Genomic DNA, 130,436 nt, shown 5'->3' on the forward strand with positions numbered 1-130,436 from the left:
GCTAAGTCGGCATTGATATTTATCATATCAGGGTTTGAAAAGCAGGATCAAAGAAGTTATCAACGCCATGGATGATCAAACCTCCATCATTATAAAGATTCCATTCAGTGACTTTGACTCCATTGAGGGATGCATATTCATAGTTTGTAGAGTAGTGACAACCAGGGGATGGCCAAGAAGCAGAGTATCAATCTTGGAACCATGAGGAAGAGATGCCGGAGCCTCAATGTCGAGTTTCAGAGGCACAACATGATACTGAAGCAGTGTCAATGGCGGCTGTGGGTATTTGGAGAAGAAGAACGCACCGTCGGGCGGACAAAACACAGTGAGCGTGGAATTGCCGGATAACCATTCAGAAACATCGTGAGTCTTGTAAAACACGTCAGAGATCATCGACATTGCATGATAGCCTTTGTCAGAGAGAGATTTCGATGCCATTGCCAAGTTGAAGTTGTTGTTTCCTTCAGCTTGGATTGAGAGAAGAACCACCAAAACAAGAATGCTGAACAACGATTTTGACGCCATGGGAGCTTCAAGATTAACGCAACGGAAAGGTAAGACTGAAAGAAGTTGTAGGAAAAGGTAAGAGAGCCCTGACTTGGAAACAGAGAAATATATATAGATTGAATTCCAATTTTGGAAACTTATATTACAAGTAACATTATTATTGGTGTTGTTATTAGAGTTCTAATCGACTCCAAATTTTGGAAACTTGTAGTACCAGTTACATTATAATTGGTATTAGAGTTCTATTAGACTCCAAATTTTAAACTTAAAATACAAGTAACAATTGTTATTGGTATTAGAGTTCTATTGGATTTCCAGTTTTCGAAACTAAAGTATCATTACTGGATTAATTAAAGTTCTATTGAACTTCTAATTTTTGGAAATTTAAGTAACAATATTATTGAATTAGAATTCTAATTAATCCAATACACTAAAGTATGCTAGAGGATATGGATGGATTAGAGTCACAAAACATGTAGTCTTGCAATATTATTCTTATAAATTGATGTATTGTATGTATGTTTACTTGTACATTACGTTAGTGTTAGGGTTTGTGCCATTGTTATTTTAGGTAAGTGCATACTTGTACACTGTATATATTCTGTGATCTTATCAATACAATTGTGAGCTGCTCCCAAATCTTCTGACATTGTTTTATAGGAACGAAGCTTGTTTTGTTATTAGTGGATTTTGATTCTATAAAATTATTTTAGCGCTTACCACGAAACAAAAAAGGAACAATAGTAAATACCAGAAGAAGATTAAATTGGATAATAATTAAAGTTTTTTACATATACATATATATATATGTGTGTGTGTGTGTGTGTGTGTACTAGTAAAGCATTAATTTTGGCCGCGTAAGCTAAATTAAAAATTAAAATTTAATGATCAAAAAATTAATATACAAAACACACTAAATTTTATTGGGTAAATATCATTATTAACCCCTTTATTTTGCTATGTTTCAATACTATATTAGTATTATGAAAAATATCAACACAGCTATCTTATATTTCATGTTGGTTTCAATGTAAAACCATTTTTTCAAACTCTTATTAATAAGTTAGAATTTAAAATTCTTTGACACATTATTAAAAATAAAAAATAACAAAAATTAACGAATGAAAATAACGTGAACAAATTCTTCAAAGTTCACTTATTTTTTCTTTCTTAAAAGAAATAGTTTTAAATGTATTCAATGTAGATAAACTTAACTCATAAAGCTGTGTTTGAAAAAATTCTAATTATCATATATAATTTGTTATTTTTTACTTTTTTTATGAATTGGTAATAGAAGATTTTAGTACCAGTTTTTGAAGAATAGTAATTTTAGAAGAAATGTGTATGTGGTCTCTTTTTTTTATTTTTTTATTTAAAGTACATGGAAATCAAGAAAAAAAACTATAGATATGAAAAAATCTGTTCAAAAGACAGATAAATAGGTCAAATTTATTGGTAAGACTTTTAAAATTTAGTATTATATTGAAACAAAAATAAAATGTGAAGGGAATCTACTAATATTTTTCATAATAAGAATACAATATTGAAAAATAACAAAATAGAAAGGGCTGTAGTGATATTCACCCAATTTTATCTATACATATTCATGCTTTATTATTTAACTTATTCCTATATGTATATATCAAAACACACTATATGTTACTACTCCCTAAAACAGGTAAACAGACAAACTACTCGCACACTAGGTAAACAAACAAACAATCCACACAAGAAGAGCTTAATTTGAGAAACACACAGATGAGCTTGAAAGTAGCAGATTAACAACGTAGAAGGATCACTTCCATCACTTTTGCATGACATTAATTCGCAGCTGTACATTATTAACTACGATGAAAAATTCCAGGAGGAATAACAATTGGACAGCATAAGCAAGCACTTTGAGTTGCTAACACAATCATGGGACAGCTAGTATGTTTGAGAGGGGAGTTTTAGGTTTACTACTAATTATGGGAACTCTCCCTCAACCATGGACACCAACGTCATAAAACTTAAGCTCCCTGCTCATCTCCATTAATATATGATTGATTTTTCTTTTTTCTCACTTCTCTCTCAACTCAATAATATTTGTTTGCCCAAATGCCCTTTTTCATGAAAGCACTAATCAAAACTCGTAATATATATTAAGCAACGAATGTCTCAACTAAGCCGGTTTCTTTGATAATTTCATTTTATTGGTATGTGTTATATGTAGTTTCAATAAATATTTGTGTCCAAATAATTTAATCACAACATCAGTCGAAAAGAATACATGAGTTAAACACATGAAATTACAAAATATATTACGTTTATATTAATTTTACTGTATTTGTCATCCCCATGTCACATGCATGAGTGTAATTTGGAAATAACAAAAGAAGATACGCACATCCAAACTTATCATTAAAAATTGAGCTAATTTTTCTTTTTTAGACAAAAAAAATTTGTATTAACTTCGGACCATTTTTTTTTTTTTTTATATTAGCAGCTGGAATTAGTGTATATACGATATACCATTTAAATAAAGGTTATTGTCAAAGATAGTGCACTGATAAAAATTATTATTTTCTCATATGAGAACTTAAGTTCGAATATTTTCACTTTCAAATAAAAAATAAATAAAAATATTCTTTTATTGCAAAATAATAATAATAATAATAATAATAATAAAGTTTTTTTCATTTAATTTTCAAACATAATAATAATAATAATAATAAATAAATAAAGGATATTCCTCCCTCAGGAGCAATCTCGCTGGGATTTTATATGTAAAATAATCGGCTCATATATATAGATGGGCCTTATATATATATATATATATTTTGGTGAAAATATGTCTCACATGGAATTTAGAATTTTATAAATATTCATAAGATTTAAAAGCTAAGTGATGGGATTGACTCAATTAGCAATACCTCTACAATTATATTTATGAAGTATATAAGAAGATCATCACCAAATTTTTTAATTAAACTTTAAGTATTAATTAAATAATACCATATAGTATATCAATAGTTGATAATTACATATAATATAGTATATATAGATGGGTTGATCAGTTTCCAAAATTTAAACTAATTTTAATTCTTAACCAACTGAAACTTTCATATTTTTGGTCCTCCAAAAAGAAGCTAGATTTTCGCGCACTGAATTCGAATTGTTCACTGGAAATCCTAGAAACAAAAAAAAAAAAAAAAAAAAAAAAAAAAAAAAAAAGAAGATAAAATTATCAAGGATAACTGAAAGTTAATAGATACTTTAAAGACATAAATAATAAAATTACAAATTAGTTTAAGCCGGGCTTCGGGCCGAGAATGAGAAGATCATGAACCTCATAATGACCCGAAATTGACTTCAGGATGGGCTTCTTTGGGATGGAAATCAAATCAAGTTTTGGGCTATGTAAACGTTTTTTTACACAGACTTCTGTTTTGCCCGGCCATTGAACAATTTCCTTTTTAATTTATTATTATTATTATTTTGCTTGGATTACCAGTTAATTTTTTTTTGGATAAAGATTACCTAGTTAATCAAGTATTTGAAATTATAACTCTTGTAAAATAAAAATATAACTTTTACATTACAACATATGAATATATATGGTGTTAGGACAACTTTTTCATTATATTTTTAATTAAAGATGAACCATTTATGTATTCAGGAAAATTCATTATAGAAATTTTATTTATTGATGATAAACTGCAACTTCATGCATGAAGATCACACTAATTGGGAGACATTGTTTTTGAAAGTGAAATTTTTTTGTGACTTTTAGTTCCTTGCTATACTTGTGGTTTAGAGCATTTTGCCAAATTCTTTTGGTTTTATTGGCTTGTATAAATTCTAAAATGAAAAGCTCACTAAATTAACTAGTTTGCAAAGGCCATTTATTTGTGAGATTATTTCCAGTGTGATATGCTTTTCTTTTCCTACTTTCTGACTAACCGATTATGCGTCTGTGTAATGTGTGATGTGTTTGTTGGATAAAATCTTTGTTTTTACTTCTTTTGGTGTAAAAGATTTAATTGGTTTTTGTGTAAAATCATAATGGATAAATATTTTTGTTTTGGAAATCCTTATGAACATAAAACAATTAATTAAGAAATAAAAATATAAAGAAGACAAGGTTTATAGCGGTTCGGCTATGATAAAACTACATCCACTCTTCAATTCTCTCTCTGACTAATTCTTATTAAAACATCTGTGACAGTACAACAAAAGCAACTTACAATCAACAAATTAAACTTGTTCTTGAACTGAACTAATTATTCAAGAAAATTAAACCCAGCTTAAATAGCTTTAACATCAAGAACATGATAAACCACCTCCTCCTGCTGCTGTATAAGCTCATATTCATCTTCCATATCTTTGCAGCGACCAATGTAGCCCACAAATAGACCCAAACCAATCACCACCATTGGAAATAGCAGAGACCAATTATCTTTCGATTCTTTTATCACCCAAGAAAATCCACTCATTACTTCTGTGTGGATATCGTTCTTCACATCGAACCATGGATATATGAGGATTTGGAAACCAGGATCAAAGAAGTTATCAACGCCATGGATAATCAAGCCTCCATCATTATAAAGCTTCCACTCGGTGACTTTGACTCCATTGAGGGATGCATATTGGTCACTTTGCAGAGTAGTGACGACCAGAGGATGACCAAGAAGCAGAGTATCAATCTTGGTACCATGAGTAACAGAACTCAAATCCCCATTCTCAAGCTTCAGAGGCACAACTGTTGAATAAATTAATATTTGTGGACTTGGCATAATCAATTACTCATTTACAGGGCCTATTTATGTCATTAATAGGACTGGCTTATTTTATTATTTTGTAGTAGGGTCCTTGGTCACACACTCTCTATAAGACTCCAGTTGGCCTATTAGACTGGAGAACCAACTCTCTTTAAAAGCCTAATGACTTATCCATATTTTTCTCTAGTATTATTATATTATTAAATTATTAGTATTTTGTGTGTGTTAAAATTAATGGGTAAGTGTGACTAGCAGCGACTATAAAAGGTCTAGGGCAAGCAAACAAAGAATACCATACGGTATTTTGATATTAGGGTTTTCAGAAATCTAAGAGTGGTTTGAGAGTAATGTGTCCATAGGCACTACTTTACGTTGTTTCTATTTCGCAGAATTAAAGATCTAACTTATCAATGGCTGCATTTGAAGGTTATTAATATATGATTTATGGAATTTATTATGTATATTTAGATTCATAAAATTTCTAACAACAACATGATACTGAAGCAGTGTCAATGGCGGTTGTGGGTATTTGGAAGAAAAGAAAGCACCGTCTGGAGGACAAAACAAAGTGAGCGTGGAATTGCAGGACAACCATTTGGAAACATCGTGAGTCTTGAAAAACGCATCAAAGATCATGGACATTGCATGATAGCCTTTGTCAGAGAGAGATTTTGATGCCATCGCCAAGTTGAAGTTGTTGTTGTTGCTACCGTCAGCTTGGGCTGAGATAAGAACTACCAAAACAAGAATGCAGAAAAACGATTTGGATGCCATGGGAGCTTAGTTTCAAGATTAACGCAGCAAAAAAGCTAAGACGGAAAGAAATTGTTAGGAAAGGAGATAAGAGTTGAGTTGGAAAGAGGGAAATATACAAGTATTATTATTATTAGTATTGGAATAGAGTTCTAATGGACTCCAAATTTCGGAAACTTATAATCCAAGTAACAATTATTATTGGTATTAGAGTTCTATTGGACTCCCAATTTTCGAAACTAAAGTAACATTATTCATTATTGGATCAATTAGAGCTCTATTAAACTCCCAATTTCCGAAACTTAGGTAACATTATTGGATTATAATTCTAACTAATCCAATATGATGCATATACGCTAAAGTATACTAAACCATATGGATTGATTAGGGTAATAAACACGTGTCATAGCCTTGCAATATTATTCTCATAAACCGATGTACTACATCTATGTTTACTTGTACATCACGTTAGTGTTGGGTTTGTGCCTCTGTTATTTTTGGTTAGAGCACACTTGTTCTTTGTATATATTTTGTGATCTCATCAACACAATTGTAAGCTTCTCTCAAATCTTCTCACACTGCTTTTTAGGGAAGGAAACTTGTTTTGTTATTGGTACTGGATTTTGATTCTAAAAAATGATTTTATTTTACCGAGAAACAACTAAAAGGAACAATAGCGAATACCAGAAGAAGATTAAATTGGATATTAATTAGAGTTTTATATATATATATATATATATGTGTGTGTGTGTGTGTGTGTGTACTAATAAAGCATAAATTTTGGCTTTGTAAGCTAAATTAAAAAATAAATTTTGAGGACTGAAAAATTCATATACAAAACACACTAAATTTTATTGGATAAATATCATTATAACCCCTTTATTTTGCTATATATTCAATACTATATTTCTATTAAAAAATATCAGCACGGCCACCTTCTATTTCATTTTGGTTTCAATATAGAACAATTTTTAAAATTCTCATATATCAATAAATTAAAATTTAACTAATTTATCATTTATTTAATGAATTTTTTTTTACCTATTTTTAAAGATAAAATAATAACAAAATTAACAAATAAAAATAATATGATCAAATTCATCTTAAATTCCAAAGGACCAATTTCTCACTAGGGGATATATAAAATGATTGGCTCATACATATGGATGGGCTACTTTTTTTTGCGGGTGAAAATATGGATCACATAGAATTTAGAATTGAGTAAATACCCATAAGATTTAAAAGTCAAGTAAAATGAGGTTGACTCAATTAGCATGGTTTTGCGCTTACACCTATGAGGTCATATAAGATCATTAATAGAGTCATCAAATTTATTTACTAGACTTTAAGCACTAGTTAAATCATATCATATTGTGTACTAATAGTTGATAATTACATACTATATATATATATGAGAAAATTTTACGGTGCGGATTGGTCTGTATTCGGACCACATTTAAATCGATGCTTTTTAAAAAAAAGCATCGACTTTTGCTATGTATATGTACATTATAAACAATAAAAACCGATATTTTTTTTCAAAAAAATATTTGTTTAGGTATGGTCCACCCCCTAGAATAGTATATATATAGATATATTTATATATATATATATATATATATGTATATATGGGTTGATTAGTTTTCAAAATTTAAACTAATTTTAATTGTTAACCCACTGAAACTTTTAAATTTCGGGCTTTGAATTCTGATTGTTCACTGGAAATCCTGAAGAAAAAGAAAAAGATATAAAATTATCATCGATAACTGATAGATACTTTAAACCGGGCTTGGGGCCGAGGATGAGAACATCACATACCTGATAATGACAGGGAATTGAGTTCTGGATGGGCTTCGTTGGGATGGGTTCAAATCAAGTTTTGGGCCATTTAAACCTTTTCACACACATATCTGTTTTGCACGGCCATTGTACTGTTTCCTTTTTAATTTGTTATTATTATTATTAGTGTTGTTGCTGTTGCTATTTTTGTTATATTTTTCAATTAAAGCTGAACCTTTTATGTATTCGGGAAAATTCATTACTGACGCTATTGTTAATTTGTTGTTGTTTTACGAAAACAGATCAGTTAAAATTTCATGGAGATCAGACTAATTGGGAGGCAATGTTTTTGAAAGATGATAAAACTTTGTTGTGTCAAACCATTTTAAAAAAAAAGAATCTTGTTTCTTCCTTACAATAAATTTTGAATGATAACATATGACACATTGAACAGTATATAGCCCACTGCTCCTTATAATTATACAATATATGCATACACGTAGAGAACTTAATAAATTGATAATTAATCATGCCACAACATTTTGTATTATTAAAATATTTCATTGATTTTGTGCAAAATCTAACAAATCAATCATGAATCATGTAAAGAAAATTAAATAATTAAATAAAGAACAAAAGGTTTTATAGTGGTTCGGCTATAAGAAGCCTATATTCACTCTTCAAATCTCTCTCTGACCAATTTATTATTAAAACCTCTGTGACAGTACAACAAAAGCAGCTTACAATCAACATATTAAACTTGGTTCATGAAGTTGAAGAGCAACCCCAATTACACTTTTTAAACAGCTTTAACATCAAGAACATGATCAGCTACCTCCTGCTGCTGCATACGCTCATATTCATCTTCTTTATCTTTACGGAGCACAATTAGACCCAAACCAAGCACCACCATTAATGCCAGTAATAGCCGAGACCAATTATCTTTTAATTCTCTTATCACCGAAGAGAATCTGCTGAATAGTTCTAGGTGGATATCGTTCTTCAAATCGAACCAGGGATATATCAGGGTTTGAAAAGCAGGATCAAAGAAGTTATCAACGCCATGGATGATCAAACCTCCTTCATTATAAAGATTCCATTCAGTGACTTTGACTCCATTGAGGGATGCATATTCATCGCTTTGTAGAGTAGTGACAACCAAGGGATGGCCAAGAAGCAGAGTATCAATCTTGGAACCATTAGCAAGAGATGCCAGAGCCTCAGTGGCCGGTTTCAGAGGCACAACATGATACTGAAGCAGTGTCAATGGCGGCTGTGGGTATTTGGAGGAGAAGAACGCACCGTCCGGAGGACAAAACACAGTGAGCGTGGAATTGCTGGATAACCATTCGGAAACATCGTGGGTCTTGAAGAAGACGTCAAAGATCATGGACATTGCATGATAGCCTTTGTCAGAAAGAGATTTCGATGCCATTGCCAAGTTGAAGTTGTTGTTGTTGTTACCTTCAGCTTGGGTTGAGAGAAGAACCACCAAAACAAGAATGCAGAACAACGATTTGGATGCCATGGGAGCTTAGTTTCAATATTAACGCAAAAGGAAAGCTAAGACTGGAAGAAGTTGTAGGATAAGATATGAGAGCTCTGACTTGGAAACGGGGAAATATATACAGATGGAATCCCAATTTTTGAAACTTATAGTACAAGTAACATTATTATTGGTATTGGTATTAGAGCTCTAATGGACTCCAAATTTTGGAAATTTCCAATACAAGTAACATTATTATTGGTATTGGTATTAGAGTATTAATGGCCTCCAAAATTTGGAAAACTTATAATGCAAGTAACAATTATTATTGGTATTAGAGTTCTATTGGACTCCCCATTTTCGAAACTAAAGTAACATTATTCACTATTGGATTAATTAGAGTTCTATTGGACTCTCAATTTTTCATTTTATTATATATATATATATATATATATTTTGAGAAAAAATAAGGAGAAACTTAAAGGGACAATAGTGAATACTGGAAGATTAAATTCGATACTAGTTATGAATATGCACTAACAAAGATTAATTTCCTTTTCAAAAATGAAAAACATTAATTTGGCTGCATAAGCTAAATATAAAATAAAATTTGACCACTGAAAAAGAAAATTTAATATACAAAACACACTACATTTATTTATATTTCTTCATACTTTATTAACAATTTATTCGTGGAAAGTGCTAAGGTACTCACACCCATGAAGAACGGGTACCATCCACTTAAATGAATTTGAACCTGCTAATGGCTGAAACGGGTCAGGGGTATAAATGGAATTTTAGGATATTAGGGATACACATGGAATTTTTGACTTTTACAACTCCATAAGACTGGTAAACAGACAAAACCACTCGGCCCACAGTCCACACTAGGTAAACCGACGTACAATCCTCAAACACCCGGATGGGCTTCAAAATAGCAGATTAACACAGTAGAAGGATCACTTGCATCATTTTTGCATAAAATAGCAGATTAACACAGTAGAAGGATCACTTGCATCATTTTTGCATAACCTAGCAGATTAACACAGTTGAAGGATCACCTGCATCAGTTTTGGATAACATTAATTTGCAGCAGTACATTATTATTTAACTAAAATGACAAATTCCAAGAGGGGAATAATACTTGGATACTACCTATATACAATTGAATTTCTCTGCTACCCCTTTGAGCAGCTAATAATGATGGGACATACAGTATGTTTGAGAGGAGAGTTTTATTTTTACTACTAGTTATGGGAACTCCCTCAACCACGACCACCAACGCCATACACACCACCACCACCACCACCATCATCAAACTAAGCTTCATGTTCTTCTCCATAATATGAAAGATTTTTCTCTTTTCTTACTTCTCTCTCAACTCAATAATAATGTTTTCCCAAAAGCCCTTTATACAGTAGCTCTTCATGAAAGCATTAATCAAAACTCGTAATATTCATCAATGGATGTCTCAACTAAGCCGATTGCATTGATAATTTTTTTATTAGTATATGGTATATGTAGTTTCAATTAATGTTAATTTGGTCTCCAAATAATTTAATAACAACATTAATATAAAAGAATACATGAATTAATTAACCACATGAAACTATAAATTATAATTAATATTTAACAAATCTACGTTTATATTTAAATTTTTTGTAACTGTCATCTGCTCATCACATGCATGAGTATGAAATTTGGAAACAACAAAAGAAGCTATGCATATCCAAACTTATCATCAAAAATTGAGTTAAATTATTTGTTTAAATAAATACTTTTGTATTAATTTGGGACCATTTCTCTTATTAGTGTAATAATTCTTCAATATAAATGCGTATATAGATATTTGTATATTATTTTACTAACAACCTTTCATCAAGAACATTTTGTGTTTTTAGAACCTATGAACTCTTGTCTTTTTTTTTTCTTTTTTTTTTTTTTTGTTTGTATTATACATTAGTTATGTCCCAAAAATTTTTTTACTCATTTGATTATGGCACCAATGATGAATTGAGAAGTAAAATGTAGAAATGGGAGTTTAGGTGACATAACAAATCAAGTTCAACTTTCACTTGGAAACACCTAATTTTTGTTTAGAAAATCATGCAGATTTCGAAATTAAATTGTTTTCTATATTTTTGTAGATTTGTTTTTGTTTTTTTGATTAAAGTTCTAGATTTATTTAGAAATGGGTTCCTTTTTCCCCTTTTTTTTTTTTTTTTTTGTGGGAAGTACCAAGAAAGATTTTACAAACCTATGAAAGAGTATTGAATTGTTTAGAAAGGGGTTTCCTAATATATAATTAGATTATTACCTTCTTCTTTTTTTCTTTTTTTTTCTTTTTTTTTTTTTTTTTTTTTTTTTTACTCTTCAGAGTTTATAGATGCAATAATTGGGATTAAAAAGAGTATACGAAATATGAAATTTTCTTTGTGCTCTTTATTTTATGATGGAAAATTATATTTTCTTGTTTATTGAATCTAATTCTGATCTATAATTTCTTTCCCACTTTGGATTATTGATATAATGTAAATAACAAATATAGAGTACACAAGAATCCCACATCGCAATCAAATGTTAATCTTTTTTTCAATTCGGAGGGGAAATTAATTAAAAAATTTTTTTTGGAGCAATACAAATATAATATAACACTGCTAAAAATCCTAATTTGGGTAAAATTTATATGGAACTTTTCTTTTGCTTTTAAGAAATATAAAATTGAATAATTACCCAAAAAAAATATATAATTGAATTGGTTTTCCCAATGTGATAAGGGGGTGATATATTTTTGGATGCTAGGAAAATCCCGGCGACGATATATATATAAAGGACATACTAAGTTAATCTCTTATGATGTATAATCATATTTCTTTATGTAAGGACATGTGTGGGATTTTTGGTTGGATTCAACCTCTTTTGTGAAAGAGAAAGTGAATTTGTAATTTTTTTTTTTTTTTTTAAGATCATTTACAATCATCCCTTCAGTATCTCGAATTTAAAATCTTGTAAATATAGATATAAGAAATATATTAATTGAGTCAGCTTCAATAAGTGATTTTATAATTTAACTGTTCACCCAGCGGACTTTCCAAGCCAGTGCTTCATTTACTTGTTAAGAAAAACAAAAAAACAAAAAAAAAGGCTAGTTCGTATTGCTAGTTCCAAATTAATATAAAATTTTCTGCATGGCTAATTATATTACTTATAATTTTCCTTAGGAATTGCTACAATATTGCTTATCTGTTTCGTTTTGGGTGCTGGGCTTCTCTCCTTGATCTTACATGTACATAGCTCATACTTATTTCAAATTAACTAAAAATTTTAGATTGTGGAGATATTCTTATTATTATATTCAAGTTAAACTTTACTTTTTCTTCTGATCCAAAAAGAATTCGTTATTAATTTCCTTACTAGTTCTCAAGTGTAATATTCACGGAAAATTATACAATTAAGTACAAAAACGTATATTCAAAAAAAAAAAAAAAAAAAAAGTAAAAACTATTTTCCAGATTTTCCCTTTACCATCAGTAATAACCCACGAATCCTGGATGAAGGCCATAATATGAAATACCTCTTCCCTATTTTATCAAAAAAATAATAATAATAATAAATAATATTTTTCATGGTTTTTGCCAAATTTTGAGTGACCAATTAGTACACTTTCCCATGTGACGATCAATACAGGAGGGAGGCCTGGGAGGGAGCGCAAGACGTTGCAGGAAGAAAGGTGCATTTCGTTGTCAATAATTTACTGATTAAAGCATAGGTCCATATCAGCATATGCGTCCAAATTTTGTTCTTTGTATAGATTTTGTTTGCTTAACTTCATGTTACTTATTATTACAACACCACCCCCCCTCCAAAAAAAAATAAAAAAAAGTCCCATATCACGTGTTTATTAAAATAAGAGTATGTTAATTTCCTAATAATAGAAACACAACACAAACACATCTAGAAGTATCCTCGATGTAAATAGTAGTATTTTAGAAAACAAAATAAGAGTCTTTGCATAATACTAAAAGTTCAGGTCCATACGCATATATAAGAGAGCTGGGCAACCCACATATAAACATCACATATTTCACGTTACACATAATTATATATAAGCATCATAAACATACGTATATATATACAGCTCGATCCCCAACTGTATATATAAAGGATGAGATATAGATATGGATCATCTCTTATTTCGAACTTTATATATATAGCTAATTAACAAAGTGAGCCACTCATATTTTAGTTGGTAGATGGAGGTTTGTGGGGTGGCTTGTGAGGTGTTTTGTGACTATCTGCATCAGCCACTTCAGCTACATGTGGAGGTTTCCCTCCTTTTCCCTTTGGTGGTTTTCCATAGAGTCTTTGGCCTTCTGAGGATCGGTCCTCCACATGAACATATGGACTTGGTGGTTTGTATTTTGGAGGTGGCTTTGGCTTTGGAGATTTTCCATCCAATGGTTGTGCATCTGACTCTTCCTCCAAAGCAGGAGGTTTTTTGTGACTTGGTGGCTTTTTGGGAGACTTCTGATCCGGTTGAGGCTTAGTATCAGCAAAAGTGGAAGTAATAGCAGTGAGAACCACCATTACTCCAAGAAATAACACTAGCAAACGCTTTGGAGACATTTTTTCGAGGGCTACTATTTCTTTTTCTTTTTTTTTTTTTTTTTTTTTTTTTTTGGAGTTTTGTGATGTGGTGTGGAAACTAGAGCAAGTGAGAAGCCTATTTATAATGGTGGGAGGCTCATAAAGAGTTAGACACTTGTCATTGTGTAATTTTTTTCTTTTGGTTATAATGATTTAGGTAGGTTTTGGAAATATATCGATAGCTACGTCGACTTCACAGTAATAGGTCCCGATTTTTTCTTTGCTGGGGCCACTTTGATGTTATATTTTTAGAAAACCACTGATCAGAGTCGAAAAGTTGGACTTCTATTAAAGCCTTTGAAATTTATACAGCAGGAGGAGACAACATATGCAAAAGACAATTAATTACTAATGTTCCAGACTCATCAGTTTCTTTGATTAATTAGTTTATATTAATTCTCTATGCAGAGAGCCATTTGCTGCTTTTGCATAGATAACAATTTGCTGCTTTTGTATAGATAAAATATAAAGTATTCACCGAAAATAGATAAAAGATAAAGTACCTGTTTGCCATTTTGAAATGATATTACAGGCTTTTAAAGTCTAAAACCAGTTGGTTAGAGTATTTGTTTTATGGAAAACCTTCATATTCCAGACGAGCTTCTAACAAAAATTAGCTTGTCAGGAAACAGCTGTCTAAAAAATTATAAAATGAAGCTGTGAAGTAGAAGTAAAAGTTATCTCAAGCACATAAAAGACTATAATTAAGAACTCAGTATAGTCTTTATTGGATAAATCAACATAATTGCATTTGTCCTCTAATGAAGAAAAAAAAATTAAAATCAAAGAAAAAAGATATGATAGAGTTTGTGGGATCTATGTGATTGGATTAAAAATAAAGGTAGATATAAATTAAACCTTATATATTACATATAATTTGATTAGGCTGGTTGTGGTCAATTCTGATAAAGAATTATTCGAAGTGTAGATCCAACATTTTCTTTGGCGGCATATCAATCCAGACGTTGATTACGAAAATGAGAAGAAAACAAAACAATCAAAAACCTGTTTTGCTGGGTATAGTAAGACACTCAAAGGAAAGTTGGGTCGACTAGGTATGAATGAAATTCAATGCTTGTCCAAGTAGAGGTTGCATGAATCTAGCTTAAGTTTTGGTTATAATTAAAATTTCAGTGGCAGTTTTCTTCATTTTCACTTTGAATCTATACTGACCTATATCGATTAATGCTAGTGGTCCACGAAGACATATATATACACATATATATATATATATATATATATATATATATATAAATGTACACTAGGTGTGGCCACGTACGATAGCACATGGCTTAGTGTGAAATTTGGATATCTAATAGTTCATGTTTTGTTTAGAATAATTCTAATTAAAATGATTTTATGATTGTTATGACACGATATATAGTTTGAAAAGTATCTATATACTAGTCATCTTTTCAATTTTATATTAATAGGAAAGAGGGAGTTTGTTTGAATAGAATAATCATATAAAGTATTCTATAAAAGGTGAGTTATTTATAGCAAACAGGATACTCTTTCACTAAAAAATAAAAGTTAATAAGTAGTGAAAACACAAAATACTTGCATCATAAATGAAGATATCTTAGCACCATTGATATTTTTCTAAGATAATTACAAAATTTAATAGAAATAAGTAGTAGGTATTATCTAAATTATTTTCTATTACATCTTGCAATCTACAAAATATCAATACGGGTGCTATTGTAAGGTAATTGAAAACAAAATATTTTGGAATAATTTACAAAAAATTACAATTGTCTATCATCCCAATATAAATGAAAAGAATATATGTCCCAACATGGCAAATTAAGTATTCTTTGTTTGTCATTAGGCTAAGCAAACCTTCCTTTGTTGCCCTCATTGTACAGTAAGAGAGGACTCTACAGTTTCTATGATCTCTTCTCAACATCATTTGGTTGTGAAAAGTTTACATTGCTTGCCATTTTTGCCTCACTTCCAAGACCTCGTTATCATTGTTAACCTCATCAAATATTACTGATTATGATTTTCTTTTATTTCCAAACATAATAAATTCTAAATTTTGTAGAATACATGTATTAATATATTAAACAAAAATCTATATAATTTTATAGTTTTAAAAAAGGAAATCTCCATATAATGAGTTACTTTTGTTAATTAGATATGACACAAAATTGAAAAGAGTGAAATAATTCCTTTCTAAAATGAGAAGCACTTATATATGTTGACCTGGTATCATTTCTGCATTGTTAACATAATGGTTTTAAATATAAATGGTATAACATTTCAAATTTTAAATTCCAATATGAACCAACATTAAAGAACTTAAACGTATGAAAATATTAATGAATATTTTATCACTAACAATTATAATCTATTTTACTTTTTGGATTGAAGAAAAGAAAACCAACGAATATTAATTATTCTAAACTAACAAAAATAGTGAAGAGTTGTCAATAATATTAATATGAACCATACTAGCTATTTACATTCTGATAATCTATATCAACCAATTATAATGTACTAATATAACAACTCAACAAAATTAAAAACATCTAAAATTTTTTAAAACTTGAAAAAACATATCTAGCAAAGAAACAAACATATATATAAGCTTACCACACTTGCCAACAAACAAAAGTCATGCCAAATTTATGTTGTAGAAGCAACAAACACCTAAAAGAAATTGTTTACAAAGAAACATTATTAAAGAATGTAATTTTAAACAAAAAAGGGGGTAAAGGAAAAAAAAAAAAAAACTACATTTGCCACCTTTAAAAAAAAAAAAAAAAAAAAAAGAAAACAACTAATTCATAAAGTTCTAATATCCAACAAAAATATAGGTAAAAACAATACAGCAAAATCTAGACCATATAACAAATAAACTACAAAGTTAACAAGTCAATTTTTCAAAAACTCATGGTTTAAGTTTTTCTTTGTTACTAGTATTTTTCTTAAATCTTTGTTAGGGGCAGCTAAAACCTGTTTAGCCATCTAATTAATACCAAAAAGGAAAAAAAAAAAAAAAGTAGAGAAAATACAAGGGTAAAAAATGTAGAAAAGGTTGAAAAGTATAAAATGGTGATTTGATAGGTGAGAAGAGGACAAATTAAGAATGTAAGCAATTACACATTTCTACATGATCAAGTTATATATATCTTACATAAGGCTCCATTAATTTTCTATAGAAAATGAAGTGAGCAATTATGGAAACACAATTGCATACGGCACTGAAGAAATGTTTGTTTGCATGGGGAAATTCTGAAAGATGATTGAGTTTTGATGGAAAATTCGGCTGGTCAGCTTTTGGATTTCCAAGAGGCAAATATATATTCAAGCCCAGGATCAAATGGTAACGCCAAATGTTGATAAATGGCGGCTTCCAAAGCAGCGTGAGTTTAAGTTTAACGTGGATGGTGCGGTTTCCCTGTTGAGTGGCTCGGTTGGGATTGGTATAGTTGTTGGTGATGCTAAGGGTGAACTAGTGACTGTATTGTCTAAGCCATTGTTCGACGTAAATTTTGGGAAATTAAAAATAAATTTTGAGGTCTCAAAACAGCATCTAGAAATATTTACATAATTTTTAAGAAGAGTTTTAAGAAATTAGAAGCATTTCTAATCAAAACCAATAGAATAACTATTTTACAAAGCATTTTTGAAAAAGTAGAAGAAAAAGAAATTGAAGTAGAAACTATGCCAAACAGAACTTAAATCTTTTTATCATCTATGTACTCCATTGGCCATAAAGCTTCATAATCAAAGGAAACATAATTGTTTTGCATTTATTGGGGTATTCTGGGCGGGAGTGGTGGGTGAAATTGTTAGCAATTCTGTTACGGTTATCACTCTTATTCAAGATCCAACTTATTATTGGATCAAAATCGTTTTTGTTAGAAGATATTAAGAACTTATCTATGTCTTTAGGCTCTTTCAAGTTTAGTCTTTTTTCTCGTAGGAATGCGAATCAAGTAGCTCACAAACTTGCGCAATATGCATTTACTTTAGAAAATTTCCAGAATTATGAAGTTGGGATGGAGGAAGGTCTATATGGCTTACTTCCTGCCATCGTGGATCACACTAGACTTCTTTTTTTTTTTTCCTCCTTAATAAAAGTTTTCCCTTTTTTCCACCAAAAAAAAAAAAAAACAAAGAAAAAAAAAATTCAATGCTAAGAACCATTTTTTCGCTCAGATTTCATAAAATATATGTATGTATGAATCCACCCATTCTTTCTTTCCTTTTTTTTTCTTTTTTTTTTTTTTTTTAAAGGATGAAAATGTGATTGGCCATATGATAGTATACATGGAATTTTGGAATTCTATAAATATCCATAAGATTTTAAAAGCTAGGTATATTTTTTTTAGAGGAAAAAAAAAAAAGCTAGGTAATTTATGAGAATTTTATAAATGGTTCTCATAGTCACTATTACATATATAAGAAAAAGTCACCAGATTTATTTATCAGATTTTAAGTGCTAACTAAATTATAAGTCAGCCTAATGGGAGTTACTGCTTTGGACGGTTCATGAAACTTTATTATTGTGTCAAACCATTTAAAACATGTTGTTGGACACTTTTTTATAACAATAAATTTTGAATGATAACTTATGACACATTGAACCATATATAACCCATGATAACTTATGACAAATTGAATCATATACTCATACACGTAGAGAACTTATTAAATTGCTACAATATTGCTAATTGATGATGCCACAAGATTTTGTATTCAAATATTTCATTGATTTTGTTGCAAAATCTAACTAATCAATCTTCACTCCTGAAATGAAAATTTAAAAAATTAAAAAATATTAAAGAGAAGACGACGTTTTATAGTGGTTCGGCCATAATAAGCCTACATCCACTTTTCAATTCTCTCTCTGACCAATTCTTATTAAAACCTTTGTGACTGTACAACAAAAGGAGCTTACAATCAACAAATTAAACTCCCAAAAACACCAATTACACCTTTAATTGAACTAATTTACTAATTTACCAAAGATATACAGCTTTAACATCAAGAACATGATCAACCACCTCCTCTTGCTGCTTGCAGACGCTCATATCCAACATCTTTATCTTTGCAGCAGCAACGAAAGTAGAGACCCAAACCAACTGTCAGGACCTGTCCAGAATTCCTTCCCTGGAATCCTAGACAAGCCCTAATCCCAGGGAAATACCACCGAACATTCCAACGGAAAATCCGGCAGCACCTCCCCTAAGGGTAGGACTAACCAAAAAAATTACCTGCACTGAAAACACACTTCTAAAAACATCCCCTTATTCCTCCCACAATACTACAAATTGATTCCATAAATTTCAGCACTTCAAATAACCACAGCAGCAACCCAGTGCATAAATAATAACTACACGTCCAATACAGTATGCAGAGCATTATACAGATAAATGTGGAATTTATAAAATGACAGATACGGAAACAATACAAGATGAAGAGGAAAAAGGGAATAAATACTTCTTGAACTTTCGGCAACGAACTGAGATGTCGGGCTCGCCCCGGACAATCAACGTCTCCAACCTGGACCTAGGGGAACGGAATTTAAGAGTGTGAGATGCTAATCATCTCAGTGAGTGACCCTATCTACTATACAATATAATATCACGGTAATAACGTAGGTAAATAATAATTACTTGGAAATAATGATTTCTCTCAAAACCATTACAATTCTCTCGGTTGGAAAAGTTTCCCTTTTAAAACCTTTTCACAAAACCCTGGGACCAAATAATTTAATAAACAACAACTAAATAAATAAATAAATACCCCAAATATAAATAAACTGCAATAAATTATAATAAATAATTTTGTACTCTTTGGGGTTTGAAACATTATTTGAAAATTACACTTGACGATTACACTTGACTTGACGCACTACACCATATACTAGTGATGCCCTCCGATACCCAGCGTCCTGAGCACCGACTGGCGGGGGGGTTAAAGAGAGAAACTTGCAAATGGCACTTCGGCGTCCCGACAGTACCACTGCTGAAACCATCATCCCGGCCAAGGAGGTGGGCGGCTGTGCGCAATAACAAACTTGCCTGCCCACGGTCCAATGGCAACTCACGGGTGAAATAATAATACTTGCGTGCTGAACCATATATACATATACCAGAACACCAATATTGTGTGAATGCTTCTAAAATAATTATTAAACCAACCGTACCGATTTCCAAAATTACCGTGGAAAATATACCAAATTTTCATACTTACCATCCCACATATTTTTATTTAACAAACCGGTACGAAAACATCGATAACAAATGAAACCATACCTTTTCTCGTAATACGAGATTCGACAATTGAAATACCGCCGGCATAATTTATAAAATTAAACCACCAACTTAAACAAATATTTTCATAAAATATTTAACCCAATTATGCCCGAAATAATACTTAAAACCACGTACGACTATTATCGAAATATATTTTGCTCATGCATAATAGATAAATTAAATCACAATAAAACCATAACTAAATTGTACCACATGAGCATAATTTAAATACCAATTAAACATAATTAATTGCCCAAAAATGATATAAAATCCAGACACAATCAATTACTGAAAATACTTGCGCATGTGTAATAAATACCATTTAACCACCATAAAATAAGAATCGGGAATTTCTTAATGACCCCAAAATTTCATTTAGCACCAATGGGTAAATATACATATAAAATAATATTTTTCCAGATTATATTTAAAATACGCCACATGAGCACCAATTACAGATATCAATTTAACGCCACATAAATACAATTAATTACCCTAAAAACATTTTCAAAGGGGGGTCACTCACCTGGAGCACGCAATTAAACCATGATCCACCATGGGATCAATTCCATTACTCACCGGTGCTCCTAGAACACAATTCACACACAGTCAAATAAATTAATATTTTATTCGGATAAATAATACTAGGTACCCGGGGGGTCAAACACAAACGTTATCCAAAATAGTCGAATAATATACCGAATCGAAGCTTGAGCGACGAGGATTACAAATCCGGTCTCCATCGACCCCAATTCCACCGGAGGTGGCCGGAATTTGGCCGGAAAGCTTCGGCCGGATTTAAACTTGAGGGATCTTTCAAACGGTGGGGCTTTTGGGCAATCTAACCCCGGAAATGGACTCAGAGGGGTCGAAAATGGTGGAATAGAGGTATGGGTCGGGCTGGGTTGGTCGGAAATGGCGAGAATTGCCGGAAAAACGTAATCGGCCGCCGCCGGCTTCACCGGCCTGATCTGGGCGCGTCCGGCGGCGACTGGCCGGGAAATTTGGAGGTTGAGGTCGCGGCGAGATGGGCTACACAGGTGGCTGGCGCGTGTGGCATTCCGGCGACTGAAATCCGGCCAACCGGTCGGTTAAACAGAGAGAGAGAGAGAGAGAGAAAAATAACTGCTGGTGTTTTGATGGCTCGGGGAAGAAGAAGGAAAAAAAAAGAAAAGAAAAGAAAAAGGAGGTGTTTTCCCGCGTGGAGAAAAATAAAAGAAAAAAAAAAAGAAAAAAGAAAAAGAAAAAGGAAAATAAAAATAAAAAGAAATAAATTCAAATTAATTAAATAATATTAATAATAATATCATTATTTAAAATAATAATAAAATAATATGATTTTTCACGTGGTTGATATGTGACTTCTCAACATGGTGACACATGGTCACCTTCATTAAGTCACATGTGGCACATCGTTACGCGTTTAAAAATAATATTAAAATAATACAGTATTTGAAAAACTCTACAGGTCGATAACTTTCAAACCACATGTCCAAATCGGACGTGCCGCTAGTCTACGGACTCGTATCGACGAGCACTTCACAACCATGCATGAGTCAAAGCTCAACCTTGCATGAATAAAAAGTCAACTCGGGCACCCCTTGGACAGTTTGGACCTCAACTTGTTTTGCTCATAACTTTCAAACCGTAACTCCGTTTTCAACGTGCTACTAGTCTACGAACTCGTGCCAATGTGTACTTCATAACGGTACCTCAGTCAACCTAGAATTCCAACCGAAACAAAAAGTCAACTTTTGACCCTTTGGGTCAACGGTCAACGGTCAAAGTCAAAAGTCAACAGTCAACAGTCAACCTCGGTCAATATGCAAAAATTCCGACATGGTTCGGGACGGGGTGTTACAACTACCGCCATTGCTAATAGCAAAAACCAAAAATTTTCCAATTCAATTATCACCCAAGAAAATCCACTGACTACTTCTGTGTGGATATCTTCGCTCTTCTCATCGAACCACGGATATATAAGGGTCTGGAAAGCAGGATCGAAGAAGTTATCAACACCATGGAAAAGAAAAGAAAAGAATGCATGAGTTAAACACATGAAATTACAAAGTATATTAATATTCAATATATCTACATTTATATTAATTTTACGGTATTTGTCATCCGCATATCACATGCATAAGTGCTATTTCCTAAAGAAGCTATGCACATCCAAACTTATCATTAAAAATTGAGATAAAATTAAAAAAAAAAAAAAACAATTTTGTATTAACTTCGGACCCTTTTTTTTATTATTACGGGCTGGAATTATTGTATATAAGATATGCCATTTAAATAAAGGATATTGTCTAAGACAGAACACTGATAAAATTTATTGGTTTTTCAGAGACAATCATCGAAATTCGAATATTTTTACTTCCAAATAAAAAATAAATAAATTCCAAAATAATAATTATATTTTTATTTAATTTTCAAAATAATAATAATAATAATAAATAAAAAAAATTTTGAAATAATAATAATAAATAATTAAAGAATATTCTTCCTTTTTTTTTTTTTGTTTTTTGGGAAGAAAAGAATATTCTTCCTTAAGGACCAATTTCTCGCTGGGATTTCATATATAAATTATCGGCTCAGACATATGGATGGCCATATCTTTTTTTTTTTTTTTTTTTTAATTATTATTGGTGAAAATATGGATAACATAGAATTTAAAATTTTATAAATATCTATATATAATATTTAAAAGCTAAGTGAAATAAGGTTGGATCAATTAGCAATGTCTCTACAATTATATTTATGGGGTCATATATAAGAAGATCATTAATACAGTTACCAAATTCGTTTATTAAACATTAATTATTAATTAAATAATATCATATAGTATATTAATAGTTGATAATTACATATAATATAATATATATATATATATATATAGATGGGTTGGTTAGTTTTCAAATTTTAAACTAATTTTAATTGCTAACTAACTGAAACTTTTAAATTTTTGGTCGTCCAAAAAAAAAAGGTTTAAATTTTCAGGCTTTGAATTCGAATTTTTCGCTGGAGATCCTAGAAAAAATTAAAAAAGATATATAATTTTCATGGATAACTGAAAATTAATAGACATTTAAATACATAAATCCTAAAAGTACATATATAGTTTAAGCCGGGCTTCGGGCCGAGTATGAGAATTTCATAAACCTCATAATGACCCGAAATTGACTTCAGGATGGGCTACTTCTTTGGTATGGGTTCAAATCAAGTTTTGGGTCATGTAAACCTTTTCTACAGACATTTCTGTTTAGCCCGGCCATTGTACAATTTCCTTTTTAATTTACTATTATTATTATTATTGTTGTTATAATTATTATTATTTTGCTTGGATTACCAGTTAATTATTTTTTGGATAAAGATTTCCTAGTTAATCAAGTGTTAGAAATTATAAATCTTGTAAAATAAAAATATAGCTTTTACATCATAACATTAATGATTGTGCATATATGGTGTTAGGACAATTTTCCCATTATATTTTTTTAATTCAAGCTGAACCATTTATGTATTTCAGAAAAATCCATTATCGTTTTTAGGAAACAAGATCAGGTAAAATTTTAGCTAGGCTTAGAAATTTTATTTCATTGATGATAAACTGCAACTTCATGCATGGAGATCACACTAATTGGGAGGCATTGTTTTTGAAAGATCATGAAACTTTTTTGTGTCAAACCATTTAAAAAATAAAACATCTTGTTGCTTCTTTCCAATAAATTTTGAACGACATTGAACCATATGTAGCCCACTGCTCCTTATAAATTATATAATATATGCATACACGTACAAAACTTAATAAATTGCTAATTAATCGTGCCACAAAATTTTGTATTAGTAAAATATTTCGTTGATTTTGTTGCAAAATGTAACTAATCAATCTTGAATCTTAAAAAGAAAATTAATAAATAAATAAAGAAGACAAAGCTTTATAGTGGTTCGGCAATAATAAGCCTACATCCACTCTTCAATTCTCTCTCTGACCAATTTATTATTAAAACCTCTGTGACAGTACAACAAAAGCAAATTACAATCAACAAATTAACTTTGTTCTTCAAGTTGAAGTAATTAATTAAAGACAATTAAACCCAACAACCCCAATTACACCTTTAATTGAACTAATAATTACTAGACATAAAAAGCTTTACTTTTAACATCAAGAACATGATCAACTACCTCCTGCTGCTGTATACGTTCATATTCATCTCCTTTATCTCTGCGCAGCACAAGTAGACCCAAACCAATCACCACCATTAATGCCAATAGCAGAGACCCATTATCTTTTAATTCTCTTATCACCCTAGAAAATCCACTGATTACTTCTGCGTGCATATTGTTCTTCATATCGAACCAGGGATATATCAGGGTTTGAAAAGCAGGATCAAAGAAGTTACCAATGCCATGGATGATCAAGCCTCCATCATTATAAAGATTCCATTCGGTCACTTTGACTCCATTGAGGGATGCATATTCATCGCTTTGTAGAGTAGTGACAACCAGGGGATGGCCAAGAAAGAGAGTATCAATCTTGGAACCATGAGGAAGAGTTGTCAGAGCCTCAATGTCGAGTTTCAGAGGCACAACATGATACTGAAGCAGTGTCAACGGCGGCTGTGGGTATTTGGAGGAGAAGAACTCACCGTCAGGAGGACAGAACACAGTGAGCGTGGAATTGCCGGATAACCATTAAGAAACATCGTGAGTCTCGAAAGACACGTCAAAGATCATGGACATTGCATGATAGCCTTTGTCAGAGAGAGATTTCGATGCCATAGCCAAGTTGAAGTTGTTGATGTTTCCTTCAGCTTGGATTGAGAGAAGAACCACCAAAACAAGAATGCCGAACAACGACTTTGACTCCATGGGACCTTCAAGATTAATGCAACGGAAAGCTAAGACTGAAACAAATTGTAGGCAAAGATATGAGAGTTCTGACTTGGAAACAGGGAAATATATATTGATGGAATACCTATTTTGGTAACTTATAATACAAGTAACATTATTATTGGTATTAGAGTTCTATTAGAACTCCCTCCCAATTTTGGAAACCTATAATACAAGTAATGTTATTGTTTAAAAGTTCTACTAGAACTCCCCATCTCGGACACTTATAATGCAAGTAATATTATTGTAATAGTGTTTTATAGCACTCTCGAGAAATTAAAGTATCATTATTCGTTATTGGATTAGAGTTCAATTGAACTCCTAATTTTGAAAACCAAAGTATCATGAGCTCTACTAGACTCCCAATTTTGGAAACTTAAGTAACTATGGGGGTATATTTCATTACTCTCTAAACAAGTAAGGTATGTCTAAATTACAAAATAATTGGGATTCTATGGTCTTGCTTGGCTTGGTCTCAACCCTTCGCCCCAGGAGCACTAAGACTTGTGGCTCAAATTAATGAGGGACCTCATAATCAATGGACTTTGTTAGGCATTTTGTCATTTTGCAGCCGTCAACAATGACCAGCAAACTAGAAATAAATAAATAAATAAATAACAAAAAACATAATGTTTTGGTGATTTTCAAGAGTTTTTGTGTCCTGAAACAAAACAAATATGGGTTGGCCCTAATATTTCATTTATTGAGGTGGTGTTTGTTAGAATGTAGGTTTTTGCTTTTTGCTTTTTTTTTTTGTTTTTGTTTTTAATTATGTATAATTTACTTATTTTAATGTTTTGTTAGTTATTAGTGTCAACAATTGTTAGAATTTGTTAGGCATTTTATATTTTTACTTTTTTTTTTATCAATTATAATTTTTGTTTAGTTTTATATATTTATATTTCATTTTTATTGGAAAAAGTAATTGTTTCATTGAACAATAACATGGAATCCCTCCACCTTCAATATTAAAAAAAATATATATATTATCTTTTTTGCTTATCAATTGACCTTTTTTATTTTTTATTTTATATTTTATTTGGGTCAAGAGATAAAAATACCTGTAAGAAGACTCACTTTTTTAGCATGCTGTCATTTTCATGACGAAGGTGAAAAACTTATAATTTAACCAAGTCAATTTTGGATCAAAATTTTTCAGATTAAAAAAAAAATAAATTGGATCAAACTTTTTACCCAATTATTCAAATATACATATTCAATGCATCATTTTTAGGATTTGTTAATGAAAATAGTAAATAAATTAGGCGATTAAAGTTAAACAAATTGAAGTTAATTAAATTATTCGACTTGTCATTTCCCAGTTATATCACATACTTAGGGAGTTTGATTTGGTCATAGCGTGTTAATTTAGTTTTCTTGGGTCTGCGTGTTAGTTTAGTTAAGGAGAATATAAATAACTAATTAGTTTATACATAACTGAAAAAATCTAACCAAATTTTTTTTTGAGAAAAATATAAACAATATGAATCGTGCATGATTATGATAGTCAGGATCAGGAAAGAGGTTTAGATGAGTCACACTGACTAAGGAAACTCGCTTAATTTTAATAATTCAATCTTACCTCAGCGTGAAACAAGATTAATTTAAAATCAAAGTCTTATTAACTAAAAAACTTGCAAACTATTATGGTTGCTTATGTACTACCGGGTTAGATTACTGTTTAATTAGTGGGTAGCGTAGAACCAGTGTAATCAAAGTCTTTTATTAATATTTTTTTATTTTTTATTTTTTATTTTTTTATGTGAAAAGGAAATCAAAGTGTTAATCAAACATAGAAGTGTTGACATACTTTGCTTCCTATCATGAAACTCTAATTGCCCTACCAAATAAATTGTATACAATTTTATGATAGATTTACATTTTTAACTTTATATATAAAATTATAATTAAGAATATTAATTAATTTAAACGCATTTAAGAGGTGGACAAACAAATTTTTTTATGTTCAGCGATGTGCAACCGAACATTTTCAAAGACTTTGCATTTCAATATTTAAAGGGTGACCAATATATTTATTAGAGTGCAAAATACATTCATATGTGTTTTTATTTTACTTTGATTCTCAGAATGTAATGAGCAACTCCAATCTGGACAGAAGTTAAAAAATTTGTAGGTGACAATGCATGGGATAGTTGACTTTGGCAGCCTATAAATACACATGCACATATATACATTGCTCACAGCAATTTCAATCCAAATATAGTTTCTTACTTATTTCATGTTTGATATAATTACTCAAAGAACCATGGTCTCCATATAATGGCTTTATCTTCTCATTTTCCTCTATCTTTCTTTGTCGTCTATATCCTCTTCTTCTCCATCTGCATCTTTTCCTTTTTGCCACCCTGATGATAGCTCTGCTTTGCTCCAATTTAAGAACTCCTTTTCCATTGATATGGCCTATACTCTTTATTATGGTCGATCTTGTGGTGGTATTCCTTCTAAAACAATCACTTGGGATGAGAATGGCACAAAAGATTGTTCTGTGTGGAGTGGAGTTACATGTGATAACAGGACAGGTCATGTTATTGGACTTGATCTTACATGCAGTAGTCTTAAAGGAGTCATTCATTCCAACAGCAGCCTTTTCTTCCTTCGCCATCTTCAGAGTCTAATCCTCTCCTATAATGATTTTTGGGGCTCCACAATTTCATCTGAATTTGGTAAGCTTACTCATTTGGTCCACCTTGAAATTTTTGAATCTGGATTTTCAGGGTATTTTCCACCAGAATTCTCATATCTGTCCGAATTGGTTTCACTTGGTCTCTCTTCAAATGATGAATTGATACTAGATACTTTTACCTTAAAAAGAATCTTTTCAAATTTAACATCTCTTGAAGAACATTATCTATTTCAAGTTGACATGACTTCTGTTGAACCTGTTTCATTGATGAATTTATCTTCATCTATGACATCTCTTACGCTTGACTTTTGCAATCTGCAAGGAAATTTACCAGATAACATCTTTTACCGATGGCCAAACCTTGAAAAAGTGTCTTTAGAGGCAAATGAGAACCTTACAGGTTTCTTGACTAAAACTAATTGGAGCAGTCCACTCAAGTACTTGGATCTTTCTTTTACTGAATTCTTAATAGATTTGCCTTATCTAACTGAAAGCATAAAGTCTCTGGAAACTTTGCGTCTGAGTTCTTGTAAAATATTAGGATGGAATCCCACACTACTTCTTAACCTCACACAAATGACTTCGTTAGACTTCTCATTTAACAATTTTGGTGGTCAGGTTCCCTGGTCATTTTTGAATCTAAAGCATCTCACTTATTTAGGATTTCAATTTAACAACTTTACTGGCCAGCTTCCTGACATTAATGCTCATAACTCGTCGCAAATTTCCTTTTCCTCTGACTCATCCAAAAATCAATCTTTGGGCCCTCTTCCATTGTATTTGGAACGTATCTCTTTAGATGGTAACTTACTCGATGGTAAAATACCTCATTGGATATATTCCCTGCAACTTTTGCAAATTCTAACACTTTCAGATAACCAGTTCACTGGTCAAATTGACGAATTCAATTCCCGTTCATTGAAGGAACTTGATTTAAGCCATAACAAACTACATGGACCCATTCCTAGGTCAATCTTTCAACAAGTAAATCTCACTTGGCTAGATCTTTCCTCAAATAACTTGAGTGGTGTTGTAGGATTGGACGAGTTTTCGAGGTTGCAGAATCTTGTATGTCCTAAACTTTCGTCTAATAGTCTATCATTGAGTTCCGAAATCTCTCTCAACTACACTTTGCGCAGACTCACCTTATTGTACTTGTCTTCCTGCAACATAACAAGATTCCCCAATTTCATTAGAAACTCAAAAAATTTGCTGCAATTAGATATCTCTTCCAACCATATTGATGGTCAACTCCCAATTCCATCATCATCCATAGTTGTTTTTCTAATCTCAAATAATCAACTGAGTGGAGAGATACCATCTTTGATTTGCAGTCTTAGTTCCCTTGAAGTCCTTGATTTATCTAATAATGTTTTTGATGGAAAGATTCCGCCATGTATTGGAAATTTTAGTTACAGCTTATCGGTGTTGAATCTGGGGATGAATAAATTGCATGGCACAATCTCTGCCACATTTGCAGTGGGAAACTCGTTGAGAAATCTGAACCTTAATGGAAACCAACTTGAAGGGCTTCTGCCACCATCTTTACAAAATTGTAAAAAGCTGGAAGTTTTAGACCTTGGAAATAACAAGATAAATGACACTTTTCCCTATTGGTTGGAATCTCTTCCGGTGCTACAAGTTCTTATCTTGAGGTCTAATAGATTCCATGGTTTCATAGCCAGTTCCAAAACTGAACTCTCATTTCAAAAGTTGCGGATCATAGATCTCTCTAACAATGAATTTAGTGGTGATTTGCCAGCAAAATATTTTGAGAATTTTTTGGCCATGATAGATGCACCTCCAGAAAAATTGAAGTACATGGGAGAATCATATTATCAAGATTCTGTGGTTATAGTAATAAAAGGCTTTGATATCAAAGTGGCAAGAATTCTAAACATTTTCACAACCATTGATATGTCTAATAATAATTTCAAAGGAGAGATTCCGAAGTTGATTGGGAAGCTTAAAGCACTCAAAGGTCTCAACCTCTCTCATAACAAATTGAGTGGTTCTATTCCACCATCGTTCGGAAATTTAATTAATCTTGAATGGTTAGACCTCTCATCAAATGAGCTAGCTGTTGAGATTCCTCAGCAATTGACAGAAATCACATCTCTTGCAGTGCTGAACCTGTCAGATAATAGATTGGTTGGACCAATACCTCATGGCAAGCAATTCAATACATTCGATAACACTTCTTACAGTGACAACTTGAAATTATGTGGATTTCCATTGTCCAAAACATGCAATAATACTAGTGATGAAGCAGAGCAATCTTCATCCAAGCCGTTCCAACAATTTGGTGATCTGGAGCAAAGAAATGGATTTAATTGGAAGCATATGGTACTGATGGGGTATGGATGTGGATTGGTGTTAGGAATATCTGTGGGATATATTGTGCTCTTTAACAAACAACCTGATTGCTTTACGAAAATTGTGATCAAGTACTGGAGGAGAATGATGGGCTAGAAATATGCAAGCGGGAAAAAAACCAATCCAAATGCTTGTTCAAATGGTGGCTTGAAAACAGCAAACAAGTGATGGAAACGGTGGCTTGAAAGAAGCATTTACTTTGCAGAAAGCTTGGAGAATAAAGATACGTCTTAAAAGAAATTCTATATATTTTCATGGTTTTGGCTTGTTGTGTGTAATGTGTTGATGAAATTAATGTCAAAGTCCTGCTTGTAACTATACTAATTGTATTTTAAGCCTTCTGTACATACACAGCTTCTTCAACAAATTAACTATGCTTTATTAATGATGCTTTTTCCTAAGGACAGTATAGCTTGATTGGATGAAAAAAAAGAATAAATAATACCAAGTTTTTTTTTTCCTTTTTCTTCCTACGCATATAATGAACCCTCTTGATAGAGAACTTTATTAGGAGCAGATTTAATATAATTTTAAACACCTCGCTAGAATACTTTTGGAACAATTGACCAAAACAAAAGTTAAAAAAAAAAAAAAAAAAAAAAAAAAAACTGAATTTTAGCAAAGAAATTTTTTTTTTTCTTTTTTGGTTACAATTTACAAACATGTAGTGGTGATAAACAATCTAAACGTTAGCAAAGATTTTTTTTTTCTAATTAATTACAATTTACAAACATGTATTGAAGAAATCACCAACGTATTGCGGCCTGATCTGCAGCTACAAGCCTATAAATAAAATTTAGTTGTATAGTGTGTACAAAATTTTGTTCGATATGAGAGTCCAAGTGGGAGTTACTTTTTGGGCCAACTTTTCAGAGTGGTAGATAAGTTTTATAAATATAGTACTATGATTCTTTGGCTATAATAATGTTGTTCTATAATATATGTTACAATAATAATTATGAATTGCAAGAGTTAACAATTTCCTATAATTCATGATTAAACAAGATTATGCATATGATTTACTTTAGTTCTGATGTAGACTTTTCCGCAAATATACGGGTTGTATCAAGTAATAGAGTGATGGGAGAGAATATTGTTGCCACGAGGATTGATTTTAATATTAACTAATTACCAAAATTTTGATTAATTATTTTTATCTAGACATACAATTTAGATGAGAAAATTGAAATTAAAAGCAAAGCAAGAAATTAAACAATGAATTAAGTCACAAACACAAAATTCAACAATGTAAAATGGAATTACAATGAACAAAAGGCCTAGGATTTTGATGTACCTTCTACCCTTGCTATATTTAACTCATTAGGTTGACAAAATACCAATTTTTACCCAATTTCTAGCCTAAAGAAATTCCGATTTAATCTAATCCCTTTTTCCAAAGTGAAATTAGAATCTATGAGTCTTTAATGAAAAATAGAAATTTCTTTCTTAAATTCCTAAGTCCTCATGCCTTAAACCCCTTCTTTTATGGCTACCCAAATCCTACTTAAAATTTTCAATATTAACTAGGGCCTAGGTTGTGTCAATCTCATGACCAATTCACCAAATCAAACCTTCCCAAGTATAAAATAATGAATCTACCCAATACCCAAGCAAATTCCCAAATGCAAGAGTATATTAAATAATAAATACAAGATTCATACAAACAAATTGGATAAAAAGCAAAATAAAATTCAACCCATTAATTAAATATCATCCAAGTAAAGGTTCCATCAAAATTCTAAATAGAAATTTAGCTACATATGTTCTTTGTAGATTCCATAACAAAAATCAAAGAAAAACCCATAAAGGAAGACATAATATTCAATAATCAACAATACACCCAATAAAAAGTAGAAAATAAAAGATGGAAGAGAAAAAAAAAACTAATTTAGTTGAAGATTCTTGATGCTTCAATGTCTTGAAATGCTCCAATCCTCTTCAATCTAAACTTTCTCTCTCTAGGTCTTCTTCTTCTCTCTCTAAAATCTTCCTTGGTAATTGTGCCTCCCTTTTTCACCTCTCTCCTCTTTCTACTTGGTGGCTGTTCCTTTCTTCATAAAAAAAATACCTAGCCAAGAATGAAGATCCACCCTTCTTCTTTATCAAAAACTCTCCCATTTTGACACCTCAATATCCATTTTTTATCCCCCGAAGAAATGCTGAAAATATAAAAAAAATTATGGCATGGAGCTTAAGGGTACACACCAAAATGGTGTGACTCCACGCTACTCTCTCTGTGAAAACAAGCTGATGGATAGCGTGGACTCAAGGGTACAGCTTTGCGTGGAGGGTGGAGTGGAGTGAGGTATAGCATGGACCTTGGCATGGAGGGGAGCTTGGCGTGGATCTTGATGTAGAGTGGAGGATGGTGTGGACCTTGGAGTGGAGGGTGGTGTGGAGGGTGAAATGGCGTGGAGTGAGGCCTTTAGTGTGGAGCTTAGCGTGGAGCATGGTGTGGACTCCATTTTTGGCGTGGAGCATTCTCATGTTTGCCAAAATTGCTCCAAACTTGCTATTTTCCTTAATAATACACCATTAACTCCAATCTAAAGCTTCCCTTCAAGATTTTCAACAAAAAGCATTAGAAATAAAATAAAGCTTGAGTTTTTTAAGCCATTAATCAAGCATTAAAGGCTAAATAAGTATGTAAAAATCTCACTTATCAATTCTTTCACTCTTAAACTTGAATATATACAACTACTTCATTAAATTTACTTTAATTTCTCGAATTTCATCAAATCTGAAAAGGTTAAATTCTTAAGAAAATAGATTTGGGATACTTACCATGTGGAATTCTTTGCCTCCTCTTCTTTCTCTTGCATTCACAACTAATTACTTGCTCTTTTTCTCCAACAAGTAGAGCAACACCATTATGCCCTTATGATCAAACCCTTTCTTTGCTCCAATTCAAGAATACTTTTTCCCATTGATACTACAACTAGTGTTTCTTATTATGAGGACTATAATGAAATTGTTGGTTATCCAAAGACGGTCTTGGAAGGAAGGAACAAATTGATGCAATTGGGATAGGGTCAAAGGTGAAATGGAACAGGCGATGGGCTTGGACCTCAGTTGCAGCTTGCTTCAAAGTCCCATACATGCCAACTATGTCCTAGTTGTTTAGTTGTGCTTCTGGAAAACATATATTTTTTCTTCTGCTTTATGGTTTTTCCAGTTGTGTTTTTGTTTATGTTTGTGGTTTTGGTTATTTGGCTTGTATTTATTTTTTTGACTTTTAGTTCTTTGCTATACTTGTGTTTTATAGCATTTTGCCAAACTGTTTTAGTTTTGTTGGCTTGTATAACTTCTTAAAAAAGCTCACTAAATTAACTAGTTTGTAAACTCCATTAAGTTGTGAGATTATTTCCAATGTGATATGCTTTTCTTTTCCTGCTTTCTTACTAAACCACTATTCATCTATGTAATGTGTGATGTGCTTTTGGATAAAATCATTGTTTTCACTTCTTTTGGTGTAAAAGATTTGATTAATTTTTGTGGAAAATCCTAATGGATAAATATTTTTGTTTTGGAAATCCTAATGAACATATCTTGAATCTAAAACAAGTAATTAAGAAAAAGAAGACAAGGTTTATAGTGGTTCGGCTATGATAAGCCTACATCCACTCTTCAATTCTCTCTCTGACTAATTCTTATTAAAACCTTTGTGGCAGTACAACAAAAGCAGCTTACAATCAACAAATTAAACTTGTTCTTGAATTGAACTAATTAATTAAAGAAAATTAAACCCAGCTTAAACAGCTTTAACATCAAGAACATGATCAACTACCTCCTCCTGCCGTTGTATACGCTCATATTCATCTTCCTTATCTTTGCAGCGACTAATGTAACCCACAAGTAGACCCAAACCAATCACCACCATTGGTAATAGCGGAGACCAATTATCGTTCAATTCTTTTATCACCCAAGAAAATCCACTCCTTACTTCTGTGCGTATATCGTTGTTCACATCGAACCATGAATATATGAGGGTCTGGAAAGCAGGATCAAAAAGTTATCAATGCCATGAATAATCAAACCTCCATCATTATAAAGATTCCATTCGGTGACTTTGACTCCATTGAGGGATGCATATTCGTCACTTTGCAGAGGATGATCAAGAAGCAGAGCACCAATCTTGGTACCATGTGTAAGAGAACTCAAATCCCCATTCTCAAGCTTCAGAGGCACAACATGATACTGAAGCAATGTCAATGGCGGCTGTGGGTATTTGGAGGAGAAGAACGCACCGTCCGGCGGACAAAACACAATAAGCGTAGAATTGCCATGAGTCTTGAAAAAATGTCCATGATCATGGACATTACATGATAGCCTTTGTCAGAGAGAGATTTCGATGTCGTTTCCAAGTTGAAGTTGTTGTTGTTACCTTCAGCTTGGGATGAGAGAAAAACTACCAAAACAAGAACACAGAAAAACGATTTGGATGCCATGGGAGCTTAGTTTCAAGATTAACGCAGCAAAAAGGCTAAGACGGAAAGAAATTTTTAGGAAAGGATATGAGAATTCTGAGTTGGAAAGAGGGAAATATATAGATGGAATCCCACATTTGGAAACTTATAATACAAGTAACCTTACTGTTATTAGTATCAGATTAGAGTTCTAATGGACTCCAAACTTTGGAAACTTACAATGCAAGCAACAAGTAGTATTGGTATTAGAGTTCTATTGGACTACCAATTTTTGAAACTAAAGTTACATTATTAATTATTGGATTAATTAGAGTTTTATTGAACTCCCAATTTCATAAACTTAAGTAACATTATTGGATTAGAATTCTAATTAATCCAATATGAGACATATACACTAAAGTATGCTAAATCATATTGATGGATTAGAGTCGCAAAAAACGTGTCATAGTCTTGCAATATTATTCTTATAGTTTGATGTATTGTATGTATGTTTACTTGTACATCACGTTACTGTTAGGGTTTGTGCCACTATTATTTTAGGTAAGTGCATACTTGGACATTGTGTTCTAAGCTTGTTTTGTTATTGGTGGATTTTGATTCCATAAAATTATTTGAGTTTGCCAGGAAACAACTAAAATGAACAACAGTGAATACCAGAAGAAGATTAGATTGGATATTAATTAGAGTTATATATGTGTGTGTGTGTGTGTGTGTGTGTGCACTAACAAAGCACAAATTTTGGCCGTAGGCTTAATTAAAAAATAAATTTTGGGACTGAAAAATTAATTTACAGAACAGGCTAAATTTTATTAGATAAATATCATTATGATCCGTTTTATTTTGCCATATTTTTAATATATATCTATTATAAAATATATATATACGGCCACCTCATATTTGATTTTGGTTCCAATATCGAACCATTTTTTCAAACTCTTATATATCAATAAGTTAGAATTTGATTAATTTATCATTCATTTAATAATTTTTTTTACCTATATTTTTAAAGATAAAAGAATAACAAAATTTAATAAATGAAAATAATATGATTAAACTCATTATAATTCCCTAAGGACCAATTTCTCACTAGGATTTCGTATATAAAATGATCACTCATATATATGGATGGGCCATATTTTTTTTGGACGAAAATATAGTTCACATAGAATTTAAAATTTAACAAAATATCCGTAAGATTGAAAAACCATGTGAAATTAGGTTGACTCAATTACAATGCTCCTACATTTACATCTATAAACTCATATATAAGATCATTAGTACAGTCACCAAATTTATTTATTAAACTTTAAGTACTAATTAAATAATATCATATAGTATATTAATAGTTGATAATTATATAAAATATAATATATATATATATATATATATATATAGATGGGTTGATTAGTTAAATTTTAAGTGTTAACCCACAGAAACTTTTAAATATTTAGTCGTCCAAAAAAAATTTCGGGCTTTGAATTCGGATTGTTCATTGGAAATCCTAGGAAAACAAAAAGATGTAAAATTATCATTGATAACCGAAAATTAGTAGATAATTTGAATACATATAAATAATAAAAATACAAATATAGTTTAAACCGGGCTTCGGGCCGAGTATGAGAGCATCATAATGACCCTGATGGGCTTCATTGGGATGGGTTCAAATCAAGTTTTGGGCCATTTAAACCTTTTTTTACACACATATCTGATTGGGGAATTTGGCCCAATGTCCTTATAGGGATGAGCTTCACGATTTTTACCCCTTCATTTGCTATCTTTTTTTTTTCTACCTTTTAATATCTATTTTAACTTTAAAACAATAAAAAATAACTTAGATATCCTTTTATATTTTAAATAAACAAAGAACAAAAATCTATTTTTTAGAAAAAGAAAACAAAGTACATGAAATAATTGTTTTTACAAGAATACACAAAAATACAAAAAAACAAAACTTGCCGTGGAAAAGCCAAAGGAAGCTTCATCTCAGCACCCAAAAACAATACGAAGAAAAAACAAAAAAACAAAACTTCATCTCATCTCAGCACCCTTGAACTGCTATCTCCGAGGTAATTGTTTTAATATTTTTGTTTACTTGTTGCCGTGGACCGGTGTGGGTTTGTTTTTGTGTGAATTTTTTGCCTTGCCGTGACCGGTGTGGATTTGTTTTTGTGTTTATTTGTTGCCTTGCTGTGGACCCGTGTGGGTTTTTTTTTTTTTTGTGTTTATTTGTTGCCTTACCATTAAATACTTACAAATTTAGTACAATGTGAGATATTGAAACTTGTGATTTGTGTTTAGAACCGGTTAAAAATGTGGAATTTTTGAAGATTTAGGTTTTTGTATGGAAGTGATTATAACCTAGGTTTTAGGATGGATTGATATTGGGTATTAGTAGGAAATGAAGAGAAGAAAAAAAGGGGACCGGTTTGGCCTTGAATGGTGGACGGAGGTGGGAGAAACAACCGGGTCAAGAATCGGATTGGGACCGGTTCAGGCGGGTTCGGGTCAACCCGGACAAAGGTTGAAGATGAATCAAACGACATGTCGTCTGGGATGAACGACACCCAGACGACACGTCGTTTTTAATTTTTTAAAATTTAAAAAAAAAATTATTTTTTTTTTTGGGTTCCATCGACATCCCTGAGCATGGAAAATAAATAAAGGATGAAGGCAGGGAAATCAATGAATTTGATGAAGAATAATGTTAGTTTGTAATAAAAAGACATAATATATGTATATATATATTTGTTACAACTTAGGGATATAAGGATTTTTACCCTGATCGAAGTTTAAATCCTAAAGCTAAAGGTGTTATCTCACTAGTGCATGATACTCAAACTCTGTCTAGAAAACTGCTTTTGTGGGTTGAAAAGAAGAATTTTGTTAAAAACGTACTTGACCCTTAGGAAACTAATTATATTTCGTTTTGGATTTGTATACAGATAAATCCTTGACCCTAAACTAATTATACAGATAAAATAAATATAAAGTGAATGATTTGTATAGCATATATAGGCGTCGGTAGGTCTGAGCTTTTATAACCAAATCAAGTTAAACACAAGCAGTATGGGGAAGAGATGTAGCTACATTAGTTGACATACTCATATAGAAATGGTGGACATGTTGCAGTCCAGCTTAACCTATATGTTTAGATTATACTCTGCAACTTTCTGTGCACATTTTTTAGATTATACTCTGCAACTTTCTGTGCATAAAATTTTAGGTACATGGTTAGCTAGAAGCAAACACGCAAACACTTTATCCCCAAAAAAGAAAAAAAAATAAAGAAGAAGAAGAAGATAGAAAGATTTAGAAGTAAACACACTGCTATACAGTAAATGTTCAGTAAATGTTTTGTAGATGGCATACAAAATATCCTTAGGAAAAGAGCATATGAAATTGAGGATTGCGGATATTTATATATGTATACATAGTTGACAATGTGGTTAAAGGTAGATAAAAATGTATTAATGTTGTCCATGTACATTTGTAGGTTGTACTTTATAATGGCACCAAAGAGGAACTTGCAACGTCAACCGAAGAAGGGAGGTAAGAAGGTGGAAAGTAAGAGATGCGGTGGTAGCACAGCAGCACCCCGACTCTAAGCGTCGACGAACTACTAGGCAAAAATCCAAAGCTGAGACAAAAAGCGCCAAACTTTGAGGGCATGTTCCACTTTCCTCTCCCCCATCTAATATGGTAAGTTTTATATTCATTTATGTTGTTTTGTGCGGTAAATGATAAGATATCTGTCAGTATTTATTCATGAATGTGAAAACTCAAGAAAAACTTCAACCGATGGCCATCGATAATTGCCGATAGGCCATCGGGATTTTTTTTAGTTCATTGTAGGTTGATTACCGATGTTTTTTCATTGGTAATTACCACTTGTGCAAAAATGTGAACCCATATGTCTTAAGATTTAGTTGGAAATTATTATTATCAAGTTAGGGTGGAAAAATAGGGTATGATTAAATCGTTGACGTCAGTTCCATTTATGTAATTCATTTTGCAGCCCATCGATGCTCCAAAGGAACGGATCTTTCAGGATGCTGATATATTTAAAGTTAGGGCACATTCATTCGGGAATCCAATAGAAGCGAACAAAGTAATTACAAGTGTCCTCACAACTGAGCAGCTGGAAAAGTATAGACAAACATGTTTTGGACACTTACTTGACATGAAGAACCTCAGGTTCTCTGGTCAGGTAGTGCATCACCTGCTTTGCAGACGAGTTGTATCCAACAATCCAGAAGTACTAGAGTTTAACTTCGGCGGATCTGGAGTGTGGTTTACGAAGTGGGAATTCGCACTCATTAGTGGCTTAAAGTTTTGTAGGTACCTTTCCATGTATGATATGCAAATTTCCAAAGGAAAAGAGCTGCTCACGAGGTTGAAATTAAAGGTATTTTATTCAAGTATTTTTTGTTTATGTTCGTACATGTATTTATACGTTATATTGTTTGATATTATACTGCATATACTGCACCATACGGAGGCGGCGAACCAATGTGGTCCATGTAGAGCTAGCCCCATAATCATGTTGCCTACGAGTCCAGGGGATCGGACGGCCAATATAGGCAACCACCCTGGTTTGTATTGGTAGCAGAGTGTCGGCGACAATTGGAATCATGGATCACGTAGCATATTAGAAGGTATCGTACGTACCTCCATTACGAGCATGCATATTTCATTTTATGCATTTATTCATGTTTTTATTATTGTTCCGATGTGGAGTTTAACAATTGCCTATGCAAGTTAAGGTATTTTGAACTAATTTTGGTATTATTATTATTTCATTGATTTAATAAATAAATTTTATAAATTATATTTCGATTTTTGAAGAAGTTTGGAAATTTAATTTGGGTTGATAAGTTGTATATATTTTATGTTGGTGGTATATTTGAAAAAATATATTTTATTATTTGTTTGATGTTATGGTTTTTCCAAGAGTGACTTAAGATTTGAGTATCGCCAATTGAGAATCCAAAGTAGAATATCGTTGAGTTCAAAAAGGAGATCCTAAAGGGAGCACATGATTCGGTGTATGTGATACACCCCAAAGGTATAAGGATATCGAATGCTCACTAAGTGTTACTGGTGGTGGGCAAGTTAGTGTTTTCGGGAAAGCAGACATGGATATGCAGCGTAATTCACGTATTGTTGCTATGAAGGGACATCGAAGACTTGCCATGTAAGGAGCGACCAGTGCAGATTTTAAGCCATGAAGAATGCTTATGAATCAATAAGACTATTTTCTCATATCAAAAGTCTCGTGGTGAATTAATCTAGTCGAGAAAGCGACGTGGAAGCTCGAGGCACAAATCCGCAATCAATATTCTTATGCGTTTCAACGACGTAAGAAATTTTGAGGACGAAATTTTTGTAAGGAGGGAAGATTGTAACACCCTGTCCCGAAGTACACTGGAATTTTCTCAAATTTGACCAAGGGTGACCGTTGACCATTGACTTTGACCCGTGACCATTGACCGAAGGGGTCAAAAGTTGACTTTTTGACTTTGATAGAATTCTAGGTTAACTGAGGTACCATTACGAAGTACACATTGGCACAAGTTCGTAGACCAGTAGCACGTTGAAAACGGAGCTACGGTTTAAAAATTATGAGCAAAACAAGTTGAGGTCCAAACTGTCCAAGGGATGCCCGAGTTGACTTTTTATTCATGCAAAGTTGAGCTTTGACTCATGCATGGTTGTGAAGTACTAGTCGATACGAGTCCGTAGACTAGCGGCACGTCCGATTTGGACATGTGGTTTGAAAGTTATGAACATGTAGAGTTTTTCAAATACTGTATTATTTTAATATTATTTTTAAAACGTGTAACGATGTACCACGTGTGACTTAATAAATGTGACCATATGTCACCATGTTGAGATGCCACATGTCAACCATGCTTAATACCATATTATTTTATTATTGTTGTTTTATATAATAATATTATTTAATTATTTAATTTTATTTTCTTTTTATTTTCTTTCTCTTTCTTTTTCTTTTCTTTTTTCTTTTTTTTCTTTTCCCCCACGTGGGAAAAATTCCCAGCCACTCCGAAGCCTCCTTTCTTTCTTCTTCTTCTTCCTCCTTCTTCTTCCTTTCCTTTCCTTCTTCCTATCGGGCCATCGCCGTTTCTTCGTTTTCGGCCACCACCTTGCTACACGCGCCGGCCAGTGATGAGCGAGGGACAGAGGCGAGCTCGGCCACAAAATTTCACGGCCACCAGTCGCCGGACGCGCCCAGATCGGGCCGAAGAAGCCGCCGATCGGAAATTTTCTCTCTCCTCTTTTCTTGTGTTTTCCGGCCAGCCCAGTCCAAATTGGCACCCCTCTCCCCCTATTTTGGGTCTTCTGATCCCAAATATGGCCTCCAATTTCCAAAATTCGAAGTGGTTTGCGAGATACGAGGAGTTGAATTTCGGCCGGTGATTCACGGGTAAATTCTAGCCACCACCGGTCAAAATGGGTCCGACGAAGGTTGGTTTCACGTTCCTCATCTCGTAAGCTTTCCATAGATTTATAATTTGCGTATTTTAGATAACGTTTGTGTTAGGCCCCCAGGTACCGGGTATTAATTACCCGAATAAAATATTATTTTATTTGACTGTGTAAAATTGTTAATTTAGGAGCACATGTGAATTGTGGAATCGATCCTATGGTGGATCGTGGTTTAATTGCATGCTCGAGGTGAGTGATCCACCTTCAAATTAATTTCGGGAATTAAATTTGTGAATATTTTGTGTGAATTGAATATTTGAAGTTTATATTCTATGTGTCAAATATTTAATTGATTTATTGTGAAAATTATTGGTGGATTTATTTTGATTAAAGAAAATATGCATTATATAAATTTATGCCATGTGAAAATTATTTTATGGTATTGAGGATTATGGAATTCAATTATATATGAAATTCTTGTGGTTTTAACATTATTTTGGGCATGATTTGATTTTCAAATATTTCAAGGAAAATATTTGTTTATGTTGGTGACTTCAATTTTTATAAGTATGCCCATGGAATGTTATGTGATTTAATTTATTATATTTCAAAATATTTATGCTATTGGAAAAATTTGAATATTTAAATTGGTGGATTTGAGAGCTGGTGGATTTGAAAATTATGGAATTTATGCGATGAATTTATGAAATGATTATAAAGGAATTGTGGAAAAATTACGGGTTTAATTGGATGGGATAAACCCGGTATATTTATGAAAAATTTGAAATTTTGAGATGTATTGATTTATGATTTTTAGATGCACCATACACGTACTGGTGCTTTGTTTATATGTGATATGGTGCACACGGATGTGATTAGCGAGCGGGTGGGTATGAATAGCGCGCAGGTGATTTTTATGGGGTTGTCCTGTGTTTTCCATCGGATGAGGGTAGGCCGCCTCTCCATGGCCAGGATGCCTGTTTGCAGTGGCGCGGTGGGACGCCATGCGACCGTATGCCGGTTTCTCTCTATAACCTCCTGTCTGGCGGTACCTTGGGACACTGGGTACTGTTGGCGCCACTGGCATATAGTGGGTGCATCAAGTGATTTTCAAAACTAGGATTTTAAAATAAATATTTTGAAATTGCATTGGAATTAAGAATATGATTAATGCTGTTTCTATTATTTAATTGAATGGGGATTTTAAATTGATTTAATTTTCCCTTTACTTAATATTCAATAAATTAATTTCTCTTTAATTATAAATTTGGAACGCTTGATTTATTATATTTTATTTGATATTTAGTTGAATAAATTGATTCCTTGGTTTTCGGGGATTATGAATAAAGGGTTTTGTGAAAAGGTTTTAAAAGGAGAACTTTTCCAACCGAGAGAATCGTAAGGGTTTTGAGAGAAAATATTATTTCCAATTAATTATTATTTATCTACTTAATTATCGTGGTATTATAATTGTATAATAGATAGGGTCACTCACTGAGATGATTAGCATCTCATATTTTTTTAAATTCCATTCCCCTAGGTCCAGGTTGGGTGACGTCGATCATCCGGGGCGAGCCCGACGTCTCAGTTCATTGCCGAAAGTCCAAGGAGCATCTCCTTTCCTTTTTCCTCTCCATCCTGTATTACTTCTTTGTCGGTCATTGTATTAATTTCATATTTATTTGTATAATGCTCTGTATACTGTATTGGATATTTATGTATTAATTATGCACTGGATTACTGTTATTAATTTGGAGTGTTGCAAATTTGTAAAATTACATTGTAGTAATGTGGGAGGAATAAGGGGATGAATATAGAAGTGTGTTTTTTGTGCAGGAAATTTGTGGTAAGTCCATCCCTTAGGGGAGGTTCTGCCGGATTTTCCATTGGAGGGTCCGATAGGGTTTCTCTCGGATCAGGGCTTGTCTAGGGTTCCGGTGAGGAATTTTGGACGGGTCCTGACAGGTGTGCCAGCGAGGACGCTGGGCCCCAAGGGGGGAGGATTGTGAGATTCCACATTGGTTGGAAAGGGGAACAAGGCATGGCTTATAAGCGTGTGGATACCTTTCCCTTGCAGACGCGTTTTGACAAAACCGTATGGGCTGGGCCCAAAGTGGACAATATCTGCATGCGGGTAGTTTGGGCTGGGCTGTTGCATTGGTGATACAAGCCGATACGGTAGAGTTTACCACCAGTCACATCACATCATCTCTCCTTATACTGACCTGTGTAAAAAGAAGGTCAAATTTAATCTTAATCGACATATTGATGCATCGAAGGAGAGGGCGTTCGATGAGTGGTATAAGGTGGCACCGAAGGAAGCAACCGTGTGTACATCTTATATGACGATGGGGAAGAAATTTTTTGCTGAGCTACTTACCTCTGAAGGATGGTTGACTTCCGATGTAAGTTATATACTTTATGTTCATGTAAAATCATTGTGTTCCTACGTTTGGAATGATGTTTTATTTATCACCTTGCACTTGTTATTTATTTCCTTTAATGTGGTTTTGCAGCATATTGACACTATTTTGTATTTCATACGAAAAAGGTAGTTTGAGAATGAGAAGATGTTCACCCACACCTGTGCCATATTAGACGTGTTATTTTGGGTAAGATGATGATTGATGATATTTTATATTGTATCTATTTCATTATTTGGCAGTCATCCATCAAAAGGCGTTATCCCATATGGGGGACATCTCGTGGCACATATTTATGTGATGTGACCCTTCATAGCTATGTGCATGGGAAGTCACCCAAACCTAGCGTGCCATGGCGGAGATGTGATTATGTAAGTCCCTACATATATTTAAAAAAATTCTCACTAAGTTTCCCATTTTGTGTATAATGAGGTTATGTTCTAATTTGCAGGTGTACATCCCTATCAACAATGGAGGTGCGCATTGGTTGGCAGCATGTGTGGACTTGAAGGCCCGACATATTTATTTATACTATCCAAATATGGGAAATAAATATGTCCAGAATAAAGAGTTAAACAATGCGGAATGCCTTACGTATATGCTGCCGTACCTATTGAGGGATGGGGGATATTACGAAAAGAATCCGGACGTGCCTCCCACTTTAGAACCATTCATGATGACCATGATCAAAGATGCACCCCGCCAAGATAATGGTATGAATGCGTTGTCATTTCAAACCACTTCTATTGCTGTTGTTTTATTGTGGTTACATGTGGAAATACACGTGGTTGGTTTTCATTAATGCTATTCTGCAGGGGTGATTATGGCGTCTACGCTTTACAATTTATTGAATACAAGAGTAGTGAGCAGAATCTTTCATTTGGCCAGGAAGACATTAGGGTTTTTAGAAAAAAAAATATGCTGTTGATTTGTACTTTAATAAACTTTCAATGTAGATCGTATGTTTAACGTTATGACACCCTATACTAATGTAATCTTAATATGCTGAACCTTTCTTTAGTAATGATAACCGTTGAAAAAAAAAAAAAAGAGAGAAAAGAAGACCCTCTGTTGTGATAAAAATTAAAGCAAAGATGATTACCGATGGTGCATCAATAATTCCCGATTCACCATCGGTAATTACCGATACACTTTCGGTAATATCAATTAACATTTTTTTTTTCTCCAAATACTTAGCTAATGGGTGTTTCTGGCAACAACATGCAAATTATACATTCATTAATGCCCCCAAACAGCAAAACCCCAAATGTTCCAAAAACGTTCTCCAATTGGCAAAAATATTTAATTACCATAGGTTTCATCAGTAGTTACCGAAACCCTAGTGGTAATCACATTTTACCAATGTTATGGCCCCCACAAGTCCCATAACGTGTGTTAAATGCAAAAAAACATGCAAAATATGGATTATTAAATGATCCTAATAAGAGAAAAGCCCAAAATTGCTTAAAAAGTTCTCATACTGCCAAAATAAATATTATTACTGTAGACCTTCGGTAATTACCGATGAAACCTACGGTAATCAATTTATACTCTCTGGAAAAATTACCGTATATTTCATCGGTAATTACCGAAACCCCTATGGTAATCACATTTTACCAATTTTTTGGGCCCCACAAGTCCCCTAACGTGTGTTAAATGCAAAAACATGCAAAATATGGATTATTAAATGATCATAATGAGAGAAAACCCCAAAATTTCTTAAAAAGTTCTCAAATTGGCAAAATAAATATGATTACTGTAGACTATCGGTAATTACCGATGAAACCTACGGTAATCAATTTATACTCTCTGGAAAAATTACAGTATATTTCATCGGTAATTACCGAAACCCCTATAGTAATCACATTTTACCAATTTTTTGGGCCCCACAAGTCCCCTAACGTGTGTTAAATGCAAAAACGTGCAAAATATGGATTATTAAATGATCCTAATGAGAGAAAAGCCCAAAATTGCTTAAAAAGTTCTCATATTGCCAAAAAAAATACGATGACTGTAGACCTTCGGTAATTACCGATGAAACCTACAGTAATCAATTTATACTCTCTGGAAAAATTACCGTAGATTTCATCGGTAATTACCGAAACCACTATGGTAATCATATTTTACCAATTTTTTAGGCCCCAAAAATCTCCTAATGTGTGTTGAATGGAACGACATGTAAAATATGGATTCTTCATTGATCATAAGGAGAAAAAACCCCAAAAGATCGGAAAAAGTTATCAGAGTGTCAAAATTTTCCAAACTGTTGGGTTTTTTCTACTTAGGATCATTGAAGAATCTAAATTTTGCAAGTTTTCACATTTAACACACATTAGGGTACTTGTGGGGCCCAAAAATTTGGTAAAATGTGATTACCATAGGGGTTTCGGTAATTACCGATGAAATATACAGTAATTTTTCCAGAGAGTATAAATTGATTACCGTAGATTTCATCGGTAATTACCAATAGTCTACAGTAATCATATTTATTTTGCCAATTTCAGAACTTTTTAAGAAATTTTGGGGTTTTCTCTCATTATGATCATTTAATAATCCATATTTTGCATGTTTTTGCATTTAACACATGTTAGGGGACTTGTGGGGCCCAAAAATTTGGTAAAATGTGATTACCATAGAGGTTTCGGTAATTACCGATGAAATATACAGTAATTTTTCCAGAGAGTATAAATTGATTACCGTAGGTTTCATCGGTAATTACTGAAGGTATACAGTAATTGTATTTTTTTTTTCCAATTTGAGAACTTTTTAAGAGATTTTAGGGTTTTCTCTCCTTACGATCACGTAAGCATCCATATTTTCCATGTTCTTGCATTTAACACACATCAGGGACTGGTGGGGGCCATAACATTTGTAAAATGTGATTACCACTGGGGTTTCGGTAATTACCGATGAAACCTACGGTAATTTTTTTAGTGAGTATAAATTGCTTACCGTAGATTTCATCGGTAATTACCGAAGGTCTACAGTCATCGTATTTTTTTGGCCAATTTGAGAACGTTTTAAGAGATTTTGGGGTTTTTCCTCCTTAAGATAATTTGAGAATCCATATTTTGCATGTGTTTGCATTTAACACACATTATGGGACTTATGGGGGCCATAACATTGGTAAAATGTGATTACCACTGGGGTTTCGGTAATTACCAATGAAACCTACGGTACTTTTTCCAGAGAGTATATGTTGGTTACCGAAGGTATACAGTAATCGTATTTTTTTTTCAATTTGAGAACTTTTTCAGAGATTTTGGGGTTTTCTCTCCTTACGATCATGTAAGCATCTATATTTTCCATGTTCTTGCATTTAACACACATTAGGGGACTGGTGGGGGCCATAACATTGGTAAAATGTGATTACCACTAGGGTTTCGGTAATTACCGATGAAACCTATGGTAATGTTTGAAGCAAAAGCAAATTGAACGTTTTCACTTATTAATGCCGTTTAATCTCTTACTTTGTTAGAAGTTATCATTAATAATGCTACATTTAGCATGTTATTGGTTGGAACACACATGATTGAAGTTGTCGAATGGAATTGTGGTGATTCTTTTTCGATGGTGTACAAATGTCAATTACCGACGATGCATCGGTGATTACCATTGGGCAGTAATATTATCCGTGCAACAGTAAGAAACCTACAAACAACTTAACCAAAAACTGAACACAGGATGATATGTTATCAAAACAATATGACAAATGAATTTAACAACAAAAGAACACATAAAACCAACGTCTATTATGCCAAAACACATGTTACGTGGTTGAGCAACTAATTGCATTCCTAACTACATTGCATACACACGCATACCGCATAACATGGCCCCATTGTCTTAATAGAGCATCGCGCAATTGATGGGCCTTCGGTTCAATGGTGTTGTTGGTTGGTAGTGCTATCAAGAGGTACAGCGGCGGAGCATGATCAGCTGCTGTGACCAATCTGTTTGCACCTCCCGCATCTATATTGATGACGCTCCTCTCCTTGAGATTGAATCCTCTTCTTTCTCGATCTTCCTGACTGTTTGCCAATTTGAGGTGGAAGTACAACCTGGTTTATGACATCATTTGGAGCATGCCACTGACATTTATCTCCAAGTGGATATATGGTTTCCGATTATGCATCACGGAGTAAGTCAACTAAGGAATGCGCCGAGCAAAGGATATATGGAGAAATATGTCGATGCTTACATGCTGCAATTGCATGGACACAAGGAAATCCGTCAATGTCAAATTCCTTGCATGAGCACGTCTTGTTTTCTAAGTTAACAACTCCAACGAACATGCCATGGCCAACAACTTGAAACTCATATAAGTTCATTGGAATAACATGTAAGCCTCTGCCATTATTTGAGCGCTCTTGCATGATATTTTCCAACCAATTAGTAATGGGAGTTTGCATTGCAGCTGTGTTAGTTCGACGTTCATACCACCACCTTTGCAAGACATCGCGAATGTGATCTAGTAATGACAAAATAGTTTTATCCCTACCATCAATAAGCACAGAGTTCATGCTCTCTGTGATGTTAGTTGTCATTATGTTGTATCTGTTGCCCGGAAAATGTGATCTAGCCCATTTTGCAGGACTTGCATCCTTGAGATATTGTACAACTTCAATACTAACCCCTTCTAAAAGTTGCATGGCCTTATCAAAATCCTCAACAATATATGCTCTAGCTGCATCATTAAAAGTTGATATAATCGCATTGACATTACCTTTAAACTTCTTAGCACATAAATTTGTACCAAGATGATATGTGCAGTGGCCATGGTGATTATTAGGGAAAACTGTACGTATTGCTTTTGGAATGCTCTTGTGTCTATCCGATATAAAAGCTATATTCGGATCATCCCCAAACGCTTCTTTAAAGCTCTCAAAAAACCACGTGTAAGCCGCATCCATCTCCCCAGGGCCTATTCCATAAGCAAGTGGATAAATTTGATTGTTCCCATCCAATCATGATGCAATATATAACAAACCTCTATATCTATTCTTCAGTGTAGTTCCATCGACAGCTACGACTCTCCGCATATGCTGAAACCCTCTAATGCTAGCTCCACGTGCCATGGAAAAATATAAAAATCTGTTTTGATCGTTAGTTTCAATTCCAAACGTGCCCGGATTTTTGCTCTTCAAAACATGACTCTATAAAGGAAGTTTTGCATATGAATCTTCTGGCATGCCCCACAAACCTAATAGTGCAACTTCCTTAGCGGCCCATGCTTTATTGTAGCTTATGTTTACTCCGTAATTAAAGCAAATGTCATGCACGATATCTTGAGGTTTGTATTACCTTGAAATCCCATCAAACGTTGGCTGGATGATGTCTCCGATAACTGAACTTGTTGCTTGATGATGATCCCTTTTCATGATATTTAAAGAGCAAATATGCTCATCCTTGAAGGCCCTAATCATGAAGGCCTCTGTATTATCACCATGTAGTTTGCTAGCACGCATTCGCCACATGCAATTGTCGTTTGCACATACAACCTCATATCGGACTCTATCTGACTTCTTGACCTTGAATTCAAAATTTCTCCTTAGTGCATAAAGACTAAGCTTCTTCTATAGTGCATTCTTACTTGCAAAGAGTTGGTTGATTCGAATGATTTCATGGGCATTGACAGATGAGAAGCGACGGTTAACCCTAAGTTTAGCCATGGATGCAGTAGAATCCTATCAAATGTCCAAATGGTTTTTGGTACAAGGAGAGGCAAGCACATCATCATTCACATTATCAATTGGACTATTACCATAAGGAGACTCACCATGTCCACTATCACCAGCTGAAAGTCCCGAATCTTGGGTCCAACAAATGTCACGTAACCCATCTTCACTACGATCAGTGTTGACCTCAACCTCAAATTATTCATCTTGATCATAATCATGTCCACAATATTCATTCATATCATTAATGTCAAAGCACTCATTATCATGATCATGTTCCACAAATTGCACATTGTTTTCACAAATTTGATTTTCGGAGAATCCAGATTGAGTTTCTGGCACATGAAGTTCGGTCGCTGGGGACTACATGTCAGCATTAGAGGTACAAGTAGCTGTCTCGGGAACTGCAGATAGTGGGGCAATAGTCATAAATCCTGAGCTTGTAGGTATCCTATTCACAACACATCCAGCAGTATTAATACTCTGTGGAACCCTGGATAACACATCAACAATAAGTGGAGATCTGTCTTGAGGTCTGTGTGAACTATACTCTTCTATAAAACTTTGTAGGTCTTCATCATTTTCCACAATGTACGGCTCACATGACAAACACACATGATATATGAACTTGAAGATTAATTGATGTTGTGTAGAATCTAAGTTGAGAGCGTTGTAGACAACATCTTCAAGTTCTGCCAACGTACAATTCCTTTTGATACGTATAATCTTCGTTCTTTGATGTTGGTATCTCCAAGTACCTTCAGAACATACACTCCATGTTCCATCATAGAATAGTAAAACTGAAATTTGTGACAATGAGTACAAAAGGTTTACCAATTCAAAACATACTAAATATCTCCTTATCACAAGCTTGTGGTAATTCGTGAGGTCGTACGACTAAAAATAATTGCAATCGTAGAAACTTTACTGGAAGGTTTAACTATAATCCTGAAGCAAAAGTAATGAAAAAATACAAATGCATTTTCAGTAAATGAGTACAGAAAATAAGTCAAACAATTATGTTATTAACGCTTAGTGGAATAGCATTTTAAATGCAAATGAGTAGAATAGCATTTTAAATACAAATACAAATGCATTTTCAGTAAATGAGTAAAGATAAAATATAAATGCATTTTCTGTAAATGAGTACAAATGCATTTTAAATGTTGCATATTAACACCTAGTAGAATAGTTACTCTTGACAGACATAGTGGATCAAGTAGATTAAGATGTCAAATTTGTGGCACATGTGCTAAATCATAACATAACATTAGCTTGAATGGATGCAATGTTGACAATGTGGTGTTTTGTGGATTATTTTGTTAAACATCATAAATGTAGTTACATTTAGCATGTCATTCATTTACAATAACATTAGAGAAGTGGAAAAATTCGATTGTCCAATCAGTTTGCTTTTAGAAAATGGAAAAATTAAATATTCCGATGGAACCACCGTTAAATTTTTCAACAAGCAAGTGTTTCATAATTACTGATGGACCGTATGTAACAAACAAAGGTTGTCATTTTCAAATGGAAATTTCCGAACCATTTATGGATTGTTTTACATAAAATAGCACCAACATAGAACTTGCACTTATATATCATGTCAAAATGTGACAAACAATGAATCCAATATAAGGGAAAAATGTATACATATCTGTACATATATTTTTATATATATATATATATAAGTATATATATACATACCAACAAATCTTTAACTCTGATCCGCAGAAACATACAATTTAATTACACCCTTTTGAAGTGTATGGGCTCCACAATGAAGATTTTCAGTCTTGTTGTTATCACAAAAGGTTGGGGGTATGCAGGAAGAGTGAACCGAATTGAAGGTGGTATTGTGTTTTCTGCAATGGTTTGTCAGTGCGAAGAAAGGCTGAAAGGTACGTAACCAACAAAAGAGAAAGAGAGAGGAAGACACACAGGATTCATTTAATGTGGTAGCAGGGAGAGTAAGAGAGAGGGATAGAAGTTAATGAGGGTAAATGAGAAATGGGAGATGGTAAAAAAATTTGTTTTAATATTTTCCACTTTATTCGACAATTAATGAGAAATGAGGGTAAATGAGAAATGGAAAACTGTTACATTTATTTTACACTTTCATATCCATTTATTTAAATATTTTCCACAAGTGCACAATTAATTCCCTCCTAACAACTCTTGTTTGGACATACTACCATGGAGCCACATTTTAAAAGTGATTGGAAGAAGCTTGCAAGCTGGGAATAGTCTACAATCTAAAACTAACTACATTTCAATGCATACCATTCAAACAAGTTCTAATAGTCAGAAACTAGAGAGCCAATATTTGAGAACTCAATTACCATCCATTAAATTCTCATCCTTCTTATTTATTGTTTTTCCATGTATCAAATAATATGGAGAATTTAATAATGAAATTGGGTCCTTACACATCATCTTGACACGAGAATCATGTACAAAAACTAAAAACAAAATCTGAATTAGCAAGAGGAAATTTTACAAGTGTTTTATGAATAAAAACTAGAGAATATTACAGCTCCTACAAAAGCCTCTATTGGTATCAATCCCAAATTAATCCAATGTTCCCCATCAATGTCAAAATCTTGAACACCAACTGGCACCACAATTGGTATAATGCCAAACTTTAGTGATAGCATTAAAAGCATATGGGGCACCTCCACTAAAACAGAGACCGATTTGATACCTGGATGAAATCAAATGAAATATATGTAGTTAGTTACAATATTTAGCATACAAGTTTCAAAGAAAATAATTAAATACCTAGAGTATCCATAAAGAAGTATAAAGGTTCAAATCTAACAATTGAGGTAATAGCTCATACCAATAATATCCCTTGCTCTCTATGAATTGTATAGAACCAAAATCCAATCTCATAGACTGATTTGCTAAAGGATGCCCAAATCTCCAAAACAGCAAAAAAAGGAAGAATGTGAAAATGTTTTCCATCAAATTCTTTTGCTACTTCCTTGTCAACCTCTGCCAACCTTCCAAAGTGCAGCATCAAATTCATCCACCAGTAATCTAACAAGTACAAAACATGTAGCAGAGAACAACCTACACATCACAGATGCAACAAATCAAACAAAACATCAACATGATCAACATTCAACAATGCTTTGGAATGCCAATAACCAAAATTAATAAAAATAAATAAATAACAAACAGTAGAAGAATAAGAAAAAGCATACCATTACACAACACAACTACAGTAATAAAAAGATAAGCAATGGCACCAGGCAACTAAGTACTAAAAAGATATACATTAAATAAGTATCACATGCAACTACATAAAGCAATAAATTAAATAACTATCACATGCAAAACCGTGACTAATGAACAGTCGAAGTTTTACCCTTATTTTGCAAGAGCTCATTTGTTCTATCTTTGGAGAAACCACAAACATTACTTAAAATGAATAGCATCTAGCTACCATTTTTAGAGCTGTCAAGGAAAAGATTCATACAAATCTAAAAGACCTAAGTATCCATGCAAAACAACGTACACCTAAATGCAGATAAAAAAATTACCACTACAGTATGCATCATATTTACAATACCAAATGCAAATTATCAAACACGCAGGAACCTTAAAGGCAACAGATTTTGCATCATAATTAGATGCATAACCATAAGCAACTAACCATCATTACTTAATCAATTTTTCATACCAACCACAAATTTCCAATAAATGGACAAAATTATTCTAAATTTCATAAAATGTTTTAGAGCCTTTAGCATATATGTTGAAACATTCCTTACATAATTGCCAATGAAGAGTTCACGCTAATATTCAATTTCATTTCTGCCTTATCATTTTCCAAATAGACCTTTCAACAAAATAACTAACAAATCTTGGGTTCTTATTCAACACATATTCCGCTCATTAGCCTAAAGCCACTTAAAAAAATGATTACATAACCTCCTGCACCTTGATGTCAATGGAATAGGGTAAGCCGTAAGTCTCAATAGCTCCAAAATTATCCATGACCCTCCAAATAGAAGTTTGAAACATCCATCTTTCAGACTAACTATTCAAAGGGCAATCTTTTCTTTTATGGAGTTGGGGAACCGTATTACAAACCTCCAACTTTAACCAATTCAGCAATCAAGCTCAATAGGAAAAAAGGAACTCTTGTCCTAATAAAGTTAAAATTACTTTTACATATATATATATATATATATATATATATATATATATATATATCTATATATAATGAACAACAGACAACAAACAACAAAAACCAAATGCAACCATTAAATCATCATAGGAGACGCTTTTGATGAGTGAGAAATAAGAGATACGAGAATCTAAACCTTTTGGTCGTTGTCTTCTCTCCTGAGATAGAAGAAGAACTCCATGTAAAGTGAACAGCAGACCCAATTCCAAAAACTCCAACGGTTTCATTCACATACAATCAGGATTTTCTGTTTCCTTCGACATAAAAACAGAGGAAAACCTCGCAAGACTCTGACTGACAGGGAAACCAATCCAAAGCTTTCGCACTGGAAGGCACAGCGACCTTTAGAAATCCTCACAGAATCACATATGAAATGAAAACCAAACAAAACGATATAGTATCAAAACAGCAAAGTCTTACGGAATTTTCCAGTACCTGAAACCGAAAGAACCCATTGGAGGTAGAAGGAGGATCCAGCTTCAACTTCCCCACAGCATCTTTGATACTCTCTAATCCCTTCTCAAGAGTCAATGTCGGGGGTAGAGTATGTCAGGACCCGTCCAGAATTCCTTCCCCGGAACCCTAGACAAGCCCTGATCCCAGGGAAACCCTACCGGACCCTCCAATGGAAAATCCGACAGAGCCTCCCCTAAGGGATTTACTTACCACAAATTACCTGCAATGAAAACACACTTCTATACTCATCCCCTTATTCCTCCCACAAACTACAAATTGTTCCACAAATCTCAGCACTTCTAAAAAAAAAAAAACAGTCCAGTGCAGAAATAAAACATAAGTATCCCAATAGTATACAGAGCTTTAAGAAGTGCTAATCAACAGAAATACAACAAGGATGAAAGAAATAATACACTGAAATAAAAGAGTACAAAGATACTTCTCGAAACACGACAGCAGCGGAAAACTTGGTTCGCTCCGGAAGAACGTCTACCACCACTTGCACCTAAAGGAACGGAATTTAAGAGTGTGAGATGCTAATCATCTCAGTGAGTGACCCTAACTACTGAACACTTTTAATAATAATAACAATTAAGGGAATTGGATAAATACCAACAATTAATAAATAAATAATAACAACTGTTGGAAAATAATAATTTCCCTCAAAACTCTCACCAATCGCTCCGTTTGAAATGTTCCCTTTTTAAAACATTTTTGCAAAACCCAGTGTGCATACCTCCCGAAAACCAAGGGATTAAATAATTTAACAAACAACAATTAAATAAATAAAATACCCCAAATATAATTAAAATGTAATAAATCATAATAACTAATTTTAGAACACCTTTGGGGTTTAAAACATTATTTGCAATTTACACCGACGCACCACACCATATACCGGTGATGCCCTCCGATACCCAGCGTCCCGAGCACAGACTGGCGGGGGGGGGGGGGTTAAAGAGAGAAACCTGCAACCGGCACTTCGGCGTCCCGACAGTACCGCTGCTAAAACCATCACCCGGCCAAGGAGGGGGGCGGCTGTGCATAACAAACTTGCCTGCCCACGGTCCAATGGCAACTCACGGGTGAAGTAATAACCGCGCGCTAACCCACATAATAACCGCACGCTACCACGTGTCCATACACCATACACCAGAACACCAATACTGTATGAGTGCGTCTAAAAATAAACATTATTAACCAACCGTACCGTTTTCCAAAATTACCATGGGAAATACATTAAATTCTCACACTTACCATCCCACATGTTTTTATTTAATAACCCGGTACGAAACATTGATAACCAACAAACCACAATTTTCTCAAAGTACGAGATGCAACCATAAAAATACCGCGGGCATGATTTATAAAATTTAAACAAATATTTTCATAAAATATTAACCCAATTATGCCCGGAAAATTAATACTGAAACCACGTACAATTAATACCGAAACATACTTTGCTCATGCATAATAAATAAATTAAACCACAATAAAACCACAATTAAATCACACCACATGAGTATAATTTAAATACCAATTTAAATACCAATTAAACATAATTAATCGCCCAAAATAATTTTTGAAGGTGGGTCACTCACCTTGAGCGCGTAAATCAACTAAAATCCTCATCGGGATCAACTCCGCCACTCGTACGCGCACCTAAACAACCACAGTGCACAAACCAAAAATATTAATATTTTATTCGGGTAATTCCCAAATGGGTACCCGGGGAGCGAACACCAAACGATATCTAAAGGTTGCGAGTTATATACTGAATCGAAGCTCGCGTGATGAGGATCACTGATTCGGTCTTACTTTCCGGTGATCGGACCCGACGGGGTCGGAATCTCGCCGGAAAACTTTTCAGATTTCGGCTCCGCAATTCTCCCAAACCGTCGCGAATTGGTGGAAACGAAAGTCGGATTCAGGTTCAGGAGGTCAAACACAGTAGACTGGAGCCGGCCGGGAAACTGGGTACTCGCCGGAACAGTACTTTCCGGCGCGCTGCCGCGGTCACCGGCAACCGTCGCCGGCGGCGGCTCGTGCGGTGGCCGTTGGCCGTGATTTTTTGCAAACTTGTAGATCGTGAGGAGAGCAATCCAACTGGACCGGTGATGAGCAAAACGGAGGCCGGACGGTGGAGAAATCACGGTTTGAAGATTTCCGGCCCCTCGTCGGAAAACGCTCCGATCCCGGTGCGTCGGTGGTTCGATGGCCGTGAAACTTGGTGGGTCGGCCGGACTTGAGGAGAGGATGAAGGCTAGCTGGCGCGTGTGGTCAGAAAATGGCCAGAAATGGGTCGATCGGTGGTGGCCGGCGGTGGAGGGAAAAACTCGCTGCCGATCTTCGGACGTCCGATCCGAGCGCGTCCGGCGGCCGATCGCCGTGAAAATTGGAGGTTTTGCCGGAAATGGGGAGGGGAAACTTTCTGGCTGGTGCGTGTACTGTAGATCGGCCGGAAAATTTGAAAATCTCCGGTGACCGTCGGATCCTCTCTCTCTCTTTCTCTCTCCTCCCTCTCTTTCTCTCTCTTCCCCGAGAATTTTATCAAATAAAAACCCCTGTGTGACACTGTTCATGCCACGTGGACCAATCAGAAGCTGAGACGTGGCATTTCACTGTTCACCGACTCAAAAACATTAAAATATTACTGTATCCAGTAAACTTCAAACGTCCGTAACTTTTTAACCGGATGTCCGTTTTAAGCGTGCCGCTAGTCTGTGAACTCGTATCGACGAGCACTTCACAACCATGCACGAGTCAAAGCTCATTTCCCCATAAATAAAAAGTCAACTTTTGACCCGCTCGGTCAACGATCAACCTTGGTCAACGTGCGATTTGGGACGGGGTGTTACAGAGTATGTATAATGTAAGTCTCCACCACAAAATCCCCGTCCTCCATTCCCGAGTCCTGCCGATTTCCATTATCAGACCGTCAAATAGCACACCGAACACTACCTAAAACAAAAATTACAAAAGCATAAGGAAAAAAATTACAGAAATAGCCAAAAAAAAAAAAATAACCCTAATTTCGATTCCAACTTATCCTAAAGGCAATCAGGGAAAAAAAAAACCCACAAATGTTTTAAATAAACCCTAGAAACCACTCAAATCGAAAAGTCAAAGGAAAAATGAAGCAAACAGACCAAGCATTTTATCAGAGAGGCCAAGTGAAACAGCAAGCTTAGGCATCTGCTTCCGCCATGCAGTACCACCCTTGAGCTTCGTATACAAATCCACATCCTCCTTCTTCACAATACCCTAATTTCGAATTCCAAACCATCAATTTTTTTCTTTGTATGGAATTTTGGTGACCAGAGAGACAAAATGGGGCTGTTTGGCAAAAGGGCAACTAAGTGAAGAAAGCTTGATGGATGAATGAGAAGAGATGAGCCAGCTTTAAGGAAAGGTGATGAAGGAGAAGAGAACAGTCGGGTGAAGAAAAAAAAGAAATAACATAAAATAAAATAAAAAGTAAAAATATTTAATTTGGATATAAAGGTATTTTGGGATTATTAAAAATTGAAATGGTAGAAAAAAAAAAAAAAAAAAGATAGCAAATGAAAGGGTAAAAATCGTGAAGCCCATCCCTATAGGGGCATTGGGCCAAATTCCCCTATCTGATTTGCCTGGCCATTGTACAATTTCCTTTTTAATTTATTATTATTATTATTATTATTGCTTGGATTACCCCGTTAATTTTATTTTTTTGGATAAAGATTACCTTGTTAATCGAGTGTTAGAAAATATAAATCTTGTTAAAATATATATATATATATATAGCATATATATATATATATATATAGCTTTTACATTATAACATATAAATATATATAGTATTAGGACAATTTTTTTCACTATATTTTTTTAATTAAAGCCGAACCATTTATGTACTCCAGAAAATTCATTGCTGATGCTACTGTTGATTTGTTGTTTTTTTACGAAACCAGATCAGGTAAAAATTTAGCTGATAAACTGCAACTTCATGGTGATCAGACTAATTGGGAGGTAATGTTTTTGAAAGATGATGAAACTTTGTTGTGTCAAACCATTTAAAAAATAAAACATCTTGTTGCTTCTTTATAATAAATATTGAAGGATAACATCTGACAAATTGAACAGTATATAGCCCACTGCTCCTTATACAATGTATGCATAAACCTAGAGAACTTAATAAATTGCTATAAAATTGCTAATTAATCATGCTACAACATTTTGTATTATTAAAATATTTCATTGATTTTGTGCAATATCTAATTATCAATCATGAATCTTCAAAAGAAAATTAAAAAATAAATAAATAAATAAAGAAGACAAGGTTTTATAGTGGTTCGGCTATAATAAGCCTACATCCACTCTTCAATTCTCTCTCTGACCAATTTATTATTAAGCCTCTGTGACAGTACAACAAAAGGAGCTTACAATCAACAAATTAAACTCGGTTGGTTCTTGACGTTGAAGGAATTAATTATAGATAATTAAACCCAGGAACCCCAATTGCACCTTTAATTGAACTAATTTACAAAACATAAACAGCTTTAACATCAAGAACATGATCAACTACCTCCTGATGCTGTATACGCTCATAATCATCTTCTTTATCTTTGCGCAGCACAATTAGACCCAAACCAATCACCACCATTAATGCCAAGAGCAGAGACCAATTATCTTTTAATTCTCTTATCACCGAAGAGAATCCGCCGAATTCTTCTGCGTGGATATCATTCTTCAAATCGAACCAGGGATATATCAGGGTTTGAAAAGCAGGATCAAAGAAGTTATCAACGCCATGGATGATCAAACCTCCATCATTATAAAGATTCCATTCAGTGACTTTGACACCATTGGGGGATGCATATTCATCGCTTTGTAGAGTAGTGACAACCAGGGGATGGCCAAGAAGCAGAGTATCAATCTTGGAACCATGAGGAAGAGATGCCAGAACCTCAATGTCGAGTTTCAGAGGCACAACATGATACTGAAGCAGTGTGAATGGCGGCTGTGGGTATTTGGAGGAAAAGAACGCACCGTCAGGAGGACAAAACACAGTGAGCGTGGAATTGCCGGACAACCATTCAGAAACATCGCGAGTCTTGAAAAACACGTCCAAGATCATGGACATTGCATGATAGCCCTTGTCAGAGAGAGATTTCGATGCAATTGCCAAGTTGAAGTTGTTGTTGTTGTTATTACCTTCAGCTTGGGTTGAGAGAAGAACCACCAAAACAAGAATGCAGAACAACGATTTGAATGCCATGGGAAGCTTCAAGATTAAGGCAACGGAAGTTGTAGGAAAAGATATGAGAGCTCTGACTTGGAAACAGGGAAATATATATAGATGGAATCCCAATTTAGGAAACTTATAATACAAGTAACATTATTATTGGTATTAGAGTTCTAATGGACTGCATTTTGGAAACTTATAATCCAAGTAACATTAGTAGTATTGGATTAGAGTTCTATTGTACTCACAATTTTGAAAACTTAAGTAACATTATTTGATTAGGGTTGTAATGAATCCAATATTGTTATATATACACACTTGAGAAAGAAAAGGGTATATACTAAAGCATATGTGTGTTTAGTACGTATTTATGATCACTACCCCACAAGCATTTTATATTGAAAGAAGCCCCAGTGCCTAGTACTCATCCAAATGCTTATATATTTATGAACGTCATCAGACTCATCAAAAAACTCTAATTTGGCCGTGTAAGCTAAATTAAAACTATATTTATACAACTTCAACATCCAATTTAATCATGTTGTATACATTATTTTTAATTTGTTGTTTCCTGATAAACTAAAATCATTATTGAATCATAATTCCATCAAATAACAAAAAATATAGCTTCTGCCCTATGCACCAGCATCAAACATAAAGTAGCTCAAATATATTTTCAAGTGAAAAATCTAAAAAAAAATTTAGTTGGTAATTTTTTTCATTATTTTTTACTTCTTAGAAGAAAATAAAATGTTTCTTCTGTCAAAAAACAAAATCTTTACGAAATGAAAATTAGTATTCATAATCACCAAGCACAATATAATTATTCTGACTACTAATTTTAGTTAATATTTTCTCAATTATGGTTCAGATGAAGAACTAAAAACTTTTAATAACTATACAATATAAATAAATGCATAAAAGTAATATGAATTAAAGATCTTTAATATTTAGCCAAACAAGATTATAGCAAAAAGAAGGAAAAAAACTTAAAAATTTTTTATTTAATTGATTGTATTATCAGTATTTAGTTCCAGAATACATAAACAAAAATTTTAATAATGGTTAGACTATTAAAAAAATATAATCTAATACTCTAAAGAAATACATTTACTATAAATAAATATATTAAATATGCCTTGTAAGAAGATAACTTGATCAATGACTCGATCAAATATTTCACATAAAAATAGGAGAAAGACACATAGATGGAAGCTCTCATAATTTTTTATGTGATGTGATTAAAATGACCAATTCATATTTATTTATATCTATATTTTTATTTGATAAGAATTTAACAATTTTCTCATACGGAAAACTATAAATATTAAGAAATATTTATATTCTTTCTATCTTTTATATAATTATTTCAATTCTTTCATATGAGAGATTTTAAAAGTTTTTATCAACAACTTATATTTTGGGCCACGCCATGTTATGGTAACCTCTAATTAAGTTAGATCAGTAAAAGGGTTGGTATTTTGAAAAAATTTGATCAAGATGGGCTATAATTAATTTGTATCAAATTAATATAAAATGGTTATAGTTGTGGTTTGCTTTCATTTGCTTCTGTGCTATTAAGGCTTTTTTTTTTTTTTTTTTGAAGGCATGCTTGTTTGGACCTTTTTTATTATTATTATTCAGAAAAGAAAATTGTGAAAAAGTTAATATTTGTGTTGAATCTCTCATCCCTAATTTATCAAAAAAAGAAAATTACAAAAAGGGACCTGGCGTCATAAGGTGCGCCTTTTTTTTTTCTTTTTCAGTTTGAAATTTTAATTTTTAAATCTTTTTAACATTTTTTTTAAAAAAACCACAAAGTTACAATTAGGTATTACTATATGTTTTAAGGTTAAGCACTTCCATAAATTATTAAATAATTACCATATTTATGATTTTAAGATTTATTTTTATTGTTATTTTAATTATTATTTTTTATTATTTGATATAATAGTATTAGATCGATTAAAATAAACAATAATTAATTTTTTAATTTGCAACAATTAAATAAAACTAATATAGTAATCTACCTTTAAAATAATGGAAAATAATTAATTTTTTTATATGTTCTCAAAAATTATATATATATATATATTAAAAAAATGCGTTTTAAAAAATTAAGAAAGGAGAAGAAAGAAAAAAAAAACATTTTTTTTCCTTGCTATTTCAATAAAAATTGGTATTTCTTCTTCTCCGTATACCTAGTGTCTCGTTTTCTAATTAGCTTGAGAACCGCCCCGGCTGCTTGTACCTCAAGGCAGCAGCCTTTTCAGCCGTTGAGAAAACGTGTATGCGTAATAATTGAAGAGATCAAGAATGCTTTGTGATATTCCAGAGGAGGTCCTAGAAGAACATGTATTGTGGAGACTTTCGGTGAAAACGCTTGTCAAACTGGGATTTGCTTGCAAATCCTTGAATGCAATCGTCACGGCTCCTAGATTTATTTCCAAGCATGCCGACTGGTCAGCCAAAAACCAACCTGGTTATTTAATCAACCATGGAGGATGCGAAATAACACGTTTAGATAAGAGGTTTGATTTCATAGAGAAACTGGATTTTCCTTTCAAACACTTCAAATTCCAACTGGTTGGTGCATGTCATGGTTTGCTTTGCTTGACAAAAGAGTTCCGGCCGAAGAAGGAAAAGTTTCCCACAACATTTATATGGAATCCTTCCATTAGGCTAGTCAAGGAAATTCTACCTCCGGATATCATCACTAGTGATCCATATTACATTACTTATAAAAATTGTGTTTCAGGGTTTGGTTTCGATTGTACAACTAATGATTATAAGGTTTTCCATATTTTGCTCGCGAAATTTAGTAAGCAAAATCATGATGTAGATCATGTTGTAATCAACTTGGTTCACTCTCTTAATGCAGATTCATGGAGAGTGATAGAGAATGATACCAATGCTGATGATGAATCTACCTATCCTACTATTTGTACCGGGTGTACCACATCTTTCAATGGTTCTTTCTATTGGATACCAAGTAAGAAATATGAATCTAGTCCGGAATTGATCAAGTGGTTTGATTTTTGTGATGAGAAAATTCGGAAAACAAGGCTGCCAAGAGCTGTAGTTAAGAATGACCAATATGTCGTGTGCATTGGATCACTCAAAAACTCACTTGTTGTGTTTGTTTCTGATGATGAACAAAAGAATAATTTTCAATGCAGAATCAGTGCATGGGTGATGATGAAGGAATTAGGTCAGACAACAACATGGGTTCATCAATTTTCAGTGCCAAACGATCCGCAAGTTGGATTGCCATTGGATATTGGATTGGATGGTGAAACTCTTTGCTGGAAGTTTCAAGATTCCATGGAAAATTCCAAATGCTTCTCCTACAGTATCGTTGTGTACGATGATGTAAAGCAGAGGAAGAGTATCAGAGAGGTAGATACACATATTGTCGAAGACTCTGATGTTGATAAACATATTCGTGTTCGTGAGACCTTCACTTATTCAGAAAGCCTACTTCTTTTAGGATTAAGGAAAGGAGTAGGCATCAACAGATACTAGAATGTGAAAGCTGATACATTTGTTCCTTGATTCCATCCTACCCTTTCTTTTTTAATTTTAATTTTGTTTTTATATTATAAGTTGTTCAACATTTACAGTTTAATCATTTGGTTTGTTTGAGAAGAGAGATCTATATACCAATTACCACATAAAAAGGAAATCAGTAAGACCTGAGAAAGAGACTTAACAATAGGTAGGTGGATATCTTTGCAGCCTCAAAATAATGCACCAAATGTGTGTGTGTGTGTGTGTGTGCATATGTTTGTAATAAAAGTAGGGCACATTATGTGTTTTGCAGTTTAAGCAGACTGAGTTTCTTAAAGTGATTTCAGCTTAACGAATCTGATGAATGGCAATGGAGCTTGCTGTAAATGTACACTTGCAAATAAGCACCATATAGATTTGTTGAATCATGCATAATGTACATAGCATGTGCAACTGCCATGTGCATGCGTTACACACCGCCATATATACAGAAACACTCGAATATCATAAGACCTTATCTACAAGCCACATATAATAAGTGTGATGAATGTCTGAATCATGATTGAAAAGGTTACACGATATATGTTTGAAAATCCAGATTATCTAATTCTCAAGGCTTCAGTTTAGAATGATCTGCATACATTAAACAGATTAAAACAAAATTTCTGCTGTCTAGGATAAATCACAAAACCTTATCTCCAAGCCCGGCCATGGATAATTTGTGTTTTTGTCCTTTCGAATTGGAGCTTTCTGTGAAGATGAACGTTTTATATATAAGTATATAGGCAGCAGTCAGGGAACAGTGGCGGAAAGTGGCATTCTAAGCCCTACACAACCACATAATTTTGCAATAATAACATTATAAAGGTACCAAGGTACCAAAGTATATGTCAGCTGAAATGGAGAAGTCTCTAAACAGAAGACTTTCCACAAATAAAAGAAACTGGAAGCTTGGAACAAGAGGAATAGGACCCAAAAACAAATTTTGCAATCAATTATACCTCAGGCAGAGTAAGCAAGAGCAACGCTTCTATTCTTCCCCTTTTTGACCTTTCTCTCTTTTGATGAGTTACTTTCACTACCTTGGGCAAATATACATTTGGACTTCTATTTTTTTTAAGAAAAGCATATAATAAACTATACTAATTCTGTCCATGATGAATGAGTTCTAGTTATTTCTGATATCCGATTGGAACGAAGCAAATTTGAAAAATAAAATAAAATACAGAGCAGAGAAATGTTCATTCATAAGGCTGACAGCAGGGTGGTCATTGCAGTTTTTAAACACCCACTAATAGTTTATAGAATTCCCAATTAATATTGAAAAGTTGGAAAGGCTCTAGACGTTCAGGAATTACTTAAGTCTTAATAAATCCTGTGATGTCCTTATCATCATCCACATAGAATAGAATATTGATTAATAAACAAAGGGAAGTTACAAATTTTGAAGTTGAGAAGAGTTGTGATACCTTGGAGCTAGCTAATAATTCGTATTTCCTATGAAAGGGGCCACTAGCGACACTTATTTCAGAGACATTGCAGAGATAGATATATAGAGGTACATAATAAATCGTATTGTACCCAACAAACGTTTAAGCATTGTAAACACTTGAATTTAATACAGAGAAGAGCTAGGAAGAAATTAAATAAAGTCCCTTGGGACTGTAGTGCAGCCATAATAAATCTATCTGTTCAAAATATATTTGCAGAACAGAAGTTTTGGTTTGGTTTACTGTAGAATTGAAAGCATAAAAGCAGTAAACTAATTAATTAATTATTATTATTGCTGTTGTTGTCGTTTTTTTATACCACATAATCAACAACTAAAAACAGAGACACTTCATTGGCATAAAACCTTACTACATTACCACATAGAGCCATGAAAACTGAAATTGAAATCTATGCCAGAAAATAAACTAATAACCTTCTAAAAGAACACTGCAAAATAACATTGACTCATTGCTAGCTACTCCGCAACAACTGCCTTACATCATTTCCTTCCCCTCTTTGGATGTCCAGTGGAGGAGAGCGTCCTTGATTTGCTGCTGCTGCTAGCTTCCTGCTGTGTTGGTGCCACTTGATCTGCCGCCGCTGGTCCTTGAGATGATGCTGGTACTTGATCATTTCGTTTTCTCAGTGGTGGAACTCGTGTCCGAGGATCGAAATCTATGAGGTAAGATTCATAGTCTTCTCCAGACTTCATATACTCTTCATAACATGGATGATCGGTGGAGAGTGATTGGGTCGGCAAGGAATCAAGTTTAGGCTCATCCGAATCTGTAGTATTGCCATCACTGTATTTATACTCCTCCGACTCCTCCTCCGATTCCTCTTCTTCTACTTCAGATTTTTCTATTTCTTCACTATTTTCCTCTTCCTCTGATGGTTCCTTTTCAGATTCATTGTTGTTATTGTTATTGTTGTTGTCACTCATTTTCAACCACCTTTCTGTTTTTTTAACAAAAAAACCTACTTTTCTGTTGTTCTCTTCAGCAGTTTTTTCCCTCTGCTCAGCCTTCCTTTTGTACTTTTTTTCTTCATCAATGGCACATATCTTTTGCATATCTTATCTATTGTGTATTAGACATTTGGTGTGTTTGAACGTTTACATTTAGTGTGTTCGAGCAATGACATCTGATATGTTTGATTGTTTGCGTTTAGTATGTTTTTGGACAGGACATGGTTACCTTTTGAGCCATGAAAATTTGTATAGCGTTTTTGATTGTACGATTGTTTTTTTATTATGCAATCATACATTTACAACATAATAAAAAAACAAATTAAATATCTTTTTTTAATCTTTTAAATTTACATAATTTGATGAAATGTTAGGCTAAACGTTGAGGAGAAATTTACCCAGCTGGAAAATAAAATGAAATTTTTTATTTAAATTAAACCTTTTGTAGCAATGGACTTTCTTCTGGTTTAAGAGGTTTTTTTTTTTTTTTTTTGTGTGTTTTTTATCATGTGTAATCCAAAATTCATATGCACAACGCAATAAACACAACAAAATTTTCGCAGTGTAGGGTGCCCTTCCTTGTTAAATCTCAACTTGATCAATCACTCCTTACTCCTTGGCCATAATGAGGATCGATATAAAGAATTACTCCTGCTGCTAATTTGGCTAAAGACTATAATAATCAATCCCAAAAAGTAGGTATTATATTTATATGCAACAAACAAGTCAACCAATCCTATTAAAACTGTCAAGACCCGTCCAGAATTTCTTCCCCGGAACCCTAGATAAGCCCTGATCCCAGGGAAACCCTACCGGACCCTCCAATGGAAAATCCGGCAGAGCCTCCCCTAAGGGATTTACTTACCACAAATTACCTGCACTGAAAATACACTTCTATACTCATCCCCTTATTCCTCGCGCAAACTACAAATTGGTTCCACAAATTTCAGCACTTCAAAATAAACATAGCAACAACCCAGTGCATAAATAAAGAACAACTACACGTCCAATACAGTATACAGAGCATTATACAGATAAATGTGGAATTTATAAAATGACAGATAAGGAAGCAATACAAGACAGAGAGGAAAAAAGGGAAGAAAAACTTCTTGAACCTTCAGCAACGAACTGAGACGTTGGGCTCGTCCCGGACAATCAACGTCTCCAACCTGGACCTAAGGGAACGGAATTTAAGAGTGTGAAATACTAATCATCTCAGTGAGTGACCCTATCTACTAAACACCTTTAATATTAATAATATACCAAATAAAAGGATTTAATAAATCAATACCGAACAAATAAATAAATAAACATTTGAAGTAATAATTTCTCTCAAAACCCTCACTATTCACTCCGTTTGAAATGTTCCCCTTTTAAAACATTTTCACAAAACCCGGTATTCGTACCTCCCGAAAACCAAGGGATCAAATAATTTAATAAACAACGAATAAATAAATAAGTACCCCAAATATAAATAAACTGCAATAAATTATAATAAATAATTTTTGAACACCTTTGAGGTTTAAAACATTATTTACAATTTACACCGATGCACCACACCATATACCGGTGATGCCCTCCGATACCCAGCGTCCCGAGCACCGACTGGCAGGGGGGTTAAGGAGAGAAACCTACAACGGTCACTTCGGCGTCCCGACAGTACCGCTGCTAAAACCATCAACCCGGCCAAGGAGGGGGGCGGCTGTGCACAACAATAACCTTGCCTGCCCACGGTCCAATGGCAACTCACGGGTGAAGTAATAACCGCACGCTAAACCACATAATAACCGCGCGCTACCACGTGTCCATACACCATACACCAGAACACCAATACTGTATGAGTGCGTCTAAAAATAAACATTATTAACCAACCATACCGTTTTCCAAAATTACCGTGGGAAATACATTAAATTCTCACACTTACCATCCCACATATTTTTATTTAACCAAACCGGTACGAAACATCGATAACCAACAAACCACAATTTTCTCGAAGTACGAGATGCAACCATAAAAATACCACGGGCATAATTTATAAAATTTAAACAAATATTTTCGTAAAATATTTAACCCAATTATGCCCGAAAAATTAATACTGAAAACCACGTACAAATACTACCGAAATATACTTTGCTCATGCATAATAAATAAATTAAACCACAATAAAACCATAATTAAATCACACCACATGAGCATAATTTAAATACCAATTAAACATAATTAATTGCCCAAAAATGATATAAAATCCAGACACAAGCAATTACTGAAAATACTTACTCATATGTAATAAATACCATTTAATCACAATAAAATAATAATCGGAAATTTTCTAATGACCCCAAAATTTCATTTAGCACCAATGGGTAAATATATATATAAAATAATATTTTTCCCGATTGTATTTATAATACACCACATGAGCACAAATTACAGATATCAAATTAATACCACATAAATATAATTAATTACCCCAAAAATATTTTTAAAGGTGGGTCACTCACCTGGAGCACGCAATTAAACCATGATCCACTATGAGATCAATTCCACGACTCACCGGTGCTCCTAGAACAAAATTCACAGACAGTCAAATAAATTAATATTTTATTCGGGTAAATAATACCCGGTGCCCGGGGGGTCAAACACAAACTTTAACCAAAATAGACGAATGATATACCGAATCGAAGCTCGTGGAACGAAGATTACCAATCCGGTCTCCATCGACCCCAATTCCGCCGGAGGTGGCCGGAATTTGGTCGGGAAGCTTTGGCCGGTTTTAAACTTGAGGGATCTTTCAAACGGTAGGGATTTTGGGCAATCTAACCCCGGAAATGGACTCAGAGGGGTCGAAAATGGTGGAATAGAGGTATGGGTCGGGCTGGGTTGGTCGGAAACGGCGAGAATCGCCGGAAAAATTTCACCTCGCCGCCGCGACTTCGCCGACCCGATCTGGGCGCGTCCGGCGGCGGCTGGCCGGGAGATTTGGTGGCTGAGGTTGCGAGGTGGTGGGCTTGGACAGTGGCCGGCGCGTGTACTGTATGGGTGGCCGGAAAAGTTAAACACGGGAGAGAGAGAGACGGCCGATGGGAGAAAAAAAAAACTGTGCGTGTTTTGTGTTTTGATGCTCGGGGAAGAAGAAGGAAAAAAAGAAAAAAAAAAGAAAAAAAAGAAGGGTGTTTTCCCACGTGGGGAAAAGAAGAAAAAGAAAAAGAAAAAGAAAATAAAATAAAATAAAATATATAAAAATAATTAAATAATAATATTATTATTTAAAATAATAATAAAAATAATTTAATTTTAAACATGGCTGACATGTGGCATTTCACCATGGTGACACATGGTCACCTTTATTAAGTCACACGTGGCACATCGTTACGCGTTTAAAAATAATATTAAAATAATACAATATTTGAAAAACTCTACAGGTTTATAACTTTCAAACCACATGTCCAAATCGGACGTGCCACTAGTCTACGGACTCGTATCGACGAGCACTTCACAACCACGCATGAGTCAAAGCTCAAACTTGCATGAATAAAAAGTCAACTCCGGCACCCCTTGGACAGTTTGGACCTCAACTTGTTTTGCTCATAACTTTCAAACCGTAGCTCCGTTTTCAACGTGCTACCAGTCTACGAACTCGTGCCAACGTGTACTTCGTAACAGTACCTCAGTCAACCTAGAATTCCAACCGGATCAAAAAGTCAACTTTTGACCCTTTGGTCAACAGCCAACGGTCAACCTCGATCAACGTGCAAAAATTCCAACATGGTTCGGGACGGGGTGTTACAAAAACACAATAAATAAATTAAAATGCTATGTACGAATAAGGAAAATAAAAAGATTAAGTCCAGATAGTAAATAAAATATCCGATTAGTTTTTGGATTATGGTGCAGTCAACATATACAGATTAAGTCCACATATATTTGCAAGACAAGTAGACAATTTTTTATTTTTTTTTTCCTTGCTTAGGACAGGTAGATAACTTAAAAGTTGCATATAAACAAAACTGAAATAAAACATAAGTGGATCCTCAAATTAATAATTGAATAAAAAAAGAAATCAATAAATATTATCACATTATTTAATAAAATAAATTTGATCAATATTTTAATAATTCTAATATTATTGATAAAATAATACATATTTTATTAAAATATTACACAACACACACAAACATAATTTATTCATTTCATATATATATATATATAGTAACATAGATGATGTACCGTATGTCAATTTATTCATACACAGAATTCATAATATAGATGACACATATGACTCCACATCTTACACACACTCACATAAAGGTACAGACACAAGAAGACTGGTGGATCTTCATTATTCTTGAACTGGAGCAGAGATATTACAGTCCATCTCACCTTGCATATACGTATGCATTTGCTGATCAATTAGGATGGACAATGACAGGTTCCAACCCAATTACCTGGATACTTTAAGCAAGTACATCCAGTGGGGCAAGGATATTCCGTGGTGCAGTATCGAACACCTAATGGTATTGGAACATACATTATGTTATAGCGTGGATTTGTAGTTGTGGTTTCAGTTATGGCAATTACTCTCTCAGGAGAATCTGAAAGAAACTGATAATGATGATCATGATCATTGAGCTCCCGAGAGCTAACCATCAACGCCATGGCCACCACCATGATCACCACCAAAATCAGCTTCCTAATCACCATCGCTGCCATTAATGTTGATTGATTATTTCTCTGTTTTCTCACTACTTTCTTCTCTTTGGGCAATCAATATTTTTGCATGCTAATGCCTCTTGTCCAAGTCCCCTTTTATATATTACCCATAGATGCCTCCGATTACCCGGTTAATTTGATTATCGTGCAATTTTCATGTTTTTTTTTTTTTTCTTTTTCATCTGAATTAGTGATGTACATCATCATCAATAAAATAGAATACACGAGCTAAGCACATGTAATTAAAAATTATATATACAAGTTATATATGTTGCTCTCTCTTAGATGTGGAACGACTTAATTGAATCTACGTATTTGTTGTTGTTTTTTTTTTTTTTTTAAAAAAAATCTACGCACTTGTTAAATATACTGTATTTGTCGTTCAGTCTTTGTATCCATAAATGTTGTGGGGATTACACATAAAAAAAAAAAAAAAGTCATGCACATAGATCCAATTCTTTTTTCTTTTTTTTTTTTTGAATTTTTAATTTATTATGTCTTATGTGAATTTATTATTATAAAAAATAGATCTTCTATATATTTGGGATAATATTTTTTTTTATTGCAATAATTTTTTGTCCCAATTCTCACAAGTTCGAATCCCCAGATATCAAAATAAAATAAGAAAAAAAAAAAACTATAGATTAATTTTGAATTTTCAGGTTTTGCATGGATTCGGATTCTGTCCATTGGATTTGGAATGGACGAATCACGCTGATGTAGGCTTTTAGTAGCAATTTTAGGCCCATAATCCAATGTCTACGAACACGCATCGAACTTGGGTTTTGCATTTGGGTTTGGTTTCAATCAGCGGCCCAATAAAATCCGTAAAAGGTTTGAAAAATTATAATAAATTAAATAATTGATGTTTGAAATAAGTGAAAAATATTATATATTTAAAAGATAAAAAAATCGTATGTCTTTGAGTAAGTTAAGCTTGAGGCCTTAGCTATCTGAGAAACATCTGGACCCAATTGTGGGCCTAAAACTTGGTGTTTCCTTTTACATTATATAATTTTTCTTCCCCCACGTTTTTCTCCTTTTAAAGAAAGATTTTACTACAAATTATTTATCTATATTTCAATAAATTCCTAAATTATTCCCAATTATAGAGCCCTTCTAAACAAGAATATATAATCGAGAGAAGTGCAAATCGCACTGTAGAAAAATCTCTTTTATAATTTTTAAATTTGAATAATATTTTTATTGGATGTTTCAATTTTTTTATTTTTGACTAATTTTATTGGAATCTGTTTCTCTATCCAATCCTAACTCTTAAGAGTAAAATGGTAAGACCCAATATTATAATGGCCAACTGATGTTTCTAGGCCAAGAACAATATTATTTGTATTGAATACAAGTAGGGTAAAATATACAGAGATTCCAATAATATACTTTAAAGTAAAAAGCATCATGTTATATAGCTGCTTCTTCTACTCAGCAGATTTGGTGACTGCTGCACTCAACAGGTCAACGGTGTTTTTGCAGCACCAACAACATAGCAATTAGTTAGAAATTATTAGGAAGAAGAAGACCAAAATAAAATTTGAATTTTAAAAACTAAAAAAAGGGAAAAATACATTATAGATATTTGATCATTTTAAATGTTTATGGAATTATATAAAGTTGTTTTTTCATTGCAAAAAGAAGGACCATGTATAATTCCAATTATATGAGCCCTTCTAAACAAAAAATCATTTACAAGACAAAACTTCATTTGACTTTTCCAGTAAAAACTAAAAATAAATATCATTTATTAATTTCTTTCTAGTTACAATGGGTTTAGTGGGTTTCAACGGAGAGGAACTTCGGTATACTAAGTTTGTACACTCTACCTCCTATTCTATGCGAGATAAAGGATGTATATACTCTATACGTTGAAGTATTTTTAGTTCAGACGAATTTCTAATAAGTGATTATCCAATTTCATTAAGGCAATTAAAGCTATTTAAAATTTGAACTCAAATCTTAGTCATAAATAATTATTTACCATATTAAAATTTTTAAGAATAAATGATTTATCCTAAAAATAGCATTTTTAGCATTTTAGTTTTGTTCCAATCCTCCAATCAATATATCAAATTATCAAATTTACTATCATTATTTTTTTGTACTACATCATTATCATTATTTGAAATAATAATAATAATAAATATATCAGAGAATAGATGGTCCAAACAATTAGAAAATTAAAATTTTTTTTTATCATTTACAATTATTCCTTCCTTTATTCTGGTGCTTCAAACGTACGACCTCTCGGTCGTAGAAGTGAGTAACTTATTCCTATGCACGATATAACAATAAAGCTAAGGGTTAATTTTGGGATTGTCTTAAATTAAAAACTAAAGCAACAATTAATTTTTTTTAATAATTTGATTAGTGTTTGATAACTTATTATTTCAAAATTGTTAAAAATTATATAATTAGAATTTAATTTGGTAAAAAACTTCCTCAACTATTTTAATTATATAAAATGACCAAAATAGATATAAAATATTATTTCATTATATATATACATATATTATTACTATGTGTAAAATATGAAAAAACAGAATTTGATTAGTTATTAAAGGTTATATTAGTAATTTTAATTTTAAAATTCTGGTATAGTAAATGAAAATATTGATAAATTACCTCTCACTAATTTTTAAATTTTAATTTTAGAAAGGTAAATTATTAAAAAAAATCTAAAATTTATGGGTTTATCAAATTTTACATTTAATGAGAATTCCAATAGAATAATGAGAATTATAATAGAAGCCAAAAGTGAAGTTTAAAAAGAAACCAAAGGCACACAAAGTATAGAAAATTTCTCAATATCAATTTTTTAGTTTATTTCATACGCATGCCTTTTAACTTAATATTTATTGATAAGGACAGCAACGTTCAATAGATATTTTTATCTTTATAATACTAATTAATTACGTTTAGGTGATTTATAACTATATTAGGACCATGTCAAATTAAATTATTTTATTAAATAATATTCGACTTTATTCTTACTTATGATAAACCTTTTTAACTTTTTAAAGCATGGTGAATATCCTTGGGTAAAAACTATCAACTGTTTTTGAGATTCTAGCTCCATGAGTTTCAAAACTTCTGATTTGATTTCTTTTTATTTGATTTTTTGTTTTTGGAGGTACATTTATCATCATTTGAATTGAGTAAATACATAAATTAAACTATATATCAATTGGGGGGACCAAAAAAGGAAAATGAAAAGAAAAGAAAAGAAAGTTGGGGGGCATTGAATAAAGGGTGGTGGATAGCGTGTGCCATATGCCCTGGGGCTATGGCTATGTCCTGGTACGTAGTAAGCTTGCCGCACTGGGAATTAGAAATGAAGGCCCATCAACTTTTGAGGGTAAAAGTCGGTTTTGATGGCAATGGTTTTGGCAATATTTGCTACTAAAAGTTTATGCTTCACTTGCTAACTATTGGTCCATACATGCCCACTCGCTGCTTACTTTCTTCTTGTTTATCTTACATATTTCTTTGCACTATTAATTCAACGCTCAATTAAATGTAATTTGATTAATATGTAATTGGAGACTTGACATCGAATATTAATTAATATTCACTAGTAAAAAAGTTTGAAATCTGCAAAGTTAATAATGTTAAACTAGATAATCAATAAAATAGACAACTTAATTTTAAACAATTATGTTTGTATGTTTGATCCCTTCAATTATGTTTGTATGTTTGATCCCTTCAATTTTGTTTGTATGCTTCACTTGCAAACCATTGGTCCATACATGGTCACTCGCTGCTTACTTTCTTCCTGTTTATGCATCATTAATTGAATGCTGGTTAATATGTAATTGAAGACCAAGTATCGAATGTTGATTAATATTCACCATAAAAGAAGTCTGAATCCTGCAAATTGCAGTCAATAATGTTAAATAGATAATCAATTAGATAAGTAACTTTTAAACAATTATGCTTGTATGTTTGATCTATTCAATTTTGTATATATATATGTATTAACATATTGTTTTTCTATCTTAATTTGATATTATATATATATATATATATATTTCCTTTCTCTTTCGTTTAGACGATCTTTCATGATGTATAACAGTTGGATATGAGCAAACTTTTTTAATCTTATTCATTAGATGACCTTTATCAATGATCAAGGTCAATCATCATTTCATTTGTTTGTTTGTTTTCATTTTTGCTTTTATGTTTTTGTGTTTATTTCTCTGTCAAGTTGATGGACCTTTGTGACAATCATTATCAAGATTTATACATTTGTCAAATTCCAACTTGTTTTCCAATTAATATTATAAATGTTAATTTGATTCATGTTTTAGTTGTGATCTCTTAATAGCTCTTAACATATATATTTTGATAGCTTAAAGAAACTTGGAAAAGAAAAAGACTTTGGCAACATGTACTTTGTATTGAATTACTTTAATTTTTTTTTCTTTTGTTAATTTTATAAATTCAAAGTTTGAAATTGCTTATTGAAAAATTTAATGTTATATCGCATCATTATTCCTGTAAAGAAAAAGTAATATGAATTTATTGTTACATTGTTTATAGTAGATTCAATTATTATTACTACGCAAATTAAGAAGATGGTGAATAATGAGGGATATAATGTATGCTACTCCAATAAAAAAAATTTTAAAAAAAAATTAAAGGAGATGGTGAATAATGTAAATTTTTGGCAAAAGTAATAAAAAGGGAAGAATTTGAATCCTAATTTTATGGAAGCAGGAATTATTAGCATTGGAAATCACATGTATAAACATCATGACATTGCCTTTTAGGCCAATGCTTCTTCTTTTTCATTATTAAGTAGTTAAGTCATGCTTAGTTACAATTTCATTATCAAATCAATCCTATATATGATTACCATTAAGCTATACATATATTCCTCCCATGATTTCAGGTGCTTTACAAAAAATAAAATAAAATAAAACCATTGATTGTATCCAGCTTGATGTGAAAAAAGAAAGAAAATAAATGAATGAATGAATTGCAAGTTTAAGTTTTTATTTTTATTTTTATTTTTATATTTTTTTGGGTGAATATGGAAGGAGAAGTTTTCATTATGTGAAAGAAAGACATAAAAGTTGCAACCATCATCATTCGTAATTGCTATATCATCATTGAGAAGATAAAAAAATTTAAAAAAAATAATAATAAAATAAAAAGATTGATAAATCTGTTTCGGTGGTTTTTCAAAATTCCACACGTTATTTTGTATGTGCTTGGAATCATGTTTAAACTGGGTCTTCTTCCCTTTGATTTTGACTCGCTTTTTATCATATTATCCAACGGTTGTCCTCGCGTCATGCTTTTGTATCAATGATGTCAGTGTGACAATTTATGGGTCCAGGCCCACCAAATTTACTGGGCTGTTCTCCATTATGATTGGCCCACGCACCATATCATTAGCCTATAACTTCTTATTTGGTTGATGTCTTGATGACGATTGCTTAGCTAATTTGATTATTAACTTTGCTCGTTAATTTCCAGGTCTCCATCTATATAACTAAATTCCCTTTGGAAGCCGCACAAAATAATAATAATAAAATACATACACATATTTATATATATATATATAATTAGGAAAAAAAACAAAGGAAAAAATAGTACATAATAATGGGACGGTGGTTGCACTTTTATTTTTGACAAACAATATTTGATCATCTAATTATGCATATATGGAATAGACAATTCCACAAAGAAAAAATGTTTTTTTTTTTTTTTTAATTTTTGAAATGTGGTCTTAATCGAAATTCGTTGCAGCATTATCATCCGAAGAAGCATTTTTCAACTTCGTGATTACGCAAATGAATAGTTGTAGTAAACGATTTGTGGTTAGAATTAGATACTTGTGAGGGGGTATCTCTAATTAGATCACTTATGTCGTGCTATTCTTTGATTTGACTCCTATTCTCTCATAAACTATCTTTGTTTGGTCAGGAATAATAGATAACAAAATGAAAAAGACCGAAATTAAATATGGATTCTCAGCACAAAAATAATAATAATAATCATAATAAAATTGAATATAGATTAGACATCAATATAGATTCAAGCTTAAGATTTTAATGGAGGATAACCATTAGAATCCAAGCAATTTTAATTGATTTCAAGATTTCATGACTTTGAAAGTTTAGATATTTACTTAACATTGTTGACTTTTTTTTTTATTTAAAAACATATATTGTTGATTCATTTTCACATTTCCAAAATGTATGCTGAATATTACTAAAATGTAGTTTCTAGGAAATTATATGGGTTTTGCATATTACTTCTGCCGTACTCTTGAAATATCACTTTTTTTTTTCTATAAAAGTGTGTTGAATTGTTGGACATAAATTCAAACCAATAAAACTGATTAGTCTCTTATTTCCACATAGAGAAATATACATCTATGTTTGAATTATAGTGAATTCGGAAAGTTCTTATTTATTTACTTGGCAATAAACTTATTTCCAGGAAATAAAGAAAAAGGCAATCAATCATTTGCATTGTTACTGCCTAATGAAATCCCTCAAATGCGAAGGAAGGAGTATATTCTTATGTTATACATTATATCCAAAATGAAAAATTTTATTTAATCATTATTTAATTTTGATATCATATTTATAAGAAATTATTATTTGCCTTCTTTTACTTTTTTAAATTTATCAAAAAAAGAGTTATGTGCCATTTTTGTTAGTTTTTACTAATTAATTTTATCAACTAAAGATAAAAATTGTAAATTTTAAATGTTAAGTCAATAATAAAATATTAATTTTTATTTTTTTGACTTTGAACTGTTAAAAATTAAATGGTAAAAAAATAAAAAATAAACAAAAAGGCTTGCTTCGATATATATGAAAAACTAAGAAGAGGTTAATGATAATTTTTTAAAAGTTAAGATATAAAAAATAATAACAAAACTTAAAAATAAATAAATAAAATTTATCCTATACAAAAAATGAAAAAACTAAAATTAGATTTTACATCCTAAAATTTCAAAGTAAAATATTTATTTTTATACTATTAAAGCATTTTTATGAATTAAAGTATCTTATTCTTGCAAAGACAGCCCACCCTACACTGATGGAAATATTAACAAAGTGAGTTAATTCCTATAATAGAGTATTTTTATTTGTATCTATAAAAATACAAGTTCGAATCATACGAAACGTAAGAACAATTGGTAGTTTATATTGAGATAATTTATTCCAAAAAAAAAAACAGTGATAGAAATATTATTTTTACCATAATAAATTTGAATTTGAATCATCTATTTTTAATAAAATAAAATAAAAATAAAAAATTGAAAGCATGCTAGAACTTAAAATGGATATATATATATATATATATATATATATATATATATATATATATATATAAAGTTGTGAAAATGATAACATTGGACCAAAAATTTAATTGATATTTAAGGTGAAGAAAACTGTGCCCCCAACAGAGCATAACAAGCGTGCCCCAAAATTGTCCACTCGGGGCTATAAAAAAGCCTTGAGAAAGGGGGCAGAGCATGGACCATGACCGCAAAGTATCGTGGCACTCATGCAACGGCTAGGATCAACAAGCAAAAAGCATAGAACCATATCCCAATAATCCCATCACCATAACGCTATGCTGACGTTATACACTGGAAAATTAAAATACAATGCAAAACAAGTCCTCTCACCACAAGCAAACTCAAATGCACCATGTGGGTCTTATTGGCCGCCAACACTTCCTCTTTGACCTTCTAATTTTTCCAAACTTTCTATTAAGTTTCCTTCACCTCACCTTACCAACCTTATATATAAGGTTTCAATATCTTCTTTTTTCTCTCATATCTCTCTATCTTTCTGTATTTCATACTTGTAAGTTTGTTCCAAGTTTCAACGACACCTGTTGTAGATAGGACAAAAAAAAAAAAAAAAATGCCTGAGAGAGAGATTTCTTGTATTGTTACAGAACCTCGCCCTGTAGTCAGGAAATTCTTGGCTAGGCCTCAACATGAAGGAGTTGGAGCCATTGTTAGACGGAGCATAGGAAGGTATATATATATATATATATATGTGAGACAGAAAGATGATTTTAATGATCTTGTTTTCATTGGATGAGTGAATTGTTTATGAATTTGAACTGTTTGGATTAATGGGTTTGCTTTGTTTTTATCAGGTTTGAGCTTAAATACTTTGATCCTTTCCTTGTTTTGGATGAATTCTCAGGTGGGTATATTTTATATGTTCCTCTGTTTTTACTCTGTTTCTTTTCCATACATGTAAATACGATAATGTTTATCTTGTTTCTAGGATGATGATGATGATGATGATAATAATAATCATAACCATGTTTTTGTTTTCCGTATTGCAGTTACTGCTCCTGCTGGGTTTCCTGATCATCCACACAGAGGTCTTTACCATTTCCTTTCATCTTAATTTTCTCTTGTTTTCTGTTCAGAACTAACATATGGACATTGCAAAAAACATTTGGTTTGAATTAAATCTAACGATTCAATTTTGTCCGTTTCAGGGTTTGAGACAGTGACATACATGTTGCAGGTATGATGTATAAAAATAAACATGTATTATATTCCTTTTGTCTGTTTTCGTTTAGTGGAAAAAGATGGAGCTTTTAATTTCCAACTAATGGGTTGCTTACAATTGTCCATTTCCAGCAAAACAAACAAACTCATTATTTTTATTTATTTATTTGCTTTTAATGATTAAAATGGATCGCCAGGAAAATATCCATTTTCATGTGATTTTGTGCATTAATTTTTCTCTCTTTTAATCTTTAGGCGATTCGTCAGTCAGTATGGTGGTTGTTAAATTCCAACATGGTCAATATAATAATTAAATAATAACCCCAAAAAAAAAAAAAAAAAAAAGGTTGGCACACTGTACTGGGTCAGTCTTCCAGGCTAACCTGGACATGTACAGAAATAAATAGTAGTACCATTCGCCATGGTTGACTTTGCTTTATACACCGTCCATGGACAGGGTGTAAACAGAGTGTCAAGTTTTTATTGCTAGTATTATGTTTGATAGGTTAATGAAGACCACGTGTATGATAAATTAACGCTGTTTGAATGGAATTTTTTGAAACATTAGGGAGCTGTCACACATGAAGATTTTGAAGGGCACAAGGGAACAATAGGAGCTGGTGACTTGCAGTGGATGACTGCAGGAAGAGGGATTGTTCACTCTGAAATGCCTGCAGCCCAAGGAACCCAAAAGGGCTTACAATTGTGGATAAACCTCTCCTCCAAACACAAAATGTAAGTGTGTGTGTGTGTGTGTGTGTATATATATATATATATATACGTGTATAAGCTTCACTGGTATATACCATAACATACAAGGAGAAAGTATGTGATATACTTGGTGTCACTATATTGACTATTGTTTTTGGAAATCAATTTTGAAAAAAGAATCACTTGCTTCCAATTATGCTGTCAATTTGGTTTCAAACTTTGAATAAGTATATGTGGGAAACCATACAAGATGCATTATTATTCGTCATCATGGGATACTTTTTTCAAAGTTGCTTTTGAATGCAGCAGCGCACATTGTGTGTTTTTTTAAAACACAAAGCCTGAAATGTTTTGTCTAAACTATACGCCCTTTTTACTCATATTCCTTGATGATGAAGGAATATGATCTCATGGCTCCCATGATGACATTTAATATGCCGATGTTCCTAACTTTGGAATTTTGGAATAAAGTTTTGAAGAATTAGAAGTAACCCACTAACCCTTGACAAGTTATCTTGACCAGTTTTAGCTTCTTCTTTTTTTCTTTTTTTCTTTTTTTTTTTAATTAATTAATTATTTATTTTTTGAAAAAACTTGGATATTCTAAACATATGATTTTTTACAAACACAGGATTGAACCAAGGTATCAGGAAATGCTCAGCAAGGACATAAAAGAAGCAGCAAAAGATGGCATAAAGGTAAGAGTTATAGCCGGTGAAGCCTTGGGAACCAAGTCACCAATCTACACAAGAACACCAACCATGTATTTGGACTTTACTCTCAAGCCAGGAGCTCACCTTCAACAACCAATACCAAAATCATGGAATTCATTTGTGTATGTCTTAGAAGGTGAGGGCATGTTTGGCAGTTTGAAATCTTCGCCCGTGACAGGTCATCATCTTCTTCTTCTAGGATCTGGGGATGGTTTGGAGGCATGGAACAAGTCCTCCAAACCCCTGAGATTTGTCTTGATTGGAGGTGAACCATTGGGTGAACCACTAGTACAGTTTGGACCTTTTGTGATGAACACTCAGGAAGAGATTGACCAAACCATAGATGATTTCGAGAATTATATCAATGGTTTTGAGAAAGCAAGGCATTGGAGATCTGAAGCTGCACTTAGTCTTGATTTCTAGCTCTATGTATTATTTATATCAGTAATTATTTATTGAGTTTGGAAAGAAATAATTGTTGTCAATTTAATCCAAAATTTTGTACAAATTAGCATTGGAAAGGTCGTGCCATTTAGTTAGGTGGTACAGCATTTTCAAATTAGTACCCAAATTTATTATTAAAAAAATAGAATTGCCATTAATAATAATATTCAGATGGGAAAACTACCATGAATTCTATTAACATTTTCCTTTTTTTTTTTCTTTTTTTTTTGGATAAACCATTAACATTTTTCGTAAATAAATTAGTCTAACCTAGTTTATTGGATGATGTCCCCCCCCCCCAAAAAAAAAAAAAAAAAAAAAAAAGAAAAACAACTGGTTGAAAGGGGAGAAAAAAAGGGGGTTAATACTTGGGAAATTTTGGCATTACTAATTGACCTAATAAGACCAACAATTAAAGCCGGTTCTTTAATTCTAGTTAAAAAAAAAAAAAAAAAAAATAACTATGATGACAACCTAGCAAACTCATATAGGCTATAGATACAAGAAAAAGAATAAAACATAGTTGTAAACAACTATTTTTTATTTGGAAGTCATAAAGTCGCATTAAACTCAAAGGATCACCATCATTTTTTATTTTTTATTTTGGCTGAAAGTTTATTTTCACCATCATACGAAATAGACTTGTATATATATTATGTGAAATAAAATTCTTAGTAGATTCTTATTTTTGGCTATGCAAAATTTGAGACTTAAAAATTATTCATAATAAATTATTCCAAAAAAAATAAAATAAAAAGCTTAATCAAGATTAGGATTCCAAATGTATACGTATGTATATAAGGATCCTAAAATTAATAAGATAAATAAGATTAAAATTTTTGTTTGGAGAGCCAGTTCAAATGCTTTGCCTTGTGCTTCTGCGTTGGCTGGAAGAAATATAACACCCACCAGTTTATGCTTTTTGTGTTCTGCGGGAGAGGAGTCAATTTTTTACATGCTTTATCTGATTTTCAAAAGGACCGCTTTGCTTATATTTGTTGGGGTTTGTGGAATGAAATGAACTTCAAGATTGTTTGGCGGCATTTGGAGAGAGGGTGTTTGGTTTTTGAATAGTATTTTGCAGCTCTACATGTTGAATTTTGTGAAGCTCATGATTCAAAATTAAATTTTGTGAAGCTCATGATTCAAAATTAAAGTTGATGGTGGGAGAGTTGGTACCGGTGTAGTTGTTCGAAATCAACAAGGACAGTTAATGGCTACTGTTGCTTTCTCTTATTCCTTGACTTATAGCTCGTTATAACGGTGGAATTGATGTCCATTAGATAGCTGTCAAATTGGTTAATGGTTTAGATGATTATTTAGGTGTTGATTATTTTATATAGTTGATCATATCTGGACCTTATTATAGATGTATGAGAGTTTTTCAATTTCATTTGCACATAAGGGAAGAAAATATTGTTTCTCATACTGTTGCTAACTATGCATAACTTTATATGATGTTCAAATTTGTTTCTCACACGTGAAGTACTAGTGTCATTTTAAATTATTATAGTTCAAATTTACTTTAAAGCTAAGTTAAAAATTATTTTTTTATTTTATAATTTTTAATATAACGAAGCAATGATATATTATCAGTTGCTATCACTTATTCACAATTAAGACAACAATCTATAATTGACACTAATCATCTGTATATATACTTGTGACATATCATACTATTTCTTGAATATATCATGAAGTAATTAACATTGAAATGTAAAAAAATAATGTATTCTTAATTTTTTTTTTATGAATGTAATGTAAAAAACGATTGATTGTTTAAACTACATGCAAACCTTGTAAAATATATATATTTTTTGTTGAAAAAAAATACTTTTTAGTAGTATTATAGGCATCAAACTATAATTTTGAGCTATACGATATTATAATATGCGATCATCTGAGATGATAACGGAACTTACCAAATCTATCGTTTTATAAAACTTATAAAACTAATAATAAAGTAGTAATCATATTATTTAAAAAAAAAAAAAACTTATCCAAATTTAGTGGTAAAAAATAAAGTAGCATTTTAATGTTGATAATGATAAGCAATCTATAACTTAATGTTTTTAAACCCGTTTTTGAAAATTACCTTGTGCACGTTTCTGGGTTGTTATCAAAACCAATTATATGTTACCAAGAATGAAAACCAATTATAACAAATATCAAAATCTAATTCTATTTTCCAAATTAAGGGAAACCGAGCGACCTCCTATTAAATTTGTAAAATAAACCACTCCAGAAAAAATGAAAATAATAATAAATAAACGGAAGAATACAGCTAACGAAATCCAAACAGTCAATTAAAATTCAAAAACAAAAACAAAAAATATTCAAAAACAGAATTTACAAACGTAATGTGGTCATGTACAACAAATAGTTGTCAAGCTGCCATTGGTCTCTCTCCAAGGCTCAAAATAAAACGTAAAACACAATTCACCTCTTCCCCTGTTCCATACTTAGAGAGAGAAAAAGAAAAGCAAAAGACGAGACTTTTGCAGAGAGACCAGAGAGGGTGGGAGAGAGAGAGCTCCATGATGATCAGAAGGAACTTGTGGCTCGTCAAGATCCTCGTCTTCCTCTTTGCCTTGAACTCTCTGTCTTTTTACTTCTACTTCTCCTCTAACTCCAAGCCATTCACTTCTCACCAGTCCCATTACCAGAATCCACAATCTGTAACAGTAAACCGCTTACCTTTGACGGAAAACCACCGTTTCCAAAACCACCCTCGGTATTCCAAGCCCTGGCCGATTCTCCCTTCTTATCTTCCTTGGTCCCAGACACCTGATGTTCCGTTTCGCTCCTGCGAGGCTTATTTCGGCAACGGGTTTACCCGCCGGGTCGATCTCCTCCGTCCGGAAAAGACCCATGCCGGTTGGTTCCGATGCTGGTTCAGCGAGACCTTGCGGAGCTCCGTGTGTGAGGGAGGAAGCGTAAGGATGGCGCCGGAGAGGATTAGGATGTCCGCCGGAGGTGAGAGTTTGGAGGAGGTGATTGGGAGGAAGGAGGAGGAGGAGTTGCCGGTGTTTGAAGACGGAGCTTTTGAGATTGATGGTGGTGCTGGGTCTGATGGAGAGACGAGTAGGCTCGCGACACAAGACTTTCTGAATGAGTATGTTCCGGAAGGTGAGGTTTCCAGACACACCATGCGGCAATTGATCGGGTCGGTTCGGGTCGTGCCGGCCGACAAGTTCGAATGCCATGAGGTAGGTTGAGGGTTTTTTGTTTTGGGAGGGTTTTTGGGATTTGGGTTCTTTTTTGTTTCTATTTTCGGCTGGATGGTTTCCTAATTTGGGATGTGATTTTTTTTTTTTTTTGTTTTTTTTTGTTTTGGGCAATTAATTGATAATTGTGATCTGGGTTTTTGAAAATTTCAAATCTTTTAGGAATCCCTTTACGACGGATAACTTACTTGTGTGAATCTTAAAGGCCAAGTAATTGAATGCCTCAGATGCTGGAAAGAAATACAGAGCGTTCAGTTCCGTATTCGTTGGAACTAATTTAATGTAATTATAAATGCAAAAAAGTCTGTTAATTTTCAACCAGTGGAAGATTATTTTACCAAGGCAAGCAATTTAATTATCTGCTAAATTATAGGGCTCTGCAATTTTTCTTTTTTGTAATTATCTGCCCTACTGAGAAAGTTTTGGGGAAAATGATCTTAAATGAATTCTTCTAGTTCTGGTGGTGATGGTTGTAATCATAAAATAAGTTTTTTTTTTTTCTTTTTCTGTCTATGGTTCTGATGTGGAACTCTCAACTTGCAGTGGGTTGAGGAGCCAACTCTTTTAATTACACGTTTCGAGTATGCAAATCTTTTTCACACCGTTACAGATTGGTATAGTGCTTATGTAGCTTCAAGAGTGACTGGTTTGCCTAATCGACCTCATTTGGTCTTTGTAGATGGCCACTGTTCGGTATGTATGCTTAATTGTGCTTCCTAACAGAGATCCATTTTCTTTTGAGTTTCCATATATAAATAATTGTCTCCACTTATGATTTTCTAAGCGCAACTAATAGACTACATAATTGATGCGAGTTTGGAAAATGTAGGTTGTAGTTTGTAAATATTTTAAATATTTGTCAATTGATGTGTACAATTTTCTTGTGTATCATTTTGACAAGTTTCTTGGAGATATCTTTTGGAAGGCCATTGTGACAAAGTTGATGTCCTTGTCTGGTGTAGATTCATGAATTTCTGTTACCGTTTGTATTCTTTATAAGTGCATATCTGTCTTATTATTCAATTTATCTATAGGGAGCATGCAATTCTGTACAAGATTATTTGTTTTTGTACATAGAGTTCAGCTTGCATTTAGATAAAATTCTAGTGTGTTAGGTTTCTCATCTTGGGGGACAGGTTTTATATTGTTTTCTGTATCCTTGATTAAAAAAAAAAAAAAAAAAAAAAAAAGGAAGATTTTTCCTTAGGCGAGTGGAGCTTGCTGTACTGTTATACTGAATCATGGTGGTATCGTGTGTCAAGCTATGTCCAGCAATTTTTTCTCTGAACGTTTATTTGGATCTATATTGATCAGTTGGAGGATTTCTTTTTTATCGTAGAAGATATTATTCTTCTATTAAGAGGATGTTTTTAGTTTTAACTAAAAATTCACTATTATTCTTCCAAATGCTTAGCAGAAATGACTAATTATATGAAACTGAATATCATTGTCATGATAAATTGATTATCACTATCATTGTTATCATCATACGTCATCATTTTGTACCTATGGTTCAACGTGAGAATTTTTTTCCCTGGATTATTGTAGCCTTGCATGGTTGTTATTTTTATGTTTTATTAGGCTTTCCTTTTGTTCATTTTTTTTATATGTAAAAGTTGATTGTGTTCGTCTTTTTGTTCCTAAGGTTCAATGAGAAAATTTTTTCTCTGGATTATTATAGCTCTGCATGTTGTTCTTTTTGTGAGTCATATTTTTTTTATTTTTTTTTAATTTTATTTTTTTTTATTTTTTTTGTTTTCCATCAAAATAAACGTTGATTGTATTCTGTCCATTTTACTAAACTCTTTTTAGTTTGTTGTGCTTGTCAGTGGTTTGAACAGAGTTTCAATATGAGGTTTTTCATTGCTGACTTGTCTTCCTCTGATGGAAATATTTTCAGGCACCTTTGGAAGAAACATGGAATGCATTGTTTTCTAGCCTAAGATATGCAAAAAACTTTACTGGACCTGTGTGTTTTCGCCATGCTATTCTCTCTCCTTTGGGATATGAGACTGCAATGTTCAAAGGGCTGACTGAAGAAATAAATTGCAATGGTGCATCCGCACAAGATCTGTGGCAAAACCCTGATGATCATCGAACTGCCAGATTATCTGAGTTTGGAGAAATGGTCCGAGCTGCTTTTGGATTACCAGTGCATAAACATCGTGCTGAAAAGCCAGTTTCAGGGCATAATGTCCTCTTTGTTCGACGTGAAGATTATTTAGCCCATCCACGTCATGGTGGTAAAGTTGAGTCGAGACTGAGTAATGAAGAAGAAGTGTTCAATTTCTTGAAGAGCTGGGCTTCTAATCATAAGGATTGCAAAATAAACCTTGTGAATGGATTGTTTGCTCACATGTCAATGAAGGAGCAAGTCCGGGCCATTCAAGATGCTTCAGTTATTATTGGTGCTCACGGTGCCGGTCTTACACACATAGTGTCTGCAATGCCCAAAACAGTGATTCTTGAGATTATTAGCAGTCAATACAGACGGCCACATTTTGCATTGATTGCCCACTGGAAAGGGTTGGAATATCACGCTATTAATCTTGATGGATCATATGCAAATCCGCCAACTGTTGTTGACAAGCTTAGGATGATCATGAGAAGCCTCAGATGCTGAATGCTATTTGGTTTTGGTTAAAAGAGTCCATCTAATTGCTGGGAAGTGGAATGAACTGATCGCAAAGCATCTGGGTTTCAGTATTTGTTTGTGGACTACCATTATTTTTGTGCTCCTTTTATGGGCATATGATGAGATTTCATTTGAGAGAAGACATAAATTTCTTGCAACTGAATTTAACTTTCCAGTGGTTGGGGTCATCCTGTTGGTGACTTGAGATATGCTGTTTGAACAATGGTATGGAGAGAAAAGAGGGTGCCCTTGGTTTGTGGAGTCTCGCGGATGGCTAAAAACGACAAATGGAAATCATCGGCTTTACTGTGGGTACGCAATGCTAGCTTTCTTGACACCTATGACACTTTTTTTTTTTTGGTTGATATTCTATGCCTTTGGGAAGTGGCTGATGATGGATAGAAGCATTCATACTGATTTTTAGTTAGTTATAGTTACAAACTCCCACATTGTACAATTGATGTAGAATGTATTAAAGTATAATTCAATGGAAAACCAATAAACTGTTATTTTGAATTAACATAACTCATATTTATGTTTATCTCTTATTCATTTTAGTAGAAAGGAGTTATATTGTATCTACTTTGGAAATGATACAGCATTGCACTCGTATCACAACTCTCATGCCCGTGAAAACGAAAATTTTGATATAGAAATTGAGTAGAGAATGACCATTTCAGGAAATGGAAATATCGATCACTCGTATTGATGTTTGTAAATGGCATGTGTGTAGCCTTTTTCAAAATCAATGATCATGTGAATACCTTTTTCAAACTCGATGATCATACGAAGAAAACTATTAAACGTGGACATCATGTAAATCACAACTAAATCATTAATTAAATGCTCCATTATAACAGTATATATTGCGTTTTTTTGGTAAAGTTTGACATTATATATTGCTAGTCATTGAATGAACAAATTGGTAGAAATAGCCTTCCAAATAGGAAATTTGACTTTCGTTATGCTTAATTTATGAGTGACCTACTTCATAACAGCTCGTCAAAGTTATCAATATCAGGTAATCAAGTCATTAGGAAAATTATTCCTCAAAAAAAGGTGTTTAGGAAAATTATTAAACTAGTTATTGTTATAAATGTAACTCGTTATTGTTATAAATGTAGGTAACTAATGTCATAAGTTACTTATCTCTTTTCTCTCTCTCTCTCGTTATTCTCTTCTTAAGCAATTAAGTTTACAACTTTTGGGACTTTTCAAAAGATAGTAATAATAATAGGATGATTAAAAAAATTGTAAACAAAGTAACAAACCTAGTTTTTACGGCAATGACCACTGGTGATAATTTCCAAATCTTGGGCAACATTCTCTTCCGAAACCAAACCTACTCCTCACTTGGTAATTACAGAGTCTTTTGTAGCTACAAAAATTATTGAGTACAAAGTGGTCAAGTATTTTGTAATAATAACTCTGGCTATCCGAACTATTAACCTTAGACTGTACTTATAAATTCTAAATAATTTGGGAGTCTCTGCACCGTCGAAAAATTGCTGCCATCTACAATTTGAATGGTCATCATCCATTGTTAACTTTATCGACTTGCAAACGGGGCTTCAAAGTCAAAACAGATAAAAAGTTTTTAGGGTCGAGAGGAGCCTAAAGACAATTAAATAAATCAAAATAATAAGCTAGAACTAACTAATTGAAACATGAATGTACTATATATATATATATATATATAGCAGCGCATGGATGTTACATCTTTCGGGAGCACTAACACAACAATGGATTGGCACCAAATTATTGTCCCCATATATATGATTATTTGAGCTCTCAAGTAGGCAACAAAGAGTTAGTTGCACTTACCCTCTTCACTGTCAATAAGTTGTAAATGTCAACAAATGAATAAAGATTAATTAGATAATGAATGAAAAACCTAGTGTTCCTTACTGGAGTACGCATGCAAATGATCATTACACTTTTTTGGTCTAGTAACTTTAGTTACAAGATATGTTGAGGATAAGACTGTTACTAACAAGTGCCTGCCAAGGAAGAGTACAAAAAATTTACTAGTTACTTTTCCAGCTATGTTTTTCTTTTGCACCTTCAAAGACATGTCCTTCAACGATCACAAAAAGAACTGATAACCAAATTGATATATGTTATTCATAGAGATAATAATGAGCAATTAACCACTTAATGGTTGACCGCAACATCAGCAACTCCATCCAGCATATTATTATAAGAAATAAAATATGTGGAGATGTTTCAAATATAATTTAGATGCAATCTAAATGACTCAAAAGCATTAAGATTTGTGATTTGGGAAGATAAATGAGTTTTCTTTTGAAAGTAGTATGAACAATATCTACCTATGAAGATGTTATGTTCATCTGTTCCACCTCAAAGATAAAAATTTCAAACACCTAGAAGCTAGTTAGATTGTATGATCACTTGGTTCTGAAATTAAAGCTGTGGGAAATATTCAAAATATCAGAAATAAATGATGATAGATGCATGTCTCTGTACCCAAGAAGATCAAGGATAGTTGCATTCCACTGCTGTCTGATATCATAACTTTGGATTATGATCATCTGTTGCCATGCTCATAAAAGTTGTTGGATGTATATTTTCTAAATAGATTCTACTCACAACTGAAAAGCTGTGAAAAATACAACATTAAAAATTGAAAACAAGAAGAAGAAGAAGAAGAAAACATTATTGCTACACTTGAGCTACTATCATCTTTGTTGTCGTTGTTGTTGTGAAGAACACTTGAGCTACTATCATCTTTGTTGTTGTTGTTGTTGTGAAGAATCACAACAACAACAACAACAAAGATGATAGTAGCTCAAGGATAGCAATAATGTTTTCTTCTTCTTCTTCTTCATAGATCTTTGAAAGTTCCTTCTCGCCAAGGGACAACCATTCCACTTCAGAATTTTTGTAGTATTCTTCCTATGGTTTTAATAGCTCCCTCTGCATTTTTTTACAATTTCCTTTCCAGTTACAGTTTGTGGAGTTTTCTGGCTCTTGTCCTCGTTCAAAAGCCATTTTCTTATATATCCAAGATTGATCATCATCCAAAACCCTTAACTCATATGGTTTCATTGAACCTGTAAACTTTGCAACCTTTTTACTATGGGTGGTGATGTTTATTCTACTCTTTTGCCACCTTTTGACAGTAAATCTTTCAAGGAGAACCATTTATCAAGATTCTCATTCCACACATCATCCAAAACAAAAAGATATCATCTTCCGTGAATTTGTTCATGAAGTATCCTCTGCAACTGACCATTTCAAGATTTTATATACTCTTATTTAGTTGCAGATTTAATGATTTTTTCAACAAGTAGCTTTACCTCAAAAACATCAGAAACACACACCCACACTTTCAGACCAAAACGTTTTCCAGCATTTGCTTCATTAAAAAGTAACTGAGCAAATGTGGCTTTTACAAGGCCTTCCATACCAACAATGGGAATTACCTCCGCATTCTCTTTGCTATTCCCATCCAACAAAAGATTCTGTATCGCCATTTTATCATTAATCCCATTAACTCGGTCTTCTACTACAAAGGAGTGAGTCTGCTCCTTCACCCAACTTACCACTCCTCTCTCTTCATTTCTCACCTCTAAATGGAAGTTGATTCTATCAGCAGAAATTCCATCTAGTTTCTGCTTCATGTCTTTGATTTTGCGAGCCATCTTGCACCCAAAAACATGTTGGTTTGAGGTGGAGAAGAAAATCCTTACCTGTTTGACAATCCTATTATTTCTAGGCATCAACATTCCTCGTATCAATGCTTCAGTAGAGATGTTGTCCAGCAAGTCTTCGGCATCATAAACTACAGCTTGAATGAAGTCTCATGAGCAGCTTCTGACTTGGCGGTTATGGCACTGCTGATCCTCTGCATCCAGCAATACAGCTTTGATGGTCGCCCCAGATTGATCCAATCTCTTGCATGATGATTCTGTCAGCAACACTGAAGAGGATTGCTTCTGCCATTGGTTTCAAAAGTGATTAAACTCCAAGGGTAGAGTTTCCAAAGAGAAGAACAACAATGGTGGTGAAGACAAAACAGAGAAGAGCTTTTCTTTCCCAAATATTTGTTATAAAAATTTAAGAAAGTATATGTTTATATGACTAATATATTACATGAAGTGACGTCCACTCTTGAGAAGAAAGAAATAAACTACTTAGAGCATCAACAAAATCATTTTTATAAAGTACTTAGAGCATCAACAAAAAGATTTATATTAATATATATGTTTAAAACCACTTCAGCTGTTGGTTTTTAATTTTGTTCCCAAAAGTAAATCTAAAAACATAAGAACTTATAAACATGGAGGCCTAAACCTGATTTCCATATTTGTGAGACATATGAAACCATGGCCATAAAACATCAAGGCCTTGAAGCAGTAACATAACACTGCACACAGCGTTTTTTGTGATGAACCATAACTTTTTTATGTTCTTTCCTTTTGATGCTTCTAAAATATGATACAATTAACAATTGACAAATCAATTTTACTAATTGTTGGAAAAACTTGGAAGATAAGGTAGGAAATTGGTTCAAAGTACAAAGCCACATAAAAAAAAAAAGGAAGCAAGAAGATATATACATATTGAGCAGAACATATGCAGGGAAGAAACCTCATGAAGTGGCTATATATTGTATATTATATGCAAACCTCCATTTCAGTTGAATCTGATTGGAAGGTTTGTGTAGCTTTAGCCAATTAGGGAAAGAATAAAATTAAAGAAAGTAAAAGTGGACAATGTAGACCATATCTTATAAAGATTTGCTTTATTCTTTGTCATATAGTTTATATTTAATTGACTTGGCCACAAATATGTTTAAAAAAATTGTATCAGGCATACGATTAATAAATTGGGAATAACAACTTTATTTTTATTTTTATTTATTTATTTATTTTGTGTGTGTGTGTGTGTGTGTGTGTGTGTGTGTGTGTGTAAGAATAGCTTAAGTTGGTGACTGCTAACAAGGGGAACATAGTATAGTGGAGCCAGAACGCCCAAAAATGAGTTGTTTTCGTTAGATATATTTTCTAAATCAGTTACCAAAGGTAGATAGCAAGGCTACAAACTTATTTTATAAGTGTGATTTCTGTATTTTAGTTACTAAATTCAAAAATGGATCCAATGTTTTGCATGGCCAAAGATCCAATGTTTTGCATGGCCACAGAACCCAACCTTCCAATGACTCTGTCAGCAACACCGAAGAGGATTGCTTCTGCCATTGGCTTCAAAGAAAGAAAGTAAACTAAATAGGGTGTAAAGATTCCAAAGAGACAGAACAACAATGCCGTACTGGGGTTGGTTCCTTCCCCTACTTGTGTAACTGTTATAAACTTTTTTTTTTTTTTTTTTTTCTTCTTGGATAAAAATATTCTAGTAGGGTATAAGATATATATATATATATATATAAAGAGATGTCCACTCTTGGGAAGAAAAATAAAGTGGTTGGGCATCAAGTTTGATCCAATCTTGAACAGCAAGAGATCCCTAAGTTCTATACTCTTCTTTGCAATGCTGAAGAGGAATCCTTATATGAGAAGTGTAACACAGCCATGCTTTCCTTTTCTGCAGAATAAATAAAGAAACAAGGAAACTTGTAGGTATTCATGAATAATATTTTGTGTAGTAGGGAAAAAAAAAAAAAATGATGCCTTGGAAACTTGCATATGCTGCTTCACAAAACTCTTTATTGGGTAACAAGCTTTGTAAAAGTAAGATGGAATTTTGGGCCTAATAGATGCCTTCCCAGCTCAAGAGACAGAATAGGGTTGGAAAAACTTGGAAACATAGCATTTTCCAAACAGAAGGATTTTCTATGCATTCTCTTTTTGAGTTTGGAAAAAGCTATATATCCTACATCAAGTGTTGAATGTCAATATATGTTGATGCATACTTCAGTAATGGTATCTAGCATCAAGTTTAAAAAATTGTAACTAACAACTTATAGTGAATGGTAAAAAGAAGAATGTTACATATTTTGTAACTGAATGCAACTTCTAACTCCTGATCTTTTAACACCAGCGTTGCTACTTCATGCGATGAAGAAAGAGGGGAACATAGTAGAGACAGAACCCCCAAAAGTTAGTTGGTTTCATTAGGTATATTTCATAAATTGTCACCAATGCTACAGTTTCATTTCTTAGTTTACAGAATATTGTAAACAAAAAGGGAATAATAGGACACTAAAAGTTTGCAATACTACTATTTACAAATTGGAAGTTGATGATGAGTTTAATTAGCCAAATAGATTTCAACAGATGGCGTTTTAAGGTTGTGGTTTTGAGAATACTCGAAAATTCCTGCTCTAGTATTATTGATACACTACGTTATGCAAATGGAAAATTAAAAGAAGCAGCTGCAAAAGTAGACGAAATTTACATAAAAACAGGTGTTTACATGACAAAGGCTGGTTCTTTGTCTTTTCTGTCAACTTAGCTAAACTACACTCTGTAATAAACACACATGTATTATTAGGTATATGTAAGTTACATAAAAAAAAAAAAAAAAAATACTTGTACTATAAATTAAACTTGCAAGGTGCAAGAAGTATGTGACAGGTACATCATTAACTTGTTGGTATCTTACATTGACGAAGTTGTAGCAGAATATGAAGATTTGGAGATCCCGTTGGAGAGCCTGCTGTTTTACTTTGTTCAACCTATACAAGAAGCATGGAATGTTTTTGTTTTAATTTTATGAGTAATCAATTTCAAAAGCCAACAAATCTTTTTGCCATTGAACCAATAATCCTACATTACTAGACTACATTCTAGAAAAAATAAAATAAAATAAAGAAAAGGTCGAGAAATAACTTTATATAAATGTTCAATCTAAAATGAATTTAGATGCACAAAAACTAAAGAAACATTTTCATGTACTTTTGAACAATTTGGTTGCCTTAACATGTAAGAGCAGTACAAATAATCAACAACTTGTAACCACCTGATAGATGAAAGTACAGATATAGGGACAGAGACGGTGAAATTTGTGATCAAGTTACTAACTTTTCTTAACTAACGGTTGAAATTAAGGACACTGCAGCATTAATCTAAAGAAGGATCCTCAAAATCTTTCTATTTTATTTATTTTTTCAATAAAAGAAAACTACTACTGATGACTGTGTTGAATATATACCTGAATAACAAGAGGACTGTGAAGAATCTCCTGCAGGACCGGTCATTAAGTAAAAATTTGGAATGTAAGAAATCCAAGGCCAATCTTCATCTGTTTCCTTTTGACATCTTTCCCATAAGATGGGACAATCACCAATCACCAATCACTAATCTCCGTAAAGAAGTTTGGTTATGTATTCCTTCGGGGAGTGAACTCAGCTTAGGACATCCCTGAATCTCTAGTTCTTTAAGAGATTCAAGCTTACCAATCCACTCAGGAATAGCCATCAGACTATCACAGTACCAAATACGGAGGGTTTGCAGGCTGGTAGTAATGGCTTGCATCCCCTCAGGAAGGCTTTTACCAACAACTTGCCTCATGGTAACATGATCATCATAGGACAGATACTCTAATTCAGGGCATTCAGATATTAGCAGCTTCTTAAGTGAGACAAGATGTTGAATATCTATAGACAAAGTCCTTAACTTAGGACAACAATGTATTGTTAGGTACTTGAGAGAAGTGAAGCCGTGCAAATCTGATAGAGATTGCAAATCATCAATGCCAGAAATATGCAGAGCCTTCAATTTTGAGAGAGGAGAAAACGAGGAAATTGATGATGATGCTGTTGATGGGATCCGGTTTTCATCTACGTTTGTCAGTGTTTGTCTGAATGCCTTCCAGCTAGTATTCTTAAGCTTTAATCGTTCTTCAAGATATGGGAAAAGAGGCATGCAAGTCAGCTTGGGGCAGTTCCTTATGGTTAATGTTGAAAGACAAGAAAATGAAGGCAAAATGTGATTCTCTGCCCCATCAACTACACCTTTCCACCATCCCTTAAGATTAGGCAACTCTACTAGTCTCAGTTTTTGCAAGGATTGCAAAAATTTTGTCGATGATGACCAGTCACGATTGCTAGTGTTTGAGATACACTCCAAAGAAGGCAAGTCTTCCAATGATAATACCTTCAGAGAAGGGAAATGAACCAACGGCGGTAGATGCTGGCATTTTGTACATCTCCACAAACTAAATATGTTCAAGTTTGTAAGTGAAGCAAACCAAATGGGAAACTTGAGACCCCCATAATTAGACAAATTCATTTCTTTAAGATTTTGGTGCGGTTGGAGGCCTTCCAGTGACTTTTCAAAATTAACAGATTCTTTTGACTCAGATGCAACACCTGAAAGCCATTTCAAGAACAAGGATTGAAGATGTGGTTTGTCCTTCAGATTTGCAGCACTGTATTTAGCAGTAGCATCATTCCCATATCCCAAATTTTCAAAAAGAATGCTACCCCTCAAGTTGTTTAAGCTCATTAGTTCATTTGGTGCAGCACCTTTGTCCTTGCTCAATGGAAAATTTGATAAGGTTTGAAGATTACTTAGCTGACTCAACCCACATGGCAAATAAGTAACTTGTTTGCAGCCAGCAATCACAAGATGCCTGAGGTTGACTAGTTTCCCAGTATCTCTAGGCAATTCTTGAAGTCCCAAACACATTGCCAGTTTTAAAGTCTGCAAATTGTATAGCCTAGTGATAGAATCCGGCAGTGTCTTGATGTGCTTGTTTTTGGAAAGATCAAGATATCTTAGATGTATTAACTTACCAATAGAATCTGGTACTTTGTCCATTCCTGAATCATGCAAATCCAAAGTGCGCAACAATTTAAAATTTAAAATAGTTGCATCACAGATTGGTTTATTTGAAGGAGAAAAGAAGAGAGGATTTGAGTCAAAATATGACCGAAACGACAGAAATGTTCGAATCTTATCTGGCTGAACCAATGAAGTCATAATTTCCGGTGGCAACTCTGGAGGAAAATCAAAAGAAACATGAAGGGTTTCCTTGTCAATGAATTCATCATCTGAACCAATAATGCTGCATACTGTACCAGCTACTGAACTTGCAAGATCATGCATGAGATCATGCATTTTGCACTTTCTTATGCTGCCCAACTCATCTATCTCAGCTTCTTGGAAGAAAGACCTCCAAAATAAATCCATAAAATACTCAAGGCCCGTGTCCTCCAAACATTCGTTTGAATTTGTTGACTTAACAAACCCTTGTGCTGTCCAAAGAATTATAAGGTTTTGGATGTAAATTTCATAGCCTTTCGGAAACAAGCTACAATAAGCAAAACAACGTTTCAAATGTGATGGGAGATGATCATAACTGAGTTTAAGTGTTGGCATAATATCTTCTTCTTCTTGAGAAATTTTTGATAATTCTTTTTCATTGAAGGACCACCATTCTGTTTGTGGATTTTTGAAATACAACATACTTCCTATGGTCTTTATGGCAAGAGGGACTCCTCCACATTTTTTCACAATTTTCATTCCAGTTTCCAAAATACAAGAATTCATCCGTTCTTGTCCTTGTTCGAAAGCCAACTTTTTAAATAAGGACCATGACTTTTCCTCATCTAAAACCCCTAAATCATATGGTTGCATTGTGTCTGCTGTAATCTTTGCAACCTTTTTACTCCTGGTAGTGATTATTATTCTACTTCCCTTCATACCATTAGTCAACAGATTTTTTAAGCTCATCCATTTTTGACGGCTCTCATTCCATACATCATCAAGAACAAGGAGATATCGCTTCCCATCTATTTCTTTCCTGAGATCCTTTTGCAACTGATCCATCTCAGTGTTTGCTATGCTCTTATTACATGCAGATTCAATGATCTTCCTAACTATTATTTTCACATCAAACACATTAGATACACAAACCCACATCCTTAATTCAAAATGTTGCTGGACCTTCTCATCATTAAAAATTAGCTGAGCAAGTGTAGTTTTTCCTAATCCTCCAATACCAACTATGGGAATGACAGATACATTCTCTTCGGTATGACTATTCAACAATTTTTCTAGGATTACCATTTTATCATCATCTCTCCCAACAATTTCTTCTTGAAGTACAAAAGAATGAGTCTGATCTCTTATTCTAGTTACTGTTGTATTCTCTACACAGCGATCCTCCAAACCAAAACGGATTCTATCAGTTGCAATCAAATCTAGTTTCTTGTTCATATTGTTTATTCTGTGAACCATCCTCCACCGGAATACAAGTTGATTAGAGGTTGAGAAGAAAGTGCTTACCTGCTTGGCCACAGTATTGTTGCCGGGTTTCATCACTTTGCACTGTAAAGCTTTGGTTGAGATGTAATCCAGCAAGTTGTCAGCATCATAAACTGCATCTTCTAGCCTCTTGAGCCAGTTTCTGACTTGATGATTATGAGCCTGCTTCTCCTCTGCATCAAGAAGTACATCTTGGATCGTTGATATGGTGTTTTTGAGTTGTAGAAGCTGATCTTCAACACCCCAAATTGATCCAATCTCTTGGACAGCTGCTGAATTACCCAATCTGCCAATGATCCGCTCTACAAGGCCAAAGAGGATAGCTTCTGCCATTGTTATGAAAGAAATCAGAAAATGTCCAAAGCTTGCAGGAAAAATGTCAAGGGTTTGCTATGCTGCAAAGTCAACGTTATTGAGACAAGAAAAAAATGGACTGGTTCTGCATTTTGCCAGACCAACGTGGTACCCAATTCGTGTTATATGGTCAATTGACTTTGTATGTTTAAATAACATAATATATTTTCATATTTGGACTTAATTATGGTCACCATTGGATATGACCAAATCATCTCAGACTAGACTAGAAGGTGATTATCTTGACTTCAAATAACCACAAAAATGAATCTCAATCTTTCTCTCTGTTTAATTTTCTAAGTTATTAGGTGGCCGGGTTCTATGCAAACTACGATTTGCTTCTTCATATGGTGGTCGATTTATTTTAAAGGAAATACGTTCTGTTGGAAATATTCAATGTAGATATAGAAAACCATAAAAGTGCTAGAATTACATAGTTTATAGTTACAAAAATCCTTCAGTACAAGTGGTCAAGTATCCTCCATTGTATTAAGATCTCTATGTTGGAGACAGAGGACTAAAGGAGAAACCAAGAAAATTGATTTTTATTAATATAAAACAATTGGTACACTCTCACGTATAAAGAGAGCAACACACTCACTCACACAAATGAGCAACACACACTAACACACTCACACTCACTTGATTTTTGACTTACACTAGGACACAAAACACCTTTTCACACTCTTCTCACTCAAAGGACACACACTCTCACTCACACGTACAGCACTCTCTCTTTTTCTATTGCTATTGGACATGACACTTAACTCATACATCATCACCTATTTATAGAAGAGAAAGTCGGTTGTGGATACTTCTAGAAATATTTAATTATAGATATTTTTCTCACCACTTCCAAGGCACTAGTTGTTCTCCATTTTTAAAGAGAAAACAAGATAACTCTAGATTCTTCTAGGGAGCTAAGTCGGCATTGATATTTATCAATACTCCCCCTCAATGTCGACTCTCTTGATTGATTCTCTATTCACCATGTTGAGCATTTCTCTTAACTTTGTAAGCTTGGTAATATTGAGTGCTTTAGTGAATAAGTCTGCCGCTTGATCTTCTGTTTTAACGTGTTGCATTTTAATTTCTTCTAGCAGTACTTTTTCTCTGATAAAATGATAATGTATCTCCACATGTTTTGTCCTTGCATGAAATACCGGATTCTCCACCAATTGTATTGCTGATTGGTTATCACAATGGAGAGAAACTGCATAGTCAACTTGTTGATGTAAATCTTCAAGTAGTTGTCTTAACCACATACCTTCTTGGCCTGCCATAGCAGCTGCTCTATATTCTGCTTCTGTAGTTGACAGAGACACAGTTGGTTGTCTTTTACTGCACCAAGATACTGCTCCTGAACCAAGACTGAATATATATCCAGTAGTCGATCGTCGTGTATCATGATCTCCAGCATAGTCGGCATCACAGTAACCAACCAACTTGCATTCCTCTCCTCTTTTATATAGAAGCCCCAAGTTTATAGTGCCTTTAACGTACCTTAATATTCGTCGGACTGCTTCCAAGTGAGGTTTCTTTGGACTTTGCATATACCGACTTACAACTCCAACTGCAAATGAAATATCTGGCCGCGTCAGTGTTAAATAGATAAGACTTCCTACCAATTGTTGGTACATAGTAGCATCCTCCAAGTCTTTTCCTTCATATGCAGATAGCTTAGCATTCACCTCCATTGGAGTTGATATTGGCTTGCAGTCCAACATTCCAAATTTTTGTAATAGATTCTTTGCATACTTTTGTTGACCAAGAAATAAACATTTCTCTGTTCGGTCAACTTCGAGTCCAAGGAAGTGCTTGAGCTCCCCAAGTTCCTTCATCTGGAAGCGAACTGATAAATTTCTCTTTGTTTGAGATATTTCATCTTCATGATCTCCTGTGATAATTAAATCATCCACATATACTAGCACTACTGCTAGTTTTGTTCCTTCAGTCTTCACAAATAAACTAGAATCTGCAGAAGATACTATATATCCACTTTGAAGAAGGAACTCTGCAATCTTACCGTACCACGCCCGGGGAGCTTGTTTTAGACCATAAAGTGCCTTCCTTAGCTTGCACACGTATTCTGGATTAGTTTTGCTTTCAAAACCCTTTGGCTGTATCATATAAATTTCTCTGTCTAGATCTCCATTCAAGAAGGCATTCTTCACGTCCATCTGCCACAGCTTCCAGTCTTTACTTGCTGCAAGTGCTAGTAGAACACGTACGGTAGTGATCTTTGCTACTGGACTAAACGTCTCATCATAGTCTAGTCCATATTGCTGTGAGAATCCTCGTGCGACTAAACGAGCTTTATATCTTTCAATTGATCCATCATGATGAGTTTTTATCTTGTAAACCCATTTACAGGATATGGGTTTTACAGTTTTAGGTTTAGGCACCAAATCCCAAGTTTGATTTTGATTTAATGTAGAAATTTCTTCTTCCATAGCCTTTCTCCATTCATGATATTTAGATGCTTCTTCATATGATGTAGGTTCTTTTATATCCTCCATTTCTGTTATTACTACATTAGCGTACCTGGGATTTGGTCTTCGTTGTCTACTTGATCTTCTTGGTTGTGGAGTTGTCTCTTTGTCATTTTGTTGAAGATTCGACCCGATGTTCTCTGGTATTCCTTGATGTACACCAGACCGCCAGGGATTTTGAGATGATATCGTAGGCTTGTCTGCTATAGTCGGCTCGTCTTCTCCTTCATTTGTTGGCTGGCATGCTTCATATTCTTGTTCCCCCATATTTTGTTGCAGCTTGACCTCAATCTCCTTTGAATTTGGCAACTCTGTATTTTGAGGTGCCCACCAAGAAGATGCTTCATCGAACACCACATTTCGTGAGGTATAACATCGTCCAGTATTAGGGTCACAACATCTCCACCCTTTTCTTTGGCTATCATATCCGACAAAAATGCATCTTATTGCCTTCTTATCAAACTTCATGCGTAAGTGAGAAGGCACAAACACATAGCAAACACAGCCAAAGATTCGAAAGTGGCTTACTGTGGGTTTTATGTTCCACAGTTTTTCAAAGGGTGAGAGGAATCCTAACTTTGCTTGAGGGAGCCTATTAATCACATGAGCTGCTGTATTCATGCACTCAGCCCAAAATCTTCCTGGAACATTTTTTGCATGTAGCATGCTCCGACATGTTTATGCAAGATGTCGGTTCTTTCTTTCCGCAATACCATTTTGTTGCGGAGTATTTGGACACGTCAATTGATGTCTTATTTTGTATTCTCTTAAATATTGTATAAATTCTCTTGAGGTATATTCTCCCCCATTATCTGTGCGTAGGCATTGTATCCTTTTGCCTAATTCTCTTTCTACCTTTTCCTTAAATTGCTTAAATTTTGAAAAGGTCTCAGATTTTTCTTTCATAAAGAAAACCCAGACGTACCTTGAAAAATCGTCAATGAATGTCACCATATAATGCATGCCTCCAACTGATGACTGCTTGATACGCCCGAAGACATCAGAGTGAATGAGTTGCAGAGGCTCTTTTGCTTGGAACTTTGAATCTTCAAATGGTAGTTGATGTGCTTTGCCGTATTGACACCCTGCACAGATTGTGTCGACACTGACATCGAGTTGGGGAAGACCCTTGAGCATTGACTTTTTCATCATCACCTTCAACTTTTTGTAGCTGACATGTCCTAACCGTGCGTGCCAAAGGTCTGATGTCTCGTTCCTTCTTGTCTTGTTTACGTAAGCAGACTCTGCTGGCATCACATAGATAGATTCCAATCGCCGCCCCTTCATTGTTGGTGTACCAGAGATTTTAAGGTCTCGATACACCTTAACATCCTCAGGTCCAAACAATACATAATTTCCTGAAGATGTTAGTTGAGCTACTGACAGCAAATTCTTCTTCATTCCTGGCACATGATAAACATCTTGCAGTTGAACTTGATGGCAACTAAAACGAGGCATGATTGTTGCCTTACCAACGTGAGCTATTGGCAATCTTGAGTCATTTGCCGTCACCACCATACGCCCTCCTTTATACTCTGTCATGCTTTGCAGCTTCTCTTTATCTCCCGTCATATGATTTGAACTTCCAGAGTCTATAATCCAATCATTTTTATAATCAATGCGTCTAAGGATAACCACTGCGAGTGCCGTTTCCCTTTCTTGCATTGAACTTGAGCCATCCATGAGCTCAGCAGTAGCCAAAGATGCTTCAACATCCCATTCATCTTCACTTATATTATTTTGAGGCTCTGGATAACTATATTACTTTCTGTAAATTTCTTCCTTAGTCTACAGTTTTTAATATAATGTCCTTTTCTTCCACAGTTGAAGCATCTTCCATCATCTCTTTTATTTTCAAAAAATCGTCCATTATTTCTTTTATTTTCTAAAAATTGTTGTCTATTTCTATTATTCCTTTGTTCTCCTCTAAAATCTTCTCCATGTTGATTTACCTTATTAAATTTTTGTTGTTTGGGTCGGCCTTTTCTTCTACCGCTAAAGAGTGCTTCTTCATCGCTCTTTAGTGAGACCCCAGCCATTTGTTTGATCATATTTTCTTGATCAATAAGTAAATTTTCTAATTCAATCAATGAAGGTTGGACTGGCCAACCTTGAATGGCTGAAATAAATCCTTTAAATTCGGGTCTCAACCCATGTAAAATTATTCTCCTCATTCTAGATTCTGTAATAGGAGAACTAGGATCTAACTCAGTAATTTCGCGACTAAGAGTTTTTACCTTGTTGAAATATTTCTGGATTGTCATGTCGTGCTGTGTTGTTGACAGTAATTCACTCTCGAGAAGCTGCAACCTTGTGTCGTTCTTCCTTGAGAAGAGTCTTGCAAACGTGTCCCAGGCCTCTTTTGGAACTTCAATATCTCGTATGTACTCCAACATCTCTTCTTCAACTGTAGATTTAAGGGCAAACATTGCCTTACCAGCTTTAATATTCCAATTCTTCAAAGCCTCAGCATCCTGTGGTTGCTCGACTTCACTGCCAGCTATGATCTCCCAGAGATCTTGGCCCTTCAAATATGACTTCATGCACGTTGACCACGTGCCGTAATTCTGACTGTTGAGCTTCTTAATACCTCCACCAACTTGAAGGTCTCCCATTATGGTTGCTAGAAATTCCCGCAGCACTACGTAAACTTAGTCTTGACTGCGTGACCACGAACAAGAAGCTCCCACAAAGTTGAACTTAGACCAACTAGGCTCTGATACCAAAAATGTTGGAGACAGAGGACTAAAGGAGAAACCAAGAAAATTGATTTTTATTAATATAAAACAATTGGTACACTCTCACGTATAAAGAGAGCAACACACTCACTCACACAAATGAGCAACACACACTAACACACTCACACTCACTTGATTTTTGACTTACACTAGGACACAAAACACCTTTTCACACTCTTCTCACTCAAAGGACACACACTCTCACTCACACGTACAGCACTCTCTCTTTTTCTATTGCTATTGGACATGACACTTAACTCATACATCATCACCTATTTATAGAAGAGAAAGTCGGTTGTGGATACTTCTAGAAATATTTAATTATAGATATTTTTCTCACCACTTCCAAGGCACTAGTTGTTCTCCATTTTTAAAGAGAAAACAAGATAACTCTAGATTCTTCTAGGGAGCTAAGTCGGCATTGATATTTATCACTCTAGCTATACGAACTACAACCATGAAGTCCAAATCATTTGGGAGTCTATGCATCATAGAAATATCCTTTGGCATCTTTTCAATAATAAAGTTGGATCAAAAATCAATATTCAGTTTTTGGACTGAGGTGAGGCTGCGTATTAAGGCACTGATGTCAAATTGGGGCATCCCTGAATCTCAAGTTCTTTAAGATATCTGAGATTGCAAATCCACTCTGTAATAGCAATCAAACTATCACACTGAAGAATTTGGAGTTTTTGCAGGGTAGTACAGATAGCCGCATCTTCATTGAACACATACTCTACTTTAGGACAGCTGGTAATCAACAAGGCAAGATGTTGAATGCCAGGGGACAGTAGCTTCAAATTAGGACATTTCTCAACCTTCTTACACTTGAGAGAACTGAAGCTATCCAAATTTGATTGAGATTCTAATTCCTCAATGCCAGCACTATGCAGAGCCTTCAACTTGGCACGAGGAGAGGAGCTGGAAGTTACTGATGATGATTCTCCCCCAGTTGCTGATGTTGTTGATGCATACAGTCATGCAACAATCATTATCTTGTGTTCAAACGGCGTCCATCTGGTATTTCTGAGAACCAACTGTTCTCCCAAATCTGGATAAAGTGGCATGCATGTGAGCTTGGGACAACCTCCAATAATCAATGTAGAAAGAGAAAGAAATGAAGGCACCATGTTATTTTGTTGGATATTGGCTGCATCCCTTCACCATCCATTTAAATTAGGCTTGGGACAATCTCCAATAATCAATGTAGAAAGAGAAGGAAATGAAGGCACCATGTTATTTTGTTGGATATTGGCTGCATCCCTCCACCATCCATTTAAATTAGGCAATTTGATAAGGCTGAGTTTTTGGAGGGATTGTAAAAATGTATTTGACGATGAGCAGCTGAGAACATTATCCTCGTTTGAAATATACTCCAAAGCAGGCAACTCCTCCATAAACAATATCTTAAGTGATGGAAACTAACTCAATGGTGCTAGATTTTTGCATTCACTGCATCCCAGCAATCTAAATAAGACCAGATTTGTAAGTGAAGAAATCCAACTACCAAACCCGATTCCCCTATAATAATATAATCCAACTACCAAATCTGATTCCCGTATAATAATATAAGTTCAACTCCTTAAGATTTGGATGTGGCTGGAGATTCTTCAAAACCAGCAGGTTATGTCCTCCCAGCTTCTTCATCCGAACACCAACTTAAAGATAAGTCCTGCACGTACTATTTTCCTTCAAACTGGCGGTATTGTAATCCACACTAAAATCTTGTCCATATCTCAAATTTGATAAGAAGCCTTCCTCTCAACTTGTTTAGTCTGCTAGTTCATTTGGCTCAGCACCTTTTCCTCTAGTCAATGGAAAATCAGTTAATTTCTGAAGATTAGTCAGCTGACGCAGTCCACATGGCAGATAAGCCAAACTTTCACACCCATCAATCTCAAGATGTTTGAGATTGACTAGTTTCCCAATGTCACTTGGCAGACCTTGAAGTCTGATACAGACAGAGAGTTCTAGTGTGGAAAATTGTGCAGCTTGGTAATAGAATCTGGCAGTTTCTTCATGAGCATATTCTTAGAAAGATCGAGATATCTCAAATGCTTTAACTTTCCAATAGCATTTGTTAATTTTTCAATCCATAAATCATGCAAATCCAAGGTGTGTAGGAACTTAATATTGGAAATAGATGCATCATAGATTTGCACATTCACAGGAGAAAATAGGAGAGGACCTGAGTCATAATATGCCCTGAATAGAAGAATTGAACAAATTTTGCTTGGTTGAAACAATGAAGTTTGGAATTCCTTGGTTGAATTCAATTTAATATCAAACGAAACATGATGTGTTTCTTTGTTAATATCATCTTTATCTGAACTGAGGATAGTGCACTCTGTCCCTGACTAACTTTGCAAGATCATGCATGTGATCATGCATTTTGCACTTTCTTATGTTTCCCATCTCATCTGTTTCTGCTTCTTGGAAGAAAGACCTTCAAAGTAAATCTGTAAAATACTAAAGAACTATATCCTCCAAATATAGGTTTGAATTTGATGACTTAACTACAAATCCTTGTGCTCCATGGTTCTATTAGATTTTGTACATAAAACTCATGATCTTTAGGAAATAAGCTACAATATGCAAAACAATGTTTCAAATGCAAAGGAAGATGATCATAACTTAATTTAAGTGTTGGAATAATATCTTCTGCTTCTTGATATATGTTTGGCAGTTCATTTTCATCAAAGGACCACCAACTCTGTCTCTGGATTTTTGCAGTACAACAGGCTTCCAATTGTCTTCAATGCAAGAGGAATTCCTCCGCACTTCTTTACAATCTTCATCCCAATTTCCACGAAACAATTATTAGTTGGCTCTTTTCCTCCCTCAAAAGCCATTTTTTCAAACAAAGACCAAGACTTGTTTTCGTCTAAAACTCCTAGTTCATGTGGCTGAATTGCGCCCCCTGTAACCTTTTTACTTCGAGTTGTAACAACTATTCTACTTCCCTCAGCTGCTCCGTCAGTCAACAAATTTTTCAAGTTGAACAATTTTTCACGATTTTCATTCCATGTGTCATCAAGCACAAGGAGGTAACGCTTTCGAACCTTTTTTTGCAATGTTTCCATCTCAATGTTTGCTAGGCTCCTATTACATGCAGATTCAGTGATTTTCCTAACCAACAGTTTTACATAAAAGACATCAGAGACGCACACCCACATCTTCAACTCAAAATGTTGTTGGGCTCTTTGGTCAATTGGTCACTGAAAACGAGTTGAGCAAGTGCAGTTTTTCCCAGTTCTCCAATACCAACTATAGGATTGACTGGCACATTTCCTTTTGACTTCAGAGTCCAACAAAAGTTTAGTGATTGCCATTTCACCATCCACCCTCCCAACAACTTGTTCACGAGGTACAAACGAGTAAGTCTTGATCTCTCACTTTGCTAACAACAACAACAACAACAACAACAACAGTTTCTTCGCGACGCTCCACCAAATTGAAGTGGATTCTATCCGCTGCAATGGCATCTATTCTCATCTTCATCTCTTTTATTTTGGAAGCCATCTTCCACTGAAAAACAAGTTGGTTTGAGGATGGAAAGAAAGTAATTACCTGCTCGCCCAAATTGTTTCCAGGCAACAGACCTGTTGGCAGAGATTCATTTGAGAACAAACCCAGCAAGTCATCAGCATCGTAAACTGCACCTTCAAGCCTCTTCAGCCAGTTCCTTAGTTGAAACTCTTCTTCTACACCGCATAGAGAGCCAATCTCTTGGACAGCTGCAGAGTCCAATCTCCCATTGATCCTATTTGCAATACCAAAGAGAATTCCTTCTGCCATTTGGTTTGAGAGAAGTAAGCAAGAAAGTTCAGATAGCCGCTGAAGAGAATAACAGCAACAAAGAGCTTTCTTTTGCCAAATTGTTGTATTATTGTTTATGTTATGGGTTGCTTCTTGTAAAATTATCAGCGTTTGGTAATTAGCCTTGTGTAATATAAGTACTTTATGAACACTCACCCATCCAACGTCAATCAAATGTAATTTTGAATACATATATATAAATATATATCTAGAAAAACGAAATGATATCCCTCGTGGTCTCATGTGTTTTATGTAGTTGAATATAATATATTTGCTTCGTAATGTTTTAATTATTTAATTTAATTTAAATTATGAATAACATCAAAAATCGAGATGATAACCATGTGCAATCTTTAAAACTTAATAACGTATTAGTTGGAAAGCTCCAAAGAAACATGATTTTGAAGTTGAAGCTGCAGACAATAAATAAATGGCAAATCCAGGACTATTTTGACTGTATATTAGTACAGGATTTTAGTAACTATTTTTTTTTTAAAATAATAATAATAAACAATTTTTCTTTAAAGCTGATTGTGGAGTTCCCATGTCAATGGTACAGGACTGCAACCCAATATTTTTCTTGGATAAAGAAAGCTGATTATGTCACATTAAACTAAATGAGCAGGGGTGGGTATTGATTGGGTTGGTTCGGTTTTGAATCAAAATACAATCCAATCCATATTTATCGGTTTCACTAATATGGAATCTAAACTAAACCATTAAAGCGTTAAACCCAAACCAAACCAAACCATTTATGATCGGATTGGTTTGGATTAGTTAATCGGTTTGAAACTTACTAATTTATAAATATATAATACAAATAAAAAAATTTTCAAATATAAAATATAAATAATAAATATAAATATAATTTAGTAACAGATGCTGAAACTGCCGTGAGTTTTGAAGCAGGAGAACATATGCTGAAGCTGCCGTGAATCTTGAAGCCATGAGTCTTGAAGCAAAAGAGCAGATGGTCGAATTGAAAGTGGACAGCAACGGAGGTAAATGTTTAGTTTAATGTTATAACTTATAATTTGATTTGGGATTTAGGATGTACAAAAAAAAAAAATATATATATATATATATTAAAAATTAATATATAAAATTGGGAAAAAAAAGTTAAAAATTGATATATAAAAATAAAAAAATATTAAAATTAATGTATAAAAATGAAAAAAATAAAAAATATATAATTTTTTAATTATATAATATATTATTTGGATTTGATTGGATTTATATTTCCAATTCATAACCAATCCAATCAATACAATTTGTAATATTTTGAACCCAATCCAATCCAATTGATGTAAAAATCCAATCCAAACCGTTAAAAATTAATTGGATTGAACAGATTGAATGAGTTGGATTGGATTTTGTCGACCCCTATATATGAGAATAAATACGCAAAATAAATACTTTCCTATGTTTGACCAACTGCACAAAAATCAGCATTGACCAACGTGGTCCCTAGTTGCTACTCGCCTAGCTAATGCATATATATATATATATATAGTTGTTCTATTGTAGGATCGTCTAGATACAGACAAAAAAAAAAAATCAACATTACTTTAAAAAAAAATCCTAATAGCATCGGTTTTTCTCTCACACATCTAGGAAAAACCAATGCTATTTAGAATTTTTTTTAAAATAGTATTCGCTTTACCTCTTGTCCGTATGGGTATGGTTCTGATCATAAAATTTTCTTATATACATATACTTACTTTCTTCCAATCACCATGTGGTGTTTATTGGGATTCGTGAAAGCAGATGTTGTTAATATGTCGGTGATTAAATCAGGTGGTTTTCTAATTATCTGTTGCTATTTTTTGTATGATGTTTCCATAAATTTTTTGACATACAATAAACATTATAATAAAATAATTAAAATATTAAATCATATTTGTTATCTTAATATTACATTACTCAATTTTTACTATATATTAAAAATTCATTAAAAAACCAAATAAAAATAGGTACAACTTGCCATTAGCTTCTTTTTTTTTTTTTTTTTTTTTTTTTTTTTTTTTTTTTCCCAATGTGCGGTGGAATTGCCATGGTTTTGTGTTTTGTCAGAGAGCGTGAAGGTGACAAATATGAAAATATGACTGGACAATTTGTCATTGACTTTTTTTTTGTTTCTCATGAACAAAATATAGTGTTATTTCTTTTTTCTTCACTTATATATATCCTTAATTTTTTGGTTTGTACACATTTCCTTTTCCTCTTGTATTTTTATTTTTTAAATATGCCCATGCAATTACCATTCAGGTTTTTTTTTTGGATAGAAACCATTCAGAATGAGTAATTAAATTGATGCATGAACAAATTATTTTTCTTAGTGGGTTAATTGTCAATGGTAGCAAACCAAAGTTATTTTTCTCTGTAAATATCCAGGAAGATTGCTTCTGCCATTGGCTTCAAAGAAAGAAACTAAAACTAAACAGTGTATATAGTTTCCAAAGAGAAAGATCAACAATGGTGTGGAGAGAGAAAGAGTTTCTTTTTGCCAAATATTTGTTTTGTTGTTGGTTGCTTCCCCTACTTTAGTTATTGTTCTAAACTTCGACCAGTTCTTTTTTTTTTTTTTTCCTTTTTTGGAACAAAAATTTCTGGTAAAGTTAAATATATTTTTATATGATTAATCTATAAATACGTATATATATAAAGAGATATCCACTCTTGGGAAGAAAAATGAAGTAGTTGGGCATCAAGTTTGATCCAATCTCTTGAACAGCAAGAGATTTGTAACCTTCTTTGCAATGCTGACGAGGAATCGTTATATGAGAAGTGTTTTGTAACACCGTCAGGCTTTCCTTTTCTGCAGAATAAATAAAGAAACAAGGAAACTGGTAGGTATTAAGCATGAATAATATTTTGTGTAGAAGGAGAAGGAAAAAAAAAAAAATGGATGCCTTGGAAAATTGCATATGCTACTTGGAATAAGCTCTGTATTGGGTAACAACCTTTGTAAAACTATGATGGAAATTCAGGCCCAAATAGATGCCTTCCCACATCAACAGACACACCAGGGGTTGGAAAAACTTGGAATCAAAGCATCTTTCTGAATGGGGGATCTTTTATGTATTCTCTTTTTGAGTTTGGAAAAGCTATAACCTACATATTAAGTGGTGAATATCAATATATGTTTATGCATGGTTCAATAATGGTATCTGGCATGAAGATTAAAAAATTTTAACAAACAAGAATGTTTGAAACAGAGTTGCAACAGGAAAATAAAATTCCAAAGTTAAACAAAATATTATTTGCTTCTGCATGTGATGGCCAATTTGTTTCTTTAACGTTAGTTTAAAGTTTTTGTTTGTGAAAATGTGAAAGCAAAAAACATCCATCCCCAGATGAAACAACCAGGAATCCACATGGAATAAGGAATTTTGGAACTCAAATATACAACCTAGCCATTTGAAAATAATTTAAAAAAAAAAAAAAAAAGTTTCTCGTTGAGGAAACATGTTCTGTTGGAAATATTCAATGTAAACATAGAATAACATAAAAGTGCTAGAATTACACAATCGAGTACAAGTGATCAATTATCCTCCATTGTAATAATAACGCTGGCTATATGAAATTATGAGCTATTAACCATGGATTATGCTCATGAAGTCCAAATCATTTGGGAGTCTCTGCACCATCGAAATATTGCTGCCGTCTAGAATTTGATTGTCCATTGTCCATTTTTTTTAAACTTTACTGACTTGCAACTGGGTCTCCAATATCTAACAGATAAAAGTTTAATATCAAGAGGAGCCTAAAGACAATTAAACTAATCGAGATAATAAACTAGAACTAATTCTTTGAAACACGAATGTACCATAGCAGTTCTTGGATGTTACGTCTTTCGAAAGCACAAACACAACAATGGACAGCAAACATTCAGGGAAAAAAAAAAAAATGAGGAGCAATGGACAGCAGATATTGGCACCATAAAGTAATGTATATTGTTATTTCAAGCTGGAAGTAGGCTGTAGTTATAAGACACCAAAAATTGAAGACCAGAATATATATTTTTTATTCACTGCACTACTCTTTATATAGAGCTAACCTTTAACAGAAAAACAAAAATATTTCCTAAACACAAGGCATGACTAACAGCTTCCTAATTTCTAGCTATTAACAAGTAAAACAGTATAACAGCATAAATAATAACAAATATCCTAAAGACTTGGTCAGCTAACTGCATAACAAATATTCTAATGACTTGGTCAGCTGACAACAACTCCATATGCAGCTACCTAGGCACTGTTACAAACAATTTCTCCTCCTCGCCTAATAGCTGCATAGACTTAGTTTGTTTCTCAGAACTTCGAATCTTGCTTTTGGAAGAGCCTTGGTAAGCACATCTGCAATTTGGTTCTCAGTCTTACAATAAACCAGTTTAACTTCACCAGCCTTCTGTTCTTCTCTCAAATGATATAGCTTGATCTTGAAATGCTTTGTCCTTCCATGAAAAATAGGATCATTTGAAATTGCAATGGCAGCTTGGTTATCTACATAAATTTCTGTTGGCTCAGTTTGGTTCATGTGTAAATCTGCTAGTATTTTCCTGATCCAAATTGCTTGATTCACAGTAGCGTTTGCTGCAACATACTCTGCCTCCGCTGTACTTTGAGCTATCACATCTTGCTTTTTTGAGCTCCATGAAAAAATTCCTGATCCAAAACTGAAACAAAAACCTGTTGTGCTTCTCATGTCATCTATAGAACCTGCCCAGTCACTATCAGAATAACCATGAAGCTTAAAAGAGTGACAGCTAGAATATTTAATTCCATAATTTGTTGTGCCCTTGATATATCTTACAATTCATTTGGCAGCCTGAAAATGCATTTCACTAGCACAATGCATAAATCTTGAGAGCAAACTTACTGCAAACATTATGTCTGGTCTGGTAGCTGTAAGATACATCAAGCAACCAATCAGACTCATGTATAAGCGTTCATCAACTTTTTCAGCTCCATCCTCTTTGCTAAATTTCTCCTTTTGATTCATGGGTGTGCTAGTGCTTTTGCAATCTTCCATATGGAATTTCTTGAGTATTTCCTTTGCATACTTCTTTTGGCTTATGAAGACTCCATGATGGTCTTGCTTCACCTCCATTCCTAGAAAATAGGACATTAAGCCAAGGTCTGTCATCTCAAATGCTTCAAGCATTTTGGCTTTAAATTCTTTCACCAGCATCTCATTGCTTCCTGTTACAAGAAGATCATCAACATAAACAGAAACTATAATTAAGTTAGCATCTGTTTTTTTTATGTATAACGTAGCTTCACTTGGACTTCTAACAAAACCAAGGCTTTGAAGATATTCATTGATCCTGCTGTACCAGGCCCTAGGAGCCTGTTTAAGACCGTATAATGCCTTCTTCAATAAGTAGACCTTCTCCTCCTGTCCCTTGACTTGAAATCCTTCAGGCTGCTCTACATAAATTTCATCTTGAAGATAACCATTTAAAAAAGCAGATTTAACATCCAACTGGTAAATCTTCCATCCCTTTTGTGCAGCCAAAGCAAGTAACATTCTGATTGTATCCAAGCGTGCTACTGGAGCAAAGGTTTCTGAAAAATCTACTCCAAACACTTGACTATACCCTTTCACAACTAATCTGGCTTTGTGTTTATTTACAGAACCATCTGCATTAAATTTGGTTCTGTAAACCCACTTGACTCCAATGACCTTTCTATGTTGAGGTCTATCCACCAACTCCCATGTGTCATTCTTCTCAATCATCTTAAGCTCTTCTTCCATTGCTTCGATCCACTTAACATCCTTTTTAGCTTCTTTAAACTCTGTAGGCTCAAACACAGCAATATTACATCTTTCATAAATATCAGATAATAACCTTGTACCTCTAATTGGTTCATCATCTATGTTATCATCCATATTTTGTTGAATTTCAGACCGCTGCTCCTTTACTGACTCCTCCCAGTTCCATTGTCTATCTTCCATGAATGTGACATCTCTACTTACAAGAATTTTTCCACTTTGTGGTTGGAAAATTCTGTAAGCCTTGGATGCTTTACTATATCCAATAAAAACTCCCGGTTCCGCCTTTTTATCGAGTTTCTCTCTTTTCACCTGTGGCACATGAGCAAAACAAAGACAACCAAAAGTTCTTAAATATTGCAGGTCTGGTTTGTAACCAAACCAAGCTTCAAATGGAGTTCTTTTCTGTAGAACTCTGGTTGGCAATCGATTCAACAGATAAACTGCAGTATTTGCAGCCTCCGCCCACAGGTTCTTTGGCAATTCCTTTTCATGCAGCAAACACCTTGTCATTTCCATAATACTTCTATTTTTTCTTTCACTTACACCATTCTGCTGCGGAGTATACGGTGCTGTAAACTGGTGCTCAATGCCAGCTTCATCACAGAAATTTTTGAAACTATCACAAGTGTATTCCTTTCCATTGTCTGATCTAATTGTTTGCAACCTGTAACCACTTTGATTCTCCACCCAAGTTTTATATTTCCAAAAAACATTAGCAACTTCAGATTTAAATTTAAGAAAATAAATCCAACAAAATCTGGTGCAATCATCAATAAATACAATATAATATTTACTGCCATTTAAGGAAGATGTTTTTAGAGGTCCTCCAACATCTGTATGTACCAGTTGCAGTTTGCGTGTTGCTCTCCATGCAGTTTGAGGAAAGGATCTTCTGACTTGCTTTCCATATTGGCAAGCCACACAATCAGAAAGTTTGTCTTTCAGTAATGGTAATCCTTTTACCATTTTGTGATTCTGCATGTATAGAAGTCCAGCATGATGAAAATGCCCAAGCCTTTTGTGCCACAATTCCGCATTGCTTGCACTGCTTGGAAATGCTATCTGCTCCCCCTCCATCAGATTTAGAGCAAAGCTTTTTGCTCTCATTTTCACCTTAAAAGCATCTCTTCCTTCTGCATCTTTAATCCTGCACCATTTGTCTTCAAATATAACTTTGAAGCCCTTCTCAATTAGCTGTCCAACACTAAGTAGGTTTTGGTCAATATCAGGCACATATAAAACGTCAGTAATATACTTCAAACCAGATAAGCTTTCTAAAGCTACAGTTCCTTTGCCTTTGACTGAGATGTATTCCCCATTTCCAATTTTTACTTTGGAAATTTCAGTTTTGTTGAGTTCTTTGAAAAGCTCTAGATCATTAGTCATGTGATGTGTGCAACCACTATCAATCATCCAAGAATCACTAGAACTGTTGCTTGCTGCAAAACAAGTTGCAACAAATAGCTGCTCCTCTTGATGTTGCTCAACAGCAGTATTTGCTTTTCCTTCATGTTGTTGTGACTTACAGATTCTCTCCATGTGCCCAATCTGACCACATTTCCTGCACTTGACATCTGGTCTCCACCAACACTTCCTTTGTGGGTGGTTAGTTTTTTTACAGTATGGGCAAGGTGGATATGTTACCACATCCTTTTTGTCATTGTATTCAGTTTTCTTGCTGTACTTCTTCTTGCTGTCCTTCTTGTCTTTGCCTCCTCCTGAATTTTGTGCCTTTGCTTGAAAAGCACCCTCTACAGATTCTTCTTTTCTCATCATTCGCCTTTGCTCTTGGGCCTGCAATGCATTTACTAATTCTGCCAAGGATATACTTGACAAATCCTTAGATTCTTCTAATGAAGAAATTTTAGATTCGTACTTTTCAGGCAAAGTCACAAGAATATTTTGTACAATTCGTTCATCAGAAAAATCCTTACCCAGCAACCTCACCTTGTTTACTATGCCCAGCAACTTGTTAGAGTAGTCTTTGATGGTTTCTGTCTCCTTCATTTTCAGCATTTCAAACTCCCTGATCAAGTTAAGCACTTTCATGTTTTTGGTTCTTTCATTGCCTTGGTATTCGCTTCTGAGATAATCCCAAATAGCCTTTGCTGTCTGTAGATTCATGATTCTTGTAAATATGGTGCTTGAAACAGCAGAGAATAGACATGCTTTAGCTTTGGACTTCTTTGTCTTCCTCTCTTTGTGAGTCTTTAGTTGTACTATCGTTGGATTTTCTGGCAATGGTAGAACGTCATAGTCCTCCTCTACAGCCTCCCAAAGATCTAATGCCTCAAGATGGACCATCATTTTAATAGCCCAAGCCTGATAGTTATCACCATCAAAAATTGGTGGAGCAATATGAGAAAATGTTGTTTCAGCTTCCATTTCTGAAGGTTTTTGTGTTTCTGGTCTTTCAAGTTACCGGTTTTGGTTTGTGTTTATGGGTTTGTGTTTAGATTCACTCAACTCACAGATCCCTCAAGAGATGGCTTAGCTCACAGATCCCTCAAGAAAAATTGCTCTGATACCAATTTGTAGTTATAAGACACCAAAAATTGAAGACCAGAATATATATTTTTTATTCACTGCACTACTCTTTATATAGAGCTAACCTTTAACAGAAAAACAAAAATATTTCCTAAACAGAAGGCATGACTAACAGCTTCCTAATTTCTAGCTATTAACAAGTAAAACAGCATAACAACATAAATAATAACAAATATCCTAAAGACTTGGTCAGCTAACTGCATAACAAATATTCTAATGACTTGGTCAGCTGACAACAACTCCATATGCAGCTACCTAGTGTCACGTCCCGCGAAAAAGGACTTCCCGATAGCGAAGCAAGTTGGGAACCTGCTATCGCGCTTTGGCAATTTGAAGATCATATCAAGAGGTTCCATGAAGCAAGCTCGACGAGGACGTCGACGGCATAGGTGGGGGAGAATGTCACAGTTGAAGCATTTCATCAAACACTTGGTGAGCATTCTCTCCATTTTGGGCCTTACAATCCATTTTGGGCCTTATAATCCACTTTGGGCCTATTTTGGGCCTTACAATGGGCCAAGCACCTAGAGTAGTGTAGAATTCTCTAGAACCTTATGGAGAACTCTAGGTCAAGCCATGTACATATCCATTCTAGATGCTTCTTTAGATATTTTATGTAAAGTAGGTGGGAAAGTAGGTGGGAAGGATCTAGACACCCATTCTCCACCGTAGGATTAAAGCAATTATAGCCGTAGGATTAAGCTTTGTATGCCTATAAATAGGTGGAGGCCTCATTTGGCCAAACCATCCAAGAATTCTCACATTCACTTGTAAAGCTCTCTTTGTAGCAATATACTTTCATTCTCCCAAACTCTCTTTGTGCTCTAGCTTTCTTTGCTTAGCTTTCTCTTTTAGTGGGCAAAAGGCTTACTTAGTTGCAACAAAGGGTCGGAATAGCAACTAAGGCCGCACGGCTTGAAGGGTAAACAAACAAGTCCGTGACAAGTGGTATCAGAGCCCAAGGTTAAAGCTAGCATTTAGAGCAACATGTCTTCATCAGAGGTTGTGATTGAAGAAGCAAGGGGAAGGGAGGTCATCCCCGAAGCTGCAAGGAAGGGACGTGGGCGTTCAAAGTCGAAGGACGTTCTCACCGCCATGGAGACCAAGGTGGTCAAGGTGGAGTTGGCTGTTGCCGATATGTTGGAGCGGCTTGATCAGGTGGAGCAAGGCATGGAGGAGCTCGATGGTCGTGTGGGTGACCAAGGGGGAGAGCTTAGAGGTACCATGCAATACACCAACGAGGCCAACACCGAGGCGTGGCGTCATGAAAGCCAAGCTTTCCAAACAAAGGTAATTGAAACCTTGTCCCTTATGCAAGCTCAATTAGATGAGTTTAAGAAGAGAGAAGAGAGAGGAACGAGGGATGTGAGCATGGAAGGTGGGGGAGACAAGTTCTATAAAACTCCCCAAAGTAAGGAACATCAAAGAAGGCCACCATTACCTAGCAAAGATTGGAAGGAAGGAGCCAAGCCCGAACTAAAGCCAAAGAGAAATTGCTTCCTATGTGACGGTCCCCATTGGGCAAGAGATTGTCCAAAAAGGAAGTCATTAAATGCCATGCTCGAAGAGAGGGAAACTAAAGAGCAAACACAAATAGGTTCCTTACAGCTGTTGAATGCTATCAAGGCTACTCCTAAGGAGACAAAGAAGAGTGGCCTAATGTTCGTGGAAGCAAAACTCAATGGGGTGACCACCAAGGCGTTGGTGGACACGGGTGCCTCACATAAATTCCTATCGGTGGAGGAGGCGCAAAGGCTTGGGATCGAGGCAACCAAAGAAAGGGGCTCCGTAAAGGCGGTGAACTCGGACGCAAAGCCACTCCAAGGAGTTGCTAGAGGTGTGCAAACCACCATCGGGGATTGGGAGGACCAATTGAACCTAACGGTTGTGTCCATGGATGACTACAAGGTTGTCCTTGGTATGGACTTCTTCAACCAAGTAAAGGCTTTCCCACTCCCATTTGCAAGCAAGCTATGCATCATGGATGGGGGAACGACGTGCATGGTGCCTACGGAACAAGCTAGTAAGCGGGAGGCCAAGGTTTTGTCAGCACTGCAAGTTGAGAGGGAGGAGCAAATCAACTTGGCTGCTGCCCAAAAGCCTAGTGAGGATGCCTCAAACCATGCCAAGACATCTCCTAAGGTACAACATGTGCCAAAGGAGTTGCACCAAGGGAGCTTGCGTGCATTGGCTTCAAGTTCTGGAGACGACAAGAGAAAGCACGAAGAGGCTAAGGAAGGGAACTTAGCCAAACCATCACCTCAACAAAACGAGGTACATGACGGGAAGGCACGACGCTATGAAGAGTCACTTCCCATTGTAAGGAAAGGGGGCATGGAGGCCCTAGCGAAAGGTAACTCAAAAGGGGCACCCTCGACGATAGTGACTTCACCCGCCAAGAGTGTTGAAGCCACACCTGCGGGTCGAGTCGGTCAACATAAAGGCATACCCAACTACACCAAATACTTGGTGAAGGGGAAGGACCTGCCGGATGGTGAAGTAAGTGGGGAGCACGAAGATACACAACGGCAACTCAAAGATCACATTCGGCGGGCAAGGAAGAAGGCGCGACGAGGGCGTCGCGAGTTTAGGTGGGGGAGAGTGTCACGTCCCGCGAAAAAGGACTTCCCGATAGCGAAGCAAGTTGGGAACCTGCTATCGCGCTTTGGCAATTTGAAGATCATATCAAGAGGTTCCATGAAGCAAGCTCGACGAGGACGTCGACGGCATAGGTGGGGGAGAATGTCACGGTTGAAGCATTTCATCAAACACTTGGTGAGCATTCTCTCCATTTTGGGCCTTACAATCCATTTTGGGCCTTATAATCCACTTTGGGCCTATTTTGGGCCTTACAATGGGCCAAGCACCTAGAGTAGTGTAGAATTCTCTAGAACCTTATGGAGAACTCTAGGTCAAGCCATGTACATATCCATTCTAGATGCTTCTTTAGATATTTTATGTAAAGTAGGTGGGAAAGTAGGTGGGAAGGATCTAGACACCCATTCTCCACCGTAGGATTAAAGCAATTATAGCCGTAGGATTAAGCTTTGTATGCCTATAAATAGGTGGAGGCCTCATTTGGCCAAACCATCCAAGAATTCTCACATTCACTTGTAAAGCTCTCTTTGTAGCAATATACTTTCATTCTCCCAAACTCTCTTTGTGCTCTAGCTTTCTTTGCTTAGCTTTCTCTTTTAGTGGGCAAAAGGCTTACTTAGTTGCAACAAAGGGTCGGAATAGCAACTAAGGCCGCACGGCTTGAAGGGTAAACAAACAAGTCCATGACACTAGGCACTGTTACAACATAGGCAAAAAATTGCTAATAAGGAGTTAATTGTCCTTTTCATCTTCATTGTCAACAAGTTGTAAATGTCATCAGAAAAGAACGATAAATTAGTTCATGAATGAAAAATCATGTGTTCCTGACAGTAATATGCATCCAATCTAGCATTAAACTTTTTATAATCTAGCAAATTTTGTTAAAAGATATTTTCAGGATAAGAATGTTACTAGCAAAACAAATTTACTAGTAAATTGGTACAATTATTATTTTCCGTGTTAAACTGTTGCATCTAGAAAAGATATTTTATTTTCTTTGAAGATCATAAAAGGAACTGATTATCAAGCTGATATATGTCAATTATTCACATAGGTAACAATGTTTAATTAACCTCTTAATCCTTGACTGCCTGCAAAAGTGCTTAGGCCAAACAAACTTTCTGAATAAGGTCCAATTATTTAGCGGAGGTTTGTTTTGTACTCTCGCTGTCCTTACAGTACAAAGAACTTTGAGTTTAATGAAGTTGAGAAGATTATTGTTATGTTCATTTGGAGCACATGAAAAAGAAATTCTTTAAAGATCATAGCAATTAGAAAGAAAAGAAAAGAAAACCTTCAAAAAACAGTATAAACTTGAGATGTAAGAAATGTTGATTCAATACCTGCTTAAATATCCCTCTGCATCTTTTCAATAATTAAGAAGGATCAAAAGTCAATCTTCAGTTTTTGGACAGAGGACAGGTTGCGTATCCCTTGGGGCACCGATGTCAAATTGGGGCATTCCCGAATCTCCAATTCTTTAAGATATCTGAGATTGCAAATGCACTCTGGAATAGCAATCAAACTATCACACCGAAGAATTTGGAGTTTTTGCAGGGTGGTACAGATAGCAGCATCTTCATTGCACAGATACTCTACTTTAGGACAGTTGGAAATCAACAGCTCTTGAAGCGAGGCAAGATGTTGAATACCAGGAGACAATTGCTTCAAATTAGAACAGTTCTCAACCTTCAGGTACTTGAGAGAAATGAAGCTACTCAAATTTGAGAGAGATTCTAATTCCTCGATGCAAGCAATATGCAGAGCCTTCAACTTGGCCAGAGGAGAGGAGCTGGAAGTTGATGATAACGACGATGATGGTGATGTTGTTCCCCCTGTTGCTGATGTTATTGATACACATGGTCTTGCAACGATCTTCATCGTTTGTTCAAATGGCATCCATCTAGTATTTCTGAGAACCAACTGTTCTTCCAAATTTGGGTAAAGTGGCATGCATGTGAGCTCAGGACATTCTTCAATAATCAATGTAGAAAGAGAAGGAAATGAAGGCAACATGTTATTTTGTTGAATATTGACTACATCCCTCCACCATCCCTTTAAATTAGGTAATTTGATAAGGTGGAGTTTTTGGAGGGATTGTAAAAATGTATTTGATGATGAGCATCTGAAAGCATCATCCTCGTTTGAAATATACTCCAAAGCAGGCAACTCCTCCACAGACAATACCTTCAGTGATGGAAACTGATTCAATGGTGGCAGATTTTGGCATTCACTGCATCTCCACAATCTAAATGAGATCAATTTGGTGAGTGAAGGAAGCCAACTACCAAATCCGATTCCCCTATAATAACATAAGTTCAATTCCTTGAGATTTGGATGTGGCTGGAGGCCTTCCAATGATTCTTCAAAACCAGCAGGCTCTGTGCTCCCAGCTTCTACATCTGAACACCAACTTAAAGATAAGGCCTGCACGTACTGTTTTTCCTTCAAATTGGCAGCATTGTAGTCCACACTAAAATCTTGTCCATATCTCAAATGGTTGATAAGAGGCCTTCCTCTCAAGTTGTTTAGTCTTGCTAGTTCGTTTGGCTCAGCACCTTTTCCTCTGGTTAATGGAAAATCTGTTAATGTCTGAAGATTGGTCAGCTGACTCAGCCCACGTGGCAGATAAGCCAAACCTTCACACCCATCAATCTCAAGATGTCTGAGATTGACTAGTTTCCCAAGGTCACTTGGCAGACCTTGGAGTCTGATACAAACGGAGAGTTTTAGTGTATGCAAATTGTGCAGCTTGGTAATAGAATCTGGCAGTTTCTTCATGTGTCTATTCTTAGAAAGATCAAGATATCTCAAATGCTTTAAGTTGCCAATAGCATTTGTCAATTTCTCAATCCCTAAATCATGCAAATCCAATGTGCGTAGGAACTTAACATTGGAAATAAAAGAATCATGGATTTTCACATTCACAGGAGAAAACAGGAGAGGACCTGAGTCATAATATGCCTTGAACAGAAGAATTGTACGAATCTTGCTTGGATGAGCCAATGAAGTTTGGAAATCCTTGGTTGAATTCAATTGAATGTCAAATGAAACATGATGTGTTTCTTTGATAATATCATCTCCATCTGAACCAAGCATAGTGCACTCCGTCCCTGTGACTAACTTTGCAAGATCATGCATGAGATCATGCATTTTGCACTTTGTTATGCTTCCCAACTCATCTAATTCAGCCTCTTGGAAGAAAGACCGCCAAAGTAAATCCGTAAAATACTCGAGACCTACATCCTCCAAACATAGGTTTGAATTTGATGTCTTAAAAACAAACCCTTGTGCTGTCCACAGTTTTATTAGATTTTGTACATAAAACTCATGGTCTTTAGGGAATAAGCTGCAATAAGCAAAACAATGCTTCAAATGTGATGGGAGATGATCATAACTCAATTTAAATGTTGGGATAATATCTTCTGCTTCTTGAGATATGTTTGGCAGTTCATTTTCATCAAAGGACCACCACTCCGTCTCTGGATTTTTGAAGTACAACATGCTTCCAATTGTCTTTAATGCAAGAGGAATTCCTCCACACTTCTTTACAATCTTCATCCCAATTTCCATCACATCATTGTTAGTTGGCTCTTTTCCTTCCTCAAAAGCCATTTTTTTAAACAAAGACCAAGACTGGTTTTCGTCCAAAACTCCTAGTTCATATGGATGCATAGTGCCTCCTGTAATCTTCGCAACTTTCTTACTTCGAGTTGTAACTACTATTCTACTCCCCTCTGCACCATTTGTCAATAATTTTTTTAGGTCAAGCCATTTTTGACGATTCTCATTCCATATGTCATCAAGAACAAGGAGGTAACACTTTCCATTTATTTGTTCTCGAACCTCTTTTTGCAACCTTTCCATCTCAATGTTTGCTAGACTCTTATTACATGCAGATTCAACGATTTTCCTAACCAACAGTTTCACATCAAAAACATCAGAGACACACACCCACATCCTCAACTCAAAATGTTGTTGGACTCTTTGGTCATTGAAAACTAGTTGAGCAAGTGTAGTTTTTCCCAGTCCTCCAATACCAACTATAGGAATGACTGGCACATTTCCTTTGACTTCGGAGTCCAACAAAAGTTCAATGATTGCCGTTTTATCATCTTCCCTCCCAATAACCTCGTCACGAGGTACAAATGAGTGAGTCTGATCTCTCACTCTACTAACAACACTAACTGTTTGTTCACGACTTTCCATCAAATTGAAGCGGATTCTATCCGCTGCAATGACATCAATTTTCTTCTTCAGATCTTTTAATTTGGAAGCCATCTTCAACCGAAAAGCAATTTGGTTGGAGGATGAAAAGAAAGTACGCACCTGCTTGCCCAAATTGTTTCCGGGCAACAGACTTCTTCGCAAAGCTTCAGTTGAAAACACATCCAACAAGTCATCAGCATCATTAACTACACCTTCAAGCCTTTTAAGCCAGTTCCTAACTTGACGGTTATGGGCCTGCTGCTCCTCTGCATCAAGAAGCACATCCTTGATTGTTGAAATGGTGTTTTCGAGTTCTTGAAGCTCTTCTTCTACACCCCAGAGAGAGCCAATCTCTTGTACAGCTGCAGAACCCAGTCTACCAATGATCCTTTCAGCAATACCAAAGAGCACAGCTTCTGCCATTGGCTTTGAAGAAAGCTCGAAAGACAGAGAAGGAATTGCAATGCAAGTACACCAATGGAAATGGATACTTTTCCTTTCTCTATTCAATTTCCTAAATGATAAAAGCAACTATTTGGTTCCCATTGCAGCTGGTGTTGTAGTCAACTTTGGTTCCTTTGAAGGTCTTGTTTATTAAAATTCTTCTGTCAAATATAAAAATAAATGTTGTTTTGTGGAGGTAACATGGCATGATGTAATGTGCTGATTAAAAAATTAGCTAATGGTGCATTTGCGTTTTAAACAAATTGCAAAAGTGGGAAACCGTGATTTAAATGATTGGTTCTTTGCAGCTAGTGGTCCATGCATTGCCGGAGCACAAAATTTGACATGTAAAGGGACAAAATTTGAAAAACAAAATGATGCAGATGACAACAGACTCAAGGAGAGTGTTGGAAGCAAAAGAAATGTGATATTGTAAATTATATGGGGATGGTTCTCTCTATGCTAGCTGCAGCCCAACAAACGCGCAATGAGATCCACCATATATTCTGCAGCCGCCTGGGAACCTTAACCATTTTTTTTATTTTTTCTGTGAAAAATACAAATATTATTTGTGCATATTTTATATTATTATCATGACTTAACAAAACAACTTAAAAGGAAGAAAAAAAAAAAATGAAACAAAGCAAAAACAAAAAACAGAAAACAAAACAAAACTAACTTTATTATTAAATCAGAATAAATATATTTTCTGATCTATTCAGAAGTTTGATTTGATCATCTCCTCTCCTTTTTTCTTTTCTTTTCTTTTTATGTTTTGAAAAAGTCATCTCCTCGTTACAATTGTACAGTAAAGATATAAACATTGATAGTATAGTGAATAATCTTGTAGCTACCAATTTTTTACCGACTAACCTGGTCATATATATAAATAGTCAATAAATTAAAATAATCTGAATACACGTATAAGTGAAATAAACAACATCATATTATTTTCTAGTCATCAAAAATATATTTGTATATACATTATTATATCAATCATATTAGTATTTTAAAAAGTAATATTTTAGCAAGAGATTATGCAGCTACCTGGTTGGCAAGATAATTTGAAGGACAAGCGAGGTGGGTCCCAAGTCAAAGTCCAACTAGACTGACTCATCCTAGTAGGAATTTGAAGGATGATGTCCTGCCTGGTGTTGCACCTACAAGGGTCAAAATCCTCATTGATTTCCTTAACCGCCCAGAGGTGCCATTGAAGGAAAGACCATCCCTGTTGGGAATGCCACGCCCATAGCCAAAACGAGAGTTTTGATTTCTGCCGCATGGGAAGTGGCCACATGAATGAGTCTTCCCCTATAATCTCTTACCACCATCGCTGCAGCCGCCTGCTTCTCCTTTTAACACCATCCCTTGGCCGGAGGCATCCAACCAATTCCAATTCCAGACAAAAAGCTCCCTATCTCCGCATTCCTCAAAATGAAACAAAAAATCTTCCACCAATCTTTCTAAAGACAAAGGCAAAATCCATGATATTCCGGTTTCCCTCAAATATTGTTCTTGTTTCTCAGGTTCCAGATACAATTAAAAAAAAAAAAAAAACAAAGGGTTGCCAAGAACACCAACACAAAATTGCTCTCTTTAGCACGACAAGTTGTTCCCAACACACAGAAATCAATCAAATCCTTCAAATTTGTAACTTGCCACTTATCCAGCTTGAAACTCCACTTACTAGCAAAAGCTATCAGTTTGGTCAATTGACACTCTTTAAATAAGTGAAAGATAGTCTCTGTCACCCCCCCCCCCCCCCCCCCCCCCACACACACACACAAACCACAAACCACATCGTCATCTCACTTCCTTCGTCGGTAGAACCTCCTGTGCCATTCTCCAAAGAAACACCTTCAGCTCTCATGAATTGCCAAGTTTCGTAGCATCTTCCACAATGAATCCCCATTCTCATTACCCATTCTGAATATAAGATACGCATTGCAAACTGAAAAGGATTCTGGGTTTGAGCTAATCCATAAGAGTCTACCCTCGCATTGAGGATTTGGCCATTCCAAATTCAAAATGCCATTAGCAGATTGCTCCTCAAACTTCTTCCTTACCAGCTCCACATTCCAGGTGTTGTGCTCCAGGTCTTTGAATTCTGCTACCATCCTCCACCTGCTGGTATCAACGTTCCTAACAGCCTGAAGGGTAAAATTTGGTAACGATGGCACCCAGGGATCGACCTCGTACCCATTAACCAGGGACAAATATGCACCCTTAACCAAGAACTTCCTTGCGTCACAATCTTCCGCGAATCACTTCCTTCGTCCTACTTCCTAGCCAGTGATCTTATCTCTCATCGGTTATTACTCTCTTTTCTTAGCCCAACAGATGTGCAATTGGATTTGCGTATATGATAATTGATCGACCCAAGTAATTCAGATTAATTATCTTGAACTGAAATTGCTTTTCATACAATTGTAATGGTGGTTTTAGAGAGCAAAACAACAACGAAAAGAGATGAAAAAACCAGAGAAAAAAACACAAAAAATGGTGAAAAACCTAACAGGCAAAAACCAACTTTAGATATTTTCATTACAGTAAAAACTGCAGCAACCACATTGCCACATGCTAAGCTATATTTTGACTATCCAATATATTAGATATTTAACAAAAACATAGTTATAAACCGGCAAGATAGTTTCACAAACTAACGTCAAACAAACTAAAAGAACATGAAAAGCTAACTAAAAGAAGCAGCAAAAATGTCATCTCTCAACACTCCTTGGCACTCTGATTGAAAACACTAGGCTTTTCTCTCAACATTTCAAATCTGTCTTTAGGCAAAGCTTTGCTGAAAATATCAGCTAGTTGATCCTCTGAAGTGATATGGATCAACTTCACTTCTCCATTTCTTTCAGCATCCCTCACGGCATGATACTCAATTGGAATGTGTTTAGTTTTGCAATATGCTGAACTAGATTTTTTCCAGATTAGTTATCACAAATAACCGTTGTTTTCTCTCGCTTCTAATTCAAATCACTAAGCAACTTTCTCAGCCACAAGCCTTGATTTGCATCAGCTTCAACAGAGATATATTTAACTTCAACTTGTGGATTGAGCCATTGTAGCTTGCCTCTTCGAATTCTATAAGAATGGACCTAAACTATGGGAAAACAGGTAGCCGAAGTAGTCTTCAAGTCATCTATGTTTCCGGCTCAATCATTATCTTTATAACCTTCCCATTTGCATCCATCAAGCTTAAAAAACCAAACTTCATAATTTGCAATACTTTCAATATATCACAATACCATTTTTGCTGTAGAATAATGCATTTGTGAAGGTCAACCCACACATAATAAAAATAATATCAAGCCTAGCAAAAAAAACAAATACAAACGAGCTCGTAATGAGACTTCTATAAGTTGAAATATCAATTTTAGCATATCCCTCTTCCTTCTTGAGCTTCAAATTTTACATCATTTTAGTTGTAACTAATTTGCACTTCTCCCAATCAAATTTCTTGAGCAAGTCAATGACATATTTCTTCTGAAATAAGAAATCACTGTCATACCTTAATACTAAGAAAATACTAAATCAATCATTTCAAACTTTTTCTTCATGGTAAGATTAAATTTTTGAATTTGATGGATATCACTTCCTGTCACTATCAAATCATCAACATATAAAGAAACAATCAGCAAGCTGCCATTATCTTGAACCCTTACTGCACCAAGTAGGCATCAACTCTACTATACCAGGCTCTAGAAGCCTATTTAAGGCCATAAAGAGCTTTATGCAATCTATAAACTTTGTCTACATTACCAGAAACAATAAAACTTTCATTGTATTGCACATAAATCACCTCCTACAATATTCCATTTAGAAATGCAGATTTAACGTCTAAATAAAACACTCTCTAACATTTTTAAGCTGAAATTGTTAGTAAAAGCCTAATTGTCTCCATTCTTTCAACTGATGCAAAAGCTTCTCTGAAATCAATTCCAGGTTGTTGAACATAACCTTTAATAACCAATCTTGCTTTAAGTTTTCTCATAGAATCATCAACATTATACTTTATCCTAAAAGTCCATTTTACTCAAATTGCATTTTATATTCAGGCTTGTTCACCAGTTCCCAAGTTTTGTTTCTTTCAATCATGTTCATTTCAGCTTACATAGCATCTCTCCATTCTTCAAATTGATTTGCTTCCTCAACTATGGTAGGATCACTCAAAGCCAAGTTACAGCTATCATACACTTAAGTCAAAATTTTTGTACCTCTGATTCCAATAATATTTTCATCATATGAAAATAACTCCTCCTCAACTTCATCTTGAGGAATGCTAACCTCATTCTTGTATGATTGAACCTCCTCTTTTGTTTAATCCCAAGTAGCAAAAATTCATCTATAAATACATCTCTGCATATCATAGGCTTGTTAGATTTCAAGGGATACACCTATAACTTTTGGTTATGTTAATAACCAACAAAAATGCCAACATTAACCTTTTTATCTAATTTATCTCTTTTAACCTCTGGAACAAGCATGTACTATATGTTGCCAAAGATCCTCAAATACTTCACAGTTGCTTTAACTCCGAACCACACTTCATATGAAATTTTTGAATCAACTATTAAGCAAATATACAAAAGTATTTACTACCTCAGCCCAAAATTGTTTTGGCATGTTATTCTCAAATAACAAGTACCTGGCCATCTCCATAACTCTTCTATTCTTCCTCTGACTAACCCCATTTTGTTGAGGAGTGTAAGGACTAGTGAATTGATGAATTACACAAGTCTTCTATATAAACTTTCAATTTTTTGAGCTGTATACTCGGTTCCATTTTCAGATCTAATCACCTTGATGCTCTACTAAGCTAGATTCTCCACCATTGCCTTGAATTTTGGAAGGCAGCAACACATCTGATTTTGCCTTTGTAAATTAACAGTAAAACTCTTATCTTTCATAGCAACAGTCAACGCTTCAGCCCCTTATGAATCAAATATTTTGCAGGATTTGTTGGAAAAACTCAAGGAATATCCTTTATCTAACATTTGTCCCACACTCAATAAGTTCTTACTAATTTCAGCTACATAAAGAACATCAGAAATAATTTTAGTACCTGTTGGTGCGTCTACTGCAAATTCTCCTTTGCCAAGAGCATTAGTAAAGGCTCCATTCCCAATCTTCACTTTTGAAACAAAGCTCCTATTAAGGTGTTTAAACAGTTTCTCATCATAAGTCATGTGATTTGTACAGCCATTATCTACAACCATGCTCCTTTACCATTGCTAGTTGCCAAACAGGCGCCTACAACTAATATATCTTCTTTTGATTGTGTTTCTTTAGGAACTTGAGTTGGATTTGTTTGCTGCACTTGTTCACCCTTCCTTTCGCATACTTTCTCAGCATATCCAAACTACTTACATGATCTACATTGCACATTTGGTCTAAACCAGTAAAAAGTTTTGCTGTATGACCATCCTTTTTATGGTGATAGCAAGGTCCAAACCTATTATTTTCCCAATCTTTGCTTGAGCTGATAATAACTTTGCCTTTATCTTTCTTTTCACTACCTTGCTTCTTTGGAGCAGATGCAATGGCTTTTCCTTTTTTCTTTGCAAACAAAGCACACTATGCATTCTCCTCCTACCTCATAGATCTCCTTTGCTCTGTGCTTGAAGAGCATTAATAGGTCCTGATAATGAAATCTGACTTAGATCTGTAGATTCTTTTGAAGAAGAAATTTTACCTTCAAGCTTCTCTGGCAAACCAGCGAGCACCTTCTCCACCACTCTTTTATTAGGTAACTCTTCTCCAAGAACCCTTATCTGATTCACAACCTTGAGAAGTCTATTAGTAAATTCCTTCACAAGCTCTATGTCCTTCATTTTTAAAGTTTTGAATTCTTTTATAAGTTTCAAAACTTGTATCTGTCTTGTTTTTGTACTTCCCTACAATTCCTCCTTTGGAATATCCCAGCCCTCCTTGGCTATAGTGCTAGCCATAATCCATGTAAATATGACCTTTGAAACGGAAGAGTAGATAGCTCATAAGGCCTTGTATTTTTCTGTAACCTCCTCATTGTGCTGTTTCAATTGAGCCACAGTAGGATTTGCTACAAAAGGTTTTGGATCTATCCCAAATTCTGTAACTTCCCATAAATCAAAAGTTTGCACATAAGCTTCCATTTTAATGGATCATATAGTGTAATTTTCACCTGTAAATATTAGTGGAGATGGAGTAGAAAAATGACTTAAAGCCATTCTCTAACAAACAGATAGTAAAAAGTCTATTTCTCTCTCTAAAAGTGCTTATCTTTCTTTCTCAACTCTTGTTCTTTTGCAGCTCACTCTCTTAAATGTGAACAAACCTCAGCCCTTAAAGATCAAGGGAGGCTCTGATACTAATTGTTGGTTTTAGAAAGCAAAATACAATGAAAAGAGATGAGAAAACTAGAGAAAAAACACAAAAAATGGTGAAAAACCAAAGGCAAAAACCAGCTCTGTATATATTCATTGCAGCAAAATATATGTAACAATTTTCAATACTAATTTGTGACTAATCTCACTAAAAACTGTAGTAAGCATGTTGCCACATACTAAGCCATATCTTGGCTACCTAATACATCAAATATTTAACAAAAACATGGTTATAAACTAGCAAGATAATTTTACAAACTAAAAGAACATAAATATAAAACTAAATGACAGCAGCAAAAGTGTCATCTCTCAACATATATCATACCCATCTCTTTACCACCACAAAACCCCACCCCTAGGCTTTTTGACTTTCATTTCCCTTAAAAAACATAGCCCTCTTCAGGTATGGATCCTTAACTCTGTTTTGCCATTTGTAATTATAGACAATCTACAGACCTGGTGCATGATCAATAGTATAATTGCCTACTATTTGTATGATGAAATACCACTAAAAGGTGCATGTTCCTCTTCTTCCTTTCTAACATGTCGTTGCATATCAGTTCTTTCTTCCAAGTGACGATACTTGATAGTAATATAGTTGAGGCAGTTAATGTGCTTTAAGAGTAGTCGAGCATCATGTATTGTGGTATTTTTTTGCTGTTTTGTTCGAATGAAATTACACAGTTGCAATACATATTTGGTTGGTTAAAGAATTGATGAATCAACCTTTTTTTTTTTTTTTTTTGGGTAAATATTTGATGAATCATATCTTCATTGTTCCTTGCGTACCATGTTGCATTTTTAGATAATTTTATGTGGGTATTCATGGGATTGTTATGTGAAAGACCAATGCAGTTTTCTTTTATTTTGTGAGCATAAAGAAAAATGATGCTGTGTTATCCCTCTACAACAAAGAAGTTGGCCATGACAGTAGGATGCTTCATCTCTGGTGTTGCCCTCTTTGCCACTGGTTGTTCATCCGTCCTATGTCAACATTGCCTCTCAACAAGCACGAACCAAAGCTCAAAATGATTTTGTTAAAGAGCAAATTAGAAAGAAATGTGGCAAACTGTGTGGACATTATTTTTACATTCTTTCAGTTTGCTACCTCAATGAATTCTTTTTACATGAACAATCTCTCACATTTGCTATTTGAATGAATTCTTTTTACAATCTCCCTCTCCTCTACATGTACATGGTTTTACTGTGCTTTGGCAAAAGCAACAATCATTAATTAAGTGCCAAAGAAATGGCTATAAGAGACCGAAAATCCAATTTTACAAGATTTAAATGCAATTCAGTTAAATAAAATAACCGGATTGGTAAATCAATTTTCAAAACATTTTAGGCAGGTATTCAATAGCATAACTTTCCAAAACCACCAATAACTTTTGTTAATGCTTGAATCCTTGCCACTGTCCCTACGGCCGCATTTAGCTCTGTAGCTCTGTTTCATTGCCATAGCAACCTGCAAGAAAAGGCTTCGAGGGCACCGGAGTAGTGCCGTATAAGGTCCCATTCGATGCTTAAGTCAGTAATTGGTATAAGAGATAGTTTTTCATTCAAGATAGATAGGATTGCATAACTTTGCTAACTGAGTATTTCCTCTATTTATACTTGCATAGGGCTGTCTTTTTATTTCCACATGGAGTTTTTTATGTGGGGAAGGCAAATATCTGTTCAAGTGCATTATTGAGGCATAAGGTATGTTCTTTCGATGCTCTTATTTTTCCCAAGGTGGCAAGCCTCAGGTCCTTTCCTTTGATTCCCTTACTGGCAAGGCATGGCCTAGCCTCATGCTTCAAACCCAACTCATGCCATCCTGTTTCATGGATTATATAGATGTGTATTGCTGGGCTTTATTTGATTTGGACTGAGATATGTGAGCCTAAAGACATATCTTTACGTGGCATCAGAACTCTTTCCATAGAAATCTTCTAACCTGCTGAGCCCAAGTTGTACAAGGATGGGGGCCTTGGGGTGAATCAATTTTCAAAAGATAGTAGGCTTGCTTTCAGATGCATCGCTTTCCAAAGCCACCAAAAACATTCAAATTAAGGCACATGTGTTCAAAAACTCACATCAAATACAGAATAAACGTTTCTCGGAAAGAAGTACAAACTGAAAATATGCTGCTTTAAAATTCAACAATAACAGAATGAAAATTTGTTTCAAGTAGACAGGTTGACCCTCAACAAATTCATATTTCGCAACCTTCCAAAATTTGAAAGGACAAAAGTCAAAAAAAAAAAAAAAGAAAAAATCTCAAGATTAATAACAAAGTTTTGTAGTTACAAATTTCCTCGAGTACAAGTGGTCGAGCATAGCATTCTCCATTGTAATAAGAACGCTGGCTATACAATATTAACAGTCCATTGGTTGTGCTCATGAAGTCAAAATCATCTGGGAGTCTCTGCACCATTGAAATACTGCTGCCATCTAAAATTTGATTGTCTATAAACTATAACTAATTATTTGAAATATGAATGTACTATAACAGTTCAAGGACGTTACATCTTTCGGAAGCACAAACACAACAGTGGACATCAAATATTGGCACCAAATTAATGTATATGGTTATTTGAAGCTGGCAAGTAAGCAAAATTGCGAATTGCTAATAACAAAGAGTTCATTGTCCTTTTACTCTTCAATGTCAGTAAGTTGTAAATGTCATCAAAGAAAAAGGATTAGTTAGTTCATGAATGAAAAACCAAGTGTTCCTGACAGTGGTATGCATGCAATCTATCATTAAACTTTTTATGGACTAGCAACTTTAGTTACAAGATATTTTCAGGATAAGAATGTTACCAACAAGTGTCTGCCAAGGAAGAAGAGTAAAACAAATTTACTAGTAAATTACTACAATTATCATTTTCTAGCTATATGTTAATCTATTGCACCTCGAAATCTTATTTTTTTTTTTTTTTTTTTTTTTTTTTTTTTTTTTTTTTTTTTACTTTAAAGATCATTAAAGGAACTGATGAACAAGCT

General features: G+C 34.2%; 12 protein-coding genes across 13 annotated transcripts; 5 read left to right on the forward strand and 7 right to left on the reverse strand.

Moving 5' to 3' along the window:
* Window positions 1–13,527: 13,527 nt before the first annotated feature.
* On the reverse strand, window positions 13,528–13,911 carry LOC107433138 (early nodulin-75). Its single transcript, XM_016044395.2, has one exon. The coding sequence runs from the start codon at window positions 13,909–13,911 to the stop codon at window positions 13,528–13,530; it is 384 nt and encodes a 127-aa protein (XP_015899881.2).
* A 10,427-nt stretch (window positions 13,912–24,338) lies between these two features.
* On the reverse strand, window positions 24,339–25,073 carry LOC125420848 (uncharacterized). Its single transcript, XM_060814180.1, has 2 exons — window positions 24,906–25,073; window positions 24,339–24,821 (listed from the first exon to the last, which is right to left on the reverse strand). Exons 1-2 carry the CDS (start codon window positions 25,071–25,073, stop codon window positions 24,339–24,341), a joined length of 651 nt encoding a protein of 216 aa, XP_060670163.1.
* A 2,437-nt stretch (window positions 25,074–27,510) lies between these two features.
* On the forward strand, window positions 27,511–29,014 carry LOC125420850 (receptor-like protein Cf-9 homolog). The gene is made up of 2 exons (XM_048468061.1): window positions 27,511–28,806; window positions 28,961–29,014. Exons 1-2 carry the CDS (start codon window positions 27,511–27,513, stop codon window positions 29,012–29,014), a joined length of 1,350 nt encoding a protein of 449 aa, XP_048324018.1.
* A 164-nt stretch (window positions 29,015–29,178) lies between these two features.
* LOC107433128 (receptor-like protein 9DC3) lies at window positions 29,179–30,210 on the forward strand. The gene has a single exon (XM_016044383.2). The coding sequence runs from the start codon at window positions 29,179–29,181 to the stop codon at window positions 30,208–30,210; it is 1,032 nt and encodes a 343-aa protein (XP_015899869.2).
* A 31,076-nt stretch (window positions 30,211–61,286) lies between these two features.
* On the forward strand, window positions 61,287–62,495 carry LOC107433117 (F-box/kelch-repeat protein At3g23880-like). Its single transcript, XM_016044372.2, has one exon. The coding sequence runs from the start codon at window positions 61,287–61,289 to the stop codon at window positions 62,493–62,495; it is 1,209 nt and encodes a 402-aa protein (XP_015899858.2).
* Window positions 62,496–64,470: 1,975 nt separating this feature from the next.
* On the reverse strand, window positions 64,471–65,043 carry LOC107404285 (uncharacterized). The gene has a single exon (XM_016011234.2). It carries the CDS (start codon window positions 65,041–65,043, stop codon window positions 64,471–64,473), a length of 573 nt encoding a protein of 190 aa, XP_015866720.2.
* A 12,417-nt stretch (window positions 65,044–77,460) lies between these two features.
* Window positions 77,461–80,230, forward strand: LOC107404287 (pirin-like protein). The gene is made up of 6 exons (XM_016011236.4): window positions 77,461–77,671; window positions 77,797–77,846; window positions 77,992–78,030; window positions 78,151–78,179; window positions 78,732–78,898; window positions 79,506–80,230. The coding sequence occupies exons 1-6, from the start codon at window positions 77,556–77,558 to the stop codon at window positions 80,008–80,010; spliced, it is 906 nt and encodes a 301-aa protein (XP_015866722.2). The 5' UTR covers window positions 77,461–77,555; the 3' UTR covers window positions 80,011–80,230.
* Window positions 80,231–82,356: 2,126 nt separating this feature from the next.
* On the forward strand, window positions 82,357–86,434 carry LOC107404289 (beta-1,2-xylosyltransferase). Of its 2 annotated transcripts, XM_016011237.4 has the most exons (3): window positions 82,367–83,240; window positions 83,802–83,951; window positions 85,159–86,434. In XM_016011237.4, exons 1-3 carry the CDS (start codon window positions 82,392–82,394, stop codon window positions 85,879–85,881), a joined length of 1,722 nt encoding a protein of 573 aa, XP_015866723.2. In that variant the 5' UTR covers window positions 82,367–82,391; the 3' UTR covers window positions 85,882–86,434. The 2 variants fall into 2 exon arrangements, with proteins under 2 accessions (XP_015866724.2, XP_015866723.2); XM_016011238.4 differs by lacking the exon at window positions 83,802–83,951 and having other exon boundaries at window positions 82,357–83,240.
* A 6,617-nt stretch (window positions 86,435–93,051) lies between these two features.
* Window positions 93,052–96,514, reverse strand: LOC107404284 (putative disease resistance protein RGA3). The gene has a single exon (XM_016011233.3). The coding sequence runs from the start codon at window positions 96,417–96,419 to the stop codon at window positions 93,156–93,158; it is 3,264 nt and encodes a 1,087-aa protein (XP_015866719.3). The 5' UTR covers window positions 96,420–96,514; the 3' UTR covers window positions 93,052–93,155.
* An 867-nt stretch (window positions 96,515–97,381) lies between these two features.
* On the reverse strand, window positions 97,382–98,281 carry LOC132800475 (secreted RxLR effector protein 161-like). The gene is made up of 2 exons (XM_060814199.1): window positions 97,708–98,281; window positions 97,382–97,506 (listed from the first exon to the last, which is right to left on the reverse strand). Exons 1-2 carry the CDS (start codon window positions 98,279–98,281, stop codon window positions 97,382–97,384), a joined length of 699 nt encoding a protein of 232 aa, XP_060670182.1.
* A 3,964-nt stretch (window positions 98,282–102,245) lies between these two features.
* Window positions 102,246–104,846, reverse strand: LOC107404283 (putative disease resistance protein RGA1). The gene is made up of 4 exons (XM_016011232.3): window positions 104,383–104,846; window positions 104,033–104,116; window positions 103,470–103,621; window positions 102,246–102,625 (listed from the first exon to the last, which is right to left on the reverse strand). Exons 1-4 carry the CDS (start codon window positions 104,844–104,846, stop codon window positions 102,246–102,248), a joined length of 1,080 nt encoding a protein of 359 aa, XP_015866718.3.
* Window positions 104,847–117,801: 12,955 nt separating this feature from the next.
* LOC107404282 (putative disease resistance protein RGA4) lies at window positions 117,802–121,133 on the reverse strand. The gene has a single exon (XM_016011231.4). It carries the CDS (start codon window positions 121,045–121,047, stop codon window positions 117,802–117,804), a length of 3,246 nt encoding a protein of 1,081 aa, XP_015866717.4. The 5' UTR covers window positions 121,048–121,133.
* Window positions 121,134–130,436: the final 9,303 nt, after the last annotated feature.

Source organism: Ziziphus jujuba, chromosome 1 (genome assembly GCF_031755915.1).
Source record: "Ziziphus jujuba cultivar Dongzao chromosome 1, ASM3175591v1".
Lineage (NCBI taxonomy): Eukaryota > Viridiplantae > Streptophyta > Magnoliopsida > Rosales > Rhamnaceae > Ziziphus > Ziziphus jujuba.

Coding starts and splice junctions, on each gene's coding strand:
- LOC107433138 (XM_016044395.2), bottom strand. CDS start 13,911: ATGTCTCCAAAGCGTTTGCTAGTGTTATTTCTTGGAGTAATGGTGGTT.
- LOC125420848 (XM_060814180.1), bottom strand. CDS start 25,073: ATGGAGTCAAAGTCGTTGTTCGGCATTCTTGTTTTGGTGGTTCTTCTC. Junction 24,822..24,905: donor TGTCTTTCGAGACTCACGAT/GTTTCTTAATGG, acceptor AAATACCCACAG/CCGCCGTTGACACTGCTTCA.
- LOC125420850 (XM_048468061.1), top strand. CDS start 27,511: ATGGCCTATACTCTTTATTATGGTCGATCTTGTGGTGGTATTCCTTCT. Junction 28,807..28,960: donor TTTCGAGGTTGCAGAATCTT/GTATGTCCTAAA, acceptor TGCTGCAATTAG/ATATCTCTTCCAACCATATT.
- LOC107433128 (XM_016044383.2), top strand. CDS start 29,179: ATGAATAAATTGCATGGCACAATCTCTGCCACATTTGCAGTGGGAAAC.
- LOC107433117 (XM_016044372.2), top strand. CDS start 61,287: ATGCTTTGTGATATTCCAGAGGAGGTCCTAGAAGAACATGTATTGTGG.
- LOC107404285 (XM_016011234.2), bottom strand. CDS start 65,043: ATGCAAAAGATATGTGCCATTGATGAAGAAAAAAAGTACAAAAGGAAG.
- LOC107404287 (XM_016011236.4), top strand. CDS start 77,556: ATGCCTGAGAGAGAGATTTCTTGTATTGTTACAGAACCTCGCCCTGTA. Junction 78,031..78,150: donor TCCTGATCATCCACACAGAG/GTCTTTACCATT, acceptor TGTCCGTTTCAG/GGTTTGAGACAGTGACATAC. Junction 78,899..79,505: donor CTCTCCTCCAAACACAAAAT/GTAAGTGTGTGT, acceptor TTACAAACACAG/GATTGAACCAAGGTATCAGG.
- LOC107404289 (XM_016011237.4), top strand. CDS start 82,392: ATGTGGTCATGTACAACAAATAGTTGTCAAGCTGCCATTGGTCTCTCT. Junction 83,241..83,801: donor ACAAGTTCGAATGCCATGAG/GTAGGTTGAGGG, acceptor CTCAACTTGCAG/TGGGTTGAGGAGCCAACTCT. Junction 83,952..85,158: donor TTGTAGATGGCCACTGTTCG/GTATGTATGCTT, acceptor AAATATTTTCAG/GCACCTTTGGAAGAAACATG.
- LOC107404284 (XM_016011233.3), bottom strand. CDS start 96,419: ATGGCAGAAGCTATCCTCTTTGGCCTTGTAGAGCGGATCATTGGCAGA.
- LOC132800475 (XM_060814199.1), bottom strand. CDS start 98,281: ATGAAGGAACTTGGGGAGCTCAAGCACTTCCTTGGACTCGAAGTTGAC. Junction 97,507..97,707: donor TGCTATGGCAGGCCAAGAAG/GTATGTGGTTAA, acceptor ACGTTAAAACAG/AAGATCAAGCGGCAGACTTA.
- LOC107404283 (XM_016011232.3), bottom strand. CDS start 104,846: ATGTGGGTGTGCGTCTCTGATGTCTTTTATGTAAAACTGTTGGTTAGG. Junction 103,622..104,032: donor CACATGCATGATCTTGCAAA/GTTAGTCAGGGA, acceptor TGTCTGTATCAG/ACTTCAAGGTCTGCCAAGTG. Junction 102,626..103,469: donor TCCATTGACTAGAGGAAAAG/GTGCTGAGCCAA, acceptor CAACAACATCAG/CAACTGGGGGAGAATCATCA.
- LOC107404282 (XM_016011231.4), bottom strand. CDS start 121,047: ATGGCAGAAGCTGTGCTCTTTGGTATTGCTGAAAGGATCATTGGTAGA.